General features: G+C 42.9%; 2 protein-coding genes across 2 annotated transcripts; one reads left to right on the top strand and one right to left on the bottom strand.

Moving 5' to 3' along the window:
- Positions 1-17,531: 17,531 nt before the first annotated feature.
- Positions 17,532-34,419, bottom strand: LOC117346152 (vomeronasal type-2 receptor 26-like). The gene is made up of 3 exons (XM_033915553.1): positions 34,249-34,419; positions 21,665-21,791; positions 17,532-18,427 (listed from the first exon to the last, which is right to left on the bottom strand). Exons 1-3 carry the CDS (start codon positions 34,417-34,419, stop codon positions 17,532-17,534), a joined length of 1,194 nt encoding a protein of 397 aa, XP_033771444.1.
- Positions 34,420-82,343: 47,924 nt separating this feature from the next.
- LOC117346150 (vomeronasal type-2 receptor 26-like) lies at positions 82,344-135,385 on the top strand. Its single transcript, XM_033915552.1, has 4 exons — positions 82,344-82,396; positions 89,783-90,074; positions 128,975-129,101; positions 134,442-135,385. Exons 1-4 carry the CDS (start codon positions 82,344-82,346, stop codon positions 135,344-135,346), a joined length of 1,377 nt encoding a protein of 458 aa, XP_033771443.1. The 3' UTR covers positions 135,347-135,385.
- The last annotated feature ends 8,794 nt before the right edge of the window (positions 135,386-144,179 follow it).

The raw sequence follows: 144,179 nt of genomic DNA, 5'->3' as shown, positions 1-144,179 counted from the left end.
AAGGGCAGATGATGGAAGTGGGGGGAAAGAGAGAGAAGGGGCAGATGATGGAAGTGGGGAGTGAGAAGAGGGCAGATGATGGAAGGAGGGGATAAATAAAAGGAGGGCACATGATGAGGAAAAAGGATTGAGTTAGGGAAATCTGGAGGGGGTAAGGCGAGCTGTAGGTAGACAGTAAAAAAGGAAATTGATGAGAGGGTAGTAAGAATGTAATCTAGATGGATGCAGAAAATAAACTGAAAAGGAAAATGAGGGAAGAAAGGGATTGCAGAAGAGAGGTGTGGGAGAGGGAATGAGAGGAGAGAGATGCCAGACCAATGGGGGTGAAAGGAGAGATGGAAGGAGGAGGCATACAGTTTCTGGAAGGGGCATAGAAGGAGAGAAGATGCCATATAGGGGCAGAGAGATGGCAGACAGTGGATGGAAGGAAGAGAGTAATAAGAAGATGAGGAAAGCAGAAACCAGAGATGACAAAGGTAGAAAAAAATTTCTATTTATTTATTGCTTTAGGAGACATGTGTCACTGTTTCTGTGGTGTTGCATTGTATGCAGAGTCCAGCTTCTTGCTGGTTCAATTTAACCTTTGTCTATGTATTTCTATTTTATCCCCCCTTTTACAAAACAGTGGAGCGTTTTTTAGTGCCAGCCGTGGTGGTAGCAGCTCTGATGCCCAGAATTCTTTGAGCGTCAGAGCTGTTACCACTGTGGCTAAAATCCACACTACAGTTTTGTAAAAGGGGGAGGGGTTAGCATGTGATTACATATTCCATACTAGGCAAAGGTGTTTTCTGTGTTCTGTGTGTTCGAAAGACATGGTTTTCTGTTAGGATTGATGGTGTAGGATTGATCTGTACTAGTCTGGCTTGTTTAGTTTTACAATGGGTGTATTGATGTTGTACTGCTCACTGCATATGTAAGATGCTGCCTTTTCCTAGGTACTCATATGTGACGTGTGGATTGTTACTAAAAATCATGTTTTTCGTACAGATGGGGGGTGCCAATAAATGATGGGACCCAGGTGTCCATATGCTAGGTATGCCACTGCCTGTACCAGAAGTGTTCTTTCTGCAGCATCCTGCATAGTGAGGTCACCACCTTGCCAAATAGGGATGATATGTGGTGTCTTACTGACAATATTCAACTTACCAGTCAAAGCTCCAAAGCTGTACAGTTCCCATACTCACAGTATGTGACAATAAAATGATTTCACTAAATAAAAATCCTCACTATACAGTATAAATCAGGAAGTGGTACGATGTTATAAATGCACAACATATATATAATGCTAAAAAATGATGAAAGACTAAATCACCATAAAAAATAAAAAGATCATAAGTATATGTCAGGAGTGAACTCCGTATCAGGGTCCACACCAGTTTAGGTAGCGTTCACCCTCGTGCTACTGTGAGTGGCTCACTGTAATGAACAAAGGCCATCAAACCACCCTTTCATGTTACTCTTCGTTATAAATAACCCAAAGAAAGTAGAATAAATGTGTGAACACTCTAATCAACAACACTACTTAGAATCAAGCAAAACGGGTATTCACCATTTTACAAATATAGCCACCAAAGATAAAAGTGAGGAAGAAGAAGCCTCAGAACCCCACTGCCTCCCAAATGACGGTGGACAGTTCAAGGAGTACCGTATTTTCATGCGTATAATGCGTACCCGTGTAAAACGCGCACACAGATATAGTGTGCGGGAAAAAGAAATTTATGTAAATAAATTAATATATAGCGCGCACACGCGTACACCGTGCATGCTGCTCATCAGAGAAGGGGCGGGACCGCCGGCAGAGGAAGCAGCAGAGCTCATGGCATCGCGAACCCACGGTAGGCTGTTTCTCCACCACAAATGGTGCGGGGGGGCTGGGGGATGAATCGGACGTCGGGGGGTGCGAGCGGTCCTTAAGGGTGGTGGTGCGAGCGGTCCTTCAGGGTGGGACATCAGGTTTTCAGGGCTGAATCGGACGTCGGGGGGGGAACCAGCAATGTAAAAAAAAATTTGTACAACGCTCTCACGCATATAACGTGCATGGTTATGCTCGGTTTGTAAAATCATGTATAACGCGCGCGTTATATGCTTGAAAATACGGTAATCACTGACATTAAAAAATACCCTTCACTTACATATTTTCAGTGGCTGAGAAATAATAATATTATAATATTCAAGTGCCCTGCCCTGCCAGGATCTGCATCCAGCCCCATTCCCTTCATCCCCTGTCAGGCTCTGCACCCAGCCCCCTCCCTGTCAGGCACTGTACACAGCCCCCTTCCCTCCCTCCCTCGGTCCCAGGCTCACCACCCTGTCCACCCTCCCTGCCCTGTCCATCATGCCTTCTCTGCCGCTCGAATCCCTGGTGGTCCAGAGGTGTAGTGGGCAGGAGCGAGCTGCTATGAGTTCCAGCTTCAGTCACTGAACAGTACTGAGTGGGAGAGTGCTTTGGCACTGCTGGTCAGCGCTAAGCGGCTTCCTGAATGGATCCTGTGAATTCCCACCGGCACTGGCACCTCTCCTCCTCACTGGCATCTTGGAGCACACCAGGAATTTTCCGAGGCACTAGTGTGCCGCAGCACACAGTTTGTGATACCCTGCTATACAATATTGAGAAGAGTTTTTCTATTGTGAGCGATAAACACACTTTATTGTCAAATACTGTATCATATCCCCTTATTCCTCCTTTCCTTTAGGGCAGTGTCTCTCAAACTGTGTGCCACGGCACAGAGGTGTGACCCGAAGAGATTCCAGAATCATATTATTAAAAATTTTATTCATAAATATATACTAGAATAGATGACATGTACGTTGGCTATTCAAGTTTGTCAATGTTATGAGCATCTATGAGGTTAAGGATACAACCACCCAGACAAGCACCATTCTTTGATGTGATTGGTCCTTGAAAACTAACAGCAATAATTTTATTTTTTACGCCGTAGCTATCCTAACTTAAGCAATAAAGCAATCAAGGCTTTGTTACCGTTTGGATCTTCTTATTTTTGTGAACTTGGATTTTTAACTCTGACAGAAATTAATTTAAAAAAAAACCACTGAACAATTGCAGATGGCGGATGATGAAATGCTTGTTTGCTTGTGGAGTTTGCTTGTGGAGTTTGCAAAGCTGCGTTTTGAGTTAATTTGCACTCAAATACAAGCACATCCATCGCATTGATTAGCAATTCTATTCTACCTACTTTAGTTTCACCATTGTTACAATTACCCATACATAGCTTAAAGAACATTAAATAAATAACTCAAATTTAATTTTTTGTTGGTTTTGTAACTTTAAATTTTTAATTATAATATGCCACAAAAAAAACATTTGTTCCATTTAGTGTGCCACAGCTAAAAAATTTGAAAGACACTGCTTTAGGGTATACCGTATTTTCGCGGATATAACGCGCACCATTGTAAAACGCGCACAGGGGTATAGCGCGCAGAAATCACGATGATATGTACAAAAACTTTTCTATACCGCGCTCAGGCATATAACGCGCATGCTGCCCGACTCTCCTCTGGCCACCCCGACTCTCCTTTCGCCCTCCCCGACTCTCATCTGGTTGCCCCGACTCACCCTGACTTTCGGTGCACTGCCCCGACTCTCCTCTGGTTGCCCCGACTCACCCTGACTTTCGGTGCACTGCCCCGACTCTCCTCTGGTTGCCCCGACTCACCGTTCACCCGCCCTGACTTTCGGTGCACCGCCCCGCCTCTCCGTGCCTGTCCCCCTTGAAGTCCTGTCCCCCCTTGAAGGTCTGCCTGTCCCCCCTTGAAGGTCTGCCTGTCCCCCCTTGAAGTCCTGTCCCCCTTGAAGGTCTGCCTGTCCCCCTTGAAGATCTGCCTGTCCCCCCTTGAAGTCCTGTCCCCATCCTGAAAGCCTGATGCCCCCCCTCGACGTCCGATTCTTCTCCCCCCTCGGCAGGACCACTCGCACCCCCACCCCGAAGGACCGCCGACTCCCCGACAATATTGGGCCAGGAGGGAGCCCAAATCCTCCTGGCCACGGCGACCCCCTAACCCCACCCCGCACTACATTACGGGCAGGAGGGATCCCAGGCCCTCCTGCCCTCGACGCAAACCCCCTCCCCCCAACGACCGCCCCCCCCAAGAACCTCCGCCCGTCCCCCAGCCGACCCGCGACCCCCCTGGCCGACCCCCACGACACCCCCACCCGCCTTCCCCGTACTTTGTGTAGTTGGGCCAGAAGGGAGCCCAAACCCTCCTGGCCACGGTGACCCCCTAACCCCACCCCGCACTACATTACGGGCAGGAGGGATCCCAGGCCCTCCTGCCCTCGACGCAAACCCCCCTCCCTCCAACGACCGCCCCCCCCCAAGAACCTCCGACCGACCCGCGACCCCCCTGGCCGACCCCCCCACCCCCCTTCCCCGTACCTTTGGAAGTTGGCCGGACAGACGGGAGCCAAACCCGCCTGTCCGGCAGGCAGCCAACGAAGGAATGAGGCCGGATTGGCCCATCCGTCCTAAAGCTCCGCCTACTGGTGGGGCCTAAGGCGCGTGGGCCAATCAGAATAGGCCCTGGAGCCTTAGGTCCCACCTGGGGGCGCGGCCTGAGACACATGGTCGGGTTTGGCCTATGTGCCTCAGGCCGCGCCCCCAGGTGGGACCTAAGGCTCCAGGGCCTATTCTGATTGGCCCACGCGCCTTAGGCCCCACCAGTAGGCGGAGCTTTAGGACGGATGGGCCAATCCGGCCTCATTCCTTCGTTGGCTGCCTGCCGGACAGGCGGGTTTGGCTCCCGTCTGTCCGGCCAACTTCCAAAGGTACGGGGAAGGGGGGTGGGGGGTCGGCCAGGGGGGTCGCGGGTCGGTCGGAGGTTCTTGGGGGGGGACGGTCGTTGGAGGGAGGGGGGTTTGCGTCGAGGGCAGGAGGGCCTGGGATCCCTCCTGCCCGTAATGTAGTGCGGGGTGGGGTTAGGGGGTCGCCGTGGCCAGGAGGGTTTGGGCTCCCTTCTGGCCCAACTACACAAAGTATGGGGAAGGCGGGTGGGGGTGTCGTGGGGGTCGGCCAGGGGGGTCGCGGGTCGGCTGAGGGACGGGCGGAGGTTCTTGGGGGGGGGCGGTCGTTGGGGGGAGGGGGTTTGCGTCGAGGGCAGGAGGGCCTGGGATCCCTCCTGCCCGTAATGTAGTGCGGGGTGGGGTTAGGGGGTCGCCGTGGCCAGGAGGGTTTGGGCTCCCTCCTGGCCCGATATTGTTGGGGAGTCGGCGGTCCTTCGGGGTGAGGGTGCGAGTGGTCCTGCCGGGGGGGGGGATGTATCGGACGTCGGGGAGTCGGCCGGGCAAGAGGGCTTGGGCTCCCTCTTGCTCCGATCGTGGATGCGGGTGCGGGTGGGAGCGCGTGCGAGCGGTCGTTCGGGGTGGGGGTGCGAGCGGTCCTGCTGGGGGGGTGAATCGGGCGTCGGGCGGGGTGGGAACTATGTTTAAAAACTTTTGTATACCGCGCTCAGGCATATAACGCGCGAGGGGTATGCGCGGTACGTAAAATCACGTATAACGCGCGCGTTATATCCGCGAAAATACGGTACATATTGACGTCTTCAAGATAGTGAAATAGCACCCCTACTATCAGGACTGTAGATGGAGGACTCCTGCTCAGTATAGAGAGAACAGTGGTGCTTTCTTTGTATATATATTTTTCCCATGTGTAGGTTTGTATAATTGATTTTCCCCCTTAACATAGCTGACATCTTATCCTACATGAAGAGGTCCTAAACTACACATTTTAACCCAGGAGCAGAGACATGTGAATGACATTTGCATACCTACTTTTCTAAAATGATGGGTAAAAACTACATATCCCATATATTTTTATGGGATAGATGAGCTAACTAAAATGTGGCTGCAAATTGTTATGCTATATTTCTATGTAAATAAGAGAATTAACTCCAATTAAGTGCATCTGAGCAGATAAAGAGCTGTTTTAGTGCTGCTTCTTTTATGCTACAAATCCTGTAATTAAATTGAGAGCATACTACAGGATCCTACAAAACCTGGAAGAAACAGGGAAAAAAAGGTTGCAAAAAGCAACTGAAAAAAATGTGTGATTCCTAATTTTAAGAACCAAGGAAAGAAAACAATCAATAACATCCTAAAATAATTGAGGACTTCTATAAAAAAGGAAACAAAAATGGGAAAAGGTAGATTCAGAAGGGAGCACCAGATAAAAGGGTAGTGCCGAAAGAGAAAAGAGAAGATCCTGCAGTTGGCAGAATGAGGCATTGCCTAGAAGAAAGCATAATGCAAAGAACAAAAGAAGAGATTTGGAAAGGAGCAGTAGAATGAAGGATGATGAAGAGCAAGAAAAAGAAGATTTTGGAAAAGAGCACTAGAAAGGTTTATGCACATACAAAAATGAATATACAAAAGAGTACTTGAGTTTAGATTAATGTTCAAATAGAAAGAGGAGCTATGGAAATGATCATCAGAAGGTTTAGGAAGAGTCCCAAAAAAATCAGAAAGGATAAGGTGCTAATAAGCGATGAATGTATGACAGAAAAGCACAACAGAAATGTGCACTATACCGGAAAACCAAATAATGAAAAAGAGACCAGGAAAAAGAGGACTTGGTGGTTTAGCTTTTAGTCTATGAAAGAGATGGATGTGTATTCTGGGTTCCAGGAAAGGGAAAGACTAAACTTGATACCAAAATCAATAAGCAAGATTAATCACTTGTAAAAAAAAAAAAAAAAGGACCATCTATTGATATCAAGATAATAAATCAGATACAATATTGTGCAGTGGAAATTATTACAGAGAAAGTGCAGTCAATGAGGGGAAACAACCAGAAGAAAAGGAGAAATATCAAGTCCTCCTTGGAAAGAAAAAAAAAACCCATACAGAAGAAAAAATAATCATTGGCTGCAGAGATGTCAGTAATAGATGAATGCCTCAATAGATTAAGAACAAAATAATGAGAAAAATTCAAAACCAAAAGCTGAAATATGCTGAAGTAACAGAAGAAGACCTTAAATTAATATCTTATAATAATAAATTGAAAGTAATTGAAAGAAACAGCAAAAGGAGAAAGGTTGCAAATTTATGGAAAAAATAGAAAGGAGATATACAATAATAAATTATTTAAACAGAACTGAAGGCAATTCTACTCGTACAAGGAACTTGGGAAGAATATTGCCGCAATTAAAATACCACCAGTGGAAAGAGAAACGTTCTGAGAAAGCTAAAATGAACATCAGTTACATAGAAACATATAGAAGCAGCTGAAGACCAGGAAAGCCCATCCAGTCTGCCTAGAAAGGTTACTTCATCTATGCCTTTATCCCTAAATTCTGTATATGGTGCCTTAAATTGTGCTCGCCAATAGGTTGCACTTAGCTGATTGGCATGCATAGCTTAATTGTTTAACAAGTCTATAATTGGCAATTAACACCTCATAATCGACAGTAATTCTAACTAATTAGAAGTTATGTGCGCAACTTGGTATGTGCCAGTTCCAGTGCATGAATCTGAAAAGGGGCAAGGCCAGGGGAGCAGAATGGGCAGAACATGGGCATTCCTAAAATATATGCATACTGTGTAGAATACGCCCGATGTGGGCACATATTTAGGCTTGGATTTCCTTGGCCTAAATGGGTGCACCTAAAAGTTATGCCACACCCTGGTGCTTAGTACGATTCTATAAATTGCATGGAAGAATGGTATAGAAATTCGAATAAATAAATAAAATGTACCTTTTATAAAATTGCACTATGCACCATTCTAGTCAGCACTGATTTGTTGGCACTAGGGCTACCAGATTTTACAGAAATAAAATCCAGACCCATGGCCACGCCCCCAGGCCTTCCCACCCTGCCTCATTCTGCCACAACCTCAACCCCCAGCCCTGCCCCCTCAAACCGTTCACTTGTTCAGAGCAGCATTAGAGCAAAGTGCCGGGTTTTGAAAAGCCGTCCGGGTAAATCCGGACGCCTGGTAACCCTAGTTGGCACTATGTATAGAATTTGGCACTTAGGGGTAAATTCTCTATTACTGCGTTTAACTTAGGCGTGCTTTGGACGTCCGATGTAAGTGAATAATTACGGAGTTAAGGGTCTTAATTAATGTTAATTGGGTAATTAACGACACATAGACGTCCCTATGAAGTACTTGACGAACTGACGTCTATCGAAAGCATAGTCCCGTCTCCAGCTCTGGACGTGGGCGTTCCGTGGGCGTTCCGTGGGCGTGCCAAATGGGGACGCTAGATAGGCGCTACCTGAGCGAACGCCTGCGTCTAAATATCGTGAATTATGTAGACGTAAGAAACCCTGGTCTAACTTGGATTTCAATGCCGTTTCAACTATCGTAATTGCGGTTCTTTGTTACACGCGAAGCAGACGTCCGCTGTGTTTTTTCATCAATAATTCCAATAGTGAATTTCAATAGGTAATTTTCATCTTTTCTCTGTCCTAATAAATATAATGACACCATAACAATGGAACACATTATATTGCATGGATAACAAACCACACTTCAGCCCGAACCATAATATAATTTACACATGGCTTTTACAACCCCCTTTTTTTTCTCAACAAACAGCACTGCAATCGGCTCTCTTTTGAAAGCAAAGAAAAACCAGCACACATTATCAGCACTTAAAAAGAGAATAAACAGATACACACCTTAACATTCCAGCTTCCCTCATTGCAAAATGGAGGTCTTCAGTTGCACAAAACTGACCTCATTGTGACCTCATCAATCTGCATCTTCAAAGTAATATGCCACAATTAAAAGATGTGCTGGGTGTAGAACCCACAACCTCTGGATGTTAGGAGCACAGGCTGGCTCCTAACCCATAGAGCTACAGCTGCTTGACTGAGCTGTCTGTGCTTCATTAGGTATCATATCAGGATGAACTCAAATAAGTTTAAGCAAAGGAATGCCTAAAGATTTGGAAAGTTTTCAAGTAGAAAACAAATATCAAATATGTATTAAAGAATTGCAGCACAAATAACGCCTAAACGGAACAGATTATTTACAGTCATATATGCATTAGTACAGTGCTTAGAATTAAGATTAGCGTGTGAGAAAAACGGAGCTCCACCTCACATGCATTCAAGCACACTTGGGAATATGGGTTTGGGGCTCAGTGAAAGCAGCGCTTTTAACCATTGAGCTACCACTTTTTTTGTCTCAGCCTACTATGATATTATAGCTAAACTCCTTTTCCCTTAGCACTTCATTAAGATATGATATGACAAGGGAGCCAGAGGCATTGGAGCTGTAGGTCAGTGAGGAAAGGCACTCTTTACCAATCTTCCGGGCTTTGAGGGTTCAAATCCCAGCCTGTATTTTACTTGTGGCATATCTGCCTTCCAGGTGCACTTTGATGATGCTTTCCACTTCTTATAGGAGTTGAATATAATATTACTGTACAACTTTGCTGTGTAGCAGAAAAATAAACTTTTCCCCCTTCCATGCTAAGAATTTGAGTTCAACTCATCTTATATTTCTCCTTTTAAACATGGCATACTTTGTTAGTTTTTATCATGGTAAAATATACATTTCTGAAATGGTGAAGAAACAATAATATACAACTGCAGTAAGCGGTATAAGCAAATCCAAACTGCTATAAGCACAAGAAAGCATTTGTAGCTCAACATAGTAATGCTCCTGTTCTGACCTCTGAAACTCCCCGGTTTGACTCCCACCTTTGCTCATTTTAATAAGGTCCTAGTTTTTTCCTATTAGCTCTTATAACATTTCCCTTTGCAGGCAAACCTATTTTCAACTTACCATGGCTCGGACATCCTAAGCAGTGATGAGAGCACATTAACCAGGCGATCCACAAATGTCATCTTGCTGTCAGAGGAAAGGTTTCCTCTCATCACTGCTTAGGATGGTAAGTTGAAAATAGGTTTGCCTGCAAAGGGAAATGTTATAAGAGCTAATAGGAAAAAACTAGGACCTTATTAAAATGAGCAAAGGTGGGAGTCGAACCGGGGAGTTTCAGAGGTCAGAGCTCAGAACAGGAGCAGACCTTCAAGGGGGGGACAGGCCTTCAAGGGGGGGACAGGCAGGCAGGCCTTCAAGGGGGGGGACAGGCCTTCAAGGGGGGTGCAGGCCTTCAAGCGGGGACAGGCAGACCTTTAAGGGGGGACAGGCCTTTGGGGGGGACCCTGGTTTAGAAGTACACGGAGGGAAGGGGGTGTTCAAAGACACGTGCATATGACAAACTTTGGGGGGGAGGAAGAAATAATGGGTCTGAAAATAGAGGAGAGGGAGAGAGATGATGGACCATGGGATTTAGGGAGGGAAGGAATAGAAAGGGAGAGAAATTGGACACAAGGGATGGTGTGGAGGAGGAATAGAGATACTGGATAGGAGGGTAATTGGGAAAGGAAAGGGAGAGATGGTGGACTCTTGGGTGGTGGGGAAGGAGGGAGAGATGCCGGATGAAAGGGTAGTTAAGAAAAGTTGGATCTGTGGAGGGAGATGAAAAAAATGAAAGATACCAGACTTCCTGGGGAGGGAAGGGAAATGGAAAGGGAGGACAGAGTTGGCAGACGGATGGTTAGCATGCAGAAAGAAGAAAGAAGGAGACCCTGGCAAGCAAGTTATCAGAAGAAAACCAGAGCTTTGGACCAACAAGATTTGAAATATAACCAGACAACAAAAGGCAGAAAAATTAATTTTATTTTCTGTTTTGTGATTATAATATGTCAGATTTGAAATGTGTATCCTGCCAGAGCTGGTGTTGGACTGCAAACGTGAGCTAGGATTTAACAGAGAGAGGAAAAGTCATTTTTGTTTCTTTATTTTATTTACACCACAGCGCCAGTGTGGTTAGGAGAAGCCAAAGGGGGTGAAAAAGCTATAAAACCTACAAGGAGTTTTGAAAAAAAATCACCCAACTGGGCAGGAAAATCAAATTGAAAAACCAATTCAATAGGCTGAATCGAATCGAAATTTTTTTTCCTGAATCTGGCAGCATTAGTTTGCGCTACTGTCTTAGACTTTAGGACCTGGGATTGGGGAGAGATGGCATTCTCAGTACTTTACAATGCAAGTGAAACGAGGATTTGGTCAGACTTTTGAAGGGTCTGCAGAAAAAAAATATTGTATAGGCCGGGGACATGAGACAGGAGGAAATGGGAACTTTTCTTCCTTCTATTTTTGTGAATGGAAAGGCTGAGGATGTCAGAGAGTTCAGTTAAAATATGTGCTTTATAAGAAAATATAATAATGTGTTTTATAAAGTTTATAGCATCGCTGGCCTACCCAGTGAGGTGTTCCTAGTGATGGTGGTGGCAGCGTGTCAATGTGTTGAGAGGAAGAGGTGGTCTGGGAAATTCTGCTGAGAAAACTCCGGGCCCATTTCCACCCCCCAGTTATTCCACTCCACTCAACTGGTTCACACACTGAGTGGGTCTTTGGGTGTTGTTTTGGGATCTCTTCCAGTGGTTTATCAGTATCTCCTTCTGGTCCAAGGAAGGAAACTTTGTTATCCTTAGCATTGACCTACAGAATATGTTTGTAACAGCGCTGCTTGTGTGGCATTAGGCTATGTAGTGATCGAAAGAAAAAAACAGACCTTTGCACATTTTTGCACTATATGGTGGGTGCATGAGGAGATTCACATTTCCTGCACAGCTAAGTCCATGTGAAGTTACCTTGTGCTGTATTTGACATCTAGCAAGGTCTCTGTTTGAAAGGAAAGATCTAAACTTAAAAATGAAGTGGCCAGAAGTTATGGTAAAAGCAGATAGTGTAGCTTTTAAGAAAGATTTGGACAAATTCCTGGAGGAAAAGTCCATAATCTGTTATTAAGACATGGGGGAAGTGTCTGCTTGCCCTAGATCGGTAGCATGGAATGTTGCTACTCTTTGGGTTTTGACCAGGTACTAGTGACCTGGATTGGCTTCCATGAGAATGGGTTACTGGGCATGATGGACCATTTTTCTGACCCAGTTAGGCTATTCTTATGTTATGTTCTCATCTGTAGGGGCCTTTGTTTTCACTTCTTATTTTAATGTATTTTTTTTCTGAGAACTTATCAGTGTTTTTTATAATGGGATCAAAAATGGAAGAGAATTAATGTGTGTGGAATGGGGGGTAACTAATTTCTTCAGCTAAATAATTCAATCCACTTCAAACAGACATAGGAGAACTCACGCACCATTCACACACCCTCCAACCAAAAACGTCAAAAGAAAAAAACTGTTCGACAACCTCCTAGTCACTCGACCCCCAACTCTACAACCAATTGACATCGACCACAGACTGCAAAACCTTCAAAAAGAAATAAAAACCCTTCTATTCAAAAAACACATAAAACCGAACTAACACAATCAGAACTGTCCCAAGCATCACCTGCAACTACTCCATATGTACTTCTGATGTCATGACAATTCAGACATAATTTATGTTATGTTATGTTTGGAATATAAGAAAATTTTCACTGCCTGTTTCTATTCTGACCATTTATTTCGTTTCATGGTCATTACAAAAAATATTTTTTTACATGGGGGGGTGGTCAAAAAATGATGGGCCCCGGGTGCCACATACCCTAGGTACGCCACTGCTTCCAGGTAAGCTTTTCTCCGCCAATTTGAACCTTGGAGTTTAGCCATATAGATTGATTTGTAGATTTGTGAATTTGAATAGTTGTTAAATTACTTACAAATCGCAATGTTTTCCATGTATCAACTAATATTCTGTTATCTTTACAGTACCTAGGCATTTTAATACTGAGAACATGGCATAGACGTATAGGAGACATGAGTTGCCATTCTAACCACAACCAATCTGGGAGTTTTTCCATGAGCTCTGGGAGGACCCAATACATACCCTGGTGCAAAATATAAAAGAGCAGTATGTTAATGCAGTTATACTAAGATTAATTATTGTTTGTTTTCTAGGAATTGTTGGTTTTAATATTATGTATGTTTTTATGTGCACCACCTAGATTTTAAGCAGTTTATAATTTTTTGAATAAATAATCAATAATTTCACATTGGAGAACCAGACTATACTAGAATGGGTAGTACTTCTATATTTTATGTCCTTTGTATGTTGTCTGTCCTGCCAGGTTAAAGCACCCTGAGTACCTCAGGAAGGAATATTCATCAACATTTAACCAGGCAGTGATGCTGAATATCCCCCACTGACAGCCATGGGTAATAACAAAGACAGATATAGGGCAGGAAAAAATTAGGAGCTTGGCACAGATTTTCAGCACTAGGCTTGTAAATTGGATTCAAATCTTTGCAGATGATTTACTGGCCTAAATTTATAAGTATAACTTCTAAGCTCCTAAATTAAAATGAATTCTCAGTTTAAAACTAAACTTATGCACTTGACAATTAATACAGAACCCCGCCCCACAGATGATGGCCCTCCCTGTTGTCTCCCTGTAGAACCAACACCAGGGACCGACCTCCCTCCCCATTAGCGAAAATCAGCAGGAAGGATGCCCACTCCCTCCTGCCTTGCCGCCCTCCCTGATGAGAAAACATTGGCAGGAGGGATGCCCACTCCCTCCTGCCAAAGGAGGGCCTCCCGCACCAGGTGCCACTCCCCTGAACCATCCCACCCCTACCCCCTGAACCCACTCGGTACCTTTTAAACAAGTTGGGAGCAGGAGGGATGTGGTCCCAACTATATGGCTGCCCCAGCATGAACCAGGCAATGCTGATTATTGACCCCTAGGTTTCTCTGTTTATGTTTCAAACTTGATAGGTCTGAATAAAAGAAAACTAATTTGTTTTTATTTTCCAATCCTTCTTCTAGGGTAAGTGTGTTCAGGTCTCCAAGGGCTAGATGCACTAAACATTCCAATCATGTACCAATGGTCACTAAATCAGTTTGACTGGTTTAATGACCGATGGAATTTGCTGACCTGATGTTGAAAGGGAAAAGGGACATGATAAGGAGAAGCAGTAGGCAGGAAGGTGGGCTCAGATTTCTTCTTACTGGTTGGACCACTTGTTTTTAAAATGATTTTTATTGTAGTTTGGTAAACTATAAAATAAATACATATAATATTGTCATTTATATTACATATCTCAAATGTTCAGGTTGAGAAAAAGCTACAGTTACGTTTATAGAAATATACAAGTACATTGGCAAAATTGTAAGTGTAAAAACACTAAAACAGAATCAATAATTGAGCAATAAGCTCAAAGAACCAGTAAGTGGACCGTGAAAAGATCACATATAAATTTTAGAACTACAGTGTTCCAAAGACCTAGGATATAGTGTAAAGCCTTTAATGCATAGGGTGATTCACTATACACTTATTTTGCACCAGGACTAGCTTGCCATACTCACTAAGGAGTGAGTCAGTTCCTTAATTAATTAATTAATTGATTTAATTTTCTATATCATTGTTCTAGGGGAGCTCAGAATGGTTTATATGAATTTATTCAGGTATTCCCTCACAGAACACCTTTCCCCCTACTTTAGAATGAATAGGTAGCAAGGATGCCCCCCTATACCACTTCACACCCCCTGAACCACCCTTGTATCTGTACAGAAAGATGGCAGCAGGAAGGATGCCCAGACCTTCCTGCTCGTAGACTTGCCACTCCAAAATGGTGGACCTTCCCCTTCCTGGTGCATGAGGAGGGGCCTAAGGCACCTCCCAGGAGTGGGGCTTCAGGCATGTGAGCCAATCAGGGCCTTAGGCTCCTCCCTCTGTTTCCTGGGATACACATAGAGGAGCCTAAGACCCTGATTGGCTCAGATACCTAAGGCCGAGGGAGTTGGCCTTGGGCATCTGAGCTAGTCAGGGCATTAGGCCCCTTCCCAAGCATCCCAGGATACATTGGGAAATGAAGGGCCTGACATTTTGGGGTGGAGGGCCTGTGAGCAAGAGGGACTGAGCATCCCTTCATTTTTCATCTTTCAGTACAGGGGTAGTTCATGGGGCATCAAATGGCAGTAGGGAGTGGGCATCCACCCTGTCGATTCTTTTTAAAGTAGTAGGCATGAGAGTAGGGGGTTGGTCAGTTTGGCAGGGGCTTTGCAGAGGCAGGAGAGAGTGGGCACCCCTCCTGAAGATTTTTATTTAAGTCTGCAGAGGGGAGACCTGGTGTGTATGTATGTATGGGGGGGGGGAGTTTGGGTCAGCCCAGCTCAGCGGGAAGATGGTTGTGGAGGAAGGAGGAAGTGGGCATTCCTCCTTCCTCTCTTTATTTTTCTTCTGGAGGTCATCAGGGTGGCATCATTAGGGGGGCAGCAGCTCGATTCGCTATTAATGGGGCAGATATTGTGCATGTGTAACACAAGCACAACATCTGTGCCATAAAAAAAAGAAAAAACCTGAACAGCTGAGTGGCAAGAGGCTGCTTTGGGGCTTCCCTTGCCGCTCAGCTGTTCAGGCTTCCCCAAACTGGCTCTGCGCATAAGTGAGAGCTGGTTTCTAAGCATGTGATCAAATGGAATTATGACTGCCCTGCTCAAAACTCTTTTGTAAGGGCAGCCATTTGAATATTGATCGCTGTCCAGAAATCTGCCAAAAAATTGGCCCATAGCAGCCTGCACGATCTTAATGACTGTTTATAGTGCATCTAGCCTCAAGTCTCTTCTTTACACACTTTGGTGAAAGCCCCATACCATTTTTGTTGCCTTTCTCTGAATTGCATCAAGACTATTTTGACCTTAGTCATATACTACCTCCAAAACTGAACACCTCACCGGCAACTTGTACAGACATGTAAACACTTATTTTCTTCTGCTGGTTATGCCTCTCTCTATGCAAACTAGCATCTTTCAGTCACAATGGCTCATCACCATGATATCATCAGACACCATCAACCCAAAGTTCTGGTCTTTGGATATCAACCTCTTTGTTCCCTGGCACATACAACTCCTTTGTAACATTCTTGAAGTCTTATGGGTCCAGTGGAACTACACACATAGTAAAGCAACCAAAGCTAGGACTGACATTTGTGTGGTCCAATCTAGTCACTTAGATGTATAGGTACTGGCCCTGAATATGGTTCATGACCATATAACTACTCACTCCTCTATGGACCATCCCAGAACTAATCAGGCAATGCTGTTTATGTTCCAACCTTTCTTCTGATTGATGAGAAATAATTGTTTAATCATGTTTACTTATATGTATTCAAACCTATTTTTATTTTGTATGAAATGAATAATAAGAACAGCACAATGTTGGTTTTCCTTTACAAGTAAATGTTACTTCTAATATTTCTAAGCCAAATTTAAGGGCCAGTGCTTTCATTTTTTATGATACATGCTTATACATTAACGGGTGCTAGAATAGATGTGTGTGTCTTTCTTTCTTTCTCTCTCTCTCTCCTTGGCCACTCTCTGTCTGTCTTTCTTTCTTTCTGTCTCTTTCTTTCCTCAGTATCCAGCAGCACCTCTTCCCTGCTCCCCCTGTCCAGTAGTAGGCCTTCTCCCTTCCTGTTACCTCCCCTCTATCTAGCAGCACCTCTTCCTTGCTCCCCCCTGTCCAGTAGTAGGCCTTCTCACTTCCTGTTACTTCCCCCTGTCCATCAGCACCTCTTCCATGCTCCCCCTGTCCAGCAGTAGGCCTTCTCACTTCCTGTTACCTCCCCCCTGTCCATCACCTCTTCCATGCTCCCCCTGTCCAGCAGTAGGCCTTCTTCCTTCCTGTTAGCTCCCCCTGTCTAGCAGTACCTCTTCCTTGCTCCCCCTGTCCAGCAGTAGGCCTTCTCACTTCCTGTTACCTCCCCCTGTCCATCATCACCTCTTCCATGCTCCCCCTGTCCAGCAGTAGGCCTTCTCCCTTCCTGTTACCTCCCCCTGTCTAGCAGCACCTCTTCCTTGCTCCCCCTGTCCAGCAGTAGGCCTCCCTTCCTGTTACCTCCCCCTGTCCAGCAGCACCTCTTCCCTGCTCCCCCTGTCCAGCAGCACCCCTTACCTGCTCCCCCTGTCCAGCATCCGGCTTCCTGGTCCGTTCGTGTCTGCCCTCCTCTTCAAAGCAGCCTTGCTGAGGATTGCAGCCGGCTGTAGTGAACCTCGCAAGCCGCTGCATAAGAGGGAACATGCTACCGAGGTGCAGAGCAGCCTGCATGGTTTGCTACAGCCTGCTGCGATCCTCAGCAGGGCTGTTTTGAAGAGGAGCAGCGGCGACGGCAACGATTGGTGAGTGAGGGCGGGAGGGGTGTACCCTGGGCAGGAGGGGTGTACCCTGCCTCCGTGTTCGAAAATGGAATTTGGCATGGAGGGACATAGCATCCTTTCAGGGAACACGCCATCCTAAGTGTGCATGCGCGCTTAGGATTTTATTATAGAGGATTTTTAGTGCTGGGAACTTATAAACATTAAATTGGGAACACTTAACACCTTCTGTTTAGGGAATGCTAACTTCATTGTTAAGTCCACATTATCCAGTTTGCATGTGCTCATCTTAATGTTCTAGCAAGATAACATTGGAATGTCCATTCCCTTCCCATGACCTTTGATTAGTACATGCTTATAGGCAAATTATCGCAAAAAGCTTTAATGCACTTTCTGATCAGTACTTTTTCCCATATTAAGTGTGCATAACATTTAATGCAGTTTAGTAAAAGGGCCCCTACATTTTTCTCAAATCCTTCTTACTGTTCCTTTCAGGTCTCAGAAGAATAATGTAAGATTTGGGAAGAAAGATGCAGCCCAGTATTCCACCACTGGAGGCCAGGATAGCAAATATCTCTACTGCCACCATGTACTTGCCCTTGGTGCTCAGGTACGTTGGGATGAAAGAAATCCAGACACTGCAGAACACCAACATACTGAAAGTGATGTACTTGGTCTCATTGAAACTGTCAGGTAGATTTCTTGCTAGGAAAGCTACAATGAAGCTGATACCAGTCAGAAATCCCAGGTAACCCAGAATACAGTAAAATGCAACTATTGACCCTTCATTACATTCAATTAGTATCATTCCAGTTCCTGATCTCATATTGAGATATGGGAATGGGGGAGCAATGAACAACCAGGCAAGACACAGAACAGTTTGAATAAGGGAACAGGAAAGGACAATAGAAATTGAGACCCTGGAACCCATCCATTTCTGGAGCTTGCTTCCTGGTTTTTTGGCTTGGAAAGCTGTGACCACAGTGATGGTTTTTGCCAGTATAGAGGAGAGTGTGATGGAGAAAGTGATACCAAAGGTAGGCTGTCTGAGAATGCAGTTTATTTCCTGTGGATGACCAATGAAGATCAAGGAACAGAGGAAGCAGAGCATGAGGGAGATGAGGAGAATATAACTAAGGTGTTGGTTGTTGGCTCTCACTATAGGAGTGTCTCGGTAATAAATAAATATTCCCAAGATGGCAGCAGTGACCAGAAATAAGAACATGCTGATAGAAGTTAAAGCAATCCCTAGAGGCTCTTCAAAAGACAGGAAATTTATCACTTTTGGAATGCAGGCATCTCTTTTCTGATTGGACCATTGATCATCTGGGCATGTTGTACAGGTGTCCATATCTGAAAAAAATATTATTATCTCATTATCTTACAGAATTCATGAGGACTGTTTATTAAATTGCATTCAAAGAGCATGAGCACTATAACCAGCCCTTCAGTAAGTGCTTGAAGCAAGAATTAGGACTGGAGGTTCTGGCCCTTCATCAGGGAGTTATGAGTCAATGATATTAAGAGGGACAAATGCACCAAACCTCATTGGGATTGTGGGAAGGGTGGGCAGGGTAGTGGCATGGAAGTCCAGAATCTCTTCAGGGGTGGGATGGTGGTTGGGGATGAGCCAGAGACAAGTCAGGTTTTAAGGATATCCACAATGAATATGTATGAGTATGTATGAGATGGATTTGCATGCACTGCCTCCTTGAGATGCAAATCTATCTCATGCATATTTATTGTGGATATCCTGAAAACCTGACCAGGTTCTGGCTCTCGAGGACCGGAATTGCCTACCCCTGATCTAGATATAGGAATAACTAGTGAGATAATTAAATTTGCTGATGACACAAAGTTGTTCAAAGTTGTTAATCACAAGAGGATTGTGAAAAATTACAAAAGGACATTGTGAGACTGTGAGACAGGACGTTAAAAATAGCAAATGACATTTAATGTGAGCACGTGGGAAAAAAGAACCCGATGTTCACATACAAAATGGGGGGAACACCACTAGGGGTCAGTAACCTGGAGAGAGACCTGGGAGTGATGGTAGACGCAACACTGAAGGCATCGGCGCAATGCGCCACGGCCTCAAGGAAAGCAAACAGAATGTTAGGTATCATTAAGAAGGGTATTACGACCAGGACGAAGGAAGTCATCATGCCGCTGTATCGTGCAATGGTACGGCCGCATCTGGAGTACTGTGTCCAGTACTGGTCACCGTATCTCAAGAAAGACATGGCGGTACTTGAGGGAGTACAAAGAAGAGCAACTAAACTGATAAAGGGAATGGAAAATCTCCCATACACCGAAAGATTAAAGCAGTTGGGACTTTTCTCCCTGGAGAAGCGAAGACTTAGAGGAGACATGATAGAAACCTTCAAGATCCTGAAGGGCATAGAAAAAGTAGACAGGGACAGATTTTTCAAATTAAGGGGCACCACAAGTACAAGGGGGCACTCGGAGAAATTGAAAGGGGACAGGTTTAGAACAAACGCTAGGAAGTTCTTTTTCACTCATAGGGTGGTGGATACATGGAACGCGCTTCCAGAGGCTGTTGTAGACAAGAAAACATTAAATGGTTTCAAAAAAGGTTTGGATAGATTCCTAGAAGAAAAAGGGATTGAGGGGTATAGATAGGTATAGACCATTGCTCAGGCAATGGGCCTAATGGGCCGCCGCGGGAGCGGACCGCTGGGCAGGATGGACCTATGGTCTGCCTCAGCGGAGGCAACTTCTTATGTTCTTATGTTCTTAAGTGCAAATTGATGCATGTGGGAAAAAAAGAACCTAAACTATAGCTATATGATGCAAGGATCCATGTTAGGAGTTTCCTCCTAAGAAAAGGATCTAGGTGACATTGTTGAGGATATGTTGAAACCCTTAGTTCAGTGTGCGGCGGCAGCTATAAAAAGCAAACAGAATTTAAGTAAACAATCCCAAATTTTCTTAAAATTTCTCAAACTGCCACTCTTAGCATATATTTTCTCATATTTACTATACATATGCCACCAAAGGTTATAATCTAATTTTGAAAAATCTTTCCAGTTACATAATATCATTTTAACGGTTATCATTATTACATTTTTCAATAATTGTGCTTTATAAGTATCTAACTCAGACTTTAGTCCAAACTTCCCAAAATAATTATTTGATAGGTTAAAGGTTCTGATAAAGGGAGCAAAATAGAAATAGTAGACCAAACTTTACTCCAATAAGTAGCCACATACTGTGTGTTATTATATTGTATTTATAAGTTTTCAATAAAATATTCTATGAAAAAAGGATATAGGGCTTGATGGACCTTCGGTCTGTCCCAGATTGGCATCTCTTATGTTCTTAAGCATTTTCCTTGTGAAGGGCAGAACCTGGGCAGACTACAAGGGTTGTACCCTTACTGCATGTTAATTTTTGAACCTAACTTTCCTCACTTTTGTAAACATAAGTTTTACAGCAATGGGATAAAATCTTTAGATTATAAGCCCTCTTGGGACAGGGTAAATTTCATTTCATGTTTTCATTTTATTAAAAATGTATAAACCATCTAATTCCAAAGCAGTATAGAATTCCTTTTTAAAAAAAATTCTTTAAGTTTTCAAAGCTAACAAAAAGTGCAAAACAATATACATACATATATTAATAATCATAATAAGCACTTATAATCAATCAGTAATAATACAGAAAGAATTAAAAAAAATCCTCTCCCTTCCAGTGTTTTCAATCAGGGAATAAAACCAAAAAGAGATATCCCCCACCCTCCCCTGTAGGTGTGTGCTAAAACAACAGAAATAAAAGATAAAAGACAACTATAACGAAGTCACAAAAGTCGTCAATGGACCCCAAACTAATTTGAATAACTTATTATGCCCCAGCATGTCAGCTATCATCTTCTCATACTTATAACATAAGCATAAATTCACCCACCAAAAAGTAAACTAAGGCGATCCCAATTTTTCCAATTGTGAGTAACCATATGCATGGCTATCCCGGTCATAATAAGAAAAAGCCGACTTTTATATCTGCCAATGGGGGTTTAAGATGCAATATCATCCCACATATGACTACATCATATGTCAATGGAATTGATGACTCCAGTATGGTATTAATCTGTCCCCATATTGACCTCCAAAAGTTGAATATCAAAGGACAATAGAACAACAAATGATCCAGTGTTCCTATGTCTAGATGACAGTGCCAGCATCTAATAGATTTAGAACTATCTAATTTTTGCAAATGAATTTTACAAAAAAGCTGTACATCTCATCCTCCAAGTCCAAATCCATGGCCATTGAGAAGCAGAAATCTGCAGAAATCAGACTAGTTTTTGGTTTTTTGTTCAAATATTCCAATATTAATTTATACCACTGTCTGGAAGCATAGGCTTGGCAAGGTACCACTGTAGATTCAAAATTTTTAAATAAATAAAATATTTTCCCCATTTTGTAAAGAAAAAATAGTCCCATTCAGCCTGTGGAACAATCAATTACACTTTTTGGAGATCTACTTTCCTCCCTACTTTCAAGAGCAGGAACCGTAATAGATAACCAATATTTATTTGTATCTCTTGTGTTCTTTGATATCACCCACCAGTTTGGTTGGAGATCTCTCCCTCTGCACATGGAATACAGTCATAGCAGCAGATGGGTTTTCCTTCCTTGGTCAATTTTCTGTAACCAGGTCGGCAACTCGGAGTGCATCTGAACTGTGGAGGTATCTGAGGATTAAAATAAGAACATAAAAATTGCCATACTGGGACAGACCGAAAATCCATCAAGCTTAGTATTTCCAACAGTGGCCAACCCAAGTCCCAAATACCTAGTTAGATCTCAAGTAGTAAAACATATTTTATATTGCTTTTCCTAGATATAAACAGTGGATTTCCCCAATCCATCTCAATAATGGCCAATGGACTTTTCTTTTAGGAAATTAGCCAAACTGCTTTTAAACCCATTAAGCTAACTGATTCCACCACATTTTCCGACAATGAATTCCAGACTTTAATTACACATTGTGTGAAGAAATATTTTCTCCGGTTTGTTTTACATGTACTACTTAGTAGCTTCATCACATGCCCCCTAATCCTAGTATTTTTAGAAGGAGTTAGCAAGTGATTCACATCTACCCGTTCCACACTACTCAGCATTTTATAGACCTCTATCATATCACCCCTGAGCTATTTCTTCTCCAAGCTGAAGCCGTTACTCATAGGGAAGTCATCCCATCTCTTTTAACATTTCTGTCACCCTTCTCTGTACCTTTTCCTAATGCACTACATCTTTTTTGAGATACGGTGAGCAGAACTGCACGCAGTATTCAAATTGCTGCCATACCATAGAGCAATACAAGGGCATTATAACATTTACATCAATTTTCTATTCCTATCCTGATAATTCCCAACATTTTATTTACTTTCTTATCTGCCACTGCATGTGGAGCTGAAGGTTTGAGAAAACAGGTTATGTAACTTCATTTGGTACTGCTATGTGTTTCTCATAAAATGGAATTTTCTTTTTATTTATTTAATCAATATTTATATACCACACAATCCAAAGTTCTTGGAGGTTTACAATAGAACATACATATTAAAATTATAAATGAAAGTAGAAGCAAGGAAAATGTCCATTCTCAAAATAAATGTCCAAAAGGAGGATTTTTAAAATAATGGCCTGCCTCTACGCTCAGCTGTTTAAATGCCCAGACCACCACTATGTCTACATTTACAACAGAATAAAGAACCCCAAAAAAGCCCAAGTCCCAAACGCCCAAAACCAGACCTTTTAGGCAAAGAAGGAGCCAGTCCTTCACCTAAAAGCTGAATTCTGTAACCGGTCTCTGTCAAATAACACCGGTTACAGAATCCACACCCCACACCCTCCCAGCAATGATTGTGGCAGGAGAGAAGGCTCATCTCCCCTGCTGCGATCCACCCCCACCCCCGATTGGATCGGGCAGGAGGGAGCCCAAGCCCTCCAGCCCAAACAACCCCACCCTCCCCGACACGATCGGGGCAGGAGGGAGCCCAAGCCCTCCTGCCCTGGAAAACCCCCCTACCCCCTGACACCCACTAAGATACAGGCAGGAGGGATCCCAGGCACTCCTGCCCTCAATGCACCCCCCCCCGATCGCACCCCCTTAACCTCCACTCACCCCCTCTTAAGTCTGAGACCCCCCCCAACCTTCCGACCCCATCCCCAACACTCCCCCATACCTTAACAACGTTAGCCGGACAGATGGGTCCCAAGCCCGTCTGGCAGGCCCAATATCCTCAGAATGGCGGGCCTTAGGGCCTGATTGGCCCTGTTGCCTCAAGCCCCGCCCACATGTGGGGCCCTAAGCACCTGGGCCCAGTTGCCTTAGGCCCCTCCTGCTGACTAGGCAATCTTCCTAAACCTTTGGTTATACCTGCTGTACGGCTATGTCTAGGTCAGCCCACCTCCCGCCCCCCTCCTGCCCTTTCCCCACCTCTAAAAATGCCTTTTTTCGCTCTATGCATTTAGAGGAAGGGGAAAGGCGTACGCTGGTTTTAGATATGTCTAAAACCACCTCTGATTATGGGTGCTTGGACGATCAGGCTTTTTGATCGTCCAAGTACCCATTTAGGCCATTTTATAGATGTTTTATTGTTTTGATTATGAGCCCCTTAAGGTTCTTTTATTAAGGTGTGCTAAATGCTAAGGCGCCCATAGAATATAATGGATGCCTTAGCTTTTAGCATATGCTAAATCGATTAGTCCGCCTTAATAAAAGTATCCTTTAATCAGGCACTCTATGGAGGTTTACAATAGAACATACATATTAAAATTAGAATTGAACATGGGATTAAAGATTTAATCAGATACTCTATGCAATTTCCCTCACTTTCCCAGTGGGCCCACAATCTAGCTAAAGTACCTGCAAATGTTTCAAGCAAGGAAAATGTGAAGGGGATTATAGGCAGCCTGACTCAAGTTGGACAGGGCATGAAAAAGAATAAGGAACAGAAAAGAGGAAGCAAGAGTGTTAAAGAAGGAAACAGGGAAGGGGATGGAAAAAAAATGGCAATTCTCTAAAGTCCCCTCTGAGGCAGGGCCCTGAGGCAGGGCTGGAGAGCAGGCACGGTAGCATTTTCCCAGGCTGCCTCTGACTTCATCTTCCAGTGCAGGTCACAAATACCTGATCAGCGTTTCAGATATTTTCTTTGGACATCAGAAATAGGTCATTTTTAAATTTTCCTGGTCATGTGTAACAGCATATTTCATGCTTAGGAAGTCACTTGTAAAACTTCCTGAAATGTGTTGATTCTTATCAGCACATACACAAATTAGACCAGCCTCAGAGCAGGTGTGACAACTTTCTGGGAGACAATTTTATAAAGACTAATTAACCCCCCCTTTTACTAAACTGCGATAGTGATTATTAGCGCAGGGAGCCATGTTGTATGCTCCTCACTGCTCCCAAGGCTCATAGAGATCCTATGAGCATCGGTAGCAGCATGGGGAATTCAACATGGCTCCCTGCGCTAATAACCACCATCGTGGTTTAGTAAAAGGGGGAAAGTTCTTTAATAACATTTAGAGACCATCAATCCAAGGACAGCTCGTGGTAGGCTATAACTGAATATTCACAATACATCACATTAAAAACAAAAACATTGCAATGAAAATAAACTATTTAAAAAGACAGAACAGCCAACAGATTTCAAAATGCAGAAAGAACTACAAACAGCATCATGACTCTCTCGTATCCCATTTGCTTCCTGAAAAAGAACACCTTCAACTGTTCAAGTGGAAGAATGATCAACTGCAGGGCCGCCATCAGGGCAGTACTACCAGTCCTGCATTCAGGGGCCCAGAGCTGACACAGGGCCCGGGCTCCCCCAGGGACCTAGGCAGTGTTCTAAGGCAGGGGCGCCAGTAGCTCGCCAAGGCAAAGTGAGTCGATCACCCAGGACTCACTTTGTCTTGGCGATCTAATCTATTGGGCCGATCAGTCTTCCTCTCCCCAATGTCAATTCTGCAGTCGGAGAGGAAGTTCGGGACAGCCAATCGCTGCCTGGCTGGGCGGAACTTCCTCTCTGACGGCAGAATTGACGTCGGGGAGAGGAAGACTGATCGGCCCGAAGCAGGGAGAGCATGCGTCGGCGTCGGCTTTGGGGCCTGTTATCCATTGGTTGGTCCTGTTCCCCGATGGCAGCGGCAGTGGCAGTGGCTTGGGGAATGGCAGGGAGAAAGAAAGAAAGGGGGCAGGCAGGGAAACAGAAGGAAAGAAGAGAAACAGAAAAAAAGAAAGGGGGCATGAAGAGAGAAAGAAAATGTTGGGGGAGGGAATGAGGTGTGGAGGAGAGAAAGCATACAGGCTGATAGAAGGGAAGAAAGATTGGATGCACAGTCAGAAGAAGAAAGTGCAACCAGAAATCACCAGACAAGGTAGGAAAAATGATTTGATTTTAAATTTAGCAAAGTGGAGGCAGTATTACCACAGTTTTCAAAGGAATTTGCCCAAATAACTTAATAGTTAACTGGGTAAATTCCCAGAGATGAAAACTTCCCTTCACTTACTATGCACAGTTCTGAATTTATATCTGCTGTCTATATTTTACAATATGGTCCCCTTTTACTAAACCGCAATAGTGGTTTTTAGCGCAGGGAGCCTATGAGCGTCAAGAGCAGCGCTGGGCATTCAGCGCAGCTCCCTGCGCTAAAAACTGCTATTGTGATTTAATAAAAAGGATGGAGGGTATATTTATCTATTTTTGTATGGTTGTTACTGAGGTGACAATGCATAGAGTCATCTGCCTTGACCTCTTTGAAAAAAACCCAGAATAGGAATGATAATTAACATTTTCTCAGCGTATAGTGTGCTTTGTGTTTTTTAATTTTATTGTTGGTAGATCATTTTGACTTGGCCATTTTAAAGTACTCGCAAGCCCAAAAAGTTTGGGCACCCCTGAGCTAGAGCGTTGAAGCTGTGTATTTCTATTTTATATCCTCTTTTACAAAATTGTGGAGCGTTTTTTAGCACCAGCCGTGGTGGTAGCAGCTCTGATGCTCAGAATTCTATGAGCATCAGAGCTCTTACCACCGTGGCTAAAATCCACACTACAGTTTTGTAAAAAAGTGAGGGGTTAGTTTGTGATGACATATTCCATACTAGGCGAAGGTGTTTTCTGTGTTCTGTGTGTTCGAAAGACATGGTTTTCTGTTAGGATTGATGGTGTAGGATTGATCTGTGCTGGTCTGGCTTGTTTAGTTTTACAATGGGTGTATTGATGTACTGTTCACTGCAATATGTAAGATGCTGCCTTTTCCTAGGTACTCATGTGTGACGTGTGGTTTGTTACTAAAAATCATGTTTTTCTTACAGATGGGGGGTGCCAAAAAATAATGGGCCCCGGATGTTAAATATGCTACATACGCCACTGTATGTAAAGATACCAGAAAGCTGGTGTAGCAAAAACTTTAAGTAAATTGTTGTTCTTCTAAGTTTTGAGTATTTAACCCTCCCACAATCTCACGGGCACTCGTTTCAAGTTTATTGAGATTTTGATTTAAACGCAATATCAAATATTTTCAATGCGTATAACAAAAATAAATTTTGGGAAATAAATAAAACCATTTGAACAATAAACATACAAACATACCCATAGATGATTAAAATTACATAAGGAGTACAAGGATAAACTACATTTGTTTAAAAATGCGTTCTCCACGCCTGCTCATAAATTTGTTGACTGGAAGGATCCAGCAATGTGGCCAGATGCCATTCAGGACAAAGACAGAGAAAGAATTGTAAAGATCTTGACGGACGTTCTTTTTATGAATATCTCCTCTATGCCAAATCACCCAATGGACGTGAGAAGATTTTAAGGGACTGGCTTAGGTGGAGCATTATTCAGCCCATGGAAGAAGGGGGGGTGTCGGGGGGGGGGGGAGGGGTGTGTGGGGGGGCCCAATAGGATTGCTCAGTAAGGGGCCCAGAATTTTCTGATGGCGGCCCTGACCTACTGCTTTGAGCAGCTGTCTCAGCACCATGAGGTTGTGAGTTCAATTCCTAAAGCAGCTCCTTGTGACTCTAGGCAAGTAGTTTAACGCTTCATTGCAACAGATACAAAATAAGTACCTGTCTGAAATATATAACCATACAGAAAAAGCAGTATATCAAATCCCATGTGTTTTTATTCCAAATGAGCAGGAAGTGTGTTCCAAATAAGCAGGTAGATGTGCCGGTAACTCCTAATTAGTGCCAATTAACCCCAATAATAGTGTCTGTCTAATTTATTTATTATTAATTCAGTTTTCTATTAGAGAATGACACGGGAACTGTTTACCACGGGTCACCGCAGTAAATCCGCAGGAATGGAAACATTTACAACCAGTTTACCACAGGAATGGGGACAAGACCTTTCACCGCACCACGGGAATGGGGACAAGACCTTTTAGCGCCTAATAGGAGCGGTGAAAAGTCTTACTCCTGTGGTATAAAAAATTGCGCCCGTGTCAGAGTCAGCATTTTCTCCCCAGCTCCTCTTGCGCCTATTTTACCTTCAGGAGCCAGCCATGCCACGATGAAGACAGAAGGATCCTAAAACCAAAGCCTGAGACCAATTTGATTTGAAGAATAAATTACCAGACAACAAAAAGAAAAAAATAAATTTATTTTATATTTTGTGATTAGAATATTTCAGATTTGAAGCGCAGCCCTTATGTGCCCTGTATAATAAGTATCTGCAGGTGAGGGCACATTTCAGGACAATCTAGCCCATGTGGTTATCTTACTGAAATCTGGCAAAGACCATGAACTGGTGAGCTTGTACAGGCCCATCTCTCTATTAGATCAGGATATTAAGCTGTTGGCGACTACTTTGGTGCGCAGGTTGAACTCTATTTTGCCCTGCCTTATTCACCCAGATCAGGTGGGTTTTGTACCGGGCTGCTATGCATCCATGAACCTGATGAAAGTGTTGGGCGCAATTTGGGACCATGTGGGGAGAGAGGGGGAACAATCGGCAATTGCAGGCTTAGATATGGAGAAGGCATTCGACAGCATCTCCTGAGAATATCTTTTCTGGACACTAGAGCGGTATGGGTTAAGAACATAAGAACATAAGAACATAAGCAGTGCCACTGCTGGGTCAGACCACAGGTCCATCCCGCCCAGCAGTCCATCCCCCTGTCTGAATCACCCCTTGGTTTCAGTACCCTATGATCCCTTTGTCCCTCAGGAATCCGTCCAATCCCTGTTTGAATCCCTGTACTGTATTCTGCCTGATCACTTCCTCCGGGAGCGCATTCCATGTGTTCACGACCCTTTGGGTGAAGAAAAACTTCCTTGCATTTGTCTTGAACCTATCCCCCTTCAGTTTCTCCGAGTGCCCCCTCGTACCTGTTGTCCCTCTCAGTCTGAAGAACCTGTCCCTATCCACCCTCTCTATGCCTCTCAGGATCTTGAAGGTCTCTATCATATCTCCCCTGAGCCTCCTTTTTTCCAGAGAGAAGAGACCCAGCTTATCCAGCCTCTCGGCGTATGGGCAATTTTCCAGCCCTCTTACAAGCTTCGTTGCTCTCCTTTGGACTCTCTCAAGTACCGCCATGTCCTTCTTGAGGTGTAGCGACCAATACTGAACGCAGTATTCCAGGTGCGGGCACACCATCGCCCGATATAGTGGCATGATGACTTCCCGCGTCCTGGTTGTGATACCCTTCTTTATGATGCCCAGCATCCTGTTGGCTTTTTTCGACGCTGCTGCGCACTGTGCGGATGGCTTCATTGATGCATCCACTAGCACACCCAAGTCTCTCTCAAGTCCGCTGTCTCCCAGCAGTGCCCCCCCCATTTTGTAGTTGAACAACGGGTTCTTGTTTCCTATATGCATGGCCTTGCATTTCTCAACGTTAAAGCGCATTTGCCATTTGTTTGCCCAGTCTTCCAGCTTGTCCAGGTCCCTTTGCAGGTCCTCACATTCCTCCCTGGTCCTAACCCTGCCGCAGAGTTTGGTATCGTCCGCAAATTTTATAACTTCGCATTTTGCCTCCGTTTCCAGGTCGTTGATAAATATGTTGAAAAGCAATGGCCCCAGCACCGATCCCTGCGGCACACCGCTCGTGACTCCCCGCCAGTCAGAATATTGGCCCTTCACTCCGACCCTCTGCAGTCTACCCGACAGCCAGTGCGTGATCCATCTGTGTACATCCCCGCCCACCCCGTGGTTCCACAGCTTCTTAAGCAGCCTTTCATGTGGCACCTTGTCAAAAGCCTTTTGAAAATCGAGGTAAATGATGTCTATGGGTTCCCCTTTGTCCACCTGACTGCTTATTCCTTCAAAGAAGTACAGTAGGTTCGTAAGGCACGACCTTCCCTTACAGAATCCGTGCTGGCTTGTTCGCAGTAAGTCATTTTTCTCGATGTGTTCGCAAATGTTGTCCTTGATCATCGCTTCCACCATCTTCCCTATAACTGAAGTCAGGCTCACTGGCCTGTAGTTCCCGGGGTCACCCCTCGATCCCTTCTTAAAGATAGGTGTGACATTTGCCAGTTTCCAGTCCTCCGGCACCTCTCCTGTTCTCAGGGATAGGTTGCAAACATGCTGGATTGTGCCTGCTATTTCCTGTTTTAGTTCCTTTAGAACCCTTGGGTGGATCCCGTCCGGTCCCGGCGATTTGCCACTTTTTAGCCTGTCTATCTGTTTGAGGACATCCTCCTGACTTACCTCTATATGCTCCAATTTTTCAGCCTGTTCCCCACTCATGAGCTCCTCTGAGTCCGGTATATTGGATGTGTCTTCGCACGTGAAGACCGACGAGAAGAACGGGTTCAACCTCTCAGCTACCTCTTTGTCCTCCTTAATCACTCCTTTCCTATCCCCATCATCCAATGGCCCCACCTCCTCTCTCGCTGGTCGCTTCCCCTTTACGTAACTGAAGAATGCCTTGAAGTTTTTTGCCTCCCTGGCCAGCCCCTCCTCGTATTCCCTTTTTGCTTTTCTAACCTCTCGGTGGCATTCCTTTTGGCAATTCCTGTGCTCCTGGTGATTTTCCTCCGTTGGGTCCTTTTTCCATCTCCGGAAGGACACTTTCTTGTCACTTATTGCCCTCTTTACTTCAGTTGTCATCCAAACCGGTTTTTTTGACCGCTTGTTCTTACAGCCTTTCCTGAAACTGGGGATGTACAGGTTTTGTGCTTCCTGCAGGGTGTCCCTGAATAGGGTCCAGGCGCTTCCTACAGTCTCCATCCTAAAGCTGTTCTTGAGCTTCCTCCCCACCATTTCCCTCATAGCAACATAGTTCCCTTTCCTGAAGTTGAGTGCAGTCGTTGCAGTCCTTCTCTCTATGGGTGTCCCCCTTTCTAATGTGAATCTGATTGTGTTGTGATCACTGTTGCCTAGTGGTCCTCCCACTTCTACCCCTCTTGCAGGCCCCTCTAATCCATTAAGGATGAGGTCAAGAGTAGTTCTCCCTCGCGTTGGTTCCTTGACTAGTTGTTCCATGAAGCAGTCCCTCACAGCTTCTACGAATTCTGTTTCCCTGGCGCAGTTGGAGTGACCCGTACTCCAGTCTATTCCCGGGTAGTTGAAGTCCCCCATCACTGTTACAATTCCAGTACTGCATTCCTGCTTCAGTTCCGCTTCCAAGTCGTGTCCGACTGCATCCGGCGTACCAGGTGGACGATAATACAGCCCCAGTTTTATGTCTGCACCTTTGGTTCCTGGCAATTTGACCCATAGCGACCCCAGCCCCTCTGCTTTTGTCGCCGTATCCATCCTGACCGAGTAGATAGAGTCCTTTATGTATAGTGCTATGCCTCCCCCCTTCTTGTGGGTCCTGTCCCTCCTGTATAGCTTGTACCCTGGCAGCACCACATCCCATTGATTGTCCTCTGTCCACCAAGTTTCCGTAATTCCAATTACATCCAGGTCCTCCCCTTGGGCCCTGACTTCCAGTTCACCCATCTTGGCCCTGAGGCTTCTTGCATTCGTGTATAAGCACTGTAGGTCCCGGCGTTTGTCCCCCACCTCTGCTTTTACCTGGGCCGCCTTCCCTCGAGTTTCGGGCTGTTCACCCGTTAACTGTGCCTCTGCTTTACCCTCATCCTTTACCCTCGCAAATTTCTGCCTCCTCGTGTCCCCTCCACCCCCCTTCCTCGCTTTTCCTTGGAAATTTCCTGCCCTTCCTACCCCCAGGATCCTTCCTGGCCAGGGTGAGGGCTTTGTATGATGTGCCACAGGAATGCCTGCTAATCAATGGGGGTCTAACTGCCTGCTTTGGTCTTCAGCAGGGTACTCGGCAGGGTACTCGGCAGGGATGCCCTTTGTCCCCTCTGCTCTTTCATTTGGCCATAGAGCCTTTAGCTATTAAAATTAGATGGTGTGACCAAGTTTGGGGGGTGAGAGTGGGGGGGTCGAGAGTGCAAGATCAGCTTATTCACGGATGATATTCTATTGTATCTGGATCAGGCTCTCATCCATTTGGATAGGGCACTCGCAGTGGTGAAAACCTTTGGGACGCTATCTGGCCTTCAAGTTAATTGTACTAAGTCTGAACTCTTGTTGTTGTCCAGGGGACTGCTGGAACCGTGGCATGCGTTATTGGCTATTCCACCTATGGTTAAGCCTATGAGATACCTGGGTATCTTCTTGAGCATGCAACCTTCTACTCTATATGCTGCTAATGTCCTGCAGCCCTTGGAGGATATTGGCCGGCTGTGTCAGGCGTAGCAGGATCTTCCTTTGGGACTGATGAGTAGGGTGGCCCTAGTCAAAATGGTAATGCTTCCTAAACTGTTATACCCTTTACAGATGATACCGGTCTGGCTGCGTCGCAGAGAGGAACTCAAGTTTAAATCACTTATCTCCAAGTTTATTTCTAGAGCTCCTCGAATCAGCATGGCGAAACTGATGCTGGATAAGTCAGTAGGAGGTCTGAATGTCCTGGACCTTCGCCTTTACAATGTGGCCGCTCTAATGCAATGGATACATGAAGGGCACATGGGGTGCAAAGGTTATTTTCCTCCAGGTTGGGTTGAGGGTTGGAGTTCTCCATTTCTGTTTATGAATTTGCTCCATTCTCAATCGGACCCTTCTCACCGGCATAGAGACCAACTGTAATTTTTGTGGCCACTGCGGAAAGCTTGGCGCTGGTGGAGGCATAGACAGGGGCTCAGTACAGGGGCTCTTTGTTTCCAGCTGGGATGGGGGAGCTCAGTATTTCAGGGGTGGGCATCTTGGGGATATAGTACCATAGCACAATTGGTAGACATCATACCCGCTTCTTTTCCATCTTTTTCCCAGGTGCAGCAGCAGTGGGGCATCTCCAATCGTCTTTTGTTCTCGTATTTTAAGCTTTGACACTACTGGGATGCGGAATGCAAACGTTCCCCTGGGGCGTGACACTTGGGGGCTTGACACTCAATTTTTAAACACCCCGGCTTCTCTGAACAAGCTTTCACATTGGTATAAAATCTTAAAGCTTTCAGTCCCAACTGGCGGGATCTCTAAAGTGCGAGAGGACTGGCAGAGCGAATTGGGAGTGCCTATTGCAGAGCATCAGTTTCAAGAGTGTTTTGTTACTCTGGTAATGACGCTTTGGTCGCGTCAGATTGGCTAAAGCCAGATAGGGGTGGTAGCCTTGATAAAACCCTTTAAAGTTATATGGGTGAAACATGTTGGTGATTCTACCCCCATATGAAGTACCACCACACAGCTAAGTACTTTTAGTACATATTTATTCTAATAAGTTAAAGCAAAAGAAAAATGAAAATTTAAGGGGACAATCCGATGATGATTTAGAGCTTAAAGCCAAGCACTGTGAAAGATATGTAGTGCCTGGTGGCCCTGTTGAGGATCCTCGTGAAGATAGATGTTTAACATATTAAGGTTATATGAGATGCAATATGAATATGTGATTACCTCCACTATTCTAAAAGTTTAATTTCACTGTTAATAAACATATATTAAAAAATAAAAAATTCAGATTTGAAATATGTATCCTGCTAGAGCTGTTATTAGACATAATTGGGGACCACAAAGTCAAGGCTGTGCTTCTTTAGCTTTCAGCTGGCCTAGGGCTCTCTCTCTGACCAGGGGGCAGTTGTCCTAGTTGCACTCCCCTAAAATTATTCTTGCCATGTGTGACTAAAGTATTCTGTTAGCTTGATTTTTCTATGAAGCATTCTGTAGTAATTTGGTTTGTTCAGTTTTCACAATAGTGAAGGGGATATTTGTGAAAGGGAGGGGAGATGGGTTTTGTTGATCCTTGCTCTGTTTTATTTGTGTTTATAAAATGACAATTGTCAGAGGAGAAGCTTCCGCCCACACACAAGCGACTGCAGGGCAGCACAGGCAGGCTTCGCCGGCATCAGTTTCTTTTCTAAAGTGCCGCAAAGGTAAGGGGGAGGGAGGGAGGGAGATAGATTTGGCCGGTGAGAGGGAAGGGGCCGCATGTGCATTCGGTGACCATGCACCTTCCCTCCCTTAAGTTTCTTTATGCCACAAAGATAAGGGAGAGGAAGGGAGATTCTCGGGCTGCTGAAGGGCGGTGAGATGGCGAGAGGGAAGGGTGGATGCTGTGGGGATGGGGCGGTGAAGGGGATGGCGGGGTCGGGCCGTTGAAGGGAATGGTTGTCCGGTGATGGGGCAGTGATGGGGATAGATTTTTTTCCCCGTGCCATTCTCTATTTTCTATATTGTTCTCCCAGGGAAGTTCAGAATGGTTTACATGAATTAATTAGTTTATACACACATCTGAGATCAGCACCCCAATTTAAATGACCTATGCAGAATGTGTAGGCTGCCATAAAACAAGGATCAGTTATAAAATATGAAACTATCCCCCTCTTTTACAAAGGTGCGATAAGCGTTTCAGCACACATTAACTGATTTAGTGCACGCTAAATGCTAATGCATCCATAGCATTAGCATTTAGCGTGCACTAAATTGGCTACCGTACCTTAGTAAAAGGACCCGTCTGCCTTGATCAGACAGGCTGAAAATGTTTCTTCATGGAAAGTTATCTAATTATCACTGCCTATCTGTGCATTCTAAGAATCCCTGAGGGCATATTTATGCTATAGAAAAATAATCAGGAAATTTGAATTTTTAGTTTTGCCCATAAAGCCAAAATGCACCATTCTTTTGATCATTTTATGACAAGTTTCATGATGCCTGTTTGGATCAGCATCTCTGATCACTTAAATCTGACCTGAGTAAAAGAACTCTCCCAGATGATGGCCTTCTCATCAATGGTGAAATCCTGCCCTGGGGGAGCGTGGGGGTTATAATGTCCAACAACTTTATATTTCCATGTCCCATCAGGAAGAAAGATTACATTCATTATATTATATCCAATGGCGAGATCTCCATTTTCATCCATGTACATTTCTTCCTCCAGACCATTCTTAAAGTGGAGGTTCCTCAGATATTGATGGAGCTAAGGAGTGAGGAGTACATTTTCAGTAATGCCAAATTAAACAGGTAGTTTCAGGCTTTCATAAACCTTTTCTTTATAACTATAAGGAGAACTAATTTCAAATTCATTTCTGGAGGTACAAACTGTCCACCCCCTTAAACTGACAGATGGACATAACCTTGAAGGAACAGTCATATAAACTACTCAGTCCATTGCAGAAATTCAGTGTATCAAATTCAGGAAATAATATAACAAGTCAGTGGGTGGGGAGAAGGAAAGCACAAGAGAAGAAATACCCTATCTCCCAAATTCCTATAGATTTGCCATTGAAGACAGAATAATGAATTGAAAGGATAATGTATGAGTAAAAACCACGCCATGGCACTCATATTTAAAACAGATAAATGACTGGAAAGTGGCACCAAATGGCAGATAGATATTTTTTTTGCAAAACTATCGAAAGTCATGATTTTTGAACCTCAGACCTAGGTTGTCTTATTCTAGTTTGTTTCAATGGGCTGGAGAGGGCTTTGATTGCAACTTCAGTGGTTGCAATGTGAGGACAGCCCCTCACAGATTTCTATGGTCTATGTCCCAGAAATAAAAAAAAGAAAAAAGATGAGGATCAAATATTTTATATCACACTCATTGTTGGTTTAATTGTGAATTTATTTATTTAGGCTGCTGATTAACCGTTCCCCTTAACTGTATCCATGACATCCTGGAGAGATCTGGGAAATTACACTTCGGTGCCGGGAAAAATGGTAGAAACGATTATGCAAAATAAAATTGTGGAACACAGACAAACATGATTTAATGAGACAGAGTCAGCATGGGTTCAGCAGAGGGAGATCTTCCTCACAAATTTGCTTAACTTCTTTGAAGGTGTGAATAAACATGTGGATAAAGGCAAGCCGGTTGATATAGCGTATCTAGATTTTCAGAAAGCTTTTGATAAAGTTCCTCATGAGAAGCTCCTGAGAAAATTGCCACCTGTCATGGGATAGGTGGAAAAGTTCAATTGAGGATAAGGTATTGGTTATCGGATAGAAAACAGAGTAGGATTAAATAGTCATTTTTCTCAATGGAAGAGAATAAACAGTGGAGTGCCACAGGGATCTGAGCAGGAGAGAGCAGGAGAAAAGTGATGCATGTCGGTAACAAAAATCTCATGCACGAATACAGGATGTCCTGTGTCAAACCTGTAGCCAGCTTTGTCCCTGTAATGGATAAAAGCAGAGCATGTTCCCTGGTCAGGAGAGCTGACCAGGTTAAAAGTAAGGATAGGGAATTGGCTGACTACCCCTCAGACAGTGAGGTAGAGCAGGAAAGAATATCCTGCGGAGAGTGCCATATCATAATAAGTATACCAGAAAGCCTGATAGGACTTTTACTGAGAAGTGGAGTCCCAGTCCTGCAAGGTATGCACATTATCAGCCTAGGAGAAACCAGAGTTATTTCCCTAGGGATTTCCTGCCCAACCCCCCTGCTTCTAGGAGAGAGGGGTGGGGCTATGACACATGTAAAAGCAGAGCCCTGAATCACATAGGGGAGAGCAGGAATGGAGGGGAAGCTGAGTTACCAAGGCAAAGGCACGACCAGCAGCAGTGCAAACAGGCAGATGAGGAGAAGTCTCCCTCCTCAACCCCACAGTAGTGAGGACATGGAGATGGCAGAGGACTTCCCAAGCTTGAGCCCATCTGCTGGAAAAGAGGAGGCAATGGACACTGCTGAAGTGTGTCCAGAAGCTGACTATAACCCAGAGGGAATGAAGGTTAGTCCATAAGCTGAAGGGAAGCCGAGTATCTGTCTCACTAAGCTGCGTTTGAGTTCTGGCTCTCTGCAACCAGAGCCCAGGTGTCACTGATTAGGGAGAGAAGGAAAACCTCTCCATTTCACTCTGGGACTGCCTGGAGGTTGTAGTTTGCTAAAGGGACTGTATCTATGATAGTGTGAAGCCTCTGTGTTAAAGCTTTTGTAAAGTTACCTGCTTATCTAATATCCTGCTGTGCTCCGTTGGCTGGGAATCTCAGCTGATGCTAATGAGCCTAGGAGTCTGCTCTGAAAACTATACATGTTACCCAGCTAGGTTAGCTGAAAAGCCTGGAACTTTATTTCTAAAGTTTGCCACTTCATTTATCTGCTTTGTGATGCAGTATGCTTTCATTGTTTGGAAGTTTATTTTCATGGCATTTCTGTTTATTTCAACCCTGGTGAAGAGGACTACCTTTAAAGCAGAGAAAGTCCAGGGAACTGCAATTGTATGCCATACTTGAACTTTAAGCCATTCTGACAATTCTGACAGCTATATGATATTTTTGTTTTATGCTTAATTTTTGCATTCCATGAGAGTGGCTGAAAGTATTCAGACCCTCTGTTCAATAAGTATGTGAATTTGAAGAAACCTGAATCGTGTCTCCTTTTTGGCAAAGTATCTCAGTATGGCCTGGCAGACTAGGCAGGTGCCTAGGTCTGTTGTACCTGAAAAGCCTTCCTCTTTCCTGAGGAAGCCACGTCGACAGGTCAGGTTTCGGCATAGCTAAGCCACCTGCCAGTCAGAGCAGGGGATAGCTGTGTGACAGACTGGGGCAGTACTTGGAGAGACCTCCCTGGAAAGGGACTTGAAGTTCTGATCGACAAGTCGATGAAGCCATCCATGCAATGTGCGGCGGAGGCAAAAAGGGTAAACAGAATGTTAGGAATGATAAAGAAGGGGATCATGAACAGATCAGAGAAGGTTATCATGCTGCTGTACTGGGCCATGGTGTGCCCTCACCTGGAGTACTGCATCCAGCACTGGTCACCGTACATGAAGAAGGACACGGTACTACTCAAAAGGGTTCAGAGAAGAACGACTAAGATGGTTAAGGGGTTGGAGGAGCTGCCGTACAGCGAAAGATTAGAGAAACTGGGCCTCTTCTCTCTTGAACAGAGGAGATTGAGAGGGGACATGATCGAAACATTCAAGGTACTGAAGGGGATAGACTTAGTAGATAAGGACAGGTTGTTCACCCTCTCCAAGGTAGGGAGAACGAGAGGGCACTCTCTAAAGTTGAAAGGGGATAGATTCCATACAAACGTAAGGAAGTTCTTCTTCACCCAGAGAGTGGTAGAAAGCTGGAATGCTCTTCTGGAGGCTGTTGGGGAAAACACCCTCCAGGGATTCAAGACAAAGTTAGACAAGTTCCTGCTGAACATGAACGTGCGTTGGTAGGGATAGTCTTGGTTATGGTGCTGGTCTTTGACCAGAGGGCTGCCACGTAAGCGGACTGCTGGGCATGATGGACCACTGGTCTGACTCAGCAGTGGCAATTCTTATGTTCTTATGTACTGGGACCAGTGCTATTTAATTTATTTATAAATTATCTGGAAATTGGATCGACGAATGAGGTGATTAAATTTACAGATGACACTAAACTGTTCAAAGTTGTTAAAACACATGGTATAATTGCAGGCGGATCTTAGTAAATTGGAAGACTGGGCGTCCAAATGGCAGATTAAATTTAATGTGGACAAATGCAAAGTGATGTACATTGGGAAGAATAACCTGAATCACAGGTACCGAATGCTAGGGTCCACCTTGGGGGTTAGCGCCCAAGAAAAGGATCTGGGTATCATTGTAGACAATATGATGAAACCTTCCACCCAATGTGTGGCAGAGGCCAAAAACTCAAAACAGGATGCTGAGAATTATTAAAAAAGGGATGGTTAACAAGACTAATAACATCATAATGCCCCTGTATCACTCCATGGTGTGACCTCATTTGGAGTACTGCGTTCACTTCTGGTCTCCTTATCTTAAGAAAGATATAGTGGTGCTAGAAAAGGTTCAAAGAAGATGGTAAAGGGGATGGAACTCCTCTTGTATGAAGAAAGACTAAAATGGTTAGGGCTCTTCAGTTTGGAAAAGAGGCAACTGAGGGGAAATATGATTGAAGTCTACAAAATCCTGAGTAGAATAGAATGGGTAGAAGTGGATCGATTTTTCACTCTGTCAAAAATTACAAAGACTAAGGGACACTCAATGAAGTTACAGGGAAATATTTTTAAAACCAATAGGAGGAAATGTTTTTTCACTCAGAGAATAGTTAAGCTCTGGAACGTGTTGCCAGAGGATATGGTAAGAGCGGATAGTATAGCTGGTTTTAAGAAAGGTTTGGACAAGTTCCTGGAGTAAAAGTCCATAGTCTGTTATTGAGAAAGCCACAGGGGAAGCCACTGCTTGCCCTGTATTGGTAGCATGGTACACCTTGGGTTTTGTCCAGGTACTAGTGACCTGGATTGGCCACTGTGAGAATGGGCTACTGGGCTTGATGGACCATTGGTCTGACCCAGTAAGACTATTTTTATATTCTTATGTCTGTCCAGAGAAGAGCGACTAAAATGGTTAAGGGGCTGGAGGAGTTACCATACAGTAAGAGATTAGAGAAACTGGGCCTCTTCTCCCTTGAAAAGGGGAGACTGAGAGGGGACATGATCGAAACATTCAAGATAATGAAGGGAATAGAATTTGCAGATAAAGACAGATTGTTCATCTTCTCCAAGGTAGGGAGAACGAGAGGGCACTCTCTAAAGTTAAAAGGGGATAGATTCCGTACAAACGTAAGGAAGTTCTTCTTCACCCAGAGAGTGATAGAAAACTGGAACTCTCTTCCGGAGACTGTTATAGGGGAAAACACCCTCCAGGGATTCAAGACAAAGTTAGAAAAGTTCCTGCTGAACCAGAACGTGCACAGGTAAGGATAGACTTAGTTAGGCTACTGGACTTTGACTTAAGAGCCGCTCCGTGAGCAGACTGCTGGGCACAATGGACCATTGGTCTGACCCAGCAGCGGCAATTCTTATGTTCTTAGATGGTAAGCTCTTTTGAATGTTTTCTTACTCTTTTTGACTCTGTGCAGCGCTTTGTGCATCTGGTAGTGCTATAGAAATAATTAGTAGTATTACTGATATACCACTTATATCTAAGTGGTGTACATTCAGATACTCAAGTATTTTTTCCTGTCTGTCCTGGCAAGCTTATACTCCATCTAATGTACCTGGAGCAATGGGGGGATTAAGTGTCTTTCCCAGGGTCACAAGGAGGAGCATGGGATTTGAACTCACAACCTCAGTGTGCTACGGCTATAGCGCTAACCTCTGTGCCACACATTCCTCATATGAATTTGACTGTTGGGCAGAATGGATGGACTATTCTGAATTTTTTTTTACTGCTGTCATCTACTATGTTACTATCAGAGACATAATTAAAAACCTTAGCCATCCAAAAACCAACATAAATTGGCTCTAACTAGTCAAAATATCTATGTGGGCATTCACAAAACTGATTTCCTGGACATCTATAGAACATCTTACCCACTGTGCATCCAGATTAAAAATGGGCATGTAGGAAGGCATGCTATGGGTGAGGGATGGGCAGGCTTTCGGCGGGTTTAGACTTTGATGTCCTGCACTAATAATCAAACCTTTCCCAGCAGAACCGAGACAGAACTTAGACTTTTCAACTATACCTGTTTGAGAAGTACCCAAATTGACCAATGTACTCAAACTTAGGGATTCATTAATGAATGGTCACTAACCCCTTCCCAGCTTCCAAACATGTAAATAAAACAGTACATACTTGTCTCTAGAACAGCAACATTCGGTATGGGAAAGCCTAGTAAAGCATTACACAGGTGTCTTAAGTAGCAAAGTGAGTGGGCTAGTGAACCACAGGGGAGGAAGAGTCAGGCCCATAAACCACTTTAACTAGTACATTTGTGGTGAAAAGTATGAGACCACCAAAACCCACCACATCCCTACTATACTGCCATATAGGTGCCACCTGCAGCCATAAGGGCTGGTAGACAAATCTCTCTCATGCATATTCATTAGGGATATCTTGAAAACCTGACTGGCTGGGGGGTCCTCAGGACAGGGTTGAGAACCACTGATCTAGATCATTATATTATTCTTTCTAACTATTTGGTCATTTAGCGTCTTCTTTTAATTTTTTGTAAACCACATAGAACTTTATGGTCCTGAGGTATATAAACTGTTTATTATTATTATTATGAAAATCTTTAGTTATGCAGATGACATAATGATTATTATTTCTATTCTGGTGAATATTAATACCTCTCTAAATATAATTCAAGAGATTATGTCCGTCATGAATAATTGGATGAGAGGCTATAAATTAAAGCTCAACTCGGACAAAACTAGGTCTTTCTATGCTTCCTCTTCAAAACAGATGACAGATAGAGAATTAGCACTTGGTGGAATTAAATACCCTATTGGTTCAGAAATGAAAATCCTGGGAGTATATTTAGACAGAAATCTATCTATGAAAGCCTTTACTTCAGCATTGGTCAAAAAGTGTTTCTTTATTTTGTGTAAATTGTGTACTATTAAATCTTATTTCAAACCTAAGGCATTCAGGACTCTCATCCAGTCTTAGTACCTTGGACTACTGCAACTCAGTTCATATTGCCGGGCATCGTATAAATATACTGAGAATACAAAGAACAGAATGTAGCAGTACGTCTTATTCAGTTCAAGGTTATACTCATAAGAAGTTTCAACTGCGCCTGCTTGCTTAACAGGCAGCTAGTTGGATCAGGGTGTTATGCTCTCTATTTACAAGGTCTCACTCTTATATACAATTCAGAAAATTATTAAAATCAACTCTAAGATTTTTGGAGAACTAAAAGGGTCACTGATTAGTTTGTAGATCACTGGGTTTGTCTAGTTTTCTTATTTTTGTAAATTGAGAGGTTTATTAGAGGGTTATGGTGATATACATATGTGGCACCTTTTATGTGAAGTTTATAGCAGTGCCCTCTAAGATGCCTCACTACTCTACTGGAATGTGTGAGTGGTCTAGATTTGGATGTTTTCATCTTGGCCGTTTTTGTGGTCAAAAATGGAATATAAATTTGGATGTCTTGGTGACTTACACTTCCAAGTACACAATTAAAAAAAATTGGACATCTAGCTTTCAAAATGACCTTTTTTGTACTTCTAACTTTTGACATTTTGCTGGAAACATCCAAAGTTGGACATAGACACCCTATTGAAAATGAATGTTGAAAATGAATGTTATGCTTCCTGTTAGCTTGATTTATTGCATAAACAAGATTGATATTGCGGTGTTTGGACTTTTTTTTGGTTTGCTTAGTGTCAGGAACCACAGCAAACTTTAGGCATGGCCATTTATACCAATTGAAATGTGTTGCAAATACAGTCTCCTAAATTAAGCAGGGATCCCACCTTATTCTAAAACTACAAGGAATGCCCCTGATCTACCCATAATTCTCCCTTTTCCACGCCCCCTTTTTGGAGTCACGTGTAAAACTGAGACATGGATTCTGCACCTAAATTTATGAATGGGGATTTTAATTAATGCCTATTAGTACCAATATTTGCTTGTTTGAGGAGGATACATTCCATGATTTTCTCAGGTGTGCAGGGGATCTCAGATCATGTGGCCATCTTATGTATGCTCCAGATCAACCCTTCTACCCCAATGGGGTTTAAAATTATTTAAGCACTGAATATCCTTGGATAGCACCACATGAGGGATTTAAATGGCTCCTGGTCATTTAAATTACTTTGAATATTGGTGTTTGGTTGATCATGATTGCTGAATGTATTTATCAAAATCATGGGGGGTGGGAAGAGGGTGTTTAAGGGTAAAGGGTCACCCTTGCTAGTCCTGTGAAAGCTTCCCTCTCACTCTGTGCCAAAGTATGCCACTCTTTTTCTTTTGAATAAAAACTTCCTCTAACAAATATTAATGTTACCTTCCATGGCAAATAATTGAAAACTTCCTTATTTTTTGTAGTCCATGTGGTGCCATTTCCTGAACAAGACATGATCATGTTATGTAGTGCATGTGCCACAGCATACACAGCATTGTACACACTGTAACTGCTCTCAAAGTATGGGCTGAGACAGTGAGTGACGGCATTGGTCTTATCCGTAGAGTTGCAGTCTCTTTTGATATTCTTTGGGCATCTGATGTCACATAGGTTCTCCCACCAAACTTTAGCATACAAATCACTTGCCATCCAGATAGGTTTCATCTCACGGATAAATTTTAAAAATTTTGGCATAACTTTCTTATGTGGTGTGAATATAAAGGAGTTGTTTATCATATTATGGAGTACTAGAAATTCTGAGACTAATTGTATCACAGCTATGGTAATAAAAACCTTTCTAGTTCTTGACAGAAGGTAAAGAAACACTGCATTCTTTAGTGGAAGTGCTAAGTTTTTATCAATGTAGAGAATGTTCACAGTAGATGATTCATTAATTGCTCTATCAATTTTCTCTAATTGTGAATCTGGGATTCTATGGAGGCGAGGAATGGTTTCATGGAATGCAATGCAGCCTCCATTCTGTTCAATCCCTTCTCTCAGGGTCTGGACAGCTCTCACACTGCTTTCAGCATCGGTTGAAAAGATACTGACCCATTTCCAGCCAAAATACTTTAGTAGCTTGCTTATCCCATCACAGAGATGCAACTCATTGGGGACAGTCCGGTAAAAATAAGGATACTGAAGAGGGTCACTCATATAAAGGTTCTGTGAGATGTAACTGACCTGTCATGAAAATATAAAATAATGAATACATCATCCTTTCTTGTCATGCTGAGAGATCAGTTTATATCACACAGGTCATAGGATCTAACTATACATAGGGCTCCTTTCACTAAGGTGCGCTAGCGTTTTTAGCGCACGCAGCAGATTAGTGCACGCTAACCCCAAGCTACGCAGCTAGAACTAATGCTAGTTCAATGCTGGCGTTAGTGTCTAGAACTTGCAGCATTGTAGTGCGCGCTACTCCGTGTGTTAATGCCCTAACGCAGTTTAGTAAAAGGAGCCCATAGTTTGCAGGAGAGTGCTTGTGTCTGGACTCCTGTTAGGCTCACCTTTATAATTAATCTCCATGAGGGCCATTTTATAAAGGAACGTATACTGTTCCAGACTTTGCATGTTCACCCTTTAGGGAATTTTAGTCATTTACACATAGATAGCCTCACGTTAGGCCAATCCTCTTCCTCCCACCCTCCCTCACAAATCCAAGGACACTCCTGAGGGTGGTAAATAAACTTATTTAACACTCCCTCAGGAGTGTTCCTGAATTCACAGAGATGACAAGTATGAACTCTTTGGGATGTGAGAGTTTTCAGATAGTACACCCAAGGTATAAATCTAGGATGATTTAACTGTAGTATTGCTTTGTAAGTGAATCAAGACAGAATTAAATGATATTGGCTTTTCTTTGGAGCCTCTGGAAGAATATACACAAAGTGAGGAACAGTCTGAGTAAATTTTGGGGGCTGAAAATTGACTTCCACCCTGTAGTTAAACAGTAGAGGGGCATAATAAAAAAAAAAAGGTCTAAGTCCCCTTTTGGCCTAAAGCCTTAAACGTTGAAAGTAGAAGCAGGGAAAGGAGGTTTTTTTTTATAATGGCCTGTCTCTATGTTCAGCTGTTTAAACACCCAGACCACCACTACATCTACACTAACACCATATAATAAACCTTAAAAAAGCCTAACTCCCAAACGCCCAAAACATGAGCTTTTAGGCGAAGGAAAAGCCAGTCCTTTGCCTAAAAGCTGGATTCTGTAACCGGTGTCTGTCAAAACAACACCGGTTACAGAATCCTCCCTACAATGATCTGGGCAGGAGGGAGCCCAAGCCCTCCTGCCCTGTGGCACCCCTGAACTCCTGACACGATCGGGGCAGGAGGGAGCTCAAGCCCTCCTGCCCCGTGGCACCCCAAACCCCTGACATAATCGGGGCAGGAGGGAGCTCAAGCCCTTCTGCCCTGCTGAAAACCCACCTGCCCGACACGATCAGGGCAGGAAGGAGCCCAAGCCCTCCTGCCCTACCAAAATCCCCTACCCCCCACCCTCCACTAAAATATGGGCAGGAGGGATCCCAGGCCCTCCTTCCTTTGATGCAACCCCCCCATGACTGCCCCCCCCCCGAACCCCTGATCGGCCTCCCATCCCATCCCCGTACCTGAAAATCGTTGGTCAGATGGACGGGTGCCAAGCCCATCTGTCCAACAGGCCAGCCATCCCCGGAATGGCTGGCCTTAAGGCCTGATTGACCAGGCGGCTCAAACTCCGCCCACAGGTGGGGCCTGAGGTGCCTGGGCCAACCGGAATAGGCCCAGTAGCCTTAGGCCACTTTTTAGACTTTTTCTTTTATTATGAACCCCTATGTATATTGATTTCAGAGTGAATGTACTTGAAATAATAAGAAAAGGGACATGGCAAGGGGAAGCAGTAGCAGGAAGGTGGGCTCAGATTTCTTCCCAATGATTTAGCCACTTCTTTTTTCAAATAATTTTTGTTGTAGTTGAGAAATATAAAAGAGAAAAATATAAAATGTATATAACATTGTCATAGAAACATAAGCAGTGCCTCTGCTGGGTCAGACCAGAGGTCCATCATTCCCAGCAGTCTGCTCGCACGGCGGCCTATACAGGTCCAGGACCTGTGTAGTAATCCTCTATCTATACCCTTCTATTCCCTTTTCCTTCAGGAAATCATCTAATCCCTTCTTGAACCCCAATACCGTACTCTGTCCTATCACGCCCTCTGGAAGCGCATTCCAGGTATCCACCACCCTTTGAGTGAAGAAGAATTTCCTAGCATTGGTTCTGAATCTGTCCCCTCTTAATTTTTCTGGATGCCCTCTCGTTCTTGTATTTATCGAAAGTTTGAAGAATCTGTCCTTCTCCACTTTCTCTATGCCCTTCGTGATCTTGTAAGTCTCTATCATGTCCCCTCTAAGTCTCCTCTTTTTTAGGGAAAAGAGCCCCAGTTTCTCTAATCTTTCAGCATATGAAAGGCTTTCCATACCTTTTATCAAACATGTCGTTCTTTTCTGAACCCTCTCGAGTATCGCCATATCCTTCTTAAGGTACGGCGACCAATATTGGACGCAGTATTCCAGATGCAGGCGCACCAACGCCCGATACAATGGCAGGATAACTTCTTTCGTTCTGTAATACCTTTCTTGATAGTATCTAGCATTCTATTTGCCTTCTTAGAGGCCGCTGCGCACTGTGCTATCGGCTTCATTGTCTTGTCCACTATTACCCCCAAGTCCTTTTCTAGGGTACTTTCACCCATTACCAGCCCTCCCATCGTATAACTGTACTTTGGGTTTCTGTTTCTTACATGCAAGACTTTACATTTCTCTACATTAAACTTCATCATTTATAATACATAACTCAAATGTTCAGGTTGTGAAACAACTACAATTATGTTTCTAGCTATATACAAGTGATAATACATGGACAAAATTGTAAGTGTAAAAACACTAAAACAGAATCAATAATCGAGCAACAAGCTCAAAGAACCAAGAACCAAAGAAGGGATTTTATTCACATAAAAAAGATTGCCTTATTTCCATTTCCTATTTATAAACTTTTATCAACACAGCTACAATATTCTAAAGCAACACAAAAAATCTTATTTATGACCTTTTGTTGTTTCTGCTTTAATCATCTTTTTTTGCTCTTTTTTCCATATAGCGTCTGTCCTCTCTCTCCCTTATATGCAACATCTGCCATCTCTCTGCCTCTTCCATAAAGCCTCTGACCTCTCAGTTTCTCTGCCTTTTCCATTCATTGTCCACTATCTCTACTTCTTCCATATAGCTTCTTCCCTCTATGTACATTCCATAAATTGTCTATCCTGTGCCCCTATTCTCCTTTATACAGTACAGTACATGATTCATTTCAGGTTTACCCCTCTCCATCTTTCTCTCTCTGTCTCCACCCTTTCCCTGTGCTCTGGCATCTCTCTCTCTCTCTCTCTCTCTCTCTCTCTTCTCCTTTCCTTCCCACTCCACCCCATGGTCTGGCATCTCAATCTCCTTCCCTTACTTCCCCAATACCATGGCATTTCTCCTCTCTTTCCTTTCCATCTCTCCTTCCATGCTCTGGCATCTCCTTTCCCTCTGATCTGGTATCTGTCTCCTTCCCTTCCCTTCCCCATGCCATGGCATCTCTCTCCTCTCCTTCCCTGGCATCTCTTCCTCCCCATCCATGAACTGGCATCTCCTCTCCTTCCTTTCCCTTCCTCCTTCCTGTCCCCTGGTCTGGCATCTCTGTCTCCTTCCCTTCCCTCCCTCCATGCCCTGGCATCTATTCCTCCCTCTCCATGGTTTGATATCTCCTTTATTTTCTTCATTTCCCTTCCTCCCTCCCTCACCCATGGTCTGACATCTCTTTTTCCACTACTTTCCTCTCCTCTCCCTCCTCAGGTCTTCCTTCTCCCTCCTTCTCTTTCCAATTGGGAGTAGGAGTCTCAGACATTCTTCCTGCAACTGCAAAAGAAAGAGCATTTTAGCAGCTTGATACAGAATTCATTTTGATGAGAAGTGATGGTGTGTAGGGATGTAAGGGGTAGAATGTAAAGTAGAATAAGAATCTCTCTGACCTGTGGGTAGTGATATATCTGGAATATGTCATAGAATCGATATGATCCCTCATCTGCAAACCCTTCAATGATGGCAGCCACTGTGCGAGATGAATTGCACTTGAAATTTAGTAATGTGCGCTGTCCTGCCAAAATATTTAAGGCTGCAGTAATTATATTCCTTGCATATCCTAAAGACTCTTCCATATGGAGCCCCAGTGTAATGTTGGGTAAGAGTTCTGAGTTGTTGTTAATTTCCTCCACCGCAAAAACAGAGGCCAAGAAGTTATAGGTATTATGTGGTATATGACTGTAATGACATGAACATTCAATAGAGTTCATAATACAGGAAGATCAGTACAGCTAGGTCATAAGTTACAAATACATAGTTACCAGTTACAAGTCAAAGGGAGCTGGGAAGTTACATTTCATGTGCTGCAGCTAAAGTAGTTTATGCACTGTGCTGCCCCTGTCCATTATTATAAGTGGAAAATAACATCAAGACTTTTTTAAAAATGTGACTTATTGAGCATTGAATTCACCTCCAACAACTGGTCAAGAACTCTCTTATAGCTGTATACTGTCGCTAAGTAAGGAGGAAGGGGCGAAGGGGGCATCTCTCCTCCTCTCCGCCACACTTCCCACTCCTCCCACTGCTGCATGCACACCCTTCCCTTCTCCTGCCTGAGCAGCCACCAACTTGTTGCCCACATTGGCTTCGGCACTCTCTCTGGTGTCACTTCCAGGAACCACGCATAGGAAGTGATATCAGAGAGCGTGCTGAAGCTGATGCTTGTGCTGAAGTTAAAAAGGTACAGGGAAAGGGCATGCATGCATTTCAGGGGGGCAGGGAAGAGGGTGGAGGCGGGGCACCACTGCCCCAGGTACCACTTACCCTCTCTACACCACTGGCTGCACATTGCTTTGATTTTCACCATTCTTTTAATGACTAACGATTCACAATTTTGGAGACAACTCAGAATAGTCCTAAGGGATGTGTCCTTCATACAGAAGGAGAGGTTTTGGATTTTTTTTTTATTTAGCCAATGTGTTTCCAAATGGCTTGAATCATGAGTGTGACTTTGAGCCCCTTTTTTGCATTCTAGGTATTAACTTTCATCTTTTTAGGGGGCATTTTTGGAACAAAGAAGAGAAGTTCATGTTGTTCTATGTGTTAGGCATATTGAGTGTAGTAAGGGTGTTTATAGTTTTTAATTTATGTGATTCAGACTGTGTGTGAGTTTTGTGAGTGTTTATGTTTCTGATGGTATTTTTCAAGGGGTTGTGCTTTTCAGCAGTTTTCTAGATATTCAATGATCCTGATGTTTGGTGGCATCATTATATATATTTTTTTCCATTAAACCCTGATTACTTAATGCATCATCACTTGATTACACACAAGCGGGTGCTGTTAATTAACAAGGGTTGTGGTATCTCCTTGAGCCATGAATCTTCTTGAAATATGAATTGTTTTGAGCTAGTTGTAATAGAGTTAGTGTTTCTTGTTTTAGGTAATTTTATTCTTGTTAGTTATTCATATAGGTGGTTAGATAGTTACTCATGTTATGTATTCTTCTAGGGTATTGGCGGCATGAATCCCCAAAAGTAGGTTGTGTTAACTGAAATGCTTGGTTGGTGAATCTTGGGAATTACGTCTTCCCAGTGCTGTGGTCTTTGCAGACAGAGAACTGGTCAACTTAAGTCATTTACTAATGTTTGGAGTTGAAAAAGGACACCAGAAAGGTCAAGAAAGGAATAAAGACCATTTTAACTAATAAACATTCAGGGAGAGTAGCAATGAGAAGGAAATAATGGCCAAACCCCACTTGGAACATGACAGGATAAAAACAGGAAAATTCACTAATGCAAAATATATGATAAATAAAACACAGCAATAGAAGTGTGGAGGGGCATAATCGAAAGAAACATCTAAGTCCATTTTGGGCCTAAGTCGCTAGTTGCCCAAAGTCAAGCAGTGTAAAGTCCATTTTCAAAAAAATGCGTCCAAAATATTTGGTTTTTCAAAATTTGTCTAACTGTATGTCCAACTGTTTGATCACCCATACCACTAAGTTGTCTATCTTTATACCCCATTCTGATCCAAAAATTCATCTAAGTCAAAAACACCTAGAAAAAGATCTTTTGGACGTGGGAGGGGCCAGCAAAGTGATGGACTGGATACTCAGACATGGCAACAGCTTAGTGGAGTACCTTACAGGTCACTGCTGCGAATTTCACAAAAAGGATGCCACATAAACATCTCACCATGACTCCCTTATAGGTCATAGTTACAAACACCCCCAAAACCTATAGACCCACCTGTCTATAACCCCAATAGTCCTTATAGCTGCAGGTGCCACCTATATGTTAGTACAGCAGGGTTGGGGGGTTGGGGGTGCATATGTTCCACCATAAATGCAGTGGTTAGAGTGGCTTAGGGGCCTGAGTCCTCTTCTCTATGGTTCACTAGCCCGCCCCCCACACTATTTAAGCCACCTCTGTGCTGCTCTACTAGGCTTTCCTATGCCAACTGCTGATGTTCTGGACACAGGTATGTATGTTTTTATTCTGATTTTTATGGTGTTGAGGGGGATCAGTGATCACTGGGGCAGTGTGTGGGAATCTGTACTTTGTGTCTTCAGTGCTTATCTGGTCACTTTGGATACCTTTTTGCCACTTAGACCTGGTTTTATATGGCCTAAGCCGCAATATACAACTTCTGTCCAGGCAGACTCGTTAAACTTTTGGTTATACTTGCAGTACAAGTATGTTTAGATCAGCCCATGTCCTGCCCAAATCCCGCCCTCACCACTCCTCCTACAATGCTCCTTTTAGCTCTGGTCGTACAGTAGCACTGAAAGGGCCTAAGTCATTTTGAGATACGTCTAAAACCCGTTTCGATTATCGGCACTTGGATGACTTGTCTTACTGATTGCCCAAGTACTGATTTAGGTGGGTTTTTAGATGTATTTTTAAAAAATTATTATGAGCCTCTTAATGTACATAAACATGAATATATTATGGCATAAATATACAGGATAAATGTAGATATAGGGTAAATATAGTAATCTAAAAGACACACATAGAGGGTGAAGATAATGTGTAAATACTGTACAAATTTGTGTTTCGCAACACCATTGTAAAAGCCCTTAAATCATAGCTCTTGTATTGTAACATATAATCAAAGCTAACTGACTGCTCTGAATAGAACAGGGGTGTCCAATGTTGGTCCTCGAGGGCCGCAGTCCAGTCGGGTTTTCAGGATTTCCCCAATGAATATGCATGAGATCTATGTGCATGCACTGCTTTCAATGCATATTCATTAGGGAAATCCTGAAAACCCGACTGGACTGCGGCCCTCGAGGACCGACATTGGACACCCCTGGAATAGAAGCTTCCAATGAACAATAAACAGTGGGCTAGATTCACAATGCAAATCAATCATGTACCAATCGGTTTACGACCCCTTCACTATTAAATTTCCTCTCCTGTGATCTGCTTCAAATCCGTGCATGCAAATGAGGGAAACACATGCAAAGTAGGCTGGGACATGATTCACAACACCAAATTTCAGATGCAACTGGGCTGGCCGATCTCCTGAAGAAGTGACTGCTGGGGACCAGTCAAAAACATCTTTCTGACTGGAAGCCCTGCTCTCTGCCCTGCAATCTCTCCTACCTGCTTGCCCCGAATGCCGCCCTGGTCTGCCCTGCTTCTTATCTCCTGTTGCTCGCCCCGCATGCTGCCATGCTCTGCCTCAATCTTCCCCAAAGCTCTCCTGTTGCATCGCAGTTCTCCTACCCTTACCCACCCTACAGCCCATGGTTTTAACCCACAGGTTTAAAGCGGGTTAAAACCGCAGGCTCGCAGGGCTAAAAACTAACAAAAAAGTTTTAAGTTAAAAAAAGGTCACATCTCAGACGGGCATGCACAGACCATCTACAGATGGTCTGCGCATGCGTGTGGCTCGCACAACAGCGATTCGTGCAGGCAGATGGGGGCATTTGCCCCCATCTGCATATTTTTCATTCCTGAATTCGTTGGACCTGCCCATATCGGGTCCGATCAGGCAGGTTAGTGAATCTGGGACAATATCTTTTGGATTATTTTTGAATTTTCTGAGTACTCTGCATTTACAAGTTGATGGGAAATAGGGAAAGAGAGTCACTTGATTAAAGGCTTACATCTTAAGATCAGGACCTAGAATAGCTGTGTGTTACACGACGCCCTATGATCCAGCTTTGATAAGCAAGTCTGATGCCTCTCTTCCAATTTGTTGTTTATTGTAGTAATATAGAAAGTAGTTTTTTCAACAATTTATTTTGAAGTTCATTTTTATTCAAGGAAGTGATAGTAATTGGTCTTTTCACCTGCCCCCCCCCCCCTACTTTTGACTTGTTGAAGCAGTGTATTGAAGCAAGGCAAGCACTGGCTTTCCCCTATGTCTGTCTCAAAACCAGACTATGATTTTTTCCTCCAGGAACTTGTGCTAACCTTTTTTAAACCCAGCTATGCTTACCACTGTTACCACATCCTTTGACAATGAGATCCAGAGCTTAATTATTCTTTGAATAAAAAAAATATTTTCTCCTATTGATTTTAAAAGTATCTTCCTGTAACTTCAAGTGTCCCCTAGTCTTTGTTTTCAAAATATTCCCATGTAACTTAATTGAATGCCCCTGTTTTTTGTTCTCTTTGAAAGAGTGAAAAATTGACTCTCTCTTACTCTTACTGGGTATATATTTATCCTTCACTGATCTCTTACAATAAAATTTGGTGAGTTCACAAAAGCAAAATATATTTTCACAAATTGTTAACGCTTTCTATCCAAAGAGAACATTTTATTCAGGAATTAGTGTTTCTCAGACAATCCAAGAATATAAGACCTTTGAAATTAAAATGATGAGATACTTTGACACCTACCAGACAGGACTTACCAAAAATCTGGGCTTTCTTTCATACTATAAAGAAATTTAAAACTTCTTTGCCACCTTTCTGTCTCCTACTTACACTCCCACCCCTCCCTCTTCATGTGAAACTATCACTGAAATGCTTTTATGTTTTCCTTTATATACTGATATTTGTCAGCATTTGTTTATTTCTGATCTTAAGAAGAAGGGTTAGCTTCTGAAGTGCAACATAAAATGCATTGAGTTAGTCCAATTAAAAGATATAACCATATTTGGGATTTTTTTTTTGTTTTATTCCTATATATTACCTTGAAAAGTAGACTAACATGGCCACCACACCATTTCACCACATTCACAAAGTACTGTTTTTTTTTCCTTTTCTAAAAAGAAAGCAGTTTTACTCATGAACTCAGTAGTGTAGTGAGAGTAGGAGGTGCCCAGTGTGGTTACATCCCCTATGCTCCTTCACCATCCCTGTGATCCATCCCTACCTCCCTGCCACACATGCACCTTCCTTTCCCCCATACCGCTTTAACTCTTTGCCAGTGCGAGCAACCTACTGCCAACACTAGCCTTGGCTCATCCTCTGATGTCACTTCCTGGTCTTTACTAACTGTTGCCCCCAGACCACCTTACCTCTAATCAGCTAGTGTTGCTCCAGTAGCACTAACCAGTCAAGTAATGCTGAAAATCCAGGGGTAGCCAGATCACCAGGACCTAATTAGACAGGAACATCTCATGATGTATAACTTCTTACACAGGTTCCCCTTCTAAATGGTCTTCATTTTATAAAGTATGTGCTATAAATGAGTCTGCACCTGCTATTTTGAATGGGTGTTTAAGAAGGGAAAATACCCTGCCTTCTTGTGGAAGAAGAAATGTACTTTTCACTGGACAGAGGACATTTTCAGGCAGGATTTTTAAGGCATGTTCATCTGTTTTAAAACTGATAGAATTGTAAAAATAATTTTGTGCAAATAAAAAAAAATTGTAAATAATACCAGTGTATGGATGTTTATTGCACGGCTAGTTAGAATTCACTTGCTGTAGTTTATTATTAGTTTATGTGTTCAATGGAGAATAAAAATATTCCTAGACTCTGTAATTAGGACACCAAAATCTCTAATGTAATTATAAACTCTGTAAAATGTAAAATCCTAATAATACATTGACCACCAAAGATCCTAAATAAAGGTACAATTTACATCTGCAGTTCAAAGTCAACAGCTAGTAACAATGAAACTCACAAACACTTCCCAAATGGGAGGTAATGCACAATGCTACTTACTATGTGTATTGAATAGATAATATATTGCTAAAGGATTCAATTGTTGTAACACCGTACTGTTGAACAAATTCCCCAATTATAATGTCCCCGTCCATGTAGTAGTCGTCATATGAAAAGTTCAAATACAGTTTTGGACATCGGCACTCAATGGGCTTCCAGAGATCACTGTAAAGTATTAATACAATATAAAAAGGATGAGCTGCCATATTTCAAGGTGAGAAACAACTGCTCTTCCTGCTCTGTCACTCTGGAAAATTTCTATTGGAGGATACTGAACAGCTCTTGGTGACCTCTATCTATTAAGTATTAAGAAAGAAGTTTCAAACTGACACTGAGAAGACCCTTTGATGGACAGAGATCACATTACAGATGGACCAGAGAAGCCACCTTCTGATTTTGACATGAACTGATCCGAGGGAGTATCCTGCAGCTGTGTGGGTACTGTGTGATCTTTATAGGACTCTGCTTCTGAAAGGTTTAGTCTCAAGGGATATCATCTATGGACCTGTGCATTTAATATTAAATATACAGTAGATTGTTTTTATAAACTTGTTTTTCTGAACAAGACCTTGCAAGATAAATGTTAATTTGAAAAGAGTGCTTTTTGAGGAGTGTAATAATACAAGTAGAGGAATTGTGCACTTGATTTATAATATATGAAAAATAAGTAAAGTAAAAAATATATTTCTTTTTTTAAAAAATTTATTTTTATTTAAATTTTACATTTTAGACAAGCAACTTGAATATAGATTAAAATTAAAATTACATTACATTAGAGATTTCTATTCCGCCGGGAAGGTATTGAGAAGTGGGAAGGAGATAGCGGTATTAAGTCATTTGCAGGAATTTCTTGAAAAGTAGCATCTTTACTTTTTTTCTGAATGTTTTGTAGTTTGGGGTCATAATTAGTAGATTGGAGATTTGGTTGTCAAGTTTTGCTGCTTGTGTGGCTAGCAGGCCATCATATAGTTTTTTCTGTTTGATTTCTTTGTTTGGAGGGTGCGTGAATGGAGTATGGGTTTTCTTGTGATGTAGTTTGGATGAGGCAGTTGTTCAGGTAGGTTGAGCTGTCACCGTTTATGGTTTTAAATAGTAGACAGTAGAATTTGAATAGTATTCTTGCCGGAATTGGAAGCCAGTGTGAGTTGAGGTATGCCTCTGTGATGTGGTCGTGTTTCCTCAAAGAATATATAAGTCTCAGTGCTGTGTTTTGGATTGTTTGTAGTTGTTTTATCATTCTTGCTGGACGGGGGGGGGGGGGGAGGTAGGTAGAGATGGGTTTCGATTATGAGCCCCATATTGTCCTGTCTGAGTCTGAGTATGCCAACAATTCGTATACTTCAAAAAATTGCTTCCAGTTTGTCATAGGATACAGTTTAAGTGTGCATGTTCTGTTTTTAAATTCCTCTATGGAATATTTGATCCTTCAGTCCCTCTATGTTGGAATGCTATTAGATCCTGTCACTCAAGGATTACAACAATTTATAAATTATCATTTCCTTCCTCTAGAGGACTTAAATGTGCTGGGAAGCTTAGAGTTCTTATGAGCATCGGGAGCAGCACAGGTCATTCAGTGAAGCTCCTGGTGCTAAAACTGCTAGCGCGGTTTAGTAAAAGAGGGGGTAAGTAGAACATTTGGTATAACTTGCTATGAATATAAAACATGCAGTGTAAGAACAAGCTCTTGGCAATAAATAATGTCTGCCAAATAACTCAATATGTAATGCCATCTATTTATGCCTAACAAAAAGAAGACTTCGCAGACTCCAGCTTATCCAGAATACATTACATTACATTACATTTGTGATTTCTATTCCGCCTGTGCCTTGCGGTTCTAAGCAGATTACAGTTAAAAGCGATCAGGACATTACCGAGAGAATTACATTACAACGATTTAAGTAAATTACATGTTCTACATGTTGTGGTATAGAAATACAAGTATAAGATATCTGGATTTATCGATAGAATAGCTTGACAGGGTTCAAGTAGTTACAAGGTTCAGTGGGGAAAACAATATAGGCAACTGAAGAAAGATACCTAACTTTGAAGGAATCAGTTGAGTGGATACCTAAGGGAGATGCTTATTTAGGAGAAGGTTAAATGGATACCTAAGGGAGATGCTTATTTAGGAGTTTGGATATTTTTGGTAAATGAGGTTCAAGGGGATGACTAGTGTGTTATTTGCTGGGGAGAGTGCATGTGTGATTGGGGAGGGGAATATTAAGTAAGGACATGTTTTTTGAAAATAAATGTTTTGATTTCTTTCCGAAACACTTTGATATCTGTTGTTTTGATCATCAGTTTGGTGATGGTGGGGTCAATTTTCGCTGCCTGAGTTGTTAGAAGGCTGTCGTAAAGTTTCTTACGTCGGGTACCATTATGAGGGGGGAAGGTGAAAAGATTCTGAGTTCTTCTTGATCTGGGTAGTCGGTAGCGGCAAAGACGGTTGTTCAGGTAATTGGGGGCCATACCATGGGTTACTTTGAAAAGTAAGCAGTAAAGTTTGAATTGAGTTCTTGCTTTTATCGGAAGCCAGTGAGAGTCTACATAGGCGGGTGTGACGTGGTCGAATTTGCTGAGCGAGTAGATGAGTCTGATAGCTGTGTTCTGAACGGTCTGTAGTTGTTTTATCATAGTATTTGGGCAAGGTAGGTAGAGGCTGTTGCAGTAATCTAAGGAGCTGAGTATGAGGGATTGTACAATGATCTTGAAGTGTTCTTTGGAAAATAATTTTCTTATTTTTCTTAGGTTTCGCATGGTGAAGAATGCTTTTTTTATGGTTTTGTGTATTTGTGTTTGCATTGTGCAGCCTCTGTCTAGGTGTGTTCCCAGAATTTTGAGAGTATTCTGTATTGGATATTTGATTGTGTTTACATCTAGTTCTGTTAGGGATGTTTTTTGTTCCTTCTCTAGTAGTAGGAATTTGGTTTTCTCCACATTCAGTTTTAACTTGTGGTTCGTCATCCATTTTTCTACAGTTTCCAATGTTGTTTTCAGGCGTCCGTTGGAGGTGGGGTCTTGAATGTCGAAGGGTAGGAGGATGGTTATATCATCCGCGTAGCTGAAGGATGTAATGTTTAGGGCGTCTAGGGCCGTGCCTAGGGATGCTATGAAGAGGTTGAAAAGTATGGGCGATAGAGGGGATCCTTGTGGAACTCCGCAGGGATTTGACCATGAGTCGGATAGAAGATCATTTGACTTGACTCTGTATGATCTTGTTTTGAGGAATCCTTGGAACCAGTTGAGAACATTACCTGATATTCCTATGGCATCTAGTATCTGGAGTAGTATGGAATGGTCAACTAAGTCGAATGCTGCTGAAAGATCGAGTTGGATGATTAGTAACTTATTTCCTTTGCTGAGGTGCTGACGGGCTATGTCTAGTAGGGAAACCAGAAGTGTTTCAGTACTGTGATTGGTTCTGAATCCGCAGAATACTGCGGCCAAGCTGATTTTTGCTAAACGCAAATCTGACCACATCTCCCCACTACTTACCAATCTTCACTGGCTCCCAGTACTTCTCAGAATTCATTTCAAATGCTCCTGCCTGGCTTTCAAGATCATTCATGGCATCCTTCCACCCCTAATCCCTCTATCCTTCCTCGTCCTGACGCCTGCTACCATCAGATCAGCCCACAGACATAAACTATCCTTCCCCTCTCTACACGGCATCCTCCATGCAGGTAAACTAGGAAGATCCCTCCTCTCCAAAATCACGGGCCTTTGGAACAATCTCACTGTCCCGCTGCAGAACCTGGGCTCTCTCCAACTTTTCCGAAAACAACTGAAAACCTGGTTTTTCTCTAGCATATAACATCTCTTCTCCTGTTTACATCCCCTCTTTCTACATGCTTTTGTAAATCCTTCTCCTCTCTCTTCCTATATTTTTATGCTTTGTAAACCGTGTCGAGCTCCACTTCCGTGGAGATGATGCGGTATATAAACTTAAGGCTTAGTTTAGTTTAGTTTAGTTTAAATTAACTTTTAAATGCTGAATGGGCTGCCTGTTTAAGATCAGCCAGCAGCATGCAATAATAGCTTTTTGGGAACTAGTAATGTTTGTCAAATAATTTGATATGAATAATATGAAATCTTAAATGTTAAATAAGCTGGTTTGTGAAACAAATAATGTTTGTCAATATATTTGACTTGAACAGCATAAAAATTTAAAAGTTTAACAGGCTGCCTTTCTAAAATTAATCGGCTGCATGCTGTTAAAAGTTGTTTGTTAGCTTTTCAATGAGGATGAGACAATTTGATATAGAAACCATTTTGATGTTTGGCTGTTTTAAAAAATATGTGACTTGAAAACTAGTACCTGTATATTAAATCTCCTTAGGTTTATAAGATCATTAAAGTATGTCAAGTGATAACCCTTTTTGCATAAATGAAATTTGTTTGGGACATAAGATTTTATTATGAGAGATTTATTCTATGGGGCTCATAATAAAAAACCAAAGACGTCTAAAAAACAGCATAAGTCGGAGTTTGGATGTTTTATCCGGCAAAACGTACAAGTGGCCATAATCAAAAGTCGACCAGCAGTACGTCCTACGCCACAATACGTCCAGCGTAAGTCGTACAACATGGGGGCATTCTGTGGGCGTTCCGAGGGTGGGTTTAGGCCACAAACGTACAAATACGATAACCAAAACTAAATCAGTTTGCTCTGTGCGTTCTAAGTAGCGTTTCCACTTAGACCTACTTCCACAACGTCTAAGCTGTTCCTGAGTGTGTGCTGTCCTCTATACAGGTAAGGGAAGAGTGTGTAATTTCGTGTGTGTACCCCCTCACTCTGACCATCTCTATCTGAACCTCCCTACTTATTTTCTCACTGCCGTTTGTCTCCCGACATTTCACTGACCTCTGCAAAAAACCCTTTCATCCCACTTACCTTCTATCAGCATCACCAGCTTTTTATCTTCCATCTATTTCATCTTAATCATTCACTATGGTTTCTATCGTGTGGCAGGAGCTGCACAGGAGTGAGTGCTCTGTTTCACCACCTGGCTTAATCTCTGGGGGGGGGGGTCAGGTGACTGCCTGGCTGGGGCCTGTTTAGACTCTAATGAACTCTGCTTTCTTTGGCAGGTGGTAGTGGCTTGCACCTCTGTGGCAATGGAAGGGCTCAAAGCTTTGGTTGCGGTGGAAATCCTTCTGCAGGAAGAGGAGCGGGAGCATGAGAGGCGCCATCACCGAGCTGACCGCACGAGGGTCTTTAGATCTCGCTCCTGCTTCCTTTAACTGATGGACCAGCAGTACCTGGAGCGATACCATTTTGAAAAGGCCACCATACAATGTCTCTGCTTCCAATTGCACCCCTGCTACAGGCCCGCACTTGGCGCAATTATCCAATCCCAGTGCATTTAAAAATAACAGCAGCCCTCACTTTCCTGGCAACTGGGAGCTTCCAGTTGGTCCTGGCAGCCAACACTGGGCTCACTCAGCCTGCCATTTCAAAAAAGCCTCACCCAATTTCTTCATGCCTTCCTAACCCACACCCATGACTACACCACTCCCCAGGCTCTACAGGGCAGTATGAGGCAGTTCTTAAATGTGGCCCAATTCCCCTCCGTCATCGGAGTAGTAGACTGCACCCATATTGCCCTCAGACCCCCTCATGCAGATGAGGCCAGTTACAGGAATAGAAAGGCCTACCACTCAATGAACATGCAGGTGATGTGCAATGTACAGGGAGAGATCCTGGATGTGTGTGCCAGATACCCTGGCTCAACACACGATACTTACATCCTCCAGCATTCTGGCCTCCACAGGAGAGCAACCCAGGGGGAATTCAATGGCGCTTGGCTTCTTGGTAAATACCTCAGGGACACAGCTACCCTGTTCCCCCTAGCCCAACACTCTCTTCCTGCACCTGAAAATCACTGCCACTCATCATTGTTCCCTCTCTCTCTCTGTTTCTCTATCTCTCATAGGTGACAGGGGGTATCCTCATCCTCAAGGGGGTCATGACCCCAATTGTCCACCCTCACACTCCAGCTGAGGAAGAGTACAATCACTGTCATAGAGCCACAAGGAGCATCGTCGAGCCGACCTTTGACCATTTAAAAAACAATTTTGATGCCTGGATCAATTGGGGGTCAGCTGCTGTACAACCCTGAGAAGGTGGCTCATTTATTCGTGGCATGCTGCATGTTGCATAACCTTGCAGTTCGCAATCGCCAGCCACTGCCAGATCCCCCACAGCAACACCTTCAGCAGCCACCTGATGCCGACGATGAGGAGCCTCCCCCAACCCCACAGCACAGAGCCGAGCATAGTGTCTTCCAGGAAAGAGTCAGCACCAGGGACCGTTTAATAAAGACCCACTTCTTGTGAAATGGACACTGTACCCTAGCCACCTGACAGTATAGTAGTTCAGTGCCACTTCACTGTACTGCAAAAACACTACACACTATTGGGAGTTTCAGTGCCATTTAACTGAGGCTTTAAAACCCTACTAACCCTTCCATCAGTTCAGTGCCACTTAACTGGACTGCAAAAACAAAAAGTGTAGATAAATTGAAGCAGGTAAATACCACACACTATTGTGAGTTTCAAGTTTTATTTTGGTTTGATGAATCGCTTATTTAAATTTACTAAGCAAGATACAATTTTAATAAAAAATATAGACATATCATTAAATATTCCATTTAAATTTTAAAATAATGGGTTAGACTGACGGACTTACAGACTGATTGGTACACAAGGTAAAAAAGGGCAGAACTACAAAGGAGAACCATAAATGGAAAGAAAATTAGGGAGGGGAGAGTGAGCTTCAGAGTAGATAAACTGAAGCAGGTAAACAGCATGGACAATAGTCAGCTTCAATGTAGATAAACTGAAGCTGGTAAACAGCACGGACAATAGGTTCTTTTAAACAAACACCTTTATTTTCCAAAATTCTGTGCACAACACCACCCCTACATACACACATCCTCACCAAACCCACCCCCAACCAAATACCCCAACAAAACAAGCCTCTTAACTGCCTCCCCTTCCATCACCCACATGGTCTCCCACGGCCCCTGACAGCCCTCCCAACTCCCCCTCTAAATAGAGCTGAAACTTCTGGACCATCTGGGGTCACAACAGTGTCTGAGCTGACACTATCACTGCTGGAGTCAGTGTCCTGATGTGCCTGCTGTACAAAAGCTGGCCATTTTACTGGAGTGGAGGAAGGCAGGTGTGGAACAGGCCCCAAGATCTGGGGGTGGTTTCTTTTCTCCATGGCTTTGCATCCTGTTGCCACTGAGCCAGTGCTGGAGGGTGGTGCAGGCACCTGTTGAGTGTGCTGGCTTGTGGATGGAGGATGGTTCCTAGCTCTCAGCTCACTCTGGAGGCCTTCCAGCTTTGCAACGATGCCAGTGTTGGCATGCAAAAGCTGCCTCAGAAGTTCATTGCTCTCCCATTGGGCCTGCAATGACTGCTGTTTTGCCACCACTGATTGCTGTTTTGCCTCCACACCCTGTCTCAGCAGCTGGATCTTCTGCTGCCGATATTCCTCCAGGTTCAGATTGTGCCCCAGTAGCTTCTGGGCCAGTCTAAGTAGGTGGCGACGCTGGTGACTGGGTGCCCTCCAGCGGCCAGGCTGTGCTTCCTCACTGCCCTTCTCAGTATCCGCAGCCACATCGGGAGAGATGATGGGCAATGGTATTTAGGGAGAGAAGGAACAGAAAGGGAGAGAAGTTGGACACAAAGGATAGTGTGGAGGATAGAGATACTGGATAGGAGGGTAGTTGGGAAAAGAAAGGGAGAGATGATGGACCCTGGGGTGGTGGGGAAGGAGGGAGAGATGCTGGATGAAAGGGTAGTTGAGAAAAGTGGATCTGTGGATGGAGATGAGAAAAAGGAAAAATGCCAGACCTCCATGGGAGTGAAGGGAAACGGAAGGGGAGGACAGAGATGGCAGATGGATGGTTAGCATGGAGAAAGAAGAAAGGAGACCCTGGCAAGCAAGTTATCAGAAGACAACCAAAGCCTGGGACCAACAAGATTTGAATAATGACCAGACAACAAAAGGTAGAAAAACTAGTTTTATTTTCTATTTTGTGATTACAATATATTACATTACATTACATTACATTAGGGATTTCTATTCCGCCATTACCTTGCGGTTCAAGGCGGATTACAAAAGGTTAATTTAAAAAAGACAGAATTACAATGATTAGCTAGAGAGGTAAGTTGTAGATCTTAAGAGCATTTAGAGGTCGTGTTGTTATTGCTGTTTCAGGAATTTCTTGAAAAGTGTGGTTTTTATTTCTTTTCTGAATGTCCTATAGTCTGGGGTGGTCATCAGATCAGATTTGAAACGTGTATCCTGCCAGAGCTGGTGTTAGACCGCACATGTGAGCAAGGATTTAACAGAGAGAGGAAAAGTATTTTTTGTTTGCTTACATCACAGCGCCAGAGTGGTTATGAGAAGGCAAAGGGGGTGAAGAGGCTATAAAAGGGGTGAAGAGGTTATAAAATAAACCCACCAGGATGTTTTTAAAAAAACACCCAATTGGGCAGGAAAATCGAATTGAATCGAATCAAAAAATCGATTCAATAGGCTGAATTGAATCAAATTTTTTTTCTAAATCGGGCAGCACTAGTGACTACATACCCAGCTACCATAGGGAGGTGTGTTGATAACATTATGAAGGGGATGGAAGGAGTGTATGTGCAGCCACCTTGCCTGAGCACACCTGCTGAACATAGCAAATGTTCCAAACTATCAGTATAAGGGTGTAAGAATCTAATTCCATGCATCAACATGCTCTGGCACCAGCACATGGAGCAGTACCAAACAGGTGTTATTTAAAGGTTTGAAAAGCAGGTGTACTCACTGCCCCATTAGAGGAGTAGGAGAAGAAGGATGAAAGAGAAGTCTCTCAGAATATGGGACATAGCTGTGAGACTGGGGATTGACAAGTACATACCAGAAGGCTGTGCAGGTGCGGCAACTGATGTGTCCTGTGTGCCCATACCATAAGTGGAGGTTGGTGACACAAAGGTGAGCACCAGCTGCTCCATGGGGCTGAGGTCTGCCATGTCAGCATCTGGAGGCCGATTGACACCTTAGCTCAGACCTCCCTTTTGATGGCTCTCCATTTTTTCTTACAGTCCTCCACATTTTGGTTATGGCAGTGGACTGCATTTAGGCACTCAGCTATTTCTGCCCAGACTTTGCTCTTGGAGTATGCCACAAGTCTTTCTCCTTGGGGCAAGAAGAGCTGCTGGTGGTGTGTGTGCACCTCCTGCACCAGCATTTCTGTCTCAGCCTGGGAGAAGTTTGGCTTTTGGGACAGAGGTTTGACTGGTTTGGGAGCCATGGTGTCAAAGTACCTACACATGTGATAATATGAGTTTAGACGTTTTTATTGACAATTGAGCACGTGCAGGAAGTTGTCCGCTGGACGACTACGTAAGATGTCCATGTGGTCGATTATGGACAAATCAGAAAGATGTCTAGCCAATTTTCTGCCATCTAAGCCAGGTCTTGGGTTCGTTTATTGGTATGTTTAAATCCAGGGGGGTGGGATACATCTACATCAGCACTAACTTCCGTCTCCTATCTGTTCTAAGACACCTTCCTATCTACTGATGCATTCCTAACTCGTTTGCTGGCTCTTACAGATTACATGGTCTGCCTTTTCAAGCCTGGTAAGGCTTGGTGAACCAGGTAAGCAACTATTCGTGCTTCATCTGTGATGTTTTAAATGCTTATAGAAATGTCTGGGGCTCAGGTTGCTGGTTACCATCTGAAAAGCCATTGTGAAACAGCACGGGGGGGGGGGGAGGGCATCACACTGCATAGGGGCCATAACAGGGTAAGGGCAAAGGTCTGACATCTGCAAAGACTGTGAGAGGAAGAAAAGTACTGTGTCCGCAGTTCACAATCATGGGGGTAAGCCACTGCGTTTCCTGGATAGGCAGCATGGAATGATGCTACCATTGCTTTTTTTTGCCTGGTACCTATCACTTCTATTAACTTTTGTAATAATAGCATATAGGGGTACATGGCTAATTGCTGTGATCCACTATTGTTATGGGGCTCTTGTACTGTGTAGATCCCTCTCACATACCCACACACCCTGTAATATTGCACATGCAGCTGTAAGATGTCCCAGCAACTGAAAACCTCCTTCCTCTTTTTCAGGACCTGGCTATTGTATTGCAGATACTACAGACACTGCTACAGAGGAACATCTGCACATCATTCCTGGGGAACACACCTCTTCACTCTCCCCTTCCTCCATCCCTGCCTATGGGGGGCCTCCATATCCCACAATGCCATTTCCTTCCTCCAATGATTGCCTCACCTTACCCCCTCCCCCTCCCCTGGGATTCTTTCCTTACACATCCTTGATCCTGGCCACATGTGTATGTGTGGCCTTGTTGGCTCCACTGCTACTGCAGGGTGCTTGTGCACACTGCATTTTTGTTTCATTTCGGGGAGGGGGGTGAATACCCTCTCAGTTGACACTGGTCTGCTTCCTGGTGCCTCACCTTGCACATGTGTAGCTCTTATGGGATCTAACTGATTGCATATGATAGGCAGCATTGAACAGCAGTCACCAGCTCTCCTTTACATGAGTCCTAAATCATAATATGTCCCTTCAGTCTAGGGTTAGCGGAGGGCTCTAGAAAGAGAGGAGCTATTCAGACAGTCAGGTGTTACTTCCATTGCAAATCATGGAACTCACAAGCCCACATCTCTCCTCTTTTTCTTGAACTGTGACTCTGCCTCAGATCCTGCATGCGACATGGACCTGTTCTCAACCAGATCTTATTTACAAGATGGCCATGTTCTCACTTTCAGTTGGCTGCCTGCCTTCCTGCATGCCTGCCTGCCCTTTTGTTAGGTACAGGTCAGTGAAATGACATAAAGGGATCAAACATGGCAAACAGTTTAGAGGTAGAAATCTGATATTTATTTTGTTTTTTTTTGTAGTCAAGAATCAAATATAAATGCATACACCTTTGCTGAGGTAGACATGAATGGTAGAACACCTGGTCACAAAAGACTGTCATACAACCATAGCCATACAAATATGCAATATCATACTTATGGTACCAACATGGCACACGGCTGTCCAATTGCCCCAACATGCCTAATCAGTGGCGTACCTAGCATATGTGACACCCGGGGCCCATCATTTTTTGGCACCCCCCATCTGTACGAAAAACATGATTTTTAGTAACAAGCCACATGTCACACATGAGTACCTAGGAAAAGGCAGCATCTTACATACTGCAGTGAGCAGTACAACAGCAATACACCCATTGTAAAATTAAACAAGCCAGACTAGTACAGATCAATCCTACACCGTTAATCCTAACAGAAAACCATGTCTTTCGAACACAAAGAACACAGAAAATACCTTCACTTAGTATGAAATATGTCATCACAAACTAACCCCTCCCCCTTTTACAAAACTGTAGTGTGGATTTTAGCCACGGTGGTAACAGCTCTGACGCTCAAAGAATTCTGAGCATCAGAGCTGCTACCACCACTGCTGGCACTAAAAAACGCTCTACAGTTTTGTAAAAGGGGGGTTAAAATAGAAATATATAGACAAAGGTTAAATTGAACCAGCAAGAAGCTGGACTCTGTATAAAACGCAACACCACAGAAACAGTTACACATGTCTCCAAAAGCAATAAATAAATAGAAAATTTTTGTTCTACCTTTGTCTTCTCTGGTTTCTGCTTTCCTCATCTTCTTGTTACTCCCTTCCGTCTCTCTGCCCCTCCCTATATGGCATCTTCTCTCCTTCTATGCCCCTTCCAGAAACTGTATGCCTCCCCCTTCCATCTCTCCTTTCACCCCATTGGTCTGACATCTCTCTCCTCTCCTTCTCTCTCCCACACCTCTCTTCTGCAATCCCTTTCTTCCCTCATTTTCCTTTTCAATTTATTTTCTGCATCCATCTAGATTATGTTCTTACTAGCCTCTCATCAATTTCCTTTTTTACTGTCTACCTACAGCTCACCACCTCTTTCCCTCACCCCTCCAATATTTCCCTAACTCAATCCTTTCCCCCCATCATCTTCCCTCTTCTCTCTCCACACTTCCATCATCTGCCCCTTCTCCCTACTTCCATCATCTGCCCTCTTCTCTCTCCCCTTTCTCCCCACTTCCATCATCTGCCCCTTCTCTCAATCTCTCCATCCACCACAGGCCCATCTTTCTCCCTTCCTCACCTTTCTGATTTTGGCAACAAGATCTGCACACCCCCCTCCCCCGTGATGACACTTAAGATCGGCAATGGGCCTCCTTCTACCCCTGGCATCAACAGAACTTCAGATCGGAAACATGGTGCTCAGTCAAAAGCGGAAACAGGAAGCTGAGTCAGAGGGAAGCTTTTGATGTGAGCACTAGAGAATGGCACGGGGAAAAAATCTGTCCCCTTCACTGCCCCGTCACCGCCATCCCATTCACCGCCCTGTCACCATCCCCGCAGCATCCATACAAGCCTCAGTACTGCAATATTTAGCTCATTCCTTCCTTATAAATCAAAGTTCTGACTGCTGAACTGGAGAAAGAGATGTTCAGCTGGCAGGGCTTTGTTTATAAATTTTTATCAACACAACTAATATACTACTTTATCCTGAAGCAAAAAAAAAGAAAAAGAAATAAAAAATTTTTCTACCTTTGTTGTCTGATTTCTGCTTTCCTCATGTTCTCATTAAATTCCTTCCATCAACTGTCTCTCTTCTCTCTGTGTCTTCCATTTGCTCTGTTACTGTGCCTCTCCCTTTCTCCCCCCTTCCAAATTGGTCTGGCACCCATCTTCTTCCCTCCGCTCCCCCATAGTCTGGCATCTCTGTCTTCTTCCCTGCCAGCGTCTTCTCCCCATTCTCTCTTCTCCATTTCCCTTCAGCGTCTTCTCCCCACTCTCTCTTCCCCATTTCCCTTCAGTGTCTTCTCCCCACTCTCACTTCCCCATTTCCCTTCAGCATGTTCTCCCCACTCTCTCTTCCCCATTTCCTTTCAGTGTCCTTCTTCTCCCCATCTTTCCCATGTCCTGTCAGCGTCCTTCTCCCCCTCTGCCTTCCCCATGTCCTTTCAGCATCCTTCTCCCCCTGTCTTCCCCATGTCCTGTCAGCGTCCTCCACCCTCTGTCTTCCCCATGTGCTTTCAGCGTCCTTCTCCCCCCTCTGTCTTCCCCATGAGCTTTCAGCGTCCTTCTCCCCCTCTGTCTTCCCCATGTGCTTTCAGCATCAGAGATGACCTTTACGGCAGCCACACACAGCTTCAATACTCCAGCTCTGTAAGAAGGTAATTTAGACTCACGGCCATAGGGCAGGGAGGTTTGTCGGACCGGGCCTGTTGTCAGTCGGTCGGTCCGGCGGGTGGGGGGGGGAAGCGCCACGAAAGTAAAGGGACCTGGCCATCTGTGCACCCCCCCTAAGGCTGCACCCGAGGCAGACTGCACTCCCCACCCCCCTCTTGGTATGCCACTGTGCCTAACACTGTTCCAACCTGTACAAAGTAAGTGAGCAGTTCTGAGCCTCACATACTTTTTCATTTCTAAGGGTCAACTGTCCTGCTGCAGCTGCCTCTGTCTCCAGAGATTGTGGCTTCTAATTTCATTGGTGCTCCCTGTACCCCTGGCCTGGTTACATCATCATCCATTGACCCATAGGTTATAGAAGGTATTTGTGACCTCATAAATGCAGCCTAGCATTCCCACTTTCTCACAGTGTCAATCTTTATGGCCTCCTCACCACATTCCATCTAATGGTAGGGTCTTTTCATTTCACTGGAGAATCTGCCCCCCCCTCCCACTCTGATAACTCTTTTCTGATGATATGGGGAGGGTACCCTTTATTGTGTCTAACACTGTCCCACCATATGAATGTCTTCCTATCCTAGTCACGGGATTGGAACACACATTTAGTGCAACTATTGCACACTATAACCATCACTGTACAGTTTGTATCTCTACATCACATCTGAACACTTGCAATCATTGGCAGAGAATATGGTGACAGCATTGTACACAACAGCCAGTAACATCAAGTAGGATGATAATATCAAGTATGTCCCAATTAGATGCAGTAGGTAAAGTCTCCTGAATATGTGAAAGAGAGGCCATATGATGTCCTTTCAGTTATTGGGTTTCTGCCAACTACTTGTGAGCTGTCAGGGACACTGTTGGTAACGTGATTGGGGCCTCAATGGCCCATTAGCAGCTTGCCCTTAACTTTTGACTCCTTTGTGCACTTTATTATTTTTTATGATCTCAGTTTTGGTACGTCTAAATGGTGGTCCCAGCAACCCTTACATTACAGACTATCCAAAAAGTGCCAGTAAATATTCTTGCATACTGCCTTACAAATATCTAGAAAGGAAAAAATAGTACATAGCTGTAGGAAAGAAATATCTGGTCAGAGATGATATTGAGCCCACAATCCAGTGTGGTACAGTAGTTAGAGCCACCGCCTCAGTGTCCTGAGGTTGTGGGTTCAAATTCCACGCTGCGCCTTGTGGCCCTGGGCAAGTCTAAGTGACCATTGCCCTAGGTACATTAGATAGCACATGAGCCCACCAGGACAGATAGGGAAAAGTGTTTGAGTGCCTGAATGTAAACCACTTCGGCTATAAATGGTATATAAAAAAAATATAAGGGAAAGAGGAATTATACATTGTCTTTTTGTCACTTTGGTATTTCAAAGCAGTGGGGACTGGAGGATTAAATTCTTTATGAAACACCCAAAAGTTAAGTGCTTATATAGGTACTGTTCAGCACAATTCAAGTAAAATTGGGTGCTGTTTAGTGAATCACGCTGAGCGGCACCTATTTTGGAGGCGCCCATTAAATAGGCAAGCTCTAGGCACAACTAAAAGTTAAGCACCCATGTAAGTGCTTAAGCACACTTAAGAGCAGTGATTCTGTAAGAAGGCGCCTAACATTTAGCCACGCCCATGCCTAACATGCATAGCGCCTATTTTTTTGAAGGCTGCCTAAATTTTTAGAGGCACTTTGTTACAGAATTGCGCTTTCTTGATAGGTGCCTAGGTTTCAATCAGTGCTGATTAAAAAGCACTTCCAAAATGGGTGCCTAACTTTAGGTGCTGGTTACAGAATTTGGGCATCAGTGACTTGCCCAGGGTCACAAGGAGCAGCACCAGGATTTAATCTCACAACTTCTTTGTGCAGAAGCAGCAGCTCAACCAGTGAGTCACAGTTTATTTGAGTTAATGATAGAAAGAATGAAGCTGAAAGGACTATGGGCAAATGACTGAGTTACAAAAGGGAGTTTTGAGGGATGAATTTTTAGATTGCTCAATCAGAATGCTAAGTAATCAAAGTGCATGACATCAAGGTCAAGAAAGAGTGGAACTGCTGATGTTATATTAATTAAAGGAACAAAATATTTCAATTATTGCTATATTAATAATTGGGACATCAATAGGTTACTCCATTCTTTTGAAAACAGAAAAGCTGATAGATCTAATCCTATGGCTAAAGATAATATTCTATTCCTAGTAACATATGCAAAATATGATTCCTAGTAACATATGCAAAATATGATAACATCTAGTAAATACTGATCAAAATGATTATAGACCAAATGAGCAGTACTGATAACTATTATGTATATCTCCAAACATTCAATAAAATTAATATTTATCTTTCAGTTAGTGAAGGCAGTTATTCTTGAAAGTTATTCTTAAGAAACACTCTATATTTAATATTACACACACAGATCAGGAGGACTTATCCCATGAGATTAAGACTTTGAGTACCAGAGCTATATAAGTACCACATATCCTTTCAACATTCTTTGTGTTCATGCAGATATCTATCTGCCCATAACTGAATAATACAAAAGAGTGGTTTACCAAGATCTGTTTATTATCCTCCATCAAAAATTAAGTGTAGCTGCAAAGCAAGAAGAGCAAGTGTTTTATAGGAAAAGCTATTTTAGAACTTGAAAAATGGGAAGTTATCTGGTTCCATTTTTGTTGATGCTTTTCAATATCCCATGGAAGACTATTGGCTGTAAATATCCAGATATAAATTATGGGTGGTCAAACACAGGATACCACAGAGATGGGGACTTCATAATTGGAGGAATCGTAACTCTTAGCCTTTTCAAATTATTGTTCCTTCCATCCATTACAAATTTTCCTTCATTTTCTGGATCAAGTCAGTAAGTAACATTGTGGTTAAGCTTCTGTGCAAGACAAAAAAGTTGAGTTTCATTTTAATGGCTACAGCTGTAAAAAAATAAGAGGTATGAACTAAAAAGGATCTGTGCATGTAGTCAAAGAGAAATGAAAGCATTGCAGGTGAATTCTTAACCCTTATCTGAATAGTGGGTTTTCATAAGTAAGCTTTTTATGTTACTGGCAAATCTAGATTTTCTGTACCATAGAAAACATAGTTGATGTCAGCCCTCAGGATGGATCCCACTTTATTCATCAAGTATCCTTATTCATGTCTGTTTTCAGTGTAAATAGGAATCATATTAGAGAATGACATGGGGACAAATTTTTCCCCCTCCCCTCAGGAACTCATATTCCCATCTCATCCCATTCCTGCAAGCTCAAACACATTAAAATCACAAGTGTTTGAGACTTGTGTAGTTAAGTCAGAGCTTCAGGAATGGGGTAGGGACAAGGACAGTGTCAAAACTTGTGGGGATGGGATGGTAAAATTGAGTTCCTGTGGAGGCAGGGAAAATTTTGTCTCCATGTCACACTTTAAATCATATCCCTCCCAACCCTCTGGAATTAAGATCATGTTGTATTTGTTTAAAAGTGTGCTTGAATTCTGCATTATTTTAATTATTTTAATTCCAATCAACTCAGTTGTCTAACACAGGAAAAAAATTCCACTGTATCTTTTGTGTCTCCTCATTTCCTTTTCATCTGATAACTTCTTGACCTTCTGAGTTTCATTCTATGGAAAATGCTATCTATTTGGATCTTGAAGCTTGCTACGTATTTGAAAGTTTATATCAAATGTTCATTTTAATTTTCTTTCTTCTTGAAAGTTCAGCTGCTTATTATCATGTTTCATTTTTTTGGGACTGACATTATTAGTAGCATATTTACACCCATTATTTCTTTGCAAAACCCAGATGAAATAAACTTCACAGCCAAAAGTTTAAAAACTCTTCTAGATATGTGATATTACTTCCCTACAAAAGACATGATATGATTATATGCTTGTCTACAAATCTCCTGCCTGCATTTTAATGTCCAAATAATCTCTAATAATGTAGATATAATTAGAAATCTCAAATAACTTCAGCTAGGTTATATTTATTTTATTTATTTAAAAAAACACATTTATTTATTTAAAACATTATTAATTCACCTTTATCCAAGGTGGCTCACAGTATTACATACATATTTCAGGATTTGCACAACATAAATACATCAGCAAAAATCATCTCAACCTATAAATTACATCTCAACCACACCTACACTACATTACTTCAATAAAGCAGCACAAATCTAATAACCTGCAAAAAAGATGATATTCAGAAAGTAAAGTATTAACTCAACAAGCAGAATATAGGCTTAAAAAGCTTGAACAAATAAATGGGTCTTAAGCAACTTTCTAAATTGCAATAGAAAAGCTTTCAATTCAAAAAGATCAAATTCTTAGAAAATTAGATTGCAAGGAATATACAACTATACACTTTCAGAGGTTAGATATAGAAAGGGTAGAGATATGGTAATTTTTTTTTCAATTAAGCTTTTAGAATCAGTAAATAGTAATTCCTTAGAAGTGATGACACTATGGAATTCCATTATTGTTGGTTCATATTCTATTCTTCATTTCATAAAAAAGGATATATATGAGTTGGATATAGTGGCGATCATGGAGATGTGTTTTTCTGAGAACCATGACTGGGATGTAACTATACTAGGCTATAATCTGTTCAGGAAAGACAGGATAGGAAGAAAAGGAGGGGGAATAAAGTTATATGTTAAAGATCATAGGAGGATTAGAAGTGACTTTTTCAACTTATGTATAATTTTTCTCGTCTACATCACCCAGCAATTATTTCCTTGGCATTTGAAACTACCAACACCTCTTCTGGGTTCCTTGAAAAAGACCCTCGAAACATGGTCCATGTCGGGACCTACCAACACTCCTTTAAGTTAAGTAGGAATTGTTTTTCCTTTTATTGCCATTGAAAAATACTTTTATTATTTAAGAAGCACCCCAATATCACCAGCATTATAGTCATACACGGTGATGGGACGGTGGGTTTGGCTATAGGAGCCACGGCTCTTGGTCGGATTACACATATCTGAGTGTATGTATAAATGCATTTACTTTATTGTATTTGAATTTCATCTAACTTCTATTTTGGACATTTACTCTGAGAAGTCTTGGTTCTAGTATCATATTGTTATCGAGTTTGACCTCTCAGCCCTGCATTTTTTCAGAAAGATCATATTAAAGCCACACAATTTGCAGGATTTGCAGGGCAAGGAAGAGGCACTGTGGATTAATTTGGAAAGAGGGAATGGTGAATATATTTACATTGGTGTGATATACAGGCATCCTTCATAGACTGAAGAAGTGGATAGAGATTTAATAATAGACATTCATAATATATCTAAAAAAGGGGAAGTTTTACTACTATTACTGCTTATCACTTATATAGCACTGAAAGGCATACACAGCTCTGTTCATTTTGACATTTATAGACAGTCTCTGCTCTGAAGAGCTTACAATCTAGCTTGGACAGACAAACATGACATAGAGGGTAGAGGGAAGCAAAACCCAAGGTGAGAGGAGTTAGGAGTTGAACACTTTCTGAAAGAGGTGGGCCAGCCCAGAAATGACATCATTGCTGCTGGACTGCCACAAAGAGCGACTGCAGTGTTGCCCATTCAGTGATCATTTGGCTTTCTTTCCCATGTAGGTGATAGGTGAGGCAGTAAGGTTAGATACCCAGATAATAGAGTGTCTCATATACTCAACTCTCTTGTTTTATTTTTTTAGGCTTCTAACATTTGTATGCAGACACTTCAAATTGTAGGGGGTTTTCTTGAAACTACAGGCTATTGAGAAGACAGGGAAAATTTGAGTCTTTTACTCTGCCTTCCTCTTAAACTCTCCTGACTTTCTTTCACCGTTATTGAAACCTCTCCACTAGGACTCCCTAAATATCTCATTTCAATAGTATCCTTCAAGGATAATAGGTGATTTTAACATGCTGGATGCTGATTGGGGTATCCCTATTGTGGGGTCTTTAGAAGTAGGGAGATCCTGGATTCTTCACAAGGAGAACTGTTCCAGCAGTTAGTAATGAATCCCATCCAGGATGGGGGTCATACTGGACTTAGTGCCTACAAATGGGTAAAGTGTTTCTGATGTTACAGTGGGTGATCTGGCATCCAGTGATCACTGCATTGTATGGTTTAATATTGAGATGAGTATAGAGAGGGCTCATTCAAAAGCAAAGGTTTGAGACTTTTAAAAAACTAACTTTGTTCAGATGTGGGATTACATCAAGGAATTGTTTGGATGGGAATGTCTGGAAGGAGTGGAAATGCAGTGGGCAAAACTGGAAGGAGTAATTGTAAGAGCAACAAACCATTTTCTGAGTCAAGTATGTAAAAGTAAGAGGAAAAGAAGACCGCTTTGGTTTTTGAAAGTAGTAGCTGAGAAGGTAAGGAATAAGAGGTTAGCTACATAAGATTGCAGAAAGAGGAAGACAGGCAAAAATATCTGGAAAAGTTAAGAGAGGCTGGTCATGTAGTCAGGAAACAAAGATGCAAATGGAAGAAAAAATAGCTGACATGGTAAAACATGGAGACAAGACATTTTATAAATATATCAGTGATAGAAAGAAGTGCAAAAGTGGCATTGTGAGATTCAAAGGTGAAGGGGAGAAATATGTAGAACCTGTTAAAAAAAAACAGCTGAATTGCTTAACAAATATTTCTGTTCTGTGTTCATGGCTGAAGTGCTAGGAGCGGGGCCACATAAGATCAATTTTCAGAAGGTTGTATTCGTGAGGAGCTAACTAAAATAAAAGTAGACAACGCGATGGGGCCAGAGGTGCACATCCGAGGGTGCTGAAGGAACTTAGGGAAGTTCTGGTTGTTCCACTGACTAACCTTTTCAATGAGTCTCTAGAGTTGGGAGTGGTACCAGAGGACTTGAAAAGGATGGATGTGGTTCCTTTCAACAAAAGTAGAAGGAAGAAGGGCCAGTAAGTCTGAATTCTGTGGTAAGCAAATTAATGTAAACACTTTTAAAATAGAGCATGGTGAAGTTTCTGGAATCCTGTGGATTACATGACTGGAGGCAACATGTATTTACTAGAGGTAGGTCTTATCAGACAAATCTGATCAATTTCTTTGACTGGATAACCAGAGAATTGAATAGAGGGAGTGCGCTAGATGTGGTGAATTTAGATTTTAGCAAAGCATTTGGCAGTGTTCCACCCAGACATCTAATAAATAAACTGAGTGCCCTTGGGATGTGTCCCAAAGTGACAGGCTGGGTCAAGAACTGGTTGAGTGGAAGGTAACAGAGGATAGTGATCAATGGAGATCACTCTGAGGAAAGGGATGTTGCCAGTGGTGTTCCTCAAGGTTCTGTTCTTGGGACTGTTCTTTTTAACATTTTTATAAATGATTTTGCTGTAGGGCTATTTGGCTCTTTGTAAATGATACCAAAATCTGCAATAGAGTAGACACCCAGGATGGTGTGAATAACATGAAGAAAGACCTGGCAAAGCTTGAAGAATGCTGAAATTTGCCAGCTAAAATTTAATGCATGGCCAGTAGGAAAAAGGTGATATTGATGCCCCTGTGTAAGACTTTGGAGAGACCTCATTTAGAATATTGTGTACAATTCTAGAGGCTACACTTTCAAAAAGATATAAAAAGGATGGAGTCGGTCCAGAAGAAGGCTTCTAAAATGGTGCTTGGTATTCATCATAAGGCATATGGGGACAGTCTTAAAGATCTCAATCTGTATACTTTGGAGGAAAGGTGGGAGAGGGGAGATATGATAGAGACATTTAAATACCTACATAATGTAAATATGCATGAGTTGAGTCTCTCATTTAAAAGGAAGCTTTGGAATGAGAGGACATAGGATGATGTTCAGAGGTGATAGGCTCAGGAATAATCTAAGGAAACACTTTTTTACAGAGAGGGTGATAGATGGGTGGAACAGTGTCCCAGAAGAGGTGTGGAGACAGAGACTGTTTTGAATTCAAGAAAGCCTAGGATAGGACCTCTTAGAGAGAGGAAGAGATAATGGTTACTGTGGATGGGCAGACTAGATGGGCCATATGGCCTTTATATGACCTCATGTTTCTATGTTTTTATGCTTTAGGTAAGCATTTCTCCTTCCCACAAGTTCATGTATTTCCTTGTGAGGATGACATCTTCCCTTAACAACCATAAGATCTGACTTTTTTAAAAAATGTAACTTCAAGAACTTTATTTAATTTTTATTGTAAACTGCACAGATTCCTTTGTTGAGAATTACGTAATATAAGATACTGTATGGTATATCACCTAGACTTATTGGCATTTTGGAGGCTGTAGAGATGGGAATAGCATTATGGGTATCTCATCAAATCTGTTAGTATGGTGAAATTATTTTCTTTTAGAGTTTAACATCATTGGAAAGAAAAAATAAAAGAGACCCATTACTTCACATACAATTACTAGATGTAAAATTGAACAATCAGAATTTTAGTTCCTTAATAGAACAGAAGAGCAAATTGGTAATTTGGATTACAAGCTTCAAGTTTCAAGGTTTTTTTTACATTTGATTAATTGCCTAATCATTCAAGGCAATACACAATTCTAAAAACAATTTATGACAGTATACAGGGAAGCAAACAAAAAAAATTATACAGTGAATACTAGACTTACAGAACAGACAGGACCAGTACGGGATAAGGGATGGAAGTACAATAATTAAAATCAGATAAGACATTCAAGAAAAATCACAAGAGGAGGGTATTCTTTTTTTCTTAATAGAAAAGATAGTTGGATATTTAGCAGGATTTTTAGCAGGATTTTATAATGTCTAGCAGTCAAAAGCATCTTTAAAAAGAAAGCATTTCAACTGACATTTAAATCTAAATATTTCTCTCCTTTCTCAAATAGATTGACAGGGAATTCCACAATTGGGGGGCAATGACCAAAAAGATGTATTATCTTCGCGTATTGATAATTTTAAGTGAGGGAACGGTTAGCAGTTGTTGGTCATTGGACTGGAGTATTCTAGTAGAAGTGTAGGGAATTAAAATCCTATCAATGAAAGCTTGGGACTTATAGGGCTAAGCCTTAAACGATAATAAACAGATTTTATAAATTATTCTATGTGATACTGGGAGCCAATGAGATGATTTATTGAGAAACTAGTTTTTAGCCCATTACAGGTGCTAGAATAGATGTGTAGACTTAGGCATTTCTTTCTTTCTTTCTATCTTTATTTATCTTTCTTTCTGCATTTCTGTCTTTCTCCCTGCCCACTGTTTGTCTTTCTTTCTGTCTCCCCCCTGTCCATCAGCACTCCTTCCCTGCTCCCCCTGTCCAACAGTAGCCCTTCTCCTTTTCTTTTACCTCCCCCATGTCCAGCAGCACCCCTTCCCTGCTCCTCCTGTCCAGCAGTAGCTCTTCATTCCTTTTACCTCCCCTATCCAGCAGCACCCATTCCCTGCTCCCCCTGTCAAGAAGTAGCCCATATCCCTCCCTTCCTGTCCATCAGCACCCCTTCCCTGCTCCCCCTGTCTAGTAGTAGCCCTTCTCCTTTCCTTTTACTTCCCCCTGTCCAGCAGCACCCCTTCCCTGCTCCTCCTATCCAGCAGTAGCCCTTCTCCATTCCTTTTACCTCCCATATCCAGCAGCACCCATTCCCTGCTCCCCCTGTCCAGATGTAGCCCATCTCCATTCCTTTTACCTCCACCTGTCCATCAGCACCCCTTCCCTGCTCCCCCTGTCCAGCAGCACCCCTCACAACGCTGAAGAGCCACAATCATGTTATCACATGCTGTCTGTGTGCCCCGATAGAGAAATCACCATTTTTTAATCTTTTGTCACCTCATCTTCCATGTTGGTGCGAGTAAGAAGGGGGACACCACACCTGCTATAAAGCAGCAGCCAGGTCAGAAGAGCAGAAACCCCCTATCCACTCCCCTCACCCGCTCCACATGCACGCCTCCTACAGCCCGTAGCACATCAACCCCAGCAGCCAACTTCTGGCGCTCAGTGGTGTACTGCGCATGTGCAGGCAGGGCGCCACGGATCACGGACCCACAGAGTTTGAAGTGCGCATGCGCGCTAAGGGTTTTATTATAGCAGATGGAAGGTTTTCTCTGAAGAAGCAGTATATGATGCACTGATAATTAGCATTCACTATTACCCCTCCTTTTACAAAAGCGTAGGATGGATTTTAGCACCGGCTGCAGCTGTAACAGCTCCGATGCTCATAGAATTCCTATGAGTGTCAGAGCTATTAACGCTGTGGCTGGTGCTAAAAAATGCACTACAGTTTTATAAAAGGGGGGTATTGTAAAAAATATCCAGTATATAACATGAAATTCACAGATCAGGAGGATATATTCCTTGAGGCTGAACCTTTCAGAACCAGAAATGTACAAGAACCACAGGTGCCTTGAGTGTACTTTGTGTTCATGTAGAGGTCTATCTGCCTATAAATGAAAGATACATGTGACAGGATTTAGCAAGATCTGCATATTATCCTCCCCCCCAAAATAAACCCCCTTTTGCAAAACTGTGCAAGAGGTTTTTAGTGCCGGACGCAGTGCTGAATGCTCTGTGCTGCTCCAGTAGTCATATAGTTCCTATGAGCGTTGGAGCAGCACAGAGCATTCAGCACACCAGCCTGTGCTAAAAACCTCTTGCATGGTTTTGCAAAAGGGGGAGGGGTAAGTGCAGTCAGAGAGCAAGAAGAGCAATTGTTTTATAGGATAAGCTCTTCCACAACTTAAAAGATGGGATGTCCATTTGTTCTGATTTTATTGATGTTGTACAACATCCTGTGAGAGATTCTTCACCGTCCAGAAAAGAATTAAGAACAGAAGAATTCCCATGCTGTGACAAACTATAGGTCCATCAAGCTCAGCATCAGGTTTCCATAGTGGCCAATCCAGGTCCCAAGAACCTAGCTAGATCCTAAGTAATAAAGCAGATTTTATGTTGTATATGTTGCAGTAGATTTCCCCAAGCTATCGCGATAATGGCCTAAACTGCTATTCAAACTTTTTTAAACCTTGCTAAGCTAACTGATTTCACCACATTCTCTGCCAATAAATTGCAGAGTTTAATTACATATTATGTGAAGCAATTTTTTTTCTGGTCTGTTTTAAATCTACTACTTAGTAGCTTCATTGCATGTCCCCTTCTCCTAGTATTTTTGGAAAGAGTAAACAAGTGATTCATATCTACCCTTTCTACTCCACTCAGTATTTCATAGACCATCTCTTCTCTAAGCTGAAGAGCCCTAGCTGCATTAGTGTTTCTTCATAGGGAACTTGTCCCATCCTTTTTATCATTTTTATCACCCTTCTCAGTACATTTTCTAATTCTGCTACATTGTTTATAATACAGTGACCGTAATTGCACATAGCCATAACATGCAATGATACAAGGGCATTATAATATTTTCATCTTTGTTTTCCATTTCGTTCCTGATAATTCCTAACATTCTTTTGCTTTCTTAGCCACCACTGCACATTTCAACATATCCTCAATTACACCTATAGTTTGAGTTCCTCTTTCCCACATAAAGTACAGTACATCATGTTGCACTTGCTCACCTTAAAGATTATCAGACATTTTAATGCCCAGTCCCCCAATCTCACAAGGTCCTCTTGCAATTTTTCACAATCCTCTTGCAATTTAACAACTTTGTGTCATCAGCAAATTTAATTATCTCACTAGTTATTCCCATCTCTAAATCATTGATAAATTTGTTAAAAAGCAGCAATTCCCATTATTTACCCTTCTCCAATGAGAATATTGAACATTTAAACCTACTCTCTGTTTTCTGTCTTTCAACTAGTTCTTAATCCATAATGGGACATTATCTCCTATCCAATGACTCTCTAATTTCCTCAGAAGCCTTTCATGAGGTACTTTGTCAAATGACTTTTGAAAATCCAAATGCACAGTATCAACTGGCTCACTGTTATCCACATGCTCATTCTCCCCTTCAAAGAAATGCAGTAGATTGGTGAGGCATCCATGTTGGCTTTCTGTCATTAATCCATGCTTATGTACGTATATGTTCTGTAATTTCAATTATTTTTGCCATTTTGCCTAACACTTACATCAGACTCACTGGTCTATATTTTCCCAGATTACCTCTGGAACCCTTTTTAAAAACTAATGTCATGTTGGCCACTATTCAGTCTACCGGTATTATGCTGGATTTTAGAGAAAAATTACTAACAATAGCTTTGCAAGTTCATTTTTCAATTCAATCAGCAATCTGGAATGTACAAGGTCCTACCATTAAGTTCATGAACTTGCCACCATGCATTTATGTTGGCAGCACCATGAAACCAGCTCGGTAAGGTTTCAAAACCTTGGTATATCATTGTCTCACAGTTTTGTTCATGTTGACATGTGGCGGTGTCTTGCTGAGTGGCGTTCATTATTGTTGTTGCATGTTTTTGTGTGCTGTTATGAGAATGTCAGAGCTTGAACTAGAACAATGAACAAACATTAATTTAAAACTTGGCAAGAGTGGAAGTACAATCAGGGACATGTTAGTCCAGTTTTATGGGGTTAATGCCCTGAAGAAAAATGCTAGTGTACAAATGGATTAAACATTTTTCTAAGGGGAGAGAAAGCATCACTGATGAATAGAGGTCAGGGTGGTCAGTAGCGAGCAAAACTGACAAAAGCATTCCAAATATTTGTTGAATTATGTGACAAAATAATGGGCTGATGGTAAGAAGCATAGCAGACCAAGGGGCTCATAATCAAAATAGAAATATGTCTAAAATCCCACCCAAATTGGCACTTGGACAACCTTAAAGACAGGTCATCCAAGTGCCGATAATCAAAACGGGTTTTAGACGTATATAAAAACAGCTTAGGCCTTTTCAATGTTGCTGTATGCCCAGAGCTGAAAGGGACATTTTAGGAGGAGTGGTGAGGGCAAGATTTGGGCGGGACATGGGCAGACCTAGACTTAGTTATACTGCAAATATAACCGAAAGTTTAACAAGACTGCCTAAATGGAACTTATACATAGTGACTTAGGCAATCTAAAAACAGGTCTAAGTTTCAAGGTTTATTAAAAATTTGTTATACCGCTTAATCTGAAATTCAAAGCGGTGTACAATAAAATTTATTGTCAGCATACAATGACATAAAAACAATTGATTAAAAACAGAATTTATCATTACGGGGGATATATCAGTAAAAACAAATGTACATACACCAAACAAACAAAAGTAACAAGAAGAAGAAGGACATAAGAACATAAGCAATGCCTCTGCTGGGTCAGACCTGAGGTCCATCATGCCCAGCAGTCCGCTCACGCGGCGGCCCAACAGGTCCAGGACCTGTGCAGAAATCCTCTATTTATACCCTTCTATCCTCTTTTCCAGCAGGAAACTGTCCAATCCTTTCTTAAATCCCAGTACCGTACTCTGCCCTATTACATTCTCTGGAAGCGCATTCCAGGTGTCCACCACACGTTGGGTAAAGAAGAACTTCCTAGCATTTGTTTTGAATCTGTCCCCTTTCAACTTTTCCAGATGCCCTCTTGTTCTTTTATTATTTGACAGTTTGAAGAACCTTTCCTTCTCTACTCTCTCTATGCCCTTCATGATTTTATAAGTCTCTATCATATCCCCTCTAAGTCTCCTCTTCTCCAGGGAAAAGAGACCCAGTTTCTCCAATCTCTCAGCATATGGAAGGTTTTCCATCCCTTTTATCAGACGTGTCGCTCTCCTCTGAACCCTCTCGAGTATCGCCATATCCTTCTTAAGGTACGGCGACCAATATTGGACGCAGTATTCCAGATGCGGGCGCACCATCGCCCGATACAACGGCAGGATAACTTCTTTCGTCCTGGTTGTGATACCCTTCTTGATTATACCTAGCATTCTATTTGCTTTCTTAGCGGCCGCTGCGCACTGTGCCGTCGGCTTCATTGTCATGTCCACCATTACCCCTAAGTCCCTTTCCTGGGTACTCTCATTCAATAACATCCCTCCCATTGTATAGTTGTACCTCAGGTTTCTGCTTCCCACATGCAGTACTTTACATTTCTCAATGTTGAACTTCATCTGCCATCTTGTCGCCCATTCCCCTAGTTTGTTCAGGTCCCTTTTCAATTCTTCGCAGTCCTCTTTAGTCCGAGCTCCACTGAATAGTTTGGTGTCGTCTGCAAATTTTATTATCTCACACGTCGTCCCTATTTCTAGATCATTTATGAATATATTAAATAGTAGTGGCCCGAGCACCGAGCCCTGCGGAACACCACTTGTGACCCTCTTCCAGTCCGAGTAGTGGCCCTTCACCCCTACCCTCTGTTTCCTACCCGCCAACCAGTTTCTGATCCATCTATGCACATCTCCGTCCACCCCATGGTTCTTCAGTTTCCGGAGTAGACACTCGTGAGGCACCTTGTCAAAGGCTTTTTGGAAATCTAGGTATACGATGTCTATGGGGTCTTCTTTGTCCATCCGTTTGTTGATTCCTTCAAAGAAGTGCAATAAGTTAGTTAAGCACGATCTCCCCCTGCAGAAACCATGTTGGCTTGGTATCAGAAGTTCGTTTCTTTCCAAATGTTCATCGATGCTTTCTTTTATCAGCGCTTCTGACATTTCCCCCGGAACCGAGGTCAGACTCACCAGTCTGTAGTTTCCCGGGTCACCTCTTGATCCCTTTTTGAAGATGGGCGTGACGTTGGCTATCTTCCAATCCTCTGGTATCACACCTGTTTTCAGGGATAGGTTGCAAACTTGCTTCAGTAGTTCCGCTATCTCCTCCTTTAATTCCTTCAGAACCCTTGGATGGATTCCATCCGGACCCAGGGATTTGTCAGTTTTTAGTTTTTCTATCTGCCTGTGCACATCTTCAAGGCTCACTTCCATGGATGTTAATTTTTCTGCTTGATTTCCATTGAAGAATTGCTCAGGTTCCGGTATGTTGGTTGTGTCTTCGTTCGTAAATACAGATGAAAAGAACATGGAAAAGAATAAGGAAAGGGTAGACCTGAAAAATAACGAAGAAATTGTTTCCCTAATGAGGGCAGTTATGTCTCAAAAGCGTCTATGAGTAGGAAAATCTTCAGCTTAATCTTGAAAGGGTCTACGAAAGTTTCTTCCCTTATATAGTTGGGAATGGAATTCCAAAGGGTAGGTGCTGTCACAGCAAAATTATTGGATCTTAAAGTATTAATATATTTTAAGGATGGAATGTTAAGGAGATTGGGAGCTGCAGAATGGAGAGATCTGGATGGGCTATATGGAATAAGTAGTTTATCAATAAATTCTGGTCGATTGTATAATTGAGTTTTAAAGATTAAAAGAAGAAGTTTGTAACTGATTCGGTGCTCCATAGGAAGCCAATGTGCCTTATGCAGAAGAGGGGAAACGTGGTCATATTTCTTTGCGTTATAAATGATTTTTACTGCTGTATTCTGCACAATCTGAAGTCGCATAAGTTCTTTTTTTGTTATTCCTTTAAAGAGGGTGTTGTAGTAATCTATATGTGAAATAACAAGGGAATGAATTAGGATGTTCAAAAACGCAGTATCCAAAAGATTAGAAATTGATCTAATCATCCTTAGCCGATGAAAACATCGCTGGACAAATGTACTAATATGGAGATAAGAAAATTTGCTATCTAAAGTGATCCTAACAAAGCTCAGAAGGTATCCAAAGTGACCAGATAACCACTGCAGACACAAAGTACAGATCCCCACACACTTACCCAGTGATCACTGATCCCCCCATCATAAAAATCAGAATAAAAACACACATACTTGCCTCCAGAATATCAGCACCAGTGGGGTGCCGCAGGGCTCAGTGCTTTGAACCGTGCTCTTCAACATCTTTATAAATGATCTGGACATTGGTACGACGAGTGAGGTGATTAAATTTGTGAACGATACAAAGTTATTCAGATAGTGAAGATGCAGGGGGATTGCAAAGTTCTGCAACATGACATAATCAGGCTCGAGGAATGGGCATCAACATGGCAGATAAAGTTCAATGTGGATAAGTGTAAAGTGATGCATGTCGGTAACAAAAACTTCATGCACGAATAAAGGATGTCCGGGGTGGTACTTGGAGAGACCTCACAGGAAAGAGTGCTGATTGACAGGTGAATAGGATGTTAGGAATGATTAAGAAGGGGATCATGTCACTGTACCGGGCCATGGTGCACCCTCACATAGTAACATAGTAACATTGTAACATAGTAACATAGTAGATGACGGCAGATAAAGACCCGAATGGTCCATCCAGTCTGCCCAACCTGATTCAATTTAAATTATTATTTTATTTTTTTTTTTCTTCTTAGTTATTTCTGGGCGAGAATCCAAAGCTTTACCCGGTACTGTGCTTGGGTTTCAACTGCCGAAATCTCTGTTAAGACTTACTCCAGCCCATCTACACCCTCCCAGCCATTGAAGTCCTCCCCTGCCCATCCTCCTCCAAACGGCCATGCACAGACACAGACCGTACAAGTCTGCCCAGTAACTGGCCTAGTTCAATCTTTAATATTATTTTCTGATTCTAAATCTTCTGTGTTCATCCCACGCTTCTTTGAACTCAGTCACAGTTTTACTCTCCACCACCTCTCTCGGGAGCGCATTCCAGGCATCCACCACCCTCTCCGTAAAGTAGAATTTCCTAACATTGCCCCTGAATCTACCACCCCTCAACCTCAAATTATGTCCTCTGGTTTTACCATTTTCCTTTCTCTGGAAAAGATTTTGTTCTACGTTAATACCCTTTAAGTATTTGAACGTCTGAATCATATCTCCCCTGTCTCTCCTTTCCTCTAGGGTATACATATTCAGGGCTTCCAGTCTCTCCTCATACGTCTTCTGGCGCAAGCTTCCTATCATTTTCGTCGCCCTCCTCTGGACCGCCTCAAGTCTTCTTACGTCTTTCGCCAGATACGGTCTCCAAAACTGAACACAATACTCCAAGTGGGGCCTCACCAATGACCTGTACAGGGGCATCAACACCTTCTTCCTTCTACTGACTACGCCTCTCTTTATACAGCCCAGAATCCTTCTGGCAGCAGCCACTGCCTTGTCACACTGTTTTTTCGCCTTTAGATCTTCGGACACTATCACCCCAAGGTCCCTCTCCCCGTCCGTGCATATCAGCTTCTCTCCTCCCAGCATATACGGTTCCTTCCTATTATTAATCCCCAAATGCATTACTCTGCATTTCTTTGCATTGAATTTTAGTTGCCAGGCATTAGACCATTCCTCTAACTTTTGCAGATCCTTTTTCATATTTTCCACTCCCTCTTCGGTGTCTAATCTGTTACAAATCTTGGTATCATCTGCAAAAAGGCACACTTTTCCTTCTAACCCTTCAGCAATGTCACTTACATACATATTGAACAGGATTGGCCCCAGCACCGAACCCTGAGGGACTCCACTAGTCACCTTTCCTTCCTTCGAGCGACTTCCATTAACCACCACCCTCTGGCGTCTGTCTGACAGCCAGTTTCTGACCCAGTTCACCACTTTGGGTCCTAACTTCAGCCCTTCAAGTTTGTTCAACAGCCTCTTATGAGGAACTGTATCAAAGGCTTTGCTGAAATCCAAGTAAATTACATCTAGCATATGTCCTCGATCCAGCTCTCTGGTCACCCAATCAAAAAATTCAATCAGGTTCGTTTGGCACGATTTACCTTTTGTAAAGCCATGTTGCCTCGGATCCTGTAACCCATTAGATTCAAGGAAATACACTATCCTTTCTTTCAGCAACACTTCCATTATTTTTCCAACAACTGAAGTGAGGCTCACCGGCCTGTAGTTTCCTGCTTTATCCCTGTGACCACTTTTATGAATAGGGACCACATCCGCTCTCCTCCAATCCCCAGGAATCACTCCCGTCTCCAGAGATTTGTTGAACAAGTCTTTAATAGGACTCGCCAGAACCTCTCTGAGCTCCCTTAGTATCCTGGGATGGATCCCGTCTGGTCCCATCGCTTTGTCCTCCTTCAGTTTTTCAAGTTGCTCATAAACACCCTCCTCCGTGAACGGCGCAGAATCTACTCCATTTTCTCGTGTAACTTTGCCAGACAATCTCGGTCCTTCTCCAGGATTTTCTTCTGTGAACACAGAACAGAAGTATTTGTTTAGCACATTTGCTTTCTCCTCATCACTCTCCACATATTTGTTCCCAGCATCTTTCAGCCTAGCAATTCCATTTTTTATCTTCCTCCTTTCACTAATATATCTGAAAAAATTTTTATCTCCCTGTTTTACATTTTTAGCCATTTGTTCTTCCGCCTGTGCCTTCGCCAAACGTATCTCTCTCTTGGCTTCTTTCAGTTTCACCCTGTAGTCCTTTCTGCTCTCCTCTTCTCCTCACCCGGAGTACTGCGTCCAGCACTGGTCGCCGTACATGAAGAAGGACACAATACTACTTGAAAGGGTCCAGAGAAGAGTGACTAAGATGGTTAAGGGGTTGGAGGAGTTGCCGTACAGCAAAAGATTAGAGAAACTGGGCCTCTTCTCCCTCGAACAAGGTAGGGAGAACGAGAAGGGGGATAGATTCTGTATGAACATAAGGAAGTTCTTCTTCACCCAGAGAGTGGTAGAAAACTGGAAAGCTCTTCCAGAGTCTATCATAGGGGAAAACACCCTCCAGGGATTCAAGAAAAAGTGAGACAAGTTCCTGCTAAACCAGAACGTATGCAGGTAGGGCTAGTCTCAGTTAGGACTCTGGTCGTTTACTAGAGGGCCGCTGCATGAGCAGACTGCTGGGCACGATGGATCACGGGTCTGATCCAGCAGCGGCAATTCTTATGTTCTTATGAAATCCTAGTAGAGCTACACAGATGTGGCTTAAGTAGTCTGAGGGGGTGGGCTAGTGAACCATAAAGAGGAGGACCTAGGGCCATAAGCCACTCTAACCACTGCATTTATGGTGAAACATGTGCACCCACCAAACCCCCCCAAACCCTATTGTACTGCCATATAGGTGGCACCTGTATCCATAAGGGCTATTGATAGACAGGTGGGTCTAGTAGTTTTGGGGGGGTGTTTTGGGGGCTCACCATGACCTATAAGGGAGTTGTGGTGAGATGTTTATATGGCATCCTTTTTGTGAAGTTCACAGCAGTGCCCTATAAGGTACCCCCACTACTCTGTTGCCACGTCTTGGGGTCAAAAGGTTTTGTTCTAGGTGTTTTTGACATGGACAAATTTTTTGACGAAAATAGGGTATAAAGATAAATGACTTGGTGGTCTGGACATAAGAACATATGAATTGCCGCTGCTGGGTTCATCATGCCCAGCAGTTCGCTCATGCCGCAGCCCTCTGATCAAAGACCAGTACCCTAACCAAGACTAGCCCTATCAGCGCACGTTCTTGTTCAACAGGAACTTGTCTAACTTTGTCTTGAATCTCTGGAGGTTGTTTTCCCCTATAACAGCTTCTGGAAAAGCGTTTCAGCTTTATACCACTCTCTAGGTGAAGAAGAACTTCCTTACGTTTGTATGGAATCTATCCCCTTTCAACTTTGGAGAGGAAACACAATTCTGAATTTAATTCTAAATGAACTACGAGGACCGGCACAAGGTGTAGAAGGGGATGCTGGGAGCCAGTGATCACAGAGGCAAAATATCGATCTAGAACAACGGGAATAGCGCTGAACTTCTGAAAAGGGAATTACAAAGGGATGAGACTCATGGAGGGGAAGAAGATTAAGAAGAGGATTAGCACTGTAAAGATGCTAGAAAAAGCATGATCCCTTTTTAAGGACAGAGTCACCAAGGCACAAAATCTATATATACCGCGTATTGGTAAGGGATCCAAGAGGAAAAAGAACAAGAAACCGGCGTGACTCACTGTAATGGTGAAAGAAGCGATCAGATACAAAAAGACTTAGTTTACGGAATAGAAAAGGTCAAAAATGGATGAAAACTGAAAAAAGCAGAAACAGCATCAAAGCAGGTGACATAAGGTGGTAAGAGGGGCCAAAAGAGACTACGAGGAAAAAGTAGCCAAGGAGGAAAAAAACGTCAAGCCGTTCTTTCAATATATTAAGGGGAAATGACCTACGAAGGAAGTGGTGGGGCTGTTGGATGACCATAGAATAAAGGGAGTGCTAAAGGAGGACAAAGCCATCGCCGACAAACTGAACTCATTTTTTGCATCTGTGTTTACCGAAGAGTATGTACAGAACATAACGGAAGCCAGCAGGCTTTCCATGGGAAACAAAGACGGGAAACTGACAGGGTTGACGGTCAGTCTTGGAGAGGTATGCAAGCAGATTGATAGGCTTAAAAATGATAAATCCTCAGGACCAGATGGCATCCATCCAAGGATAATCAAGGAATTGAAAGGGGTTATAGCTGAACTGCTTCAACTAATAGCCAATCTGTCAATAAAATCAGGAAAAATTCCAGAAGATTGGAAGGTGGTGAATATTAAGCCGATCTTCAAGAAAGGTTTGAGGGGTGATTCTGGAAACTACATACTGGTGAGTCTGACCTCGGTACCGGGAAAGATAGTAGAGGAGCTGATAAAGGTCCGTATCTTTGAGCACCTTGATGGACACGATCTGATGAGGACCAGCCAGCACGGCTTCAGCAAAAGAAGATCTTGCTTGATGAACTTGATGCACTTCTTCAAGGGAGTAAACAGGCAGATAGATAAGGGTGACCCAGTCGACATTGTATATCTGGATTTTCAGAAGGCGTTAGACAAGGTTTCACATGAATGACTACTTTTTAAAATTGCGAGCCATGGAATCGTGGGTGAAATACTCACATGGATTAAAAACTGGCTAGCGAAACTTTATTTTAAAAATAGACTGACCAAATTCTGTGGGGATTTGGTTAGCATATTTCCTGATGTCTCAAGAGCTACACAGTTTAGAAGAAAAGAATTTCTGAAATTGAGAACTAGAGTATTGGCACTTGAGGCATCTTTTTATTTAAAGTTTCCTTGTAAATGTTTGGTTAAGTTACAAGATACGGAATTTATTTTTTGGGATCCCATTCAATTGCAACAATTTTTATTAGCACGTGAACAGAAGTGAGATCATTCTTTGATGAGAAATTAGGGTAGGAAAGTCTGTGTCCTAATAACTCATGACCATGTTACAGACGCTGGTTAGAGAATCAGGTTCTAAGTCACTGAGCTTATCGTGGCAAGATATCTCTCTGATGTGGAATCCCTCCTGCCTGGGACACCCCCCCATGGAGAGGGGGTTCAAGTAGGATGGGGTTCCAGGTGGGGGCAGTGGTGACACAATCTATGGGGGGAGGTGGGGATTCAGACAGGAAAGATTGGGCATCCCTCCTGCCATGATATACAGGGGGAGGGGGGTGTTCCAGGCAGGAGGGATTCAATATCCCTCCTGTCACTTTCATTCAGGGAGTAGGTGTTCCGGGCAGGAGGGATTGGGCATCCCTCCTGCCACTTTTGTTTAGGGGGTGGGGGGTTCCAGGCAGGAGGGATTGGGCATCCCTCCTGCTACTTTCATTCAGAGGGGTAGGGGGTTCTGGGAAGGAGGAATTGGGCATCCCATTTCCCACATTCATTCGGGGGGAAATGGGTATCTGCAGCTGTGGCTGCTAAACTTATCATGGCAGGTAGATCCCTTGCTCAGCAGCTGTGTCTACTTATAATGTAGGCCAGCATTTTGCTGGCCTACATTGTATGCATCTCCCGCTGGCCTAGAAAGATGCGTACACCACCTAGGTCCACCTAAGGCTACTTTTGGGTCAAACCACGCCCAAGTCTAGCCTTAAATAAGCTTAGGCGGTCTTGTGTGCCTCCCCAGGTTCCCAGAGGTGCCTGCTTTTTAGGTGGTTTGCCTCAGGAGTTTTTTTTCTAAAACATGCATTCCGATTGGCTGGTTAGACAGCGGTAGGACACCTACCACTGCCTTCTTTTGGGATGCCATTTATAGTATGTCTTTAACCCATGATTAATTCCATCAGCATTGTTCCTTTTCCTCTAGGCCCTTTGCCTCTTCATTTGCCTTTTCTTTCCTTTTGGTTTGTCCTTCCCCCACCTAAAATTTAGATGATGTATCCTTTACTGCTTTTCTTTTTGTATCCATCTTTACCCTTTAATGTGAATTTTTGTTTGTCTCCCTCTTTATTTTATTATGTTGTTGAAGGGACACATATATGCTTTGTAAGTTTCTATCTTTGTTTGTAACAGACACAGTTTGTTTTCATTCTGCTGACATGCTACAAGGTCATTTTATCTTATGTGTTTATTATCCTGATTTGAAGCTAGCTGCTTCCAGAGCTGTGTGTTTTGGCTGAGAGATTTAGATAAGAAACTTTTGCTAAGAAAGCAACTTTAGACTTTAGACCACAGGTGTCGAAGTCGGTCCTCGAGGGCCGCAATCCAGTCGGGTTTTCAGAATTTCCCCAATGAATATGCATTGAAAGCAGTGCATGCACATAGATCTCATGCATATTCATTGGGGAAATCTTGAAAACCCGACTGGATTGCGGCCCTCGAGGATCGACTTTGACACCCCTGCTTTAGACCATAAAGCACAGTGTCATATGCTATAGTTGTGCTCTCCCCCCCCCCACACCTTTCCTTGTGCTTCTTACTTTGTTTTAGCTTTAATGTATGCTGTTACCAAATATGGCTTGTACTCACGTCACATGTAAAATACTATAAAAATGGATGCAGGACTAATAATAAACTGGACATGTTTCTGGAAATAATGGGCATCTGTGTTTCTAAGAGACTGTCCCTAGATGCATCTGACTTACAAACGACAGAGCATGTGAGGCAGTAATTGGGACCAAATCCTTTTCAGTTATGACCTTTGAAGCATTTGTACAAATGTGTTTCATTTTATGTAAACTACTTAGGTGGTATATAAAATACAATAAACTTGAACTAGATTCCTTACTACAATTCAGGTGGAATTGAACATGCCTTGAGCTGGATGTCTCAATATTGGTAGAAAAAGCATGAGAGTTCTAAAACTTTTCTTTAAAAACAGACATAAGGAATTTTGGGGATTTAAAATTCAAATGTTCCCTGATGTGAAACTCAGAAGCAGAGCAGTGAATTCCTACTTTTGAAGTCTGGAGTTACTTCATTGAGAGGAACATTTTACCTTTAGATATCCTTGCAAATGCATAGTGAAATATCACTCATTCAAATATGTGGGTTTTTTTTTTATCTTTTCTCTTAACAACATTCTTATCTTTGAAATTCTTTGAGAGAGAAGGAACTTGAACTCTTAGGATTAGAATGTGGCATCTCTCCTCAGCTTCAAATGCTTTGCTTTCCTTTTTTCTGTTCCTAAAACTGCTTAATACTATCTTGGATTCCAATATCAGTGTACTTCAGATTGATTAAGCTAACTCTTTTTTCTTTTGATATTACAATAATTCTTTTAGTATATATTTGATTTTGCTTTATCAATCCTTTCTATAAATAATGGAAAATTGATTAATATATATATATATTTTTTTTAAAAAGAGGACCCCCTAATAATAATAGCATAAACACTTTAATGTCATTATAGATTTTATGAATCACACTTCTATGACTTCCTGGCCTTTGTGTCTACAGTGGAAGAAATTAACAATAGCCCTGAGCTCTTACCCAACCTCACTCTGGGCTTCCACATTTATGACTCTTTCAACAATCCCTTCTTTGCATTTCAAGATGCCATGAATATATTTTCAGGACTGAATACCTTGATCCCTAATTACAGATGTAAAACACATGGCCCCCTTACTGCTCTAGTTGAAGGTCTCCAAGCTGAGGAATCAATTCAGATATCCAATGTGTTCAGGATATACAACTACCCACAGGTAAGAGGCTTCTCTATTTTACTTGGTAGATTACCTCTTTATCAATCCCAACAGAATTCAGGGTGTTCTGCCCCATGTTATGTGGGCATTTGCTCAGTTTCTTGTATAAGAACTAGTTAAGGGTTTATAATTGATGTATAAGCAATGTATGCTCTGTGGACTTAAATCCTCAGAGGGCTTTGCTTTCCCTGAGAACTAGGCTATTTCTACAGACTCTGCAGAGCATAAGCCCGCCTCTTTCTCCAGTCTTGGAGAGAGCAATGGTCATATTGCAGCTCACATGGCTAAATGAGAACCTGAGTAGCAACATTCTCCCACCAGGTTTTATTACCCTTTAGTTCTAATGATCTAACACAGCTTAGGTTTATTTCTAAGTCTGGATAATGGTGTCATCTCCAAAAGGTGGACACTCCGCCCTGATTCTGCAAAGTGCTGTCCTGATTTTAGGCAGCTTTAGGCGTCCTACAGCTGTCTAATCAGTCTATATTGAAGGCACCTCCGGGAGCCTAGGGAGGTCTACAACACGCCTAAGTTCACCTAAGGGCCTTAGGCGAACCTAGGCAACTCTACACATATCCCTAGTAGAGGAAGAGACGCTTAAAATGTAGGCCAGCATTACTTGCAATACGTATAGCGGCCGTGGCCGCCTGTCCGATCACCGGCAGGAGGGTGGCCAACCCCTCCTGCCGGAACACCACCCCCTCCCCCTGAAACTCTTGATCACCAGCAGGAGGGTGCCAAACCCCTCCTGCTAGAAAGCTACCCCACCCCTGAAACTCCCAATCGCCAGCAGGAAGGTGCCCAACCCCTCCTGCCGGAAAGCTGGACTCCCCCAATGACTCCCCTAACCTCCCCCACAACTAACCTCCCCGCCAACTAACCTCTAAATTGTTGGCCGGCTGGACGGGTCTTGCTGCCGTCCAGCTGACATGCCTGCCTCGTCGAAATGAGACAGGCCTGCCCCTTCCTGGCCCATCCCTGCTAAGTCTAAGGCCTGATTGGCCCAGACTCTAGAAGCCTGGACCAATCAGGCCTTAGGCATAACGGGTCTGCCCATCGCCACTAACCCTAAGGTGTGATTGGCCCAGGCTCGTAGGCACCTGGGCCAATCAGGCCTTAGGATTAGTGGGGATGGGCGGACCCACTATGCTTAAGGCCTGATTGGCCCAGGCTTCTAGAGCCTGGGCCAATCAGGCCTTAGACTTAGTGGGGATGGGCCGGGAAGGGGCGGGCCTGTCTCATTTCGACGAGTCAGGCCTGTTGGCTGGACGGCAGCAAGACCTGTCCAGCCGGCAAATAATTTAGAGGTTAGTTGGGAGGGAGGTTAGGGGAGTCATCGGGGGGGGGGGGTCGTTAGCATGGGGGGGGGCCGGAGGGGTTCCGGCTTTCCAGCAGGAGGGGTTGGACACCTTCCTGCTGGCGATCAAGAGTTTTGCGGGGGCGGGGGCAGCTTTCTGGCAGGAGGGGTTTGGCACCCTCCTGCCAGCGATTGGGAGTTTGGGGGGATGTTCCGGCAGGAGGGATTCAACACCCTCCTGCTGGCGATCAAGAGTTTTGGGGGGTGGGGGCGGCTTTCCGGCAGGAGAGTTTTGGCACCCTCCTGTCGGCGATTGGGAGTTTGGGGGATTGTTCCGGCAGGAGGGGTTGGGCACCCTCCTGCCGGCGATCAGACAGGCGGCCACTATATTTATACCTTGCCACGATAAGTGTAGCGGCCGAGTCTACTCTAACCCGATTCTCTAACCAGCGTCTGTAACATGGACGCCGGTTACAGAATTTGGGTTAGAGTAGGCCCGATTCTGTATAGGACACCTCTCCCGGGCGTCCTATACAGAATCAGGGCCTCCCAGCTTAACTCTGATATGCTGGTAGAGTAAGATTTGTAACAGGCTTGAACTGCGTTGAATCCATCTGACTAAGTTTTTTTTGCTTCATTTATTAAAGAAACTGTTCAATCAATTCAGAGTCTGTTGAAGTATGCAATTTGCAAATGGATTGTAATTAGAAGATATACCAACTATGTATGTTTTTTTAAGTTCAATCAGTTTTATTAAATTTTTAGAAGTAGACAAAAACACAAAAGCAGCAAACAACAAATTGTGTTTTACAGGAGCACAATCAGATACATAAGATGTGCAGTGAAACAATATACCATGTCAGATCAAAGACCACATTGCATTATAATCTAAACAGGTGCAAACAAGTGTACAACTAAGTCAGACAAATAAAGATAAAAGTGCGCATCAATATGCCAAGGCGAACCAACATGAAGGGTAGACTAAATCAGCAAAAAAAAAAAAGTAGTTACTGTGACTTGCAATAAGACAGAATCGGTGACCACACTCTATTATATGAACAATAAGAATTAGTCTTTTCAGCAGCTATGAGTTCGTATTTTGAGAACAGACTGACAGTATTCCACCAAGAGTTGTGATGAAGAGACGAGAAATCTTTCCAATTGGACAGTATTGTTTTAATTGCAATGAGCAATAGACATTTAAGAAGTTTAGTTTCATATTTGTCCACTTGGTTCTTCTTAAGAGCAGCTACACCATAGATGACAATCGAAAATGAAAGCTCTTCATATATGGGAAATATCTGCCGCACAGTAGCCCAGACCACAGACCAAAATGGGAACAGTTGAGGACAGTGAAATATCATATGGTCTAGAGTACCCACAGCTTGTAAACAAGACCTGCATTGGTTTGATGTTGAAGGCCCCAGTCTTGATAGCTTGAGTGGTGTCCAGTAAGCACGATGATAGAAAAAGAGGACTGTGTGCATAATTGCAGATGATTTTAGTGCCTTAAAAGAGGACAGCCATAGATCTTCCCAGTCACAAAAGTCAACAGGCACTGCTGTGTCGTGAGCCCAAATATCGTGGAGAGCAGTGGGCGGAGGAAATTTCTGTTTATGCAGCAACTTATACCACGCCGATGCTTGACCAGAGGAAGAGTTGATTGAGGCAGACTACTGGAGGATAGTTGGTAAATCCGATGTCAACTTGAGCCTCTTAAAGTATGACGACAAACAATGTCTCAACTGTATCCATTTATAGTGTTGAGTCGGGCCTAGATCATAAGTAGTAGCTAGTATTGGATATTCTATGAAAGTGTGATCAGACATCAACTGTCGAATGAACCAAATACCCCTTTTGCGCCAAGATTTCCATTCAATATATTGACCCTGTATTTGCAAGAGTGGGTTACGCCATAAAGGAGAGCTGGTATAGGAGCAATTTTATCCAATTCCTTTAGTGCGGTTCTGGTAGACGATAAGATAATATTAGCACAGAGAGTGGTATCCGCAGAGGCAAAAGGGATATACATGAGGTGTTCATTTGGAAGGAGTGCATTTTTCAATTTTAGCCATGCAGGACCATGAACAGCATCAGGATCTGTAAGCCATTGAGAGCCCTGTCTACATAAAAAGGCTAAGTGATAATCGTAAAAGCTAGGATTATTGACCCCACTATTCGCTTTGACACATTTCAGTTTTTTCAGAGCAATACGTGGAGTCCTAGCATTACAAAGGAATTTGACCAGTGTAGATTCAAATTTTTTGTAAGCAGCAAGTGGAAGGAGGAATGGAATCATAGAGAGATGTAAGTGATTTTGGGGGCTAAGACCATCTTAATTGAGTCCAGACGACCCTTCCAGGACAATTTCAAAGGCGACCATCTGGAAGTGGTAGAGAGGATAATGTCCGAGATGTAAGTTACATTAAAATCACGTGTCACCTCTATTAATGGACCAAAGTAGACGCCCAGGTATTTCATCTTCGTCGGAGTGTATTTAAGATGAAGGGCACAGATATTGTCACCACAAGGGCAACCAGACAATGCACGACTTCTGTTTTTGATGTGTTAAGCTTGTATCCAGAGATGAGGGAATAGTCTTCTATCGTTTGTATAACTGCAGGTAAGGAATCTACCGAGGTGTACAGTTGAATATCATCCGCATATGCCAATAGTTTAATAGTCACATCATTGAGTTGAAAACCACTGATGGATGAGTTTGCTCTAATAGCTATTAACAAAGGCTCCAATACCAGATTGAATAATAAAGGAGATAGTGGGCACCCTGTCTGGTGCCTCTCGTTGACGAGAACATGTCAGAAAAAATTCCATTGACATGAAGCCTGATAGTTGGATTGGAGTACAACACAAGGACCATTTGGATGAAGGAGTCTTCGAAGCCAAACCATGATAAAATCCTAAACATGTAGGTCCATTCAACACGATTGAAGGCCTATTCGGCATCCAAGGCCATGGCAACAAAAGATGTCTTGCTGCAGGAAGCCTGTGAGATGATATGAGAAAACAGTCTGGAGTTATCACTGGCTAGTCTGCCTTTCATGAAGCCATTTTGATCTGTGTGGATAATTTTGGGTAGAACAAGTTGAAGTCTAGAAGCCAACAGTTTTGCATAGATTTTAATATCGAAGTTGATTAGAGATAAAGGTCGATAGTGTTGAACATGTAGCGGATCCTTTTCTGGCTTCAACAAGACAATAATCACTGTTTCCGTGAAGGAGCCAGAAGCTGAGTCCCAAATAATAAGATGAGATAGGAATCGTAATAGCACAGGTAAGATGGAGTCCTGGAATGTAATGGAGCCTCGTATTTAGCAGTAGAGCTTAAAACTTCAGTGAGAGCTTCAACTTCCAGTGGGGAAGAGAGAATCTTGTTATCTCCTGCATCCAGTTTAGGACCAATCATATTCTGAAGGTAGTCATCAATCTTAGAGAGAGAGGGCATCTCCGAGCTGTAAAGGTCTCGGTAAAAAGAGTGAAACTGATGGCAGATATCATTGGTATTTGTTAGCAGCTCGCCAGTATTAGATTTGATGGCTGGGATGGACGTCTTCTCAGTCTTCAATTTCAAATAATTGGCTAATTGATGACCAGCTTTTTTGAGGTGGCATAATAATGTGAGGCTTGAAGTAACACTTCAGAGGCGGCAACAGTGCTAAGTTGTAGGTTATATTCATACCGTACTTTTTTTAATTTGGTTTGGATGGCCAGGTTAGAAAGATCATCAAAATGGGAAGATTCCAACAACGATATCTTAGACTCCAGTGAGAGAAGTAGGCTGTTCTCCCTGGAGAAGAGGAGACTTAGAGGGGACATGATAGAAACCTTCAAAATCCTAAAGGGCATAGAGAAAGTAAATAAGGACAGATTCTTCAAACTGTGGGGAGCCACAAGCACTAGGGGTCACTCAGAGAAATTGAGAGGGGGCAGGTTTAGAACAAATGCTAGGAAATTCTTTTTTACCCAGAGGGTGGTGGACACATGGAACGCGCTTCCGGGGGATGTGATAGGCCAGAACTCTGTACAGGGGTTCAAGGAGGGTTTGGATAGGTTCCTGGAGGATAAGGGGATAGAGGGGTACATATAGAACTTGAGGTAGGTTATGGAAGTGGCCAGAAACCACTTCACAGGTCGCGGACCTGATGGGCCACCCCGGGAGCGGACCGCTGGGAGAGATGGACCTCTGGTCTGACCCAGTGGAGGCAACTTCTTATGTTCTTATGCATGTGCGTTCCTTCTTCTTCCTGGAGGAATAGGAGATGATAACACCTCGGATATACAATTTGAATGCATCCCATGTTATTTCCCACGAAGTCTCTTCGACTCTGTTAAGAACAAAATACTCCTGAATATGGGTATTGATGTGATCAATAAATAAAGGGTCTGTTAAAAGAGAGGAATTGAGCCTCCATGTACTCGGTGGTTTCGGTGGAACAATACCAGTAAAGGTGAGCGTTATTGAAGAGTGATCCGATATTGTGATTGGCTGAATTTCAGCGGCGTCCAAGTTAGGCACCAGGGAGTAACTCATCAAGAAAAAATCAATGCGAGAGTAAAAGGAATGCAGCAGAAAGAAGAATGTGAATGCCCTATCCTCCAAGCAATGTGCAGCAATCTCCAATGACCCACCAACTTCAGTTTGAAAAGAAGGTCCTGAAGACAGAACCACGATTTAGATTTCCTGAAGGATACTCTCGGCTTCCTATCCTTTTCCGGGTTCAAGATAAGATTGAAATCTCCACCCAGAATTATGGGTTGGTGGCTGACAGCGCTAATATCATCCACTAGAGACTCAAAAAAGGTAGGACAATCTTGATTAGAGCAAATACGTTGTATACATGAAAATAAGAGACCCCTATAGCTAGTGAGGTTCTGAGCCATCTGCCATTTGCATCACAGGATGATGAGAGAATGCTAATGTCAGAGCGTTTTCGGATCAGGGTGATGACATCGTTCTTCATACCCAGGGACGGTGAAAATAACAGGGCGTAAGATCCACTTGGGGGCGACTTTGACAGCTTCAGTGGCGTTAAGGTGCGTTTCTTGATAGAAGACAATATCAGGGCGATGTTGTTCTGAGTAGCACATGATTTTAAGTCTCTTCACAGGATTATTAAATCCCTTCACATTTAAGGAAAAACAGGTTAGTGTCATTCAATGAAAATAAGAATGATTATCAGTGACATAACAAATACATGAGGAGAGAAATTGTTATGTACAATTGCAAGACAGCAATATATACAGGTATATATCAGTATGTTCTGCAATAACACAAAGAACTGTAATAAACAGGATAACATCTCCATGAGTCAGAAAGCAGACAGGAGAGATAAACCGAAACAACACAAGCTCCAGCATTGTAGAAATAGTATGCATAGAAACATCAAAACAGTAAGAGAAAAGGATTAAACAATGGAATTGATAATGGCAGCTACAAATATAACAGAACAGAATGTCATCGACCAAGCAAGTAATGCAAGGGGGACAGCACAAAGAAAGGCTCAAGTGGAGCAGTGAAGCAGGTCAGATTTTGTCAATGGAGGTGGGCTTCACACTTTCAATGTAATCTGCTAAGTCAGCAGGGTTAACAAAGTCTTTTGTGGTGTTGTTAAGAGTTACTCTCATATGAGCAGGGAAAAGCAAGCCAAACTTAGCACCCAGATTCTTGAGTTGGGGCAGGTAAGAAAGCAGGAGTTTTCATTTCTTTGCAGTTTCTTTAGCCAAATCAGGAACTAGCAGGATCTTATTCCCCTCAAAAGTTATCGGTGAATGCAGTTTAGCATGGTGCATGATTTTCAGTACTTGCTGATGTCTCAAGAGCGTGACAAGGATGGGCCCCGGGTACTTTTTATGAAAGGTGTTAGGTTGTGGCAGCAGAAAAGCACAATCAAAGTCCAATTTGAAGTCATCATGCATCTTTAAGATTTGAGGGAGTAGGACCGCCAAAAATTCTACTAGGTCACAAGCCTCCCTCCCTTCCATCAGGCCTAGCAGACGAAAGCTGGTACGCCTCACGTGATTGTCCCCGTCTTCAAGCATACACTCCAGAGCCGCCATTCGAGAGGTTTGCTTAGCCAAGGTTTTTAAAGAGGCTTCTGTCGCCGCGGTTCTGGCTTCTAAAATAGTTATTCTGGCTTGTGCAGCAGCAAAATCCTCCTTCAGTGCAGCAAGATCAGTTTTTATCTCTGTGACATCCTGTTTCATTTCGACAAGCAGCTCCCTAATGGAGCGGAGCTCACCTAAGATGGCCGCCGTAGCAGCGTCGTCAAGCTTGGACGTGTCTGATTTCTGTGGCGACGAGGGTTCAGCACTTTTTCTTTTATTGGGCTTGCCCGTCGCCATCGCGCCAGATTCAGCCACAAGTAGAGCACAATAGTTATCGGAAAATGTTTCTTTGATTTATTATTGAAGCTTAAGACCGCCGGAGCTTGCAAAGGTGGCTGCCTATCCCATCGGGCTCACTAGTGCCCCCCCCCACTATGTATGTTTAATAATGAATTAATTGATGATATCATTAACCCAATAAAATGGCAAGTCACTAGTATGTCGTGGAGACTTTGTCAGTTTACCAATTTCAGTAAGCGATCAAATGTTCAAGTCCTTGACTATTAACCACACTTTTGTGTTAAATTTCTTTTTTTGATCCTTTCTGAGATAGAAACAAGAACTGAAGGATATATTTAAGAACCGAGGAGCATGTATGTAGCCTGTAGTTTAGACCAAACAAAAGCAACAGAAATGATCATAGAATTATTTTTCTCCACAGATCAGTTATAAATCACAGAATCTCTTTATGAGTGATGCTCTTAAGTTTCCTTATTTCTACCGCACTGTCCCCAGTGAGCTCCACCTCTGTGCTGGGATTCTTAACTTACTAAAGCATTTCAACTGGACCTGGGTTGGTATCATTGCATCTGATGATGACAGCAGCACAAGGGCTGTCCAGATTCTGAAAGAAGGTATTCAACAAAATGATGGCTGTGTTCAATTCATAGAAACCTTCCCTCACAACAGTATTATACCAACAGAAAGGAAGGATATAATTAATGACATTATTTATTCATCATCAGCTAATGTGATCATTATCTATTGTAATAGAGAATATATTGGGAATATGTATTGGGACATATTAAGCATGGAAATACCTGGCATAATATGGATCACAACAGCTGAATGGGATTTTCCATCAATCTATCCACAGGTTTTTGGCATGAAGAACAATACTTTGGCATTCACAATAGCAAAGAAGAATATTCCAAGTTTCTTAAAATTTATTCAGGAGGTGAATGCTACCCTGTTTCCTAGTAATAGATATATTAAGAACTGGTGGAAATCCCTGTGTAACAGCCAATGCCCCCAAAGTATCAGAAGATCCTGCAGCACTAATGAATTATCAAACTCAATTTCACACTGTGCCTTCAAATACTTTGGAAGCAGCTATAGCATATACAATGCTGTATACGCCCTGGCACATGCTTTGCATGACATGGTCATGTCAGACTCTAGAAAAAATAGCACATGGATTAAAGAAAGTCAGGAAGTTTCAGATTATTTGCCATGGAAGGTAAATATAACATAAGTTTTAGAGAAATTCTAAGCTTAATTTTGAACAAAATATTTGGAGAAAATTTCGAAGCATCTATGCTTTAATTAATAATGTATTCAGTATTGCTATATACTGTTTATAGTGAGTGCCATTGAAAACACAGAGATAACAATACATGTAGTGCCAAATATTCAAAGTGATATAAATAGCTCAGAGAAGTTCCTGGCTATTTAAATTGCTTGTCCGGGGTTAACCACAAATATTCAGCTGCAGTTAATTGGTAATTTGTGGGAGTTCCAGTAATTTGTGGGCGTTCCAGCACTTACACAATATTCAGACCTTAGTCATATATGAGGTGCTACCCAAATGTTCTGGGAATCCAATTGCAAAAAAGAATTGCTTACTGAAACTCTTAGTTTCCACCATCTCCTTCAAAGTAGTCCATGCACCTATGGAAATTATCTTGGATGAGTGCCTAGAGGACCACATGTGATTCTGCCTGGATCTCTTCAATCATGTTAAAATGACTCCTTTTCAGTTGTAATTTCATTTTGGGAAATAGGAAAAAATTATAGGGTGCAAGGTCAGGTGAATAGGGAGGGTTCGTAATCACTGTAATATCAGGAAGTCTGGAAGTCAGGAATTGTCAAACAATAAGTGATGTGTAAGTGGGTGCGTTGTCATGGTGGAGCACCAATTTTTGATTTTCCACTTGTCTGGGCATTTGCGCCGAATGCTCTTGCTCATCCGCTTCAAACTCTCACAGTAAAACTGATCATTGATGGTTTGACCAGGAGGTAAGAATTCCTTGTGAACAGGTCCATGAATGTAAAAAAAAAAGATCAACATCGACTTGACATGGCTGCAGTAATTGTGCGACTTCCACTGCGATGACTGCTGCTTAGTCTCTGGATCATAACCGTAAAGCCATGATTCATAGTAACATACATAGTAACATAGTAGATGACAGCAGTTAATGACCCGAATGGTCCATCCAGTCTGCCCAACCTGATTCAATTTAAATTTTTTAAATTTTTTTTCTTAGCTATTTCTGGGCAAGAATCCAAAGCTCTACCCGGTACTATGCTTGGGTGCCAACTGCCGAAATCTCCGTTAAAACCTACTCCAGCTCATCTACACCCTCCCAGCCACTCCCATCACCAGTTATGATATGGGAGATGAAGTTGGGGTTGTCTCTGACTTGTTGTTTGAGTTCTGAACAGACAGAAATGTGATGGGCCTTTTGTTCACTGGTTAGCAGTCTTGACACAAATTTCTCAGAAATGCATCTCAAGTTAAATTCATCTGACAAAATTAATTGAACTGTCCCGTATGACTATCCTACTGTCTCACAAACATCGTTTATAATTTGCCTAGGATCTACAAGGATAGTCTCACAAACTTTTGTTATGGTTTCCGGTGTTGTGCTTCTTGACGGTTGTCCAGAATGGTCATCGTCATGGACAGATGCTCGTCCGTCCTTGATGCATTTGTACTAAGGAAAGATTTTGCTTTGGCATATGGCATTATCTCTAAAGGCTTCCTTGAGCATACGATGGACTTCTACAGCAAGTTTTAAAGTTTGAAACAAAATTTGATTCAGATTCTTTGCTCAGTAAAATTTGTCATATCGAAATCTGCTGAGTCACTAAAACACAACCTTACAAAATAGCACAGAACAATTTATTTATTTATTTATATTTCTATCCCATTTTCCCGTGAGCTCAGAATGGGTTACAAAAAATCATTCACGCGATCACTCAGCTGCATGCCCGTTGGCACACTGATTCACAAAGCATACTGCTAGACACCTCTAAGAACAAAAGAATTGCCGCTACTGGGTCAGACCAGTGTCCATTGTGCCCAGCAGTCCACTCACGTGGTAGCCCTTTGGTCAAAGACCAGCGCCATAACTGAGAGTAGCCCAAACTGCGTACATTCTGGTTCAGCAGGAACTTGTCTAACTTTGTCTTGAATCCCTGGAGGGTGTTTTCCCCTATGACAGACTCCGGAAGAGCGTTTCAGTTCTCTACCACTCTCTGGGTAAAGAACTTCCTTATGTTCATATGGATTTGATCCCCTTTCAATTTTAGAGAGTGCCCTCTCGTTCTCCCTACCTTGGAGAGGGTGAACAGCCTGCCCTTATCTACAGTGGCATGATAACTCTCTCCGATCTGTTTGTGATCCCCTTCTTTATCATTCATAGCATTCTGTTCACCCTTTTCGCCGCCGCCACACATTACATGGATGGCTTCATCGACTTGTCGATCAGAACTCCCAAGTCTCTTTGCTGGGAGGTCTCTCCAAGTACAGCCCTGGACATCCTATATTCGTGCATGAGATTTTCGTTACCTATATGCATCACTTTACACTTATCCACATTGAACCTCATCTGCCATGTTGATGCCCATTCCTCGAGCTTGATTATGTCACATTGCAGATCATCACAATACCCCTGTGTCTTCACTACTCTGAATAACTTTGTATCGTCTGCGAATTTAGTCACCTGACTTGTCGTATCAATGTCCAGATCATTTATAAAGATGTTGAAGAGCACGGGTCCAAGCACCGAGCCCTGAGGCACCCCACTGGTGACGCTCTTCCAGTCCGAGTATTGTCCATTTACCCCCACTCTCTGTTTCCTATGCTCCAGCCAGTTTTTAATCCACATGAGTATTTCACCCTTGATTCCATTTCTTGCAATTTTCCGAAGTAGTTGTTCATGTGGAATCTTGTCAAACGCATTCTGAAAATCCAGATATACAATGTCGACTGGGTTGCCCTTGTCTATCTGTCTGTTTCTCATTCCACCATGTTTCCATAATTCCAATGATGTCTAGGTAGTTTTCCCATTTTGGTCCTTAAGCTCCTCGCATTTGCGTACATGCAATTTAAGTCCTAAGAACATAAGAAGTTGCCTCCACTGGGTCAGACCGAGGTCCATCTCGCCCAGCGGTCCGCTCCCGCGGCGGCCCATCAGGTCTGCGACCTGTGAAGTGGTTTCTGACCACTTTTATAACCTACCTCAAGTTCTATCTGTACTCCTCTATCCCTTTATCCTCCAGGAACCTATCCAAACCTTTCTTGAACCCCTGGTCTTTTCTTTTCCCTGCTGGCTTTCCTTGTGATTTACTCCTGTTGCCATCCCCTTTTTGAGCTGCCAGTCGCTGATTTCTGTCCCTTTCTTCCTCTTTTTTTGGCCCATCTTTTTCGTCCACAACCTGATTTCTCAATTTCTCCTGTTTCTCTAGCTCTTTCTGTTTGTCCTTCTTATTGTTTGCCAGGTTCCCTTGTTCCTTAGACTCCTGTTGTTCATCTTTTGCTTGTTCCCAGCATTTTTCCCGCTCAGTATCTTCTTTGAATACTCTTGTCCGAACCGTCGACGTCAGGTCGACTGTCGGCTTTCCCCTTCTTCTTAGTTTAAAGCCTGCTCTATTCCCTCTTGACGTTGTTTGCTAGCAGTCTCGTTCCACCGTGCTCAGGTGCAGACAAAGAAATGGCAGTAGAATTGAGGCGGAAATGCAAAAACGGAAACGTGATGGTAATGGGGGATATTAACTACCCCGGGATAGACTGGAGTATTGGAAACTCGAACGGTGCGAGGGAAACAGAATTCCTAGAGGCTGTGAGGGACTGCTTTATGGAACAGCTCGTCAAGGAACCAACGAGAGGGAATGCCACCCTCGACCTAATCCTCAACGGGCTAGGGAGACCTGCAAAGGAAGTGGAAGTAGTAGGACCACTAGGGAACAGCGATCACAACATGATCCAGTACAAATTAGAAGTAGTAACATCAAAAGGGAAGAGAACTTTAAGAAAGGGAACTATGATGCTATGAGAGTAATGGTAAAAAAAAACCTAAGAAACAGCTCAAGGAAAACAGAGACCATGGAGCAAGCCTGGGTCCCTATTCAAGGGCACGGTGCAAGAAGCACAACATATGTACATCCCCAGATTTAGAAAAGAGTGCAAAAAAAACCGAACAAAAGACCCAGTATGGATAACCAATGAAGTGAAGAAAGCGATAGGAGACAAGAAGAATTCGTTCCGGAAATGGAAAAAGGACCAAACTGGGGAAAATGGAAGGAACACAGGAAATGCCAAAAAGAATGTCATCGAGTGGTTAGGAGAGCAAAAAGGGAATATGAGGAAAGAGTGGCCATGGAGGCGAAAAATTTCAAATCATTCTTCAAATACGTTAAAGGAAAGCAACCGGCGAAGGAGGAAGTAGGACCGTTGGATGATGGAGGCAGTAAAGGGAGTGATAAAGGAGGAAAAAGAGGTAGCTGATAGGTTAAACAAGTTCTTCTCGTCAGTCTTCACAATCGAGGACACATCCAGTGTACCAAAACCCGAAGGGATCTTCAATGGAGACCAAGAAGAAAAACTGTTGACAATAGAGGTGAGCCATGAGGATGTCCTGCAACAGATAGATAGATTGAAGAGCGACAAATCACCAGGCCTGGACGGAATCCACCCAAGGGTACTAAAAGAACTAAGAAATTAAATAACTGAAATACTCCAACAAGTTTGCAACCTATCCTTGAAAACTGGCGAGATCCAGGAGGACTGGAGGATAGCAAATGTTACACCTATCTTTAAAAAGGGATCGAGAGGTGACCCGGAAAACTACAGGCCGGTAAGTTTGACATCGGTTCCGGGCAAGATGGTAGAGGCACTGATAAAGGACAGCATCTGTGAGCACATTGAAAAAAACGGAAAGCGAGCTAACATGGCTTCTGCAAAGGAAGATCATGCCAAACAAACTTACTGCACTTCTTTGAGGGGGTAAACAGCTAGATGGACAAAGGGGAACCCATAGACATCATTTATCTCGACTTCCAAAAAGCCTTTGACAAGGTACCCCATTAGCGGCTACTTAGGAAGCTGTGGAACCACGGGATGGAAGGGGACGTACACAGATGGGTTAAACACTGGTTGGCAGACAGGAAGCAAAGGGTTGGAGTGAAGGGTCACTACTCGGACTGGAGGAGGGTCACGAGCGGAGTTCTGCAGGGGTCGGTACTCGGACCACTGCTGTTCAATATATTTATCAATGACCTAGAAACAGGGATGAAGTGTCAAGTTATAAAATTTGCGGATGACACTAAACTCTGTAGCAGGGTTAGAACGGTGGAAGAATGTGAGGACCTACAAAGGGACCTGAACAAACTGGAGGAGTTGGCGTTTAAATGGCAAATGAACTTCAATGTAGGGAAATGCAAGGTCATGTATATAGGGAAAAAGAACCCGATGTACAGCTACCAAATGGGGGGATTAGTACTAGAGGCAAGTAACCTTGAAAAGGACTTGGGTGTGCTCGTGGACACAACAATGAAGTCAACAGCACAATGCGCAGCAGCCTCAAAGAAAGCAAACAGAATGTTGGGTATAATTAAGAAGGGTATTACAGCCAGAACGAAGGAAGTCATCATGCCGCTGTATTGCGCGATGGTGCGCCCGCATCTGGAATACTGTGTCCAATATTGGTCGCCATACCTAAAGAAGGACATGGAGATACTTGAGAGGATTCAGAGAAGAGTGACAAAAATGTTAAAAGGTATGGAAAACCTTTCATATGCAGACAGGCTAGAAAGGCTGGGGCTCTTCACCCTGGAGAAGCGGAGACTCAGAGGAGACATGATAGAGACTTACAAGATCATGAAGGGCATAGAGAAGGTGGAAAGGGACAGGTTCTTCAGCCTATTGGGAACTACAAGAACAAGGGGGCACTCTGAGAAATTGAAAGGGGACAGGTTTAGAACCAATGCTAGGAAATTTTTCTTCACTCAGAGGGTGGTAGACACCTGGAATGTGCTTCCGGAGGATGTGATAGGTCAGAGTACATTAAGGGGATTCAAAGAGGGTTTGGACAAGTTCCTGAAGGATAAGGGGATTGAGGGATATAGATAGAGGTAGAGATAGGATTATGGAAGGGTATAGATAGAAGAAAACTGGGGATTGAAAGGTTTTAGACAAAGAATCACTTACAGGTCATGGACCTCATGGGCCGCCGCGGGAGCGGACTGCTGGGCACGATGGACCCCTGGTCTGACCCAGTGGAGGCAACTTCTTATGTTCTTACTCCCTCAAAGAAATGCAGCAAATTCATCAAACACGATCTGCCTTTGCTAAAACCGTGCTGACTGGTCCTCATTAGCCATTGTCCATCAAGGTGATCAATGATGCGGTCCTTTATCAGTGACTCTACCATCTTTCCCGGTACCGAGGCAGACTCACCAGTCTGTAATTTCCCGGATCTCCCCTCGAACCTTTCTTGAAGATCAGCGTAACATTCGCCACCTTCCAGTCTTACGGAATCTTTCCCGATTTGATCGACAGATTGGCTATTAGTTGAAGCAGTTCAGCTATGGTCCTTTTCAGTTCCTTGATGACCCTCGGATGGATGCCATCTAGCGGCAGAAGGGCATACTATATCCAGTTCACGCATGCTGTTCACATTTCCTGGACTTTTGGGTAGCACCTTGTAAATTGGGCCTCCTAAAAAGCAGTCTTATCAATGTATATAGTTAAGGGCTGAATATTGCAATTAACCATATAAGTTTTAGCTGGCAACATACAAATAGATATTTAAAGCCAGTGTCCAGCATTAAATATCTGAGAATACAGCCAGAAATAGATGCAAAAGCACTGACCACCACCAGTTTAATTTCAATCATATTGGTTGTATATATAATTACTTAATATGGGCACTTTTATGTGTAAGTAAAAGAAGCACAAAATACTGGTATTTTCTCTATCACTAATAATAAAACCCTAAGCGTGTATGCGCACTCCTACTTGCATTGATCCCTGTCTCCGTGATCTATAACTCTGTTGCCGACAGAGGAATGTTAAAGTTTGGCGCATTCGCTGGGACAGTTGCAGGAGTTTTTAACCCTCCTCTGGAATCAATACTTCCCCCAGTCACCCTATCAACGGATGGCTCAGGGAAGGTACTTGCAAATACCAGACAGACAGGACAGCTGCAGAGCACCAGTGGAGAACCAGCTTCAGCAGCTAAGAAGGGCTACAACTACTGCCCCTCCCTGGTCACATATGTGTTCGGTCTTCTCCTCCGCCTCCACTCTCCCCTTTGGGTTAGAGCACCATTGCAGCTCACAGGAGACGTACTCTCTGTCCGCCCAGTGACGAACCTACCACCCATTACCTCTGAATTTGAGTTCGTTGGGTGGGTCAAGGATGAGGATCTGTTTATTCACTGCCATGGTGCTGGAGGCTGGTGGCGCTGCTGCAGAGAGGGGTGGGGTGGACTGGGGGAGGGGAGGGCAGAGAGAGGGCAAAGGAAGGGGATTGGGGCGCAGGCAGGGAACGGGAGGGAGGGAAAGAGACAGAAAGAAAGACAGACACACAGACAACAGCCAAGGAGAGAGAGAGACAGAAAGACAGACAGACATACAGACAGCGGCCAAGGAGAGAGCGAGAGAGAGACAGAAAGACAGGCAAACACACAGATAGCAGCCAAGGAGAAAGAGTGAGAGAGAGACAGAAAGACAGACAGACAGCAGCCAAGGAGAGAGAGAGAGACAGAAAGACAGACAGACAGACAGATAGTGGTCAAGAAGAGACAGAAAGAAAGAAAGACAGACAGATAGTGGCCAAAGAGAGAGGGGCAGACAGAAAGAAAGACAGACACATCTATTCTAGTACCCATTAATATAACGGGCTTAAACACTAGTAATTTATATGTATGATCGCCCTTGTCTATCTGTCTGTTTACTCCCTCAAAGAAGTGCAGCAAGTTCGTCAAACACGATCTGCCTTTGCTAAAACCGTGCTTACTGGTCCTCATCAGCCCGTGTCCATCAAGGTGATCAATGATGCTGTCCTTTATCAGTGACTCTACCATCTGTTATTTCTATCCAGTTAAATATGAAGATCAGGTAGATGTTCGTAAAAAGCTAGCGAAATTAAAAATAGTGGAGCCAGATAAGATACATCCAAGGGTACTGAAGGTACTTTGGGAACTTCTAGTTGCTCCACTGTCTGAACTTTTCAGTGCTTCTTTAGATTCAAGAGTAATCCTAGAAGACTGAGAAAGACCAATATGATCCCTCTTCACAACAGTAGAAATAAGGAAGAAGTTGTGATCTAAGGGCCAGTTAGCCTGACCTCCGTGATGAGTAAATCAATGAAACACCTCAAAAACAGTAGATAGTGAGGTTCTGGAATCCAATGGGTTAGAAAATTTGAAAAAGGGGGAGGATCCAATATGGCATTGAGGATGGACACTTAACATGGAGCTCTCCTTCTTACCAGTCCTTAAACATTCTCTCCTTGTCTTTTTTTGGAGATGGGGAAGCATAAGGGAAGTACCCAGTCAGGTCCTTCAGGGCTGCGAACTCCAGAGGGCTCATAGAAATCACCATAGGAACATAGGGCTCCTTTTACAAAAGTGCGTTAGTGTTTTAAGTGCACGCACCAGATTAGCAAGTGCTATAACGCGCGCTACCCAAAAAACTATCACCTGCTCAAGAGGAGGCTGAAGCGGCTAGTGCGGGCTAGTGTGGCATTTTAGCATGCACTAAGCACATGCTAAAACCGCTAGCACACCTTTGTAAAAGGAGCCCATAATGGTGATATGAATTCATGAACTTATGAATTTCATATTTAGCTTAATTGATTGTTTGTTTTTTATTATTCACTGATTTTTTGTGATTGATTTTTGTTGGGGATTTCAAACCCACCCTACATTCCCCCCTTTTCTTCCTATGCTGGATGCACATTTGAACTTTATATCCATACTAGTCTTTAAGCCCATTACATTAATGGGTGCTAGAATATGTGTGTGTGTCTGTATTTCTTTCTTTCTCTCTCTCTCTCCTTAGCCTGTTTCTGTATTTCTGTATTTCTTTCTTTCTGTCTTTCTTTTTCCTCGGCTGTCCACCACCACCCCTTGCCTGCTCCCCCTGTCCATTATCCCTTCCTTTTTCTTCCCCTGTGTCCACCACCACCCTTCACTGTTCCCCTTATCCAGCAGTAGCCCTTCTCCCTTTGTTTTAACTCCCCCTGTCCAGCAGCACCTCTTTCCTGCTCCCCTTGTCCAGCAGTAGGTCTCTCTTCTTTTTTCCTGCTCCCCCATCCAGCAGCACCTCTTTACTGCTCCCCCTGTCCAGCAGTAGGCCTCCCTAGTGGCGTACCAAGGAGGGGAGGGGAGGGGGGGTCGGTCTGCCCCGGGTGCAGCCTTAGGGGGCGTGCACAGCCAGCCAGGTCTGGAAAATTCTACTGGGCCGATCAGCCTGCCTCTCCCCGAAGTCAATTCTGCCATCAGAGAGGAAGTTCGGGCCATCCAATCACTGCCTAGCTAGGCGGAACTTCCTCTCCGACAGCAGAATTGATGTCGGGGAGAGGAATGCTGGTTGTCCCAATGCAGGGAAAGAGAGCTTGGAGCGGTAGTGGCTTTAGGGCATGTTACCTGATGGCAGTGACATGGGGGGCTGTTCCATGATGGTGGCAGCAATGGCTTGGGGGAGGGCAGGAAGAAAGAAAGAAGGTGGGCAGGCAGGGAGACAGAAGGAAAGAAGGGAAACAGAGAAAAAGAAAGGGAGGCAGGGAGAAAGAAAGGGCAGGTAGAGAGGAAGAAAAAGTTGGGGGAGGGAATGAGGTCTGGAGGAGAAGAAGCATACAGGCTGAAAGAAGGGAAGAAAGATTGGATGCACAGTCAGAAGAAGAAAGTGCAACCAGAGACTCATGAAATCACCCGACAACAAGGTAGAAAAAATGATTTTATTTTAAATTTAGTGATCAAAATGTGTCTGAATTTATATCTGCTTTCTATATTTTGAACTATGGCCCCCCTTTTACTAAACCACAATAGCGGTTTTTAGTGCATGGAGCCTATGAGTGTTGAGAGCAGCTCTGGGCATTCAGTGCAGCTCCCTGCGCTAAAAACTTCTATTGTGCTTTAGTAAAAAGGGAGGGGGGTATTTGTCTATTTTTGTAAGTTTGTTACTGAGGTGACAGTGCATAGAGTCATCTGCCTTGACCTCTGAAAAAACCCCAAAATAGGAATGATAATTAACATTTTCTCAGCGTACAGTGTGCTTTGTGGTTTTTCTTAAATTTTATTGTTGATAGATCATTTTGACTTGGTCATTTTAAAAATAGCTCGCAAGCCCAAAAGTGTGGGCACCCCTGAGCTAGAGCGTTGAAGCTGCATAATTCTGCCGTAAAGGTCATCTCTGACGCAACTGGAAGTTGCATCGGAGATGATCTTTACGGCAGCCATATGTAACTACAACGTTCTAGCTGCTGTAAGAAAGCAGTTTAGACATCGCCGACCATAGGGCAGGGAGGTTTGTCAGACTGGGCCTGTTGTCCGTGCGGGGGGGAGGAGAAAGCGCCACGAAGGTAAGGGGCAGGGAGGGAGAAAGGAAGAAAAGGTGGGGTGGAGAGGAAAACAGGGTAAAACAGAGGGGGGAGAAGGACGCTGAAAGCACATGGGAAAGACAGAGGGGGGAAGAAGGACACTGAAAGCACATGGGGAAGACAGAGTGGGTAGAAGATGCTGAATGGAAATGGGGAACAGAGAGTGGGGAGAAGATTCTGCAGGAAAATGGGGAAGAGAGAGTGGGGATAAGACACTGAAGGGAAATGGGGAAGAGAGAGTTGGGAGAAGACGCTGGCAGGGAAGAAGACAGAGATGCCAGACTATGGGAGGAGTGGAGGGAAGAAGATGGGTGCCAGACCAATTTGGAAGGAAGGAGAAAGGGAGAGGCACAGTAACAAAGCAAATGGAAGATGCAGAGAGAAGAGAGACAGTGGATGGAAGGAAGAGAGTAACAAGAAGATGAGGAAAGCAGAAACCAGAGAAGACAAAGGTAGAACAAAAATTTTCTATTTATTTATTGCTTTAGGAGACGTGTCACTGTTTCTGTGGTGTTGCATTATATGCAGAGTCCAGCTTCTTGCTAGTTCAATTTAACCTTTGTCTATGTATTTCTATTTTATCCCCCTTTTACAAAACTGTGGAACATTTTTTAGCGCCAGCTGTGGTGGTAGCAGCTCTGATGCTCAGAACTCTATGAGCGTCAGAGCTGTTACCACCGTGGCTAAAATCCACACTACAGTTTTGTAAAAGGGGGAGGGGTTAGTTTATGATGACATATTCCATACTAGGCGAAAGTGTTTTCTGTGTTCTGTGTTCAAAAGACATGGTTTTCTGTTAGGATTGACGGTGTAGGATTAATCTATACGTCTGGCTTGTTTAGTTTTACAATGGGTGTATTGATGTACTGCTCACTGCAGTATGTAAGATGCTGCCTTTTCCTAGGTACTCATGTGTGACATGTGGCTTGTTATAAAAATCATGCTTTTCGTATAGATGGGGGGGGTGCCAAACAATGATGGGCTCCGGGTGTCACATATGCTAGGTAAGCCACTGGGCCTCCCTTCCTTTTTCTGCCCCCTATCTATCAACACCTCTTTCCCTGTCCAGCAGCACCTCTTTTTTGCTCCCCCTGTCCAGTAGTAGGCCTCCCTTCCTTTTTTTGCCCCCCTGTCCATCAGCACCTCTTCTCCTGTCCAGCAGTACTGTACCGAGTGTCCAGCAGTACTGCCCTCGGGAAGGCAGGAGTACATATGCAGTCGGTGTCAGGGACTGGAAAGCCTGAGAAAGGAGGTCGGTAGGCTACAGGACAGGGTCCAGGAGCTGGAGGGACTCCGCATCTCGGAAGAACAGTACAGCACAACTGAGGACCCCACAAGAGAGAGCCACATTGAAGAGCAGGTAAGGGAGCTCGAGAGATTCATCGAAGAGGCCTACAGGAGGGTGGAGGAACAGGACCATCAGCAGCGCGGACAGGAACCAACAGATGGAAGACTGAAACAACCAGACACCAAGGATGAAGAACCTTATGGAAAAATCGAACAAACAGAGGAGGCAAAGACTCACCAGAACCCTGAGGGAGAAGTACTGAACCACACCAAGGATACAGACTTGAGACCAAAGAGGAAGCTGAAGAAGGGGAAATCTTCAATCCAACCAGCATTCCTCTCCCCGATGTCAATTCTGCCGTCTCAATCCTGAGAGAAGTGGACAGTCATGTGGCAGGAGGGAGAGAAGACCGGCTAGTGACATGTCTCCCAGGGGCAAGAACGAAGGACATCACCGACAGAATCGAGAGGATCCTGGAAGGTGCTGAGATGGAAGAGACAGTAGTGATGATCCACGTTGGAACCAACGATGTCAACAGAAGAAATTACAGCAAGACTACACTAACTGAGCAGTTCAAGACCCTGGGAAGGAAACTGAAGCTGAGGACAGAGAAGATAGCATTCTTAGAGATCCTGCCAGTACCGAGTGCAGATGTGAAGAGGCAGTCCGAGCTACAAACAATAAACGCATGGCTGAGGAGATGGTGTGAAGAGGAAGGTTTCCTCTTTGTAAGAACTGGACAACTTTTGGGGGGAAGAACAAGCTTTTCAGGAGGGACAGACTACACCTGAGCACAGCGGGAATGAGACTGCTGGCGAACAACGTCAGGAAAGGAATAGAGAAGGCTTTAAACTGAGAAGAAGGGGAAAGCCGACAGTCGACCTGACGTTGATGGTTCGGACAAGAGTATCAAGTGAAGATACTGAGCGGAAAAAATGCTGGGAAGAAACAAAAGATGAACTACAGGGGTCCAAGGATAAAGAGAAACTAGAGAACAAAAAGAAGAGCAAACAGCAGGAGCTAGAAGAGTAGGTGGAAACGAGGAAACAGGTTGAGGACGAAAAAGACGCACCACAGGAAGAGGAAGAACAAAATGGAATTCAGGGGCTGGCAGCTCATGAGGAGGACAGCAAGAGGAACAAACCACAAGGAAAAACAACAGGAAAAAGAAAAAACCAGGACTTAAATTGCTTGTATGCAAATGCAAGGAGCTTGAGAACCAAAATGGGAGAACTGGAAGTCATGGCCAAAAAAGATGGCCTAGACATCATTGGAATCACGGAAACATGGTGGACTGAGGAAAACAAATGGGATGTAGTACTTCCAGGGTACAAACTCTATAGGAGAGACAGGACTCACAAGAAGGGTGGAGGAATAGCACTATACATAAAGGACATCATTCACTCGACCGGAATGGATACGACAGCAAAGGTGGAAGGATTGGAATCATTATGGGTCAAATTACCAGGAAGGAATGGGGCTGACATAAAATTGGGACTGTACTATCGCCCACCTGGATAAACAGAAGCAAACAACAAAGAACTGGAAGCAGAATTGAGGCGGGAATGCAAAAGCGGAAGTGTGATGGTAATGGAGGATTTTAACTACCTCGGGATAGACTGGAGTATTGGAAGCTCCATCTGTGTGAGGGAAACAGAATTCCTAGTGGCTGTGAGGGACTGCTTCATGGAACAGCTTGTCAAGGAATCAACGCGAGGGGATGCCACTTTCGACCTAATCCTCAACGGGCTAATCAACGGGATTAGGTCGAAAGTGGCATCCCCTCGCATTGATTCCTTGACAAGCTGTTCCATGAAGCAGTCCCTCACAGCCACTAGGAATGTGGAAGTAGTAGGACTGCTAGGAAACAGCAATCACAACATGATCCAGTACAAATTAGAAGTAGGAACATCAAAAGTGAAGAGAACCACAGCGACAACACTCAACTTCAGGAAAGGGAACTACGATGCTATGAGAGCAATGGTGAGGAAGAAACTCAAAAACGGCACAAAAAGGATGGAGATCATAGAGAAAGCCTGGTCCCTATTCAAGGGCACGGTGCAAGAAGCACAACATATGTACATCCCCAGATTTAGAAAAGGGTGCAAAAAAAACTGAACCAAAGACCCAGTATGGATAACAAATGAAGTGAAGAAAGCGATAGGTGACAAGAAAAAATAGTTCCGAAAATGGAAAAAGGACCAAAGCGGGGAGAACCAAAAGGAGCACAAAGAACACCAAAGGGAGTGTCACCGAGTGGTTAGGAAAGCAAAAAGAGAATATCAAGAGAGACTGGCGGGGGAAGCAACAAACTTCAAATCATTCTTCAGGTACGTTAAGTGGAAGCAACCAGCAAGGGAGGAAGTGGGACCCTTGGATAATGGAGACAGAAAGGGAGTGGTAAAAGAGGAAAAAGAGATAGTTGACAAATTAAATGAGTTCTTCACGTCAGTCTTCACGAGGGAAGATACAACCAACATTCCGGAACCCGAAGAGATCGTAAATGGAGATCAGGATGATAAGCTGGTCCAACTAGAGGTAAGCCAAGAGAATGTCCTCAGGCAGATAGACAGGCTAAAGAGTGACAAATTGCCAGGTCCGGACGGCATTCACCCAAGGGTACTCAAGGAACTAAGGAACGAAATAGCAGAGCCACTTCGACAAATATGCAACCTATCGTTAAAAACTGGAGAGATCCCGGAGGACTGGAAAATAGCAAATGTCACGCCCATCTTCAAGAAAGGTTCAAGGGGTGACCCAGGAAACTACAGGCCGGTGAGCTTGACCTCGGTCCCGGGAAAGATGATGGAAGCACTGATTAAGGGCAGCATCTGTGAACACATCGAAAACAATGGATAGCTAAAGTCGAGTCAGCATGGCTTCTTCAAGGGTAGGTCATGCCTCACAAACTTATTGTACTTCTTTGAGGGGGTAAACAGCCAGATGGATAAAGGGGAATCCATAGACATCATTTACCTTGACTTCCAAAAAGCCTTCGACAATGTACCACACGAAAGATTGCTTAAGAAGCTATGGAACCACGGGGTGCAAGGGGAGGTCCACCGATGGATCAAAAACTGGCTGGTAGACAGGAAACAGAAGGTTGGAGTAAAGGGCCATTACTCTAACTGGCAATGGGGCACGAGCGGAGTTCCGCAGGGGTCGGTGCTGGGACCGCTCCTGTTCAATATATTCATTAATGACCTGGAGGCGGGAACAAAATGTGAGGTCATTAAATTTGCAGATGACACCAAACTATACAGCAGGGTTAAAACCACGGCAGACTTCGAAGATCTCCAAAAGGATCTGACGACACTGGAAGAGTGGGCCAAAAAGTGGCAAATGAGCTTCAACATAGGGAAAATGCTAGGTCATGCATGTAGGGAAAAAGAACCCGATGTTCACTTACAAAATGGGGGGATCACTGCTAGGAGTAAGTAACCTTGAAAGAGACCTGGGAGTGATGGTAGACACAACATTGAAGGCGTCGGCACAATGCGCCACAGCCTCAAGGAAAGCAAACAAAATGTTGGGTATCATTAAAAAGGGTATCACGACCAGGATGAAGGAAGTCATTCTGCCACTGTATCGTGCAATGGTGCGCTCGCATCTGGAGTACTGTGTCCAGTACTGGTCGCCGTACCTCAAGAAGGACATGGCAGTACTTGAGGGAGTCCAGAGAAGAGCAATTAAGCTGATAAAGGGTATGGAAAATCTCTCATATACTGACAGACTAAAAAAGTTGGGGCTGTTCTCCCTGGAGAAGCAGAGACTTAGAGGAGACATTGTAGAAACCTTCAAGATCCTGAAGGGCATAGAAAAAATAGACAGGGACAGATTTTTCAAATTATGGGGAACCACAAGTACAAGGGGGCACTCGGAGAAATTGAAATTTAGAACAAACGCTAGGAAGTTCTTTTTCACCCAAAAGGTGGTGGATACATGGAATGCGCTTCCGGAGGCTGTGATAGGTAGGAGCACGTTAAAGGGCTTCAAAGAAGGTTTGGATAGGTTCCTAGAGGACAAAGGGATTGAGGGGTACAGATAGGAGTAGAGGTAGGTTATAGGGATAGGAATAGAGGTAGGTTATAGAAATAGTCAGGGACCACTGCTCAGGCAATAGGCCTGATGGGCCGCCGCGGGAGCGGACCGCTGGGCGAGATGGACCTCTGGTCTGCCTCAGCGGAGGCAACTTCTTATGTTCTTATGTTCTTACTGCATACAACTCTCTTCAAGCAGCTACAATCAAACAGCTTGTTCTTTTTTGCCTTGGCCCCCGCATTGATACTTGCGAGTTGCCGAGTCCCCCATCGCATCCCAGGAGGAGAGGAGCGTGGGAGCACTGCTCCGCCGCTCTCCCGAACCAGCCGGAGACCTACAATTCAGGAGACACCAACGGCGGAGCGCGGCCTTTTTTGCTTTGGCCCCCGCATTGATATTTGCGGGTTGCCGAGCCCCCCCATCACATCCCAGGAGGAGAGGAGCGTGGGAGCACTGCTCCGCCCCTCTCCCGAACCAGCCAGAGACCTACAATTCAAAAGACACTGCCAACGAAGGCGCACGACAAAGGCGCGTGCGCCTTAGCATGCGCCTTTGCAAAGCGTCTGCGTGAAGCACAGGGACCCTAAACAGCAGAGACCAATATCCACAGCAGAACCTGACCTCACAGCCCGGTCCGGATGCAGACTGGTCAATTTGCTTAGAGGACCTCGGACTGGATCCAAACCCTCTAACTCCCCACCCTCTACCTCTCATGCAGGACCAGTCCTCACAAACCGGTCTTGATGCGGTTAGGTCACCTCGAGCAGTAGCACACCTGGCACAACGGATCTGGTCTTACAGACCAATCTGATAAGTATTGTAAAATCCGATAAACAACTCTGTGTAGCTCTGCGAAATACTACATAACCTGTCTAGTAGTCTGTCAGCCTGGTATGCTGCCTGACAAGTCTAATAAGCCTGTTAAGCACTAATAAGCATTGATAAACACCGTCAAGCATTGTTAAGCATTGTAAGGCATTGTTAAGCGTTGTAAGCATTATTAAACACTGTAAGGCATTGTTAAGAATTGTAAGCATAGTTAAGCATTGTAAGGCATTGTTAAGAATTGCTAAGCACTACTAAACATCGCTAAGCTCGATTTGCACGATTTCTCTGCCTCCCCCACTAACCCCCCCAGAGCACCATAAACACTCTTTAACACCTCCAAATCTCTAAACCCCCCTGATAGCATCATGGGCCTGCCAAATTCTCATCGATGCGCACTTCTACTCCTACTCTACCTTATCTGCATCAGAATCTGCACCATCAGCTCGCTACATTCTGCCCCAATCCCTATTCACTACTCCTCATACCGAACGATAAAGACCAAATACCCAACATTCCCATCCCATTCACCATACAACTACCCAGAGGTTGCACCTCTCCCAGACCCAACCCCCCCACAAATCAACCCAGCTCCACACTAAAAAACATCGACCACTAAAAAAACTAGCCTACTCCCATTACTATCCAGCTGACCATGCTCCATTCCAGACTCTTCAAGGTTTCTACTTAAACATAAGATCAATGAGAAACAAATCCATACTGATCAAACATTGGCTGACTGAAATTAACCCTGATTTCGTCCTACTCACAGAAACCTGGCTGCTATCAGACAACGACATTATCATCAAAGACTGTCTTCCCCCAGGCTTCAAAATACTCTCCCTAGCAAGAACCTGGGGTAGGGGGGGGATTAGCAATTATCTTTAGATACTCCCTAAAATGCTCCATACTAAACACCAAATCCTCCCCCAACCTAGAATTGCTATCGATATCTATATCCGCAAAGTCCCTATCCACCTCCCTAACAACTACCTTGTTTTATGTCCCACCAAAAAAATGGAGCCTAGCCAAAGAAGACTTTGCTGAATTAGTACTCACTAGCTCATTAGCAAGCCCATACAACTTACTATACGGAGATATCAACATTCACCTAGAGCAAATAAACCAGCCAGAAACATCAGATTTCTGGCTACTTATCTCACAACTAGGCTATTTCACACCCCCGCCAGTCATAACCCATCAAAAAGGCCATCAGTTAGACCTGGTGACATTCTCCTCCAAAGAACCAACCAATCCCAAATTCTGCTGGAAACAAGACAACTGGACAGACTCCCTATGGTCTGATCACAGACTATGTAACTTTACTATCAACTGCCAACAAAAGACCAACATAAATTATAAAACAAGAAACAACAAAACTCACACAACCAGAGGCAAGATCGACCCGGTCGAATTCTGGTCCCACTATGAGACTATCACAAACCAAAATGAAGAAACGGATCAATTCATGACTTCTTGGACAAACATTCTAAATGAAATAGCCCCCATTAAAACCCGCAGAATAAGAACGGCAAACCTAGAGAGATGGTACGACTTAGAACTGCTGCTGGTAAAGAGAGACCTAAGAAAATTAGAAAGGCTCTGGATTAAATATGGTACTCAAGAGCACAGAATTGCCTGGAGAACAAAAGTAAAAAACTACAAAAATCTCACCAATGAAAAGTGAAAAAATTTCTACGCTCAAAAAATTGGAAATATCTCTACCAACAGTAGTAGCCTTTTTAAATTAGTCAACGACCTATACAATCTCGAAACACTCACCAACGCCCAGGAAGAATCTACTCTAACCGCTAACTCCTTAGCAGATTTCTTTAACTCCAAAATACAAACACTAAAAGCATAAACAGCACCCCCGACCAACCCCCACAAGCACTTTCCAATTCTCCTTGACACCGACATATCCAAACCTGACCTAGGATCCAGAACCGATTTAAATTGGAACCACTTCACAACCACAGACTGGCAAATCTTTAACAAATACTACAACAAATACACCAATTCCCATTGCAGATTAGACACATGCCCCCCAAACGTCATGAAAACTGCCCCGCCCCTCTGCAAAGCCAAACTGTTGACATGGATAAACTCTTTACTATCCACAGGAAACTTCCCAGTAAAGCAAGGCCAGATCTTGATAACTCCTATCATAAAAAACACAAAAGAACCATCCAACTCCCCGTCTAATTACAGACCCATTGCCAACATCCTGCTAGTCACCAAAATAGCAGAAGGGATGGTAAATGCTGAACTCTCTACATATCTGGAAAAATTCAGTATCCTACACGACAACCAATTGGGCTTTCGCTCTGACCACAGCACTGAAACCATCATAGCCTCCCTACTTGATCACCTACACTCACTCTTCAGCCAGGGCTCCAGCGCCCTGATCCTACAACTCGACCTAAGCAGTGCATTCGACCTTGTCGACCACACTATTCTCCTAGACTGCCTGGCTATCATCGGCATCTCAGGCCAAGTTCTTAACTGGTTCCGCGGATTCCTGAGAAATAGATCATACTCGGTGTTCAAAAATGACGCTCTCTCCTACAGCTGGGCCAACTCCTGTGGAGTCCCACAGGGCTCCCCCCTATCCCCCACCCTATTCAACGTCTATCTTGTATCATTAGGAAACCTCCTACAAAATCTTAAGCTCAAATTCTTCATCTACGCAGATGACATCACAAGTGTCCTCCCACTAACCAGTTTTACACCAGAACTGACTAACTATCAAACTTAATCAGATAGAACTCTGGATGCTATCCTACAGATTAAAATTAAACTCCGAAAAAACTAAATACTTCCTAGCTACCCCCAACAACAAACTCAAAGACGCAACAATACAAGTGAATGGATCGGATTTCCCCCTAGAACAAACCTTAAAAATTTTGGGAGTCACCTTAGACAAACATCTGTCCCTCGATAAACACACAGACCTCACAGTTAAGAAAAGCATCTCGGTGCTCTGGAAACTCCGCACCATAAAAAAATACTTCGACGACACCTCCTTTCGCCTATTAGTTCAGACCTCCATTCTCAGCATCCTAGACTACTGCAACATCATCTACCTGGGCTCCACGAAGAAAACCATCAAGAGACTGAAACTGATCCAGAACACCGCAGTCCGCCTTATCTTTGGCTTGAATAAATGGGAACACATCACCCCCTTCTACCACAAATTGCATTGGCTGCCATTTGAATCCAGAGTCCTATTCAAGTTTGCATGCTTCTGCTACAAAACAGTATTCGGCATATCACCAAGCTACCTCAACTCTCACTACAATTTAAATTACAACAAGAACTCCCGCAGAATTCACTTGTTTGCCTTCCCCTCTCTAAAATCATGTCACTTCAAAAGATTCCTAGACAAAACTTTCTCCTTCCAGGCAGCCAAACTTAACCCTTGGCTAGCTCAAATTATACTCGAGGCCCCCAACTACCTCACCTTCAGAAAACAACTCAAAACATACCTATTCAATGAACAGAACCCTTAACACCTTCCACCACCACCCTCCCACCCACCTTGTACTGGAACCCCTACTTACTCCTCCTTACTATACTCCCCAAACCCCAATGACTTCTTTCTTTGCAACTTCTGTTTAAACTGACTTCCGGTCAGCTAACTCTGTTTTAACTGACTTCATTGTTTGTAACTTCTGTTTAAATGACTTCCGGTCAGCTAACTCTGTTTAAATGACTTCCTAACTTCCACGACTTCTTCATTTGTAACTTTGTTTAACTGATGTGACCGCCTAGAACTCTCTGGGTATGGCGGTATACAAAATAAGTTATTATTATTATTATATCACAGGGCTTATTGGACACCATATAAACTATCCAAGGTTTCCTCAGAGGTATCTCATTTCTGCTGGTCATGTAAGGCTCAAATTGGTACCCTGGATCACATGCTGTTTACTTGTTCCTTATTACAATCATTTTGGTCTGATATATGGGTTACAATATGTGATATCTTACCTATCACTGAAAATATTACTTATAATCTGATAATTAATGGTGGTATAGCTTTGAAGTCTTCATTAGATAAATATGATAGGAGATTACTACATTGTTTCTTATTGATTGCTCTGAAAAGTATACTCTCATTGGAAAGATTTTTCCGCCCTTAGCTATAATGAATGGTGGAACACTGTCTGTTTATATGTGAGATATGAACATTCAATTGCTGACAATAATGTATATACTGGCTTTCATACCTCCAAAATATGGTCTAAAGTGCTGCAATATGCAATAATTCCTTCCCATTGATGTAACTTGTCTTCATAATGCTCAAGATATATGCATCTTATTTCTTTCCTTACTAGTCCTTAATGTTGGCTTTGTACACTACTTGATACTGATGTATACTGCTGCAAGAGTGCGAACTGTCCTGTATTTGACAATTTGTCATTTCTGTTCTTGGTTCTGTATTACTTTTCTTGAAATCTAATAAAAAAAATCTTATTGAAAAGAAAAAAAGAAAACATTAAGGTTCTCTCTTCTTAATCCCTATTGTTTTCTAGTTTTAGTTACTTATATTGTTCAATCAGCATTAGCCTCCAACTCCAGCTGAGTTTCAGTTGAGTCCATCATCAGGGAGGTTGAAGATATAAGTACTAAAATTACTTCTGATACAGATCTCCAGCTGAGAGTTCCTGCTGGGAATTGTAGATGAAATAAATTGTGTTCGTTTTTAGAATATGAATTGAATTAAAGAAATTAATAAATTAAACATTTAATTAATTTTTTGCTCTGGTATTCTTGGTATAGCTTACTCCCAGTACAGTCATCTCCTTTTTTACTGGTAGTTTTTCTCCCCATAACAACCACATTTTCTAACTCAAATTTATCTCTTTGATCTTTCACCACCATTACCTCCATTTTGTTAACATTTAATTTCAAGTCATGTTCACTCATCCAACTTCCAATCATTTCCATATACTTTTGCAAATATCTATATTAAGGATGTCTTTTATCGGGAAGAAGAATAGAATATCATCAGCATATATTCTGTATTTCATACCCATCTCTTTAAACTTCTTCCCCAATGAGGCTATATAGATGTTAAACAGCTTTGCCGATAAGACTGACCCTTGTGGGACTCCTTTTTTAATTTCCACTATTCTTGACACCACACCCTTATTTCTCACCCTTAAAGCTCTTTCATTTAAATAAGATGTGAATCATTTTAACACCCCTCCTGCTAATCCTAATTGTTTCAATTTCACTAATAAAATTTCCAAATTCACAGTGTCAAGTGCAACAGAGACATCCAAAGACACCTTAAGATATTTGTTACATTTATCTATCCATTCCCTCAAAAAGTCTCCAACACTGAGATCATTAACAATTCGACACTGTGTGCATGTTGGAATCCAAATTGGAACTCATCAAAGCAATTTTTTTGTAGTATATAATCATTTAACTGATTCAACACTACTTTCTCAATTACTTTTCCTAAAAATGAAACTATAGAAAGTTCACATGTATTTCCATTTAAAAAATGGGCACAAATGGTTTTTAATTCTGCCTAACTTATGCTCTTCAACTCAAGTGTAAAGGGTCATAGATTTGAAATATTGTTTTCTGTGGGTACAACCAAAGTGGTTTGCATATGTTATATGCAGATAATTTTTCTGTCCATAACAGTCTCATAATCTAAGTCTTGCTCCAATGGCAATGGAGGGGTAAGTAGGAGCTACAGTGGGAAATGATCCCCTTTTGTCAGATATTCAGCCAACTGAACTAACCATTAGGCTACACTTCTACTCCTTTCACTCTTTACCCTCATTAAGCCCCTTTTAAATAACCGTAAAAGCATTTTTTAGCGCCAGATGACATGCTAAATACTATGCACTGCTCCAATGTACATAGAGTTCTTATGAGCGTTGGAGCAGCACACAGCATTCATTGCACTGGCCAGCACTAAAAATCGCTTTCACAGTTTTGTAAAATGGTGGGTGGGTGGTTGGAAGGTAAATCTTTGCATGTTGGCTTAATTTACCTACAGATATATGTATGCTATCCTCTAGTTATTTCATTCAGTCTCTTTCTATATCTTTCTTTCTGATTTTTTCTCTCTTTCTCATACTATGTAATCTCTGCATTTAGATTTACCCATAGGTAAGTTATATTATTATTATTATTATTATAGGCCTTTTTTACTAAAGTGATTAGCATGGGTTAGCATAGTAACTGCACCAAAGTCCTATAAATCCATATGAGCTTTGCTATAGCGCTTTAGTGCTAACACCACTTAGTAAAAGGGACCACAGTCCTTTGTACATATTTTATAATTTAAAAAGAAAAAAAAATTAGGTTGGTTTTATATGAACTTGATATGAATAACCTGGCATTTAGGCACACTGCTAAAAATATTTCCCTCGTTCTTTAGCTTCATCATCATATGAAGAGTGTCCACTTCAAGAACATTTTGGGTGAAGAAATATTTTTTGATGAGAATGGTGATTTCTCCATTGGTTATGAAATTATAAATATAGTTTATCTACCAAACTGGACACAAAGGAATGAAATTGTTGGATGTTATAACCCATATGCTCTTTCAGGGCAGGATTTCACCATCAATGAGAAGGCGATCGTGTGGGAGAGTGTATTCACTGAGGTCAGATATAAGTAATATGGGGTTCATAATAATAATAAAAAAAAATTTAAAAAGTGGCCTAAATTGGTACTTGGATGATCAAAAAGACCAAAGATTTGGTTGGCCCAGGCATCTAAGGCTCCTCCTAAGAGCAGGCCTTAAGCACCTGGGCCAATCAGGCCCTAGGCCTCTCCTCGGTGCATCCCACAATGCACCAGAAAGGGGCAGACCCACCATTCCGAGGATGGGTCTGCTGACTGGCCGGACAGAGGACCCGACCAGCTGGCCAACTTCCTGGCTAGTTGGGGGGTGTATGGTGTAGGGGGTGTCCGGCAATAGTGGGGGGCATTCAGGGGGTTAACGGGGGGGTGCCTTTGGCAGGAGGGCTTGGGATACCTCTTGCCAGTATTCACCGGGGTGAGGGTCGTCGGGGGTATGCCCTCGGCAGGAAGGCTTGGGATCCTTCCTACTGGTAATCGTGTGTGTGAGGTTCAGTATTCATGAGGGAGTGTCGGCAGGAGGGCTTGGTATCCCTCCTGCCGGTTTGCATCAGTTCAGGAGGGGATTGCAATCGCCGAAGGAGAGATTAGCTATCTCTCCTGCTGTGATCGTTTCGGGAGGGCAGGATTCTGTAACCAATGTTGTTTTTGACAGACTCTGGTTACAGAATCCTGCTTTTAGGTAAAGGACTGGCCTCTTCCTTCACCTAAAAGGTCTTGTTTTGGGCATTTGGGACTTGGGCAATTTTTTGGTTGGGAATGTGTTTTAAGGTTAGACATAGTGGTGTTCTAGGCAATTAAAATGCTAGACCATTCTCAAAAAAACCCTCATTTTGGATGGGATTTTTTTAAGAATGAACATTTCCCTGCTGCCTATTTTCAGCATTTAGGGACTTAGGTCAAAAGGGGACAGACATTTTTTTTTTTATTATCATGATGGAAGAAATAAACCATATCATCTAAGCTGTGATTTACTTCAATAAATTCTATTTTATACCAATACAACAGAGCAGCAAACCTTGCAAATAGGGTTGAATTTTCCAGAACAATGATACAGCCAGATCCAAACCCCTCAATGCTTAAGAAAAGTAACTTCATCTACTATTCCTCCCAGAAGTGCAGAAGATTTGTGCCTTTTCTCTAAGGAAAGCAAGGCAGAGCAATGGGATGAACTTAGCTGCCCTCCACTCCCTGTTCCTTTTCTTTAGTGAAAGCAGTACAAAACACAGAAGCTCCAGGGGTAGAAGTGCCAAACCATGACCATAACCTCTAACTCTAAACCATCCCCAGGAAGCAAGCAACTGTTACTGTTGGTGGTCAATCAGCTAGATACTGGTGGATAGAGAGAGAGAGATGTCAGTGGCAGTGCTCCAAAGGTTGGTGGTAGATGAAGACAATGAGAAAATGTGGCACAGAGTTAATTAAGACAACAAAAAGAAAATACCAAGTGCCACCAACCATTTACTAAGACTTCTTGAGCTGAGGCCATGGAGCACAGCTTATTATGCAGAAAGGAGGAAAATTGCAAGCTTGGTCCCTTTTTAAGGACACAGTCACCGAGGCGCAAAATATATATATACCGCATATCAACAAGGGATCCAAGAGAAAAAAGAACAAAGAACCGGTGTGGCTCACTGTAGAGGTGAAGGAAGCGATCAGAGACAAGAAAACTTCATTTAAGGAATGGAAAAGGTCAAAAACGGATGAAAACTGGAACAAGCACAAACAACATCAACGCAGGTGCCATAAGGCGGTAAAAGGGGCCAAAAGAGACTAAGAGGAAAAAATAGCCAAGGAGGCGAAGAACTTCAAGCCGTTCTTTCGATAAATTAAGGGGAAACGACCCGCAAAGAAAGTGGTGGGACCGTTGGATGACCATGGAATAAAGGGAGCACTAAAGGAGAACAAAGCAATTGCTGAAAAACTGAACACATTTTTTGCATCTGTATTTACCGAAGAAGATATACACAACATACCGGAACACATCAGGCTATATACTGGAAATGAAGACGGAAAGCTGACAGGATTGACGGTCAGTCTAGAGGAGGTATGTAGGCAGATTGATAGGCTTAAGAGCGATAAATCCCTGGGACCGGATGGCATTCATCCGAGGGTCATCAAGTAACTGCAAGGGACCATAGCTGAACTGCTTCAACTAATAGCCAATCTGTCGATCAAATCGGGAAAGATTCCGGAAGACTGGAAGGCAGCGAATGTTACACCTATCTTCAAGAAAGGTTCGAGGGGAGATCCGGGGAACTACAGACCGGTGAGTCTGACCTCTGTACTGGGAAAGATGGTAGAGTCACTGATAAAGGACAGCATCATTGATCACCTTGATGGAAACGGGCTGATGAGGACCAGTCAGCACGGTTATAGCAAAGGCAGATCGTGTTTGACGAATTTGCTGCACTTCTTTGAGGGAGTAAACAGACAGATAGACAAGGGCGATCCAGTCGACATTGTATATCTGGATTTTCAGAAGGCGTTCGACAAGGTTCCGCATGAACGACTACTTCGGAATATTGCAAGCCATAGAATCGAGGGTGAAATACTCACGTGGATTAAAAATTGGCTGGAGCATAGGAAACAGAGAGTGGGGGTAAATGGACAATACTCGGACTGGAAGAGTGGGGTGCCGCAGGGCTCGGTGCTTGGACCCGTGCTCTTTAACATCTTTATAAATGATCTGGACATAGGTACAACGAGCAAGGTGATTAAATTTGTGGATGATACGAAGTTATTCAGAGTAGTAAAGACGCAGGGGGATTGCGAAGATCTTCAACGTGACATAATCAAGCTCGAGGAATGGGCATCGACATGGCAGATGAAGTTCAACGTGGATAAGTGTAAAGTGATGCATGTCGGTAACAAAAATCTCATGCATGAATACAGGATGTCCAGGGCGGTACATGGAGAGACCTCCCAGGAAAGGAACTTGGGAGTTCTGATCGACAAGTCGATGAAGCCGTCCACACAATGTGCGGAGGCAGCATAAAGGGCAAACAGAATGCTAGGAATGATAAAGAAGGGGATCATGAACAGATCAGAGAAGGTACCGCTGTACCGGGCCATGGTACGCCCTTACCTGGAGTACTGCGTCCAGCACTGGTCGCCATACCTGAAGAAGGACACGGTACTACTCGAAAGGGTCCAGAGAAGATCGACTAAGATGGTTAAGGGGCTGAAGGAGCTGCCATACAGCGAAAGATTAGAGAAACTGGGCCTCTTCTCTCTCGAACAGAGGAGATTGAGAGGGGACATGATCAAAACATTCAAGGTACTGAAGGGGATAGACTTAATAGAAAAGGACAGGTTGTTCACCCTCTCCAAGGTAGGGAGAACAAGAGGGCACTCTCTAAAGTTGAAAGGGGATAGATTCTGTACAAACGTAAGGAAGTTCTTCTTCACCCAGAGAGTGGTAGAAAGCTGGAACGCCCTTCCAGAGGCTGTTATAGGGGAAAACACCCTCCAAGGATTCAAGACAAAGCTAGACAAGTTTCTGTTGAACAAGAACGTGCGCTGGTAGGGCTAGTCTCACTTAGGGTGCTGGTCTTAGATCAGAGGGCCGCTGCGTGAGCGGACTGCTGGGCATGATGGACCACTGGTCTGACTCAGCAGTGGCAATTCTTATGTTCTTATGTTCTAAACATATGAGTGATGGTTAAGCATGCCATTCCCCAGTAGTTTTATAGCTTACTTAAAATAATTACCAGAAAGAGCATTAGAAATACTATCTTCATCTCAAATTCTCTATGAAAATAAGAACAATACTTATTTTTACTAGAAACATAATTCTTTTAAAGAGAATATGTGTTACACTGGTTGGTGTTTAGTGTATAATGTGAATATTTATTTTATAATAGAAATTATTAGAAGTGATGTTGAATTTTAAATTCATGTTATTAATTATATTCATGTTATTAATTAAAATGTGTTCTAATTAAAATGGCGCTCCTTAAATAAAGCTAAAAATATGAAATACTCAACTAAAACTCTTTGTAATAATAAACCCCAGTTACACAAAACATGGAGACTATTGAACCCATTGTAGTCAAAACAGAGCAGGTAGAGGAGATCACATTGCCTGTGCAATCAGCCTTTGTGGATTCAATACTGGATACGAAGGTGGCAGCAGAGGATTGTGGGGGGAAGGGGAGCCAACAATGTCCTGAAAGTTTCCAGCAGGAATTGGTGAATTGGGCCTAGTTTCCTTGTTCAAAATTGAGACATGGAGCACAGGATGTGGAAGCTGACCCAATAGGAGTGCATGCTTGTCGTGATGGAGCAAATGATGGTACAGGTAGGGATAAGGGTAATCCCTGTATGCAGTGGCGTACTAAGGTGGGGTCTGCCCTGGGTGTTGTCTTACTGAGGGCGCATTTACATAAGAACATAAGCATTGCCTCTGCCGAGTCAGACCATAGGTCCATCACGCCCAGCAGTCCGCTCCCGCGGCGGCCCTCCAGGTCAATGACCTGTAGTGATCTATTACTCATTATACCCATCCTCTTCTCTGCCCCTGCTCTATTCCCACCACCCACTACCGTGCATGTGTGCCGATTCCCTTCCCCCATACCTCTGTAATGTTCCTGGCATCGGCTCTTCCTTTGATGTCATTTCCTGGACCCGCATCTAGGAAGTGACATCAGAGGAAGAGATGATGCTAGTGCGACAGCAGCTTGTGCCAGGAATGTTACAGAGGTATGGGGAAGGGAAGTGGTGCGTGCACAGCAGGAGGAGGTGGGGAAGGAGTGTATGGAGGTGGGGGTATAGAAGAGGGGAGAAGTGGCACCACTGCCATGGGCACCTCTCCCCCTTACCACACCACTGCCTGCATGTTAGGTAGTATGTGCTGTCTTAAGCATAGACAAATAAGTTTAAATGACATTATGTTAACTCGGATATATCCCAACCTGAAATTAGTGATATTAAGGAGATTGTCTGTGTGAAAACTATAGAAGGAATGCTACAAATAAGCACCTTCCCCTATGATAAATGTTTTTGCATATAGGTGCATTAAGCTTGGATTCTAACCTGTACAAGACCCAGAACACTATGGGCTCCTTTTATCAAGCCGTGCTAGCGGGGTTAGCGCGTGACTTTTAATCACACGCTAACCCCCGCACCGGGCAAAAAAACTACCACCTGCTCAAGGCAGGTGTTAGCGGTGTGGCACCGCCGGGCCCGTGGATACACTTGGCTCCGGTCAGCGCTCAGAATAGCCTGTGTCCTACGTGCTTCCAGAAAAGCTGGAAGTCCTGCTGGTCACACAATCCAATGAGAAAGCAACAAGATTCAAACAGTCACTTTCAAAAGAAAATAAAGTCCCACTTTATTGTGGACATGAAGCTTGAACAGGGTTCAGTTCATTCTTTCCCAAAACATAAGAAAATGGAACAAAATTAAATTGAGTTGAAAACAAACAACCAACAACTCACACCTTTCTTGCAGGTGTCACTGGTAAGTAGCAGAGTGTAGTCCCAATCGTTCTGCCTTTGGCAAATAGGCAGTAACCAACCATCACACTTTCTTTATAAATGAAAACAGTGTTGTGTCCAAGCCTAGATAAAAGGGTGGCTTGGCCCCAACCAACTTAACAGTAGTTAGTGGGGGAGGGGAGTAGCCGAATCCACTAACTTTCTTCTGTAAGCAACAGAATGCCACAAATGGCCCCACAATCCCCACCTAGGATATTGTGTGGATTCTTCCCCAAACTACCTCCTCAGGCACACAATCAAAAATTGAAACTTTTCTTGCTTTCAAAAGAAAAACATAAACTCAAACAGTCCAGCATATTGAAACCTAACCAAAAAGGTTTTCACTTTCAGGCACCTAGTAAGGAGCTCAGCACTGCTCCCTTACTTCTCACAGGTGCAAAGAGTTCCCCAGGAAGAAGCCTAAACGATTGCTAGCATGAGAATACAAACAGAAAAAAACCCAGCAATGAAACTTAACTCTCTTCCATAGGGCAAGCTTCTGTAATGTTGGCAGTTTCTAGGCAGTCCATGAGCTCTGGTTCTGCTAGCTGGTTAGCTTCAGGGTCAGGGGCTGGATCCACCATCTCAATGTCCTGGTAAAGTTGAGGTTCAGGAGAGCTGTCCTGCAAACCTCCTTCCTGGGCTGGCCCAGGGCAGACTGCCTGCTTCCTCCTCAGAGCAGCCTCTAGTGCATTGAGGCGACCACGCCCTGTTCTCTGAGGGGGAGGGGCAGCCTGCAGCTTCTGCCTAGTTTTCCCAGAACTTCTAATCAGGTCCTGCAGCTGGGAGTTAGCTGAGTGAGGAGGAGGATTCTGTGGCTGTTCCAGGCTGTTACCCTCATAGTCCTCCCCTCCCCAGGGATCTGTAATCTGGGTTTTAAAGGGAAAAGCAAAATTTTCCCTATTCCTGGACTCTAGCCTGTCACACTGATTAGCTCTTTTAATGGCTGGGCTAAGTTTAGCCAAAGCCTTACCTGGCACAAGCCGAGCTTTAGGGCTAGGGTTGTGACAGCGGCTAGCACAGCCGGTGGTTTAATGTGTGCTATTACGCGTGTTAAACCGCTAGCACGGCTTGATAAAAGGAGCCCTATAATAAACAAGTCCTACTGTTGTTTAGTCATTACAATCTCAACTTAAATTTCATATTTCAATTAATAACTAATTTATGAAATATTTTCTGAAATAAAGTTCTTAATTCAGTACTTTATTTTATTGAATAAATTGGTAATGGATCCATGGAAATAAATGATATGAATTGCTCTTTAAGTAGATAGTTCATTTGAGATCTTTTCAGGTACTTGTGACCTAGATAGGCTTGATACTGGGCTTGATGGACCATTGGTCTGCCCCAGAATGGCAATTCTTATGTTTTTATGATACTCAAATTCATTTCTTATTGTTAGGTTCCTCCACAGTCCAAATGCAGCCAGAGCTGTCCTCCAGGATTCATGAAATTGACTAGGAAAGGACAGCCTGTCTGTTGCTATGACTGTATTCCCTGTCCAGATGGAGAGATCTCCAGCCAAAGTGGTGAGTGATATCTGGCATGCTAACTGCCTGTGGATAGCTACACCTAACATTAGAATTCACACTTCTTCACCATCATTTTACCTCTAAATCACATTCTCCCCAATAAATCACAGTCAATGATCTAGTGGAATAAATGTTTGGCCGCAGATTAATTCATAACCCCAACTTTAACCAGTTTAACAATTAAATTCATATATCTATAACATCCCCCAACTCCCCAATGTAGCTATATAATCTCTTCACAGTTCCAACCATCACCATTTCCCACTATCTTCCTGCTTCCCACCAATCCTATCTAATCCTTCATCTTCCTTTTTTCCAGCCTTATCATCCCCCCATTCCCCTATTAACTTCTTACTATGGTTCCTGGGCTCAGCTAATTTTATGACCCAGCCAGTCTAAACTGTCAGGGTCTTCTTAAAAAGTAAAATGGACAGATTAACACCCCTTTTACTAAGTCATGGTAGAGTTTTATACCATTGCCTAGATCACTAAATGCTCCAACTCTGCTCCAACACCACTGCCAGCCATGCAGCCCCAGACTTTGACCTTTAAAGGATGCTTCACAGTGAGGTTGAGGCACTCAGGCTTGAACTTCTCTCCAGGAAACCTCCTCACATACAGTATATGTGGGCCTGGTTACCAAATAGGCAGAAAGTGCTTTCATCACTGAAAGCACCTTGTACCATATTTCTGATGTCCAACATGAGTGTTTCTGTGCCCACTCAATCCAGTTTCACCTTTGGATGTTAGTCATCAGTGGCTTATTGTGTGCTTTGTAGCTCTGCAGACCAAATTGCAGACACCAGTAACAAACTGTTGATGAGCTGACACTGACATAACACTCATCTGACCACTCATGCAGTAGCTGAGGTGAGGTCAGCTTAGTCAAAGAAATGCATTGAGGTGTGAGGTCTTGGCATGATAAGAACATAAGAACATAAGCAATGCCTCTCCTGGGTCAGACCTGAGGTCCATCATGCCCAGAAGTTCGCTCACGCGGCGGCCCAACAGGTCCAGGACCTGTGCAGTAATCCTCTATTTATACCCTTCTATCCCCTTTTCCAGCAGGAAATTGTCCAATCCTTTCTTAAACCTTGTACTCTGCCCTATTACGCCCTCTGGAAGCGCATTCCAGTTGTCCACCACTCGTTGGGTAAAGAAGAACTTCCTAGCATTCGTTTTGAATCTGTCCCCTTTCAACTTTTCAGAGTGCCCTCTTGTTCTTTTATTTTTAGAAAGTTTGAAGAATCTGTCCCTCTCTACTCTCTCTATGCCCTTCATGATCTTGTAAGTCTCTATCATATCCCCTCTAAGTCTCCTCTTCTCCAGGGAAAAGAGACCCAGTTTCTCCAATCTCTCAGCGTATGAAAGGTTTTCCATCCCTTTTATCAGACGTGTCGCTCTCCTCTGAACCCTCTCGAGTAACGCCATATCCTTCTTAAGATACGGCGACCAATATTGGACGCAGTATTCCAGATGCGGGCGCACCATCGCCCGATACAATGGCAAGATAACTTCTTTTGTCCTGGTTGTAATACCCTTCTTGATTATACCTAGCATTCTATTTACTTTCTTAGCGGCCGCTGCGCACTGTGCCGTCGGCTTCATTGTCATGTCCACCATTACCCCCAAGTCCCTTTCTTGGGTACTCTCATTCAATAACATCCCTCCCATCGTATAGTTGTACCTTAGGTTTCTGCTTCCCACATGCAATACTTTACATTTCTCAACGTTGAACTTCATCTGCCATCTCGCCGCCCATTCCCCCAGTTTGTTCAAGTCCCTTTGCAATTCTTCGCATTCCTCTTTAGTTCCAGCTCCACTAAATATTTTTGTATCGTCCGCAAATTTTATTATCTCACACTTCGTCCCTGTTTCTAGATCATTTATGAATATATTAAATAGCAGCGGCCCGAGCACCGAGCCCTGCGGAACACCACTCGTGACCCTCATCCTTTCCGAGTAGTGGCCCTTCACCCCTATCCTCTGTTTCCTATCTGCCAACCAGTTTCTGATCCATCTATGTACGTCTCCATCCACCCCATGATTCTTCAGTTTCCGGAGTAGATGCCAGACCGAGGTTTGTCTATTAGTGAACCCATTGCTTTTTCTTTTTCTTCTTTTCTACAATATTTACTACTGTGGTGTGAATACAGCTGATTTTGCAAGTAATCTGGAATCCCTCCTTGCTTATCACTGACACACAAATACACTCTTCTAAAATCAAATTCCAAGTCTTGCTCATGGTTGAAGCAGAAACTATATGAAACCCCAAAGCCCACACTTTTTATAGCTTCTCTGTTACCTAGATGTCTGGATTGTGATTGGCTGATGAAAACAGCTTCCCAATTGGTTAGAAATAATGCATGCTGATTGGAAAGTCTCAAAGTGCCCCTATGCTCTGCCGAGATATTTGTGTGGTCACAGGAAGCTGTCATAAGGCTGGTATGTACTGTTTCTTTCATATTTTTAGGTGATAGGAAGTGGTCAGTATCTTAATCCCTGCTGTGGCTATCTGGTCAGTTTGGGTACCTTTTGTCCCTTATTCATTTTTAGAACAGGTCTAGCTCCAAATGTTTAAATGGTGCCCCGGACAGTTTGTTAAATGTTTGATTATCATTTCAAAACATCCAAGTCCTAAGCCTGCCCAAAACATGCCTTCAAAATGCTTCCTTGGAATTTAGATAAACAAAAGACAAATTGCCTAGAAAAAGTCTAAAATACAGGTTTTGAAAATCATGATTTGGACATTTTTAGCAAGAAAAACATCCAAATGCCACTTTATACCATTTTTAGATGTTTTTCTCTTGAAAATGAGCCCCATAGTGCTATAGATTAGAATCCTGATATATACAGTATTGTTGAAGCAGCTGTGCCAAATCACACCTCATGTTCTACTATATCGGCATCACAATGGAACAAAGATATTATAAAAGATACTCAGCACTATTTAGGTGCTGGGTATGGCTCACAGCAGCTATAAAGCACATAGTCAGCTATCCAATGATATTCAGTGGGAGATTAGTGGCTATCTCCCACTAAATATGCCATTCTGCAGATAGCTGGTCACAGCATGGTGTCACGTGACACAGAAGTTAACTGCAAATATTCAAAGGCTTGCCAGTTTTCTGCAGCAAGTCAATCTTTGGCCACTAGGATTTAACCAACCAGTCTTTGAATATTGGCTTAGCTGAGTATTCCCCAGCTGACTAAATTTTAACCCTTAAATTCAATGATGGTCAATGAATATGGTTCCATCAATGAAATTCCTGTTTCACTATGGACCACTAGAGAAAATCAGCCATCTCCCATGGTCTGAATATTGTGCAAATTTAATTTATGGACTGATTCCTTGGGACATTTTTGCACATCACTGTTTAACTTGCTGTTTCATAACCATGGGGTTTGTTTTTCTTTTTTACTTTTGTCCCAAATTAGGTATCAGGAAGTTCCACTTCATAAAATACTAGCATAGCATGAATCTAGTGCCTAGAGCAGGGGTAGGCAATTCCGGTCCTCGAGAGCCGGAACAAGGTCAGGTTTTCAGGATATTCACAATGAATAATTATGAGATGGATTTGCAAGCACTGCCTCCTTGAGATGCAAATCTATCTCATGCATATTTATTGTGGATATCCTGAAAACCTGACCTGGCTCCAGCTCTCGAGGACTGATATTGCCTACCACTGGCCTAGAGCATTTATACCTGCTGAAACTTGGTATAAAGGCTGGTGAGCAACTAAAGGCAGTTGAGCACATCAATGAACATATTCTTTAATTTTGCATCTAACTTCTAAGAATATACCTTGAACCACCTATACCCCTCCCGTGGCCATATGTACTATAAAATTTAGATGCTCATGTTAAACCAGTGGTCTCAAACTCAAACCCTTTGTGGGGCCACATTTTGGATTTGGATTTGGAGGGCCGCAGAAAAAATAGTTAATGCCTTATTAAAGAAATGACAATTTTGCATGAGGAAAAACTCTTTATAGTTTATAAAACTTTCCTTTAAAAGTTAAAAGGAAAGATATATAAACTATAAAGAGTTTTACCTTATGCAAAATTGTCATGTCTTTAATAAGACATTAACTATTTTTTCTGCGGCCCTCCAAGTACTCTATTTTTTCTGCAGCCCTCACATTTAAAGTTTAATATCTTTTCTTTCTCAAAATTGACACATTTCAATCACTATATTGAAAATAAAATCATTTTCCCTATCTTTGTTGTCTGGTGACTTTATTTTTCTGTGCTTTCAACTATGTTTCCAGGGCCTTCTTGTCCTTTGACTGTTTTTCTCTCTGTCTTCACTTTCTGCCTTGCATCCATCTTTGTTCAATTTTTCTGCTTTCTTTTCAAAATCTACGTTTCCATGTCTTACCTTCCCTTCCTATCTCTCTCTTCTTCTGTCCTATTTCCATGGTCTGGCATCTCTTTCCTTCCTTTCTCTCCCTCCCTCCTTCCTTCCTTTCCCCTGGTCTGGCATCCGTCTCCTTCTCTTCCCCCATGACCTGCCATCTCTCCCTCCCCCTCCATGGTATGATATCTCCTTTCTTTCCCTCCCTCCCATGAACTTGGCTTCTCTTGTTACTCGCCTCTCCCTTGTCTTCCTTCTCCTTCCTTCCCTCTCTTTCCCCAATTGGGTGCAGCAGCAACAGAAGCAGCATTTCCCTTCCCCCTTTCCTGTGCAGCAGAAGCATTTCTCTTCCCCTTTCTCTCCCTCTCCCTTTCCCTGTACAGCAGCAGCAGCAGCATTTCCTTAGGGTCCCCCTTTCCTATGCAGCAGAAGCATTTCTCTTTCCCCTCCCCTTCCGTTCTCTTCCTTGTGGAGCAGCAGTGTGTCTGGCCGGCTCAGTTGATCGTTCCGTTCAAAGCCGCGGGTGGTGGCTCCTCGCAAGATCCGCACCTGCGTCTGAAACCTCTCTGATGTTGTGACGTCAGAGAGGCTTCCGATGCAGGAGTGGATAGCGCGAGGAGCCGCCAACCCGCGGCTTTGAACGGAACGATTGACTGAGCCGGCCAGACACGCTGCTGCTCCAAAAGGAAGGGAAGGGGGAAGAGAAATGCTGTTTTGATTGCGGGCCGCAAAATAGCACCTGGAGAGCCGCATGCGGGCCGCGTGTTTGAGACCGCTGTGTTAAATAATAGGACATGATAGATATACACTTAAACACGATTGACAATTAACACCAATTATTGATTCTTAATAGCTCATTAATTGATTAGTTTATGCATGGACTTGGATCTGAACCCAAATTTGAGTGACCTATTTAGGATCCAGAGGTCATTGATACAGTTTTGGAAAAGCTGGTACATTATTTTTATTTTTTTTTTCAGATATGGAAAACTGTATAAAGTGCTCAGAGAACCAATGGTCCAATAAGAAGAGAGATGCCTGCATCCCCAAAATGATCACCTTTCTGTCCTATGAGGAGCCTTTGGGGATATCTTTGACTTTTACCAGTATGGTATTCTGTTTCATCAGTGCTTTCATTCTGGGAATCTTCATTAAATACCGGCATACTCCCATAGTCAAAGCAAACAACCGTAGCCTGAGCTATGTTCTCCTCATCTCCCTCATGCTCTGCTTCCTCTCTTCCTTAATATTCATTGGTCGTCCTGATAAGTTGACCTGCATTCTTCGACAGATTGCCTTTGGTATCACATTCTCTATTTCCCTCTCCTCAGTGCTTGCAAAGACCATCACTGTGGTCATTGCCTTCCAAGCCACCAAGCCCCAAAGTAAGCTCCGGAATTGGATGGGTTCCAGTTTGTCAAATTCTATAGTCTTTAGCTGTTCTCTTCTTCAAACTCTCCTGTGCCTTGTCTGGATGTGTACTTCTCCCCCATTCCCATATTATAACACTGAATCAGAAATTGAAACTATAATAATTGAATGCAATGAAGGGTCAACAATTGCATTTTATTGTGTTATGGGTTACTTGGGATTGCTTGCTGGTATCAGCTTTGTTGTTGCTTTCCTTGCAAGAAATCTACCTGACACGTTTAATGAGGCCAAATACATCACCTTCAGCATGGTGGTTTTCTGCAGTGTCTGGGTGACTTTTATCCCAACATACCTGAGTACCAGAGGCAAGTATCTGGTAGCAGTGGAGATATTTGCTATCTTGGCCTCCAGTGCAGGACTCCTTGGCTGTATTTTTATCTCCAAATGCTACATGATCCTTCTGAGGCCTGAGAAAAACAACAAAAAGAACCTAACAAGGCATGTAAAGACTTAAAAAGTCTGAAAATGATATAATTTTCATTAAAAAAAACCTAACCCCCCTCTTTTACTAAGGTGCGCTAACGGATTAGCACGCGCTAAACACTAACATGTCCATAGACTAACATGCATGTATTAGCATTTAGCGCGCGCTAAATTAATTAACGCGCACTAATTGGTTAGCGCACCTTAGTAAAAGAGAGCCAAAAAAATCTCATTTTAAATAAAAGAATTGATGTTTGGTTGTTCTGTAATTGCATTAATCTTCAAACATAATATATTTATACTTGGAGGTATTTAAGTTGATATGTATAATCTATAAGTTAAAAAAAAAAAAATGATTTAGATTGAGAAGAATCCAGCCTCTCATAATGGTTTAGGAAATAAAATGCAAAAAAAAATCTTCTAATATAGAGTTAAATTCTTTAAATAAGAGGATAACATTTATATTACAAACATAGATATTATTCCTTATATATGTGTCAGCCTTATGCTTATGTTTATTAAAATTTGATATGCCACTGAAGCTTATTGGTTTACAATAAAAACAGTATAAAATAGGAAAATAACTCCATAAAAGAAATAGGAGAGAACTAGTACATAAACATGCACATTTCCTCCCCCCCAAAAAAGTAAATTAGGTCATTATGTCAACAGGTAAAGCCATCAGTAACCACTCCTGAAGTTTAAGCCCTCCCCCAAGTCACAAAAGGATAAAGTGCTTTGCTATAAATGGTCCTTCATAAGGAGCACAGGTGAAGAGCAATTGTAAATTCTAGGGACCAACATTTAAATATACAGTACATTGCATAGGTAGATATCTAGAAATCTAGCTTCTATCAGGATTATAATAATATCCAGATGGCCAAAGATCTGCCTATATTGCCACTTGGATGACCTAATAGCCAGGTCAGCCAAGTGCCAATAATCAAAACCAACTTTCTGGACATATAGCAGGACTTCTAGGTCACTGTACATCCAGTGCTTAAAGAAGCAAGTTGGGAGGAATGCTCTGGGAGGTATTCAGGTAGACTCTGGGTGAGCTTAGACTTAATCATCCTGCAGAGGTAATCAAAACTTTTGGCTAAGAGTCACTATAAGATGAAAGAAAAAAAACCTCAGGTCTGTGGTAAGCCTTTAATTAAGCTCAACCACCTCCACCCACATCATTGGAATAAAAAACTTTTGTCAAAAGTGACAAATTGCCACTCAAAAAAGTTATAGGACCAAGATTTCATGCAACTCAAGTTTGCTCTCTTCAGGGCAATCTAGGACTTAGCAAAGACACACAGGTGGCTTAGAGTGTTGTGATGTGATCTCATTGTCGTCATCATTGTCACAAGACATAGTAACATAGTAAAAGACATCAGATGAAGACCTGAATGATCTATCCAGTCTGCTCATTAGTTATACCCATTACAAATATATGATCTAAGCTGCCTTTGTGCAAAGTCATAGATTGACCTGAAAGACCTAAGGGATGAAACATTGGCTTAAAGATTGAACTATAGAAATAAAGTTCTGGCCGAGCAAGCTTGAGTTGCATAAAATATTGTCCCTCTAACTTTTTTGAGTGGCAATTTGTCACTTTCGACAAAAGTTTTTATGCCAATGATGTGGCCTGGACATCCAGATAGATGATTTTCAAAAATATATATATGTATATATTTCTAGACGTATGGTGGTTTGCAGTGATGGACCGTGTATTGTTTTTATTTCTTTGTATGAAATTAGTGTACTTTCCTATATTTAATGGCATTCTTATTCTATTTCTTTTTTATTTTTTAAAGTATTTTATTGTAAATCACCTTGAATTATGCTTCAGCTAAGGCAGTATATCAAATTTTAATAAACGTTAAACAATAAATCTCAATTATACTGCTCTCCTATGTTCAACCAACTTGTGCCATGGGAGGGGCCTTAAGGATCACCCAATTGGAGTCTTAGGCCACTCCCAGTGCATCCCAGAATGCAATGGAAATAAGGCCTAAGACTCTGGTTGGCACAAGTGCCTAAAACCCCTCATATGGGAGGGGTCTTAGGCACCTGGACCAATCAAGGCCTTAGACCCCTCACCCAGTGCAACCTAGAATGTACCAGGAAGGGAAAGGCCCACCATTCAGAAGAGGCGGGCCTGCCATCCAAATGTAGTTGGCATCCCTCCGGTTGGCCTTCTACAAAAAGGTATGGGGGACAGTCTTGGTAGGTTTCAGGGAGTGCGGAGGTGCCATCAGGAGGTGCTGGCAGGAGGGGTTGGGCAGCCCTCCTGCTCGGGATGTTAGAGGAATGCTTGCAGGAGGTAGTGGGAATCTCTCCTGCTGGCTGATTTGCAGTTGGGATTCAGGTGTTCCTTCCGTGGTCGCTCTCAGCTGATCGCGGCAGGTAGATTCCCCCTCCACCCATCAGCTAAGCAGCAGGGACTTACCAAAGCTGCAGTTCTGTAACTTGGCTTTATGGGTTCCCTGCCGCTCAGCTGATGGGGAGGAGGGAATCCCCCTGCCTCTTTCGGCTGCTGTAGTCTAGCGGCCAAGATAAGTGACTGAAATGTAGGTCTGGGTTTTCTGGGCCTACATTTTAACTACCTCTCTTGGCGCAATTCTGTAACCGGTGCCCTGGAATGATTAACAGTTGATCAGCGGCCACTTTTAACTTTAAACACAGCCACTAACCTGGGTAATGGTTACAGAATCTGGCCCTTTATTTCTACCTCTTTTACCATTTTAATTTAGGTACTGATAGGGTAGTTTTGGTGCCATTTATAGAATAACCCCCTAAATGCTCTGTTGCTGCTCCAATGCTAATAGGAATTCTATGAGCATAGAAACAACATCAGAGTATTTAACGCTCTCAGCTATGGTTAAAACTTCTACTGCAGCTTAGTACCTGGGGGGAGGGGTGTGGGTAATTTATCTGCATGTGATATTCTGAGGGCTATACTTAATTTTTAAAAAAATTTGCTGGACATTGTGCTTTTTGGTTTGCATTCACTCTGAGAAAAGCACTAAGCTATGTGCTATCAATTTGCATTTAGACTGGAAAAAAACACTGTTATTTGTGATATTCAGAAGGCTATTCTTGATATGTTTTGGTTATGAATAATTAGAAATAAAATTATTGTCTGGACTAAAATATCACTGGTATTAAGCTGATGTTTGGCTTTCTGTGCACAATGCAGAACCTTAGATCCTTAAAATAAAAAAAAAAATCATCTTTATACTTTGAGTGGGGAGATGCTGTGAAGAAATTAAGACTGTGGAAACAGAGATGATAAAAGCAGGGACAGTGAGGGGATGAGTATAAAAAATGTGCTTCACTGTAGGTATGGGTGGGAATGGGAAATTGAAAGGGTCCTTTTACAAAGGCGAGGTAGCGGTTTAACGCGTGGAATACCACGCGTTAAACCGCCTGCTGCGCTAGTACCTAATGCCTCCATTGATGAGGCATTAGGATTTTAGGGTGCTGCAGGGGTTAGCACGTGATAAAATGTCCGACTCGCTAACCCCCATAGCGCGCCTTGATAAAAGGAGCCCTAAGTTTTGGTTATAGCAAAGGAATGGGGATGAATATTTGTCCTCTCTACTCCAAACCATTTTATTTTAGTCTTCAGTCTATTCAACTTTAATTGACTGTCTTAGGCTCAGTGGTCTATATTAAATGTAGTAATTGCAGGGAAACAAGATTTTATGTATGTGATATGGAAACCGCATAGTTATATATGGTATATAAATTTTTTAATAAATAAATAAAAATAAATATCACTTCTTTCGGATGATTCAAAGTATTTTCAAAAACTGAAACAAATAAATAAATCAATATAAATGGGCATGCTAGATAGACCATGTGTTTGTTATCTGCAATCAATGTTTAGGTTTCTATGTTCTTATATGTCAGAATCTGTTATCCAAATGGTTATATTTCAACTTGATATACAGGTATGTACATAATGTTCAATATTTTATAGGTGTTTCAAGTTCAAGAAATGACATTCAAGTTGAAACATTCACCCTGTGTAGCATATTTTAAAAAATCATACAGAAAAATAAATGCTGATGGAAAAATATTAGAAGTACACATATATTTTCATTTTAAAAATATATTGTATACAAATAGTTTTTAATGTTGCTGAAACACAGGCTCTTCAAATTAAGGGGAAAAAAGTCATGAAATTAACATGGAGAATTAAGAAGAATAGTTCCCTAATGCTCCCTATAAAAGTCTGTTCAAAAGAAGTACTTTTAAAAACACTATTTGTGCTTTTGAGTAGGTCTAAATTCAAACATGCAAATTTCTCAAAATGCACATGTTCTCATTGTGAATTTGGAAATGCACATGTAGATTTTACTCAAGCTAAGCCCTGTCCAACTTATTCCCAACTATGCCTTCTTGATATTTACATGTAGTGAAAATGTACATTTCTAATCAATTACTGGTTTTCTGAAATTGGGTTTTATGCAAGTTTACAAAAACAAACAAACAAAAAAACCCACATTTAAATGCCGTTGTTTACACTTGTAAATTATAACTTCTAAATATTATCCACATAGAAAAACCTGCCCTGATTCTCTTCTGAAAATATTTTATAAGATATTACATACTAGCAATTTTATATATATATATATATATATATATATATATATATATATATACTAGTCTTATAGCCCGTTACATTAACGGGTGCTAGAATATGTGTGTGTGTGTGTGTCTGTATTTATTTATTTCTCTCTCTCTCCTTAGCCTTTTTCTGTATTTCTGTATTTCTTTCTTTCTGTCTTTCTTTTTCCTCGGCTGTCCACCCCCACCCCTTGCCTGCTTCCCCTGTCCATTCTCCCTTCCTTTTACCTCCCCTGTGTCCATCACCACTCCTTCACTTCTCCCCTTATCCAGCAGCAGCCCTTCTATCTTTGTTTTAACTACCCCTTGTCCAGCAGCACCTCTTTCCTGCTCCCTGTGTCCAGCAGTAGGCCTCCTTTCCTTTTTCTGCACCCCCTGTCCATCAGCACCACTTCCTCTGTCCAGCAGTACCTCTTTTCTGTTCCCCCTGTCCAGCAGTAGGCCTTCCTTCCTTTTTCTGCCTCCACTGTCCATCAGCATCTCTTCCCCTGTCCATCAGCACCTCTTTTCTGCTCCTCCTGTCCAGCAGTAGGCCTCCCTTCCTTTTTTTGCCCCCTCCATCATTTTTTCAAGGTGAAACACTTGCCCCGAGGATTATAACAGTTAGCCAAATATAAACTGTATATTATATTAAATCTCCCAGAAGAACATGCAGAGACTACAACTGGTGCAGAATGCGGCGGTCAGGTTGATCTTTGGGTTGAAGAAGTCCAATCACATAACCCCTTCCTACCGATTCCTGCACTGGTTGCCAATGGAGGCACATGCGAAGTTCAAGCTAGGATGTTTTTGCTTTAAGGTACTATCCGGTTTAGCCCCTAAATATATAACTGACCTCTTCTCCTTCTCAACCAATAGACATAAGAGAAGCGCACACCTGAAGTTCGTCTCCCCACCGGTTAGAGGATATAAATTTTAAATCCACCATCAACACCTCCTCTCTTATCAAGCAGCATTATGGGGCAAAGACCTGGAAAAACTACAATACATAATACCAATGTTATACTAACCCAGCAAACTTACAACATAAATCAAATTAAATCAGAATCTCCACTAACCATCAAAGCAAAATAATTTAACATCATACCAGACAATTCATCATATTTTGTTTCCTAGCCACAACCAGGAATGAGAAATCCAAACCAGGACCTTTCTCCAACTAGAGAAGGGGACTATAATAGGTTAAAAGGTTGGACAAGTTCTGGGTGAAAATGGGTATTAAGAGGTAAAACTTGTTTTCTGCTGGTTAATTTTGTAACCAGAAAAAAGGGAATATGAATGGATTAGATCAAAGAGGGCAGGAAGCGCGCATTCCGGGCTATTGACATATAAGAGCACATCATCTGCATATGCTGTTAATTTGTATTCTACTTTATTATGTGAGATACCCGATTGTTTCACATGAAATAATAGCCGAAAGGAGAGGTTCAAGAGCTAAATTAAAAAGATAAGATGACAAAGGGCATCATTTGCGTGTGTCCCTTTGCAAGGCAAAAAAGGTTGGTGAAAATGGAAGCCTTAGGGTTAGAATAAAGAATCTTCACATAATCTATAAATCTAGAATGAAAACCATACAAATTCATGGTCTGAAAAAGATAGGGCCATTCTAACCTATTGAACGCTTTTTCTGCATCTAGTGATAGAGCAATACCCGGGTCTTTAGAAGAGCGAGCAATAGAGGCTAGATCAGACATGTCAAACTCTGACCCATGGGCCAAATCTGGTCTGCGGTGTCATACAATTTGTCCCATCAGCCAAGGAAAAATTTGCTATTAAACTGGCCCGCTGGCAACAGCTGTAGATTCACATGCCTCAAGTCTTTACTTCTCTGCCACAAGGCTTCAGGTGCATGATGCCTTCCGGTGGGCTAGCTTAGCAGTAGTGTGTTAGGAGCACAGCTCTCTACTGCCGCCGCTCTTCATGCTCGAGGTCGCCTTCACCCTCCCAACTGCCTTCACTGTTCGGGTCCTCCTAGTCATCCCGGCTGCATGCACTCTCCCAGCTGCCTGCTTGAAAATTTTAAAAGAAAAGTTATCGAAGAGGTAAGTTCCCAAACCATTTGCATATTGTGGTGCAGAATACAGATTAGGAAGAAACACTCTTTTCTGTTTGGAAATGCCTTTTAAACACTGCCCTCCTAGACTATAATTTCAAATCAGGAAACTATATGAAAAGTTCAAAAAGAATCTAGACAAGCAGTGCACCTCTAGCAACTGGGTTCCTAGGATGACCCACTTTAGCTGATACATGATCATAAATAAATGGACAGCTGCTTCAAAGACCCATGGACGCTGAGTCCTCCAAAGCTGACTATATCTGTTCTTTGCATTTTACAGCTCTATCACACAGTTATAACCCCCTGGAAGTTATTTGTAATTTGAAAGAGTCTGGAAAGCTGCTGGAGACCATCCATAATCCAGTGGTGTGGCGTGTTATTTCTGCACTGTGTACACAGTGGAAGAGGAGTGTATATTTTGGATCTAAAAAAGCAAGGTCTCTTTTGAGAGAACAAAAACTGATTTGTTCAGGTTTTAAATTTTGGCCCAACATAGAGCCGGCTTGGTGTTGGAGAGATTATAACCCTATACTTCTAAGAATAAGGGGTCCTTTTATTAAGGTGTACATTTAGCACACACTAAATCGGTTAGTGGACCTTAATAAAAGGACCCCTAAATATCTTAGTAAAAAATTTGGTCCCTTATGTAATTGAGTTTGACACCCCTGGGCTAGATGAAAGAAGAGGTGGTAGTTATCTGTTATAAGTCTACCTGGCATTAAGCCTACTCGATGAGAAGAAAGCCTTGAAGCCTATGTGAAAGAATGGTAGCATCTAATTTGTATTCTGTATTTAAGAGCAAGACAGGCCTATAGTTTTGAACCAATTGAGGATTTTTATTAGGTTTAGGGATGACTATAATAACAATATCTATACCATTTGTGGTTGAAAAGAATTGAATAAAGTAATTATAGGAGACAATTTATGTCTAAAGAGTTCATAAAACTCCACCGTAATACCATCAGATCCAGGGGATTTCCTAGATGATAAGTGTTTTATAGCCGATATGATCTCAGATACTTCAAACAGGCTCTGTAAAGCATTATTGTCAACTTCAGTAAGTTTAGAAGATTGTAAAGAAGTGAGAAAATCATTAGTACAGGTCAGCAATCCAGCTATATCAGAGGAATAAAGCTCAGAGTAAAATGTATGGAAAGCCTTGGAGATATCATTGTGCGACGAGAGGAACTGACCAGTTTGAGACTTAATAGATGGAATCTGCACTCTGGTGTAGCCCTCCCTCGGGAAAGTACTCTCTCACGTGATAGGACATACACCCCATCACATACCTCCATCCATTTTCGAATGACTTCTAGTCCTTCTGAATCACTCACTGGTTTGATGCCACCCCCTTCCCAGCACAGGTAATCTGCATTGATGTGATTCTTTCCTGCCCTATGCTTGATAGTGAAATCATATGTCTGCAGGGCTAGGTACCACCTCATGAGTCTGGCATTGCTGTTCCTCATCAGGCCTAACCATTTCAGTGGGGCATGATCAGTCATCAATACATGGCACATTTCATGGCCAAACATTCTTTATCTGTGGTAGAATACCTTTGTTCTGTCTCAGTCAGCTTCCTGCTTTGATACATAACTGGGTGTTGTTCATCCCCAGTTCCCTGACTCAATACAGCCCCCAAACTTACTCCAGATGCATCAGTATGTAAGGTGAACTCCTCTTTAATATCAGTGATCCTAAGCACAGGTTCCCGGCAAAAGGTACCCTTGAGATTCTGGAAAGCTGTCTCTGCACACTTATACCAGACCAACTTGTTTGGGTGGGAGTTCTTTAACAACTCAGTGAGGTCAGCTGCTACCTCTGAGAAGTGCTAAGCCCCAAAATGCTCTTAGTTCTTTCTTTGTCATTGGGACAGCTGTCTTCTGAATCACTTCTACTTTTGAGACTAAAGGCTTCACCCATACATTTCCAACTTGGTATCCTAAATACGTAATCTCCCTTTGGCCTACCTAGCACTTCTTCAGATTGGCTGTTAAACCAGCCTTCCTTAAAGACTCACATACAGCAGTGAGGTGTGAGGTGTTTCTCCCACGAAGAGGAGAACACCACAATATCATCCAAATACGCATTGGCATATCCCTGATGTGGTCTCAATACCAAGTTTGTTACTCTTTGAAGGTTCCATGGGCCCCATGTAACCTAAAAGGGAGAATGGTAAACT

Source organism: Geotrypetes seraphini, chromosome 12, assembly GCF_902459505.1.
Source record: "Geotrypetes seraphini chromosome 12, aGeoSer1.1, whole genome shotgun sequence".
Lineage (NCBI taxonomy): Eukaryota > Metazoa > Chordata > Amphibia > Gymnophiona > Dermophiidae > Geotrypetes > Geotrypetes seraphini.
The sequence above is the reverse complement of the archived record's forward strand: the minus strand, read 5'-3'. Positions and strand labels throughout refer to the sequence as shown.

What these genes read in the sequence shown, in the direction of transcription:
- LOC117346152 (XM_033915553.1), bottom strand. Translation starts at nt 34,419, where the DNA reads ATGGATGAAAATGGAGATCTCGCCATTGGATATAATATAATGAATGTA. An exon ending in GGGAGAGTTCTTTTACTCAG is followed by an intron (nt 21,792 to 34,248) that starts GTCAGATTTAAG and finishes TTTAATCCTCAG; the next exon opens with ATACCTCCACAGTTCAGATG. An exon ending in AGAGATCTCCAACCAAACTG is followed by an intron (nt 18,428 to 21,664) that starts GTGGGTGATATC and finishes TATTTTTTTCAG; the next exon opens with ATATGGACACCTGTACAACA.
- LOC117346150 (XM_033915552.1), top strand. Translation starts at nt 82,344, where the DNA reads ATGTCCGGGGTGGTACTTGGAGAGACCTCACAGGAAAGAGTGCTGATT. An exon ending in GAAAGAGTGCTGATTGACAG is followed by an intron (nt 82,397 to 89,782) that starts GTGAATAGGATG and finishes ATGTCATTATAG; the next exon opens with ATTTTATGAATCACACTTCT. An exon ending in AGAGATCTCCAGCCAAAGTG is followed by an intron (nt 129,102 to 134,441) that starts GTGAGTGATATC and finishes TTTTTTTTTCAG; the next exon opens with ATATGGAAAACTGTATAAAG.